At 41.6% G+C, this 144,179-nt stretch overlaps 3 protein-coding genes and 1 long non-coding RNA gene across 6 annotated transcripts in view; 2 read left to right on the top strand and 2 right to left on the bottom strand.

Annotated features, from left to right (window-relative positions):
- UBE2D3 (ubiquitin conjugating enzyme E2 D3) overlaps positions 1 to 12,589 on the bottom strand; it is a 28,706-nt gene extending 16,117 nt beyond the window's left edge. Inside the window, exon 1 of the mRNA XM_075200972.1 lies at positions 12,476 to 12,589. Within this exon, the coding sequence (XP_075057073.1) occupies positions 12,476 to 12,499 (24 nt within the window). The 5' untranslated portion in view covers positions 12,500 to 12,589. The remainder of the gene's footprint in view (positions 1 to 12,475) is intronic.
- Positions 12,590 to 12,984: 395 nt separating this feature from the next.
- Positions 12,985 to 15,449, top strand: LOC142143266 (uncharacterized). 3 transcript variants are annotated; one of them, XR_012689497.1, is made up of 2 exons: positions 12,985 to 13,693; positions 14,972 to 15,449. It is a non-coding gene; the product is annotated as an uncharacterized LOC142143266 (long non-coding RNA). The 3 variants fall into 3 exon arrangements; XR_012689495.1 differs by having other exon boundaries at positions 13,006 to 13,095; XR_012689496.1 differs by having other exon boundaries at positions 13,052 to 13,961.
- A 35,454-nt stretch (positions 15,450 to 50,903) lies between these two features.
- On the top strand, positions 50,904 to 63,134 carry CISD2 (CDGSH iron sulfur domain 2). Its single transcript, XM_075201003.1, has 3 exons — positions 50,904 to 51,118; positions 55,739 to 55,953; positions 61,927 to 63,134. The coding sequence occupies exons 1-3, from the start codon at positions 51,016 to 51,018 to the stop codon at positions 62,014 to 62,016; spliced, it is 408 nt and encodes a 135-aa protein (XP_075057104.1). The 5' UTR covers positions 50,904 to 51,015; the 3' UTR covers positions 62,017 to 63,134.
- Positions 63,135 to 74,777: 11,643 nt separating this feature from the next.
- Positions 74,778 to 116,681, bottom strand: SLC9B2 (solute carrier family 9 member B2). Its single transcript, XM_075200990.1, has 12 exons — positions 116,256 to 116,681; positions 94,475 to 94,586; positions 93,492 to 93,669; positions 93,210 to 93,380; positions 84,972 to 85,114; positions 84,428 to 84,555; positions 82,701 to 82,876; positions 82,258 to 82,364; positions 81,447 to 81,596; positions 79,914 to 80,022; positions 78,362 to 78,498; positions 74,778 to 77,489 (listed from the first exon to the last, which is right to left on the bottom strand). The coding sequence occupies exons 2-12, from the start codon at positions 94,574 to 94,576 to the stop codon at positions 77,253 to 77,255; spliced, it is 1,638 nt and encodes a 545-aa protein (XP_075057091.1). The 5' UTR covers positions 94,577 to 94,586; positions 116,256 to 116,681; the 3' UTR covers positions 74,778 to 77,252.
- Between the last annotated feature and the right edge of the window lie 27,498 nt (positions 116,682 to 144,179).

Below are 144,179 nucleotides of genomic sequence, written 5' to 3'. Positions count from 1 at the left end.
ATATATATATAAATGATGATGAGTAGCGTGGACATCAAATAAGATTGGGATGGAGGCGAGGTCAGCGCGAGAAGGACATCATCCGCAAAAAAGCAGAGTTTATATTCATCAGACTAGACCACAACATCTTTAATATCGGGAGAGAGTCGTATCCTTGCTGCAAACGGCTCTATCACGAGCTATTTAAAGTCAGAAATAAGGAGGAGAGTACTCCTTTCATAAAGACCCTCGCCAAAGGACCAGAGTATAGAGCTTAGATCACATGCAAAAGGTTACCACCAAATGCAAACCTCCTGAGTATGAAGGGCCAACGGATACGGTCAAAGGCCTTCTTAGTATCCAAAGAGCACAATGGCCGGGGATTTGGAGGTGCTAAAGCAGCGTATAAGATAGATGGTATGTCTAGTATTATTGCTTGCTTGCTTGTCTGCCCGGTATGGAATCTACTTGGTCTTTATGGATCAACTGAGGCAACACTGCATATTAATACGCTGCGGAGCTTTCGCATATATTTTAAAGTCTGTGTTTAAGAGCAATTTAGGTCTGTAATTGGCGCAAGGTCCTTGCCCTCCTTAGGGATGACGATAATTTTGGCTTCAAGAGCTTCTTTGGAGAAGGACCCACCATTTAATACATTATTGAACATACTGGCGAGAAGGCGAAAGAAAGGCATTAAATGTTTTATAATACATGGCAGTAAAGCCATCCAGGACAAGGACTTTAGTTTTAGATTTTGTCTTTTTAACATTGGAAATTTCTTGTGGGGTGAAGCCTGCACCCAGCACCTCAAGTGCACTAGGTAAAAGTCTAGGCATATGGCATTGGGACAGGAAATCTTGAATAGATTCCACAGACACCGGAGGAGAGATTTCCTTCAGTGAAGTGTTGTAAAGTTTTCTATAGAATTTCTGGAACTCCTCAGTAGTTTTGTCAGGATCTTGAGTATTATTTATTCTGAGTTACATTGCTACAAGACATTTTGGCCCTCAGTCTGGACGACAGCAACCTTTCCGCCTTATCATTTTCATAAAAGATCTGGTTCAGTGCTTTTTCAGTTTTGATAAAAAGTAAAAAGATTAAGTTCACCTCTAGCTGCTACTAATTTATTATAGTAGTCTGGTTGACCTGTGGATAGAATCTAATTTGGCAACCCGCTCTGAGGCCTCGAAAAAAGTTGTCCTCATTTTTGCGTAGGAGGCTACTCTTATTAGACTACCATGAATCACGGCTTTATGGACATCCCAGAAGTATAGGAGAGATTGACTGGTCGGCATTTGTAAAGTAAAAGTTATGGACTTCAGCAGCAATTTGTGATTTTAACTGATGGTTAAGTAGAAAAGATATATTTTTTTTTAATTTTCTTAACTTTGCTATAGGAAATGCGTTGTTTCTGAGGTATATACCTGATGCAATAAGCCTTTGTTGAGGGAGTCTTGTGTATTTTGGTGTGAGTAACTGACTTGCTTCGGGTTTTGTAACTTTCCTTTGGAAATGTGTATTCTGCAACTGTCTGAAGAAAGGACCCATGTTAATCTCATATTAGACCTTTTGATGTGCGAGGTTCCAGAACCTGAAGGCACAGGAAGGTTTATTTAGACTTGCTGCTAGATTTTCTCAATCTAACAAGATGCAGGAAATCACAGCAAGTTTTAGAATCACATAGAAGTGTAAATATTGTTAGCTTTGCATTGCATGTAAATTCATGCTTGGGTAAACAAATTGCATCCCAATTCTAAAAATAGCTCAGGCCTCAGGGGACTGGCTTACCCTGTGAGGCGGTGTGCAAAAACTATAAAAAAAAAAAAAAAGCAGTGTTTTTCATTGACCTGCTCACTGGTACCTTCAACCAGGGTGAGCAAATAAACATCACTTGCTTCAAAGACCTGCTTGGAAACGTCTATCCCTGTGACCTACAGATTAGACCCAACTCTAATCAGTTTCCAGCTGTTCTGAGATTTGAACCCAGCTTTCCGGTTCCACTGCTTTGCCCGCTACCCAGCAGCTCTGGCCAGTGTAACAGGCCAGGGGGGATCCATCTACAGCAACCCTGATCCCTAGGAAGAGGTCAGGGGTACCAGCCCAGGTACACTAGCAGCGTCAGTTACCCAGAAGAAACCAGATACTGGATGCCGGTAAGGAGTCCAGTGGTGGCAGCATTTGTAAACTCCTACTGCGGTTAGAGGATGCATTTGGGATACTGAAAGGGAATGGTGGCAAAGTAAGCCCAGCCGATACCCAGCAACAACAGACAGGGTGGCATAGACTGTCCATCCTGTCAGACCCGATGAGGCTTTGAAGAGTATACAGTACAAATACAGAATACTGTTTACTCACAGTGCACATAAATGTGCTGCCATTACTACCATAATCTTTGTGAAGACTCTCTGGGCTGTGGAAAGGCCAAAGATGAGCACCGTGAGTGGATAATGGGAGCTTCCTACTGTAAACGAAGGAAGGATTGATGACCCTCCCAAACAGGAACCTACAAATAGGAGTCCTGAATATCTATAGATGCCAGAAACTCCTAGCGTTCCAATCCTTTGACAACCGAGCGGACTGATCCCATCCAAAACTTGTCTACACGTAGACGTTTGTTTCAGTCAATTCTAAACATCAAGGGGCTAAACAAACCGTTCCGTTTTGGCACCAAGAACAGGTTTGAACAAACCCCCTGGCGTTTGAGAATCTGCACATGATCGCCAAGATTCAATCTCAGGTGGATGTCGCCCACTGATATATGAATTGTAGGCAACTCCCTACCCCCGCAGGGTTTTGGAGCAAGCACCTTTACCAGTTTGCAACTGTCCTCATGTTGCAAGGGGTCTACTTCTATTGGTTGGCTGAACATCATAGCCTGTGCTCCCACAAAAGGATTTCCAAGAAGAGCCAAAAAACAGAGTTCATGATTTAGAGACATTCACCGGCAGGAAACGACATTTACCTCCAGTTGCTTGGCTAATCATACAGTCCAGTTCCGGACCAAACAGAGCAAAAGTTCCAGTTAAGTGTGTATACATAGCATTATGTGTTTATATAAATACACAGGCATATCTCCTACCTACAGGGATAAACCCAGATTTGTACTCCAACACAATCTTGTTATACATAATAGAATGATCCTCAAAATAGAAGTTTCAACAATAATTTGGTAACTATGTGAGGGAATTAGTACGTAAATATTCTACAGATATGCAAGGCAAAACTAATGCAAGTTACTCATCCCTCCAGAACCATGTCTAGTGCATGGTACCCTCAGATAGAAAGCATCCTGTCAGTCAAACACAGTATATTGCTGATCAGTAGCAGTATATGCGAGGTAAAACTGCTCAGGAGTTTCGTCAACCTTCTACTGTCCAGTTCCGTAAATTGGCTCCAAGAAACATACCAAATTGTGAAGGGGGAGCAATCCTATATGAAAATGACATGCTCCTCAGTTTTTAACTACTGTATGTGTGTAATAGTACTTGTATGTCAAGTAAAAACTGTCATTATTTAAAAAGAAACAGACAAGCCATAAACAATCACACCACAGAGATAATAGATAGTATATTCACTTTTCTGGCTATTGCCTCAAAACAGTACGGAAATCTCTATATAATAACTGAATGTCTCATAATAATTTAACTTAACACTCAATACTGTCTATTCACTTCAGAGCCATAAAATATATACACACTCTTTATTACAAGGAACCTAACTAGTTAATCCCCAGAGGGGTACTTAGTTGCTGAGGACAGCTTCACGCTGTACAAACAGCCCTCTGGTCTTTTTGCCCCACAGGTAACTTGGCAGATCATTTTGAACAGGTTCTGCACAAGGGTTCTTGTTCTTATCAGACATATTTATAAAAAAAAAAAAAAGAAAAAGATACAGGTTAGGCAACTTTCACAGAGAAAAACTGTGAAATAATTACTAGTTCTCACTCTGGCCAATAGCCTCAAAACAGTAATATAAATATCAGTGGTAATAAGAATGTAAGAGTGGAAGATATTGGAAAATTGACCCAAGTGCAGATAGTCTAGTTATAACCCTATATATAAAAAAAAAAAACAAAAAAAAAAAAGGAAGCCAGCAGCAGATGAATTCTCCATTATGCCAGCCAGGAGTCCGTCTGAGGTAAACTTTAGCTGAATTCTCAATTCTCACTTGAGGCTTATTTTTACTCACTCACTTTTGCTTATTATAGCTCTCCTGTTTCTTTTGCATTGCAGCCTTTGAATCTGTGCTCTGATTGTGGCCAGATGAAATCCAAGCCACCCCTCCACGGGAGGCTTGGTATTTCCCTGAAAATGGCTGTTTCTCAGACTAAGTCCCCGCGCTTTATGCCAGAGGCAGCGACGGACCAGTCAGGAAAATAGCGATAGTGGCTGTCACTGCCTGCAGGCGGATTCTTTTCTATCTTTCTTAGTTTCATTTTTGTTTAAAAAATAAAAAACACCCATTTAAAAATGAATTGAACCAGTGTAAAATATAACTAATCCACTCCTAAGCTATCTGACTGTCAGTAACACTTAAACAAAACAGAGGTTTGTGGGGTTGCAGAGTGGAGGAGTCAGCAAACTTAGCTCTTAACTAGGTGCCAACTACATGCACCCTCATGCAACTCCATGGTAGCAGTGCTTCCCAGAGGATGTAGGAAAAAAAAAAAAAATATAGCTGCTGCATGCAAAATAGATCAGAGGGGTAAGTCTCCGATTCAGGAAGACCAGTAAGGAGGGAATTGCAATAGTCAATGCGGAAGATGAGTGCATGAATTAAAGATTTTCCAGTGTCTTGTATGAGTGGTGTGTATTCCGGAAATGTTTTTTTCAATAAATGTAACATGATTTAGATAGAGTCAATGTGGAGAACAAAGGATAGTTGTGAGTCAAGGATTATACCTAGGCAGCGAGCTTTGGGGGTGGGGGGGTTTGGGTGTTGAGGAGTAGGACATCCAAAATCAGTATTCTCCCCAGAAAATTTTGCCAGCTGGGAAGGGGTAAGAAGCAGCCAGGTGAGGGCAGTGTAATACTTTGCAATAATACTGAAAAATGTTGGAGGTTACTGTCCACGTCTGCCAGGACTTGTCGAACACACACTGATGGCTGTAGTGCTCCCATAGTGCCTGTTATAATAGGGGAATCAATGATTTATTCTATTATAATAGAAATCTGTTGGACTCCAAGAGCCGGGTGGCAAGTAAAAACAGCTGGGTGGAGCACCCGGGAAATAGGTGCCAAGGAGGACACTGAAGATGAAATGGCAGAAAGACAGTCAGTAATGTAAGACAGACGGTGAGAGATCATGAGAGCATAAATAAATTTGTGTATCATCTGCATAAAGATGATACTAAAATCCAAAAGGAGCCTATTAGTTTTCCAAAAGAAGTGGTGTAGATAGAGAATAGCAGAGGACCTAGGACTAAGCCTTGTGGTACTCCAACTGATAAAGGAAGCGAAGCAGAGGTGAATCCAGAGAAATGAACACTGAAAGAACGATTACATAGGTAGGGCGAGAACCAGGATAGGAGAGTGCCTTCAAGACCTAGGAGAGTGGTCAACAGCGTCAAATGCAGCAAACGCTACAATCCCTCATACAGAGAGATCCAGTAGAATTAGAAGCGAGTAAAGGCCTTCAGTTTTTGCGGTGATCAAGTCATTGGCAACCTTGGTCGGCACAGACTGTTGAGAACGACAGCCTGACTGAAGAGAATCCAGAAGGTTGTTTGTTGTAGGAAAGTGTGTGTGGCGAGTTTAAGAAGCTTGGAGGGGTATGGGAGCTGGGACGGTAATTTTAGAGTTTGTCAGAATTTTTTTTCAGAATAAGAATAATCACTGCATGCTTGAATAGTGATAGAAAGATACCAGTAGAAAGGTACACAGATTTTCGTTAGAGGTGAAATGAGCACAGGAGACAGGGATCTACCAATCTGAGGGAATGGGATCAATTCGACAGGAGGAAGATGAAGAGGAAGTTTCTACTCTTCTCATTTGTGGGATCAAATGGAGTGTGTCAGAGAGTGCTACAAAGGAATTAAGCCGATTGCTTGTTGAGGGAGAGGATAACATTTCAAGTCAGATCTTATCAATTGTGCCCTTTAAATATAGGAAGATGCTGGGCACTGATGGTAGAGGGTTTGGGATGGAAGGGTTTAGAAGAGATTTAAATGTGTTGAGGCGTTTGGGGTTAGACACCTGAGCATAAATGAGAGATTGGAAGTATGTTTTGCAGTGTCCAGATCATTGATAGGAATGTTAAATTACAATATATGTGATGAAATTATTAGATTAGTGGTACAAGATTTATACCAGTGACTTCTGCTTTGTGAGAGTTTTTGTAGATTGTATTACTTTAGTATGGCACTGTTTGAACGTGAAGTCTGCGCAACACATGAAGAGTCGCTGGAGCCACTTGATCAAGGGTAGTTGCTAGGGTTTAGTGAAAAAAAAAAAAGGTATATAGAGTTTGGGGGGGGGGGGGTTGAAGAAAGGTGGAAAACTGTTGAAAATCAATAGAGTTAAGCCCCTTCTGGTAGTCAGATGACCCAAATAAAGATATTAAATGTGAAGATGTGTTCTACAAACAAAAAGTAGTGCGAGGCATGGAGTCAAAATTAACCACAGTACCATAAATTGTACTGCAGATGTGATTCATTGTAAATCAACCCATTTATGCCTTTATCTTTTGGAAAAAAAAAATGTTTGTGACTGCCACCTTTCGGGCTTATATAAAGATGGGCCTCGACTGTTAACAAAAGCCTGGGTTTTGTACCATTCTATTCCTAGACTTTCAAGGCCATGGCCAGCTATTGCAGTAACAATCAGCACCAACATATTGGTCCTTGGTGTGTCAACCATAGGGAGTAGGATAGACTATAACAAACTATGAAACGTGTATCAAATAGTAGCCCATGCGTTATTGGATCTATGGGTTTTGGAGGGGTGAGGGAGTGGGGAAGACACCTAGTTAAATGAAACCGTTTGTTTGCTTAGTTATCAAATTACATTCCAACCAGACATTGTCAATGTCATGCAAAAAAGACTAGATTGCTTGTCTGCCGATAATAGTCTTTGAGAGGGGGGGTGATTCTTGGTGCACGTGGCGGGGGGGGGGGGGGGGGGGGGTAGACTGCCTTCACTTACCAAACGAACATCCACCTTTTCATATGCAACGATGTCTAGAGGGTATGACTGCACAGAAAGCAGAGTAAAAACCATTGAAGAACAACAGTAGACAGAATATCTGAACATTGAAACTGCAAGGCAAAATCAGCCAAGTAACTGCAGAACTGACTGTACAATTTAGGCCGTGGTTGCCAGCTTCATAAGAAAAGGTCTGACAAGAACACCTCTGAGCAGGATACAGCGATGTTGCATTGAATAAATCATTTATCCAACCTGCCAACTAACATTTGTGAATTCAGTGGTGAAAACGCACAGGAAATGGAATGGACTACCAAGCAGCAGAGGAAGGAGGTGTGGTCAGATGAAGTATCCCTCATCACGTTCAAAGGGACATGTAGAGTCCACCTAAATAACTCTGCTGCTTTGAGCGCTCAATTTAAACAGGAGGATTGTGGTGGTTCCACATTATGGTTGCAGTTATCCTTTTGAAAGGCCAATGTTAATCACTACTTTAAGGAATTGCGTCATACTTGTCACCCCAGGCTGCAGCATCATTTTCCTGATGGGAGGGGTGTCCATCAGGACAACATTCATAGATCGTGTGTGGTTGCGCAATGAAATATGTAGCATCAAACTAAAGGGGCCATGACATCATCCACTAGACTTGGACCCAATAGAGAATTTATGGGATATTCTGTAGCAGACAACCAAGACTGCATCTTTTCCACCCCAAAAAAAAAAAAAAAAGGAGTCAGCTGAGGTTGTGTGTGAAAGATGCGGCCATCCTCCTGCACAATTCAAAACATTGGTAGACTAGATGTCATAGCAGTCACAAAAAGGTATCCTAACATCCAAATAACTTACTTTTCGTTGAAACACTACATTTTTGTTCACTACCTGTGCTGGCAAGAGGGGGAAGGGGGACGGAAAACTAATGTGAAACTCTACAATTACAGTATTACATGGTTAACAATAGAGGAATTCCTGCATTTAACTGTAGCACCACGTTAGTATAAATTATCCAGTACCAGACAGCCCACTACATTCATACATAAAGATGGCATGCCGCTATTAACAGTGATAGTACAAGGGTCCAGAGAGTAGACAAACAAACTCAGTTCCTGTCCTCCCAATCATTTGATCATAGCACTCGCAAGATTCAGAACACCGTCCCTTGCTGTAAAAACTCAGGTAAAAAGTTAACACAAAAAATAAGTGAATTCTCTCATTCCCTGGTATCTCCTCAGCTTGATAAAGCCACTAATTTTGTGTGAAACTATTTCAGGTACCTTGCAAAAATGTGTTAATGTCACACAGAATAAGTTATGCCAAAGTTATCTAGAAGGCATCAGCATATTTCCCTAACCACAGTCCCCTTCCAGAAACAGCTCTAACATAACTTACTAGTGCCTTAGTTTTGTGCACACAGATTAACTGTGCTGCCAGCCCACATGGGTACAGTTTGAGTATGAAAATAGAACTAAAATGTAAACCTCCGACTTTGTACTCTAATGGTTTTAAACCTTGCATAAAAGTACACAACGATATAGAGGAAATCCAGCAGATTACATTTTTGCAAGATTAAATATTTAGGGTGTCACCAAACCCAAGGTAACAATAATGGAAAAGGATCCCCACCATATATTTATTCCAGTCTTCTACCAAATGGAAGCTCCATCACTTGCTAAAAGTGCAGTTGTCAGTTTTAATCGATAAGATTATAGGTCTATTTGAACAAACTTTTAGGAGTATGTAATTTGCTTGAGTAATGAAAAATGCTTCTCAATGAGTAATTGTGTAAACACATCAAAGGGTAAACCACTGGCCAAGCCCTTACATGGGACAAAAACGGAGTAAATAAAAATATAACCATATACAGTGAATGTTGCAGAGTTCTCCCCAGCACCTATTTGCTGGGTGCTCCATCCGGCTGTTTTTACTTACCACCCAGCTCTTGGTTCCCAACAGAGTCCCGTTATAATATAATAAACCATTGTTTCTCCTGCTTTAACAGGCACTATCTGACAACTACAGCAAGAGGTGTGTTATACCACTGATGAGTCTGACCAGTTCTAGCAGGTGTGGGCAATAACATTCAACATTTTTCAATATTATTGCAAAGAATCACAATTGCCATCACCCGGTTACTTCCCAATGCCAACCAGATGAAAAAAAATTCTGGGGAAGAACACTGCACCAATGCCAGCAACATTTATTCAAGCTGGTGACTTCAGAGGCATTCAGCATTCCAGTTCTGCAATCCAATGACAAATCCAGTACTAAAACATATAGTATAAGGTATAACATGGTATACGTTTTTAATCCTAAACCCCGTCCATTAGTGTAATCGCAAGGTCCCAAAAGTTAGACCCTTCCAGTTTGGGAGACAGACTTACTAGTAAGGAAGGATTCTCTTAGACTCCTGCAACAGCCTAAAGATTTTAGAATAAAGTCTAGATGGAGCTGTTGGTTCCCAGATTTTAATGACAACTTATAAAGCAGGGGCAAAAAATAAAAACTGAATAGATCTTTAACAATCATACAAGTTCTTCAAATACAAAGACCCTTTCTATTAGCGTTACCTGTAACAAGGGGGTGATTTTCAATATTACTGGGACGTACAATGGGACATTAAGGCATTTCAAATCCCTAAAAATCAAAGGAAAAGCTGCTCATACACCAGTTATTTGAATTCATACACCAGTGTACAACAGGATTCCATTAACAAAAAGTTGGAGAAACTTAGGTCAGCTGTATGCTATGTTACACAAGAATTGCTCAAATATAAACCTTATAGAAGAGATTAAAAAACAGGATGTAATGTGAAATCAAAAGAGTTCATAGCTCAAGAAGCAGTTTTAAGGAATGCTAGAGAAAAACATTACAACGGATAAAATACAACAAACAGCATAGTAGGTAGACCATAGAGGGATATAACTGGTGAAGTATGCCATTTTTCCGCAACACGTAGGTCAACTCAAATGTAGAGAACTTAGTATTTAAAACATGAACAAAATTCCTGCCATCTGAAAGAAAACAGGACAAAAGTTTAGCATCTTATTTGCAATTGGGAACTTGCTCGTTTTTAAACTGAATTTCCCATGTAAAAAAAAATAAACAACCTCTCCTAAGTGGTGGTTGAAATAAGGTGATAAAACTAGGAGGCATGTTTGTGGATTCCATTAGATTTAAACAAAAATACAAAATTAAAAAAAAAGGGATACACCCCCCCCCCCTTTCAGATAAAGAGCATAAAATATTGAACACAGCAATCAAAGCCTAAGGCTACATAGTGGTATAAAATACTGTATTTGAAAAGGGTTTTTTAAGTTTCTAAATCAAGAAAATTTAAAAAAATATGTGAAAATACAGTGTACCAAATGAGCATGTACATATTTACACGCCTTTAACTGTAGTTAAATTTCAGTCCATGTGAAGCATTTCAACATCTCAATGGTAGTGCAAAATACAATGACAACAGGGTCACCAAGTTTTGTTTTTTTAAAAATAAGGAGCGTTTACATGTGTTTTTGGCTTGAACGCAAGAAATTCTCATTTTGTCACACGTTTAAAGAACACAAATGCAATGTAGTTTACTTGCATTTTAACATGTGCCTAAAACAAACTGAACGCCAGCATGCTCATAAGCCTAAAGAAAGACTGGAGACTCCGTGTAGACTTTTTCATGCTGATGATAACATTCCTCCCAGACTATGTGGAAACTAAGTCAATTATTGTCAGCAACCATGATAAAATGGGCTGTACTCAGCTGTTGTGATAGGTGTATTGTTAAACAAGTTAACATTGGAAAATTAAGCTGTATAAACTTTGCCATTAAGGAACAGGGAAACTTCAATAATGAGCATGTGCTAAACTGAAAGTGTGAAGGAGTCAGACAGAAGCCCACCACTATGACAAGCAGGAGAAAAAGTGTGCAAATAGAGAAATTACAAAGTAAGGAATTAGGTGTAAGAAACTAAGTGATGAACCCAAGAATGAGTACTTGGGAATAGAATGCTTCATCACCATCATTTATATAGCACTGCTAGTTTTGCAGCACTGTACAGAGAACTCACTCACATCAACTTCCTCTTAAAAGAGGGACCACACTTGACATATCAAGGGTGGTGTGCCAAAGATGTTGCAGTATAATGGAGTCAATGTATTTAGGTGTAAATAATTTACGCAAAACTAAAATTGGAAGGAGACACAACAGAAAAAAATAAATAAATCACAACACATTTGTGTGCAAAAATTAATTTTATATATATATATATATATATATATATATATATATATATATATATATATATATATATATATATATACACACACACACACACACATATACACACACACCTGGTGGTTAAGGGAGATAGCACTGTATTTGGTTGATTGTCAAGTAGCATTGAACAGGAAAGCAAGAGATCTTACTGGATATGGTACTAAATAAACTAATCTGTAGCTTGTTACAAGGTATAAACTACCCAGTGAGAAGTTCCATTAAACAGTTTTATAAAGATGGACACATGTTCGAGAATAATCTCAGGTACTTCACGAGAAGTAGGAGGACACGGCCCGTGTCTTATCAAGAGAGCTGACATGTCATCGGGCTACACCACCACAAGATAAGGGCACAAAGGATCTGGGAGCAATAAAACAATCCCTTAATAGCCCGTATGCCCTGAAGTCTGTCGATTTTGTCAGTCACACATGTAAATATTCATCTTATGGAGTCAGCGGGCACTATCGGCCGACCACACAGGTCAGACGTGTTAGTATCACCCAGTGCCGGCGCAGACAGTGACAGCTCACATCACTGCAACGAGATGAAGAAAAGCGGCCTCAGCCGGGTACAGGCGGAAGCAGACTGTGATAGTGCTCGTCTTCCACATCGTGTTGTGTGCGGCAACAACACAGAGGCAGCGCCGCCATCTTATACTGCGGGATCAGCCATGGGAGGGAGCAGCCAGCGCTGTACAAGTACGCGGCTGTAGGCAGTATTAGGGCACTACGTCCCGGCTATGATACCTCACCCACACACAGGGGCAGACTTCTAGTCATATACACAGAAGCTGCCAGAGGTGCGTGCGAGAGTCGGACAGATGTGACATGGGGGATGGGAGGACGACACAGGATAATACATAGATACAGTACGTAATGCCAGCAACATCTACCCGCATAGCAGGCAGGTTGGTGACATAAAACATCGAACATATGTAGCCATCCAGTGACCGAGCACAAATGTGGATGACCCGGGGGGTGTCTGGTGCTGCGCAGGGCGGGTATCAGCAGAAGGCCCGGAATCTGCGCTTTAGGATTCATACATATGTATACACACACACACAGCCACATACTCGGGCGTCACTCACCTTGTGGATCCGCTTCAGCGCCATTATGTTCTCGCTGCTGCCGGTGCCGGGTGGGTGTTCGGGTGAGCTGGGCGGGGTGGAGAGCCGAGGAAGAGGCGGAGAGAGAGGAGGTGGTGGGGGCCCCCCTGTACAATATCCGGGACACGCTACAACCCGGAGCCGCCCACACACGTCGCAGGAGGTGACTGAAGGCGAGTGTCTGACAAACAACAACTTAGTGGCCCGCCGGGTGATTCCTTCTTCTCGCCCCTCCCCCCCGTTATCTAGTTCTGTCTTCAGTTCCTCGCGACCACACTCGGGTTGGTCCCGTCACGCACTATTCTACGTCACAAGCTGAGCTGCGGCTGTGAGAATGTAGCGCGCCCTCTTCCTTTTCACGTAAGCCACGCCCACTTGTCGTCACGTGGGCTGCATCGCCGGACGGTGCCAGCTTGTGGGCGTGGACAGAGGGGGGCGTGCTGGTGTCCGAGGCTTTTTTGGGTTGACAGCTATCACTATGCAGTGGAAGAACAAAACATGGCGATGTGTGAAGAGTGATGTCACTGAGTTGGTTCGCGAGCGGAAGCGGCGGATCCTCACCCCCCCTACTCTAATGGCGGAGACCGGTGTTATGCAACGAGGTGCGGCAGTGCGTCACCTGCTCAATGACGTGGCGCGTGAAGGGCGGGCTGGGATTATTATATTTATATACGGTTAGGACAATATAGGGAACGCCAATGAGAAATTGAATGCGGGTTTTGTGTATTTGTGAAGACTCTTACACGATATCGCCTCCCGTGGGTTTCTTATGGGTGGGCGTGTTTTTTTCCCCGCGCGTACTAGAGAGCGGGAGGCGCGCTTGCTGGCACGTGCATTATAGAAGGCAGGACCGCGCTCGTTATGTCAGGTGCAATCGAAAGAGCGCGGAGAGACAGAAACGTCCAGAAGCGCGCGGGGTTTGTTGCTATGCGCGTGCTCGTAATGGGCGTGGTCTGGGATTGTGACGTTATTCTGCTTACAACGGTTAATGCGTTGATGGCGCCTTGTTCCGAAGTGGCGGAAGTACAGAGAAGTTATCACCTGTACAAGCATCCTGCTTACACACGGGCCTCTAGGAGCCAGTGACGTGCCATAATCAGTTCACTTATATTAATATAAATAATTATTGTGGACAGTTGATTGTAAGACCATAGTGCTATAATATTTTAATGACACTCGAGCTAAAAGGCCAGCACTGAGGTGAATGACCACATATTATTTCTTCAGCACACATATGATTATCATTATATAAATAATACATTTGTTTTTTCCCCAAATTATGACCTCAGAAGTAGTTTTCATTCAACTTTCCTAATAGTTCCTCCTGTAAGCTCATTCTTTTACATTTGTCTACACATTTATTTATGGGCTTGTTTTTGTGGACCTTAATAGTACTTGCTTTCTTTGGGACCTATTTGGTTTTTACCTTTCAAATAATGATCTGAAGTTTTCACTGAGACATCAAAAGGTATTTACAACGTGATGTTGATGAAGACCACCGTTAACATTGTACATCACACCTATTAAAGCTGGGTACACACTACACGGGTTTCGTCCAATAATCGGCTGAATCAGCCGACATACGACCGCTCGTTCAAAAGTCGGGTCAGTGTGTGTAGTGACACGATGGTCGAAAGTCTGCCCAAATGGACGATTGTTGCCTCATTTGGTTGGTCGTACCTTTTAATATTTTCGTTCCAATCTCGTTTCCCGCAAATGTCGCTGCAGTGTGTACGAAATAAAATAAATGTTCAGGACAACATGGCTGTAAAAAGTCACTAAAGGGACGTGCGCTCTTCCCTTTATCGTCCTAAACAAGGCTAGTGTGTATGCAGTCCATGGACCGAGCGATCGGACCTTCGGTCGCATGTAAAATCGCTCTGCATAAAAAGTTGGTCGAAATTTCTGTAGTGTGTACCCAGCTTTAGACCTAAGGAGCTAAGTCTGTGTGGCTTAAAATCCAGAAATTAATTTCACACATTTTAAAAATACTTTGTTATATCCCAAATTTATGCTGCTTTGTAACAAAACTTGTTTATATAGCATGCTCTAATACAGTGGTTCCCGAACTGTGCGCCGCGGCTCCCAGGGGTGCCGCGGCGCTGTGACGGGTGCCGCGGCCAGGTAGCGAAAAAAAATAAATACTTACCAATCTGGAGACACCGGGGACCCAGCATCCTCCCTCCTCACTTCTCATTGAACGTCGGGCGCGATGACGTCATCACGCGATGACATTTGGAATACAGCGATAGATTACCGTACCGTATTAGTTTTTCCGCGCTTGATCCCTCGGACAATTGAATACCCCCCTTAATGTCAAGATGATATTACTTGACAATATTAGTCATCATTTGTTTTCGTGCATATAAACAATAACAATTTGGGTGATATTTTTGTCCTAATTGCTTATCCAAATATAATTCAGTGATTATTGATGTTATGCAGTATATAGTTTTAAATTCATCTTTTTCTATACAGCTAGGAAATGCATTTGTGGAAAGTCCAAGAGGAAAATCTGGGTGCCTGAATGGTATGAGGAAAGGTAAAGGGAGCTAGGGTAGAGTCAGTTAAATTGCAACCATATGGTATGGGAAAAACTACTGGATGAAAGTGAGCTTCTGGGGGCCAGGGAGAACATGGCAGCCACATGATAGCTGATGTAGATGGTGAGGGAAAAACAGATTCAATGTCCATCCAGAATCAAGGCGAAGGAGGAGAATGTCACTGAATACACAAGATTGGGACACCCAAACCACCAGCGATTCCTGAACATTGGAGAATATGCAGTCTGACAGACCAGATAAATGATGAGACCAATCGTTGGAGGGCAACAAAGGTCCTAAAGGGGATGCTCATGGGTACTGCCTGGAATTAATATAAAAGTCTTGGGAGAATATTAATTTTAGCTGAGGAAATTTGGCAAATCCATGAAATAAACAGTTTATTCCACTCTTAACCCCTTTGTCGCTGAGGTGTTGCTCAAACCTGAGTTAAGAACTTTTTGTCTCATCACAATTATTATAATGATAAATCACGCTATCATTTGAAAAAGAGGACTTCCCTCTTTCAAACAAGGGTACCCCCAGCTTTCTAAGTTCTAGGTATCTACAAGAGTTCCCCGTATCGCTGGCATTTCCCATAGACATTAACTGACTGGACATGCACACACAATTCTAATGGAGGAAAGATTCCTTTCTTCCAGCATAATTTGAAAACCCACAGATCACGGTGGGAAGTTTTCTTAACTCCTTAAATGCAAAGGATGAGGGATTCATCCTTAGCATTTAGGGGGTCATGTGGAGAACAAGTTCTACTCGTTCTTTGTACTCAAGGGGGGTAGATTCAATTCCCTGCGTTCTTTAGAACAACGCGGCCCGTGCACTATTACCATTACTACGGGAATTCCAATGGGAATTTTAGCTGCAACCAAAATCAGCGGAGAAATTACTGTAGTAACAATAATAATGCACAATTATTACCGTAGTAATGGTAATAGTACGTGGGCCATGTTGTTCTAAAGAACAACGCATGGAATTGAATCTACCCCAAGGGGTTAATCAGAGGAGTTACGATTAGACTCAAAGGGGCATATTCAATTAGAATTTGCAGCCGTTATTAAGTGTGGCCGCACAGGTATCGCGGATAGGGCTGCGCACAGAATGCCGCAATGTTGCGGTACCGAGACCCGTGCGGCCGCACATAATCCCGGCTGCTAATTCTAATTGAATATGCCCCCAAGATCGATTTTAGGTTCTTTGAAACATAAGTATCCAAATACTTGATTTTTTTAAATTAAAAGTTCATTTCAAGTAGCTTTTAAGTTGTGGAGTTCTCAGGGTTAATTTTAAAAGGAGAAAGGGCTCCAAGTTCTATCTGTTCTATTGCCCTAATTTGGAGGCCTAAGTACCTCCCTTACATGAATTAATATGTTGGGGTAGACTATGCATTTTAAGAATGTTGCGCCAATGCTCTGTAAAGCGCACTCCATGGGATCTAATTGTACGCTCAACATATTGTATGCCACATTGGCAATTAATTAGATACACCACAAAAGTAGACTGACAGTCCAAAATTTTATCAATAAAAAACGTTTCCCCAGAAACAAAGGAGGCAAATTCTGTACATTTGTGAGCTGCAAATCGGCAGGTAATACATCTACCTTTCCCACATCGATAGAAACCATTCCCTTTAACATTCAGTCATCTACTTAATGATGGCTTAGAGGGAATTTTAGACTCCATCTTAGAACCAAAATAACTAGGTGCAATTCTTTCTTTCAAACTTCTGGATTTCCTAATAACCGTATTTTTATCCTTATTAATAAAGGGACCAATTAGATTATCTAATTCTAACAATGCAGGATTACTAGTTATATGTTTAATCTCCATTGCATAATTATTATATTGTGTAATAAAAGCCATCAATCTGTTTTATTTTTTTTTCTTAGGGGGTTGTTTGAAAAGACAAGCTCTATCCAGTTGTTCAACACACATTTTTATTTTTTTATTTTAAAAACGGGAAAAAGACAGGTAGTTAGCCCATAAAGCTTCCATGCACAGGGAGGAGCTTAGTTGAGATGAATCCGTGAGAGAGGCTGGCGGGCTCTGCCTTTGTGAGGTAAAGCCCACCAAGGAGGAGGCAATAACAGCAGAGGTATGCTTCTCCATCAGCTCCAGTCTAGTGAGAGCTATCTGTCCATCGCTGCCCTGTCCCAAGCAACCTCAGCCCTTTCAAAAATGAGGGCCATCTGTCCCAAATCACCCCCGGTTTAATTTATACAACAAGCAGAGGAGCTGCTACAACTTTTCCCTCTGTAGCCCATAAATAGAGGGGTATTCAAATTACCTAGCGTCCCCGTATCTCAGACACCATTTGGGAAACAGTGTCAGTGGGCTCTATTAAAAAATTGGGACCCCCTTCACTGCTTTACAATCAGTGAGTAGGAATCCCCTTTCAGAACTTTCCCATATCAGAATGGGGATCGGGAGAGAGGTGAAGCCAGATGCAGCTCCATGTCTTTCCCGTATATTGCACTTCTCAGTTGAAGCTGCAGTAAAAAAAAAAAAAACAACCTCTCCTCCTAAAGAATAAACTAATAAAATGAAACCACCAAAGTAAAAATTAAGGTGGCTGCCTTAGCAGCCCAGTGCCATAGCACCTAACTCTTGGGCACTTAGTTAAAACTGGAGGTCAGTTGGTGAGAGGATACGGAAGGGAGGAGCTTCTGTTTTGAATTGGTTAAGTCCTAAGTGCCCAGCTCATGCAAGCCCTCTAGCTCTTTACTCCATGGTAGCAGTTTCCCCCAGATAGGGAAATAGAGAACCATACATTAGACACACACATTTTGCACTATTGCATACACTGCACAAACACCTGGATTCTGCCCAGTACATACAATATATTACACACATTAAGGCAAGTTCATATATTACACACATGTGGATTCTGCCCATTAAGTATATAACAAACACACATTTCCATAAATTAAACATAAGCCACGGATGTGGTGTATGCATGTCCCTTTGGCTGGAGACAGTGGTCAGCCAATGATTCAGGGAGAAGCAGAGAGTATAAAGGGGGTGGAAGACACTGTTATGCCATGTGGAACTGTCACTATTTCAGCTGCAGGAGCAGGACACAGCTATACCAGCTGTCATGACAGAAAGCCTATGACATTCACCCTCTACTCCAGTGATGGGCAATAGTCTGCCCTCCGAGCCTTCACCTACAGCCCCCAGCATTATTGTCAGATTTGTTTGTTATAACTGGTAACAGTCTCTTCTAATGTATTTATTTAACTTATCCATGATATTAATGGTAATGTGCTTCTCTTTTGAATGTTAGAGGGCTGCACCATACAGCCCCTCAAGTGTATCAGGTTGCCTACCGCTGCTCTGCTCCCTCCCTCCACAGGTTCCTGTATCCAGAGAAAGAAAGACCAACAACTTGCAGTTCATAACATTGGATGATATTATATGTTAAAATAATTTTGTTATCATAAGGTGTTTGTCCCCTGTGATAAATCCCAACTCATCTGGGTTCACTGATCTGTAGATAATAGGGTTCTTCATGTTTGCTATAGATTGGCATAGATTTTTACATCTGAGTTTAAAATCACACATTTACAACAAATTATGTATTGTTGCTACAGAAAAAGGGCCCTAGCATTGCTTGGTTCGAGCGGATCTACCAAAGGTGATTTGCACAAATAGTAATAACACTCACTATGTTGTAGTGATTTTCAGGTCGATCTGCTAGTCACCAAATTTATTAAAGGCAAACTAACATATACATCACCAGTTTTTTAAACCTCCCAGGATTAGACATTACATTGTTGTGACAAACACCAGCATTATTTACTTTGGTTTCAGACACCCAAGCTTGCTTTAAAACTGGTGTGATGAAAAATATTTTTTATGCATGTACAGGTATTAAAGTGAATGGTAAAATGTACAGAACAGTGCTGTTCAAAATAATAAATAAACATACATTTAGCCCCTCCCAATCATCAACCACCAATATACATATGGTTCAAACTATATGCTCCCATAGTGAAGACCAGTCCATGGCTGATTGGGAAGGGCAGAGCTGGTGATGCTATTCGGAGGCTATCAGTTCTGCACTGAAAAGTGCTGGTGATCTTCCCGAACACCTCAGAACTGTGGGGGCCAGGTATTTAACAACTTTGGCATCCATGGGCCCCAGTAAATGTCACATACCAGGCTCTCATGTTCTGTCACTTACCTCTTCGCTGCATTTCCAAGTTGTCCCTGCGGTCCTCAGGCTCTGCTGGTTTCAGACCTCTTTGTAAGATGCTGTCCACTATGCCTCCACTCCAGAAATCCCTCTAGAATCAGAGTATGAGCGGCCATCTTGAATTCCATCACATGATTCCTCTCAGCCAATCAGGTGATAACAGACTCCATTCCAGATTCTCTGCAAAACCAGTGCATGGAAGCTGCCATCTTAGATATAGTCACCTGATCCATCTCAGCAACTCAGAGTGCTGCTTCTGCCCAGCTGACTGCAGTCTCCAATCAGGAATCAACAACTATAAAAGGACTACCAAGAGCCCTTAACTGTTGTCAGTGCAACGTTGTATTTCAGACGCCAACCTGGTTTCCAGCAATTTGCAGTCTGGCTATTAATCCAGCTCTGACATTGCAGTCTGCATTCTGGCTCCAGTCCGATTCCAGCACTCTGGTTCCATCCATTCCCGGTTGCAGCAATCCTTTTCCAGCATTCTGGTTACAGTATTCCGGTTCCTGTCCGGTTGCAGCGATCCACTTCCAGCATTTCGGTTCCATTCCGGTTACCGCATTCCGTTTACAGTCCAGTCCAGCAATCCAGTTCCTGTTTGCTGTCCTCTGCTAGTGTAATCACCATCGGCACCAAATCTTTCATTACATGTAGACAGGGCTGCCAAGAGGAATTCAGGACCTCGGTGCAACAAATTCATGGGGCCCCCCTTATAGTCGAGTATGCTAAAAAAAATTGCGGGGCGTTGCAAATGCGCCATTGGGCGCGTAGCTAACACATCAAAATCACTAGGCTTTCAATTCGCCGGAGCGTCACATATGTCGAAGCACTCCTGACTTTCAGGACATCTAGCACCACAGTGTAGTATAGAAAGAATACAGTGTGCACACAAAGATTTCAGTCTTGGCCTGCACCTTACATTGGGTACAACACTCAAATTGCCATTGTCCCTACTAGAATCACAACATTTCACATACTGTCCTGCTCTCTCCTACCTGTTCTCACTTTCACCACCTGTGGCTGCATGTTTCTTTAGTTGCGGCTTGTCTGGATCCTGGAATGCTGGGGGCCCTATTTGGAAAAAAATGGCTACATTTAGATAATTCCAAACAACCCTGGCATTAAATCAATACCACCCACGATTAATAATCAGGCCTTCCTCCAGCTCCAATATTACAATAATGTGCCCCTTCATCATCGCCATGCCTTATGATCACACTGCGCCCTCCATGCTGCTTTTGCCCCCTTCACCTGGCTCCCCTTCATCACACTATACTATGCTGCTCCCCCCCCTTTTTCAATCCCACGGTGCCATGCCTCCACCTCTTTATAACCCCACTGTGCCATGCTGCCCCCCGTTTTTTAACCCCACTGTGCCATGCTGCCCCCGTTTTTTAACCCCACTGTCATGCCACCCCCCCCCCCCCATTTTTAACCCTACTGTGCCATGCTGCCCCATCTTTTAACCCCACTGTGCCATGCTGACCCATTTTTTAACCCCACTGTGTCATGCTGCCCCCCCGTTTTTTAACCCCTCTGTGCCATGCTGCCGCCCTCATTTTTTTAACCCCTCTGTGCCATGCCCCCCCTCATTTTTTAACCCCTCTATGCCATGCACTCCCTCATTTTTCAACCCCTCTGTGCCATCCCCCCCCCGTTTTTTAAACCCCCTGTGCCATGCTCCCCCCCGTTTTGTAACCCCTTTGTGTCATGCTGCCCCCCTTTCCCGTTTTTCATTTTTTAACCCCTCTGTGCCATGCCCCCCTCGTTTTTTAACCCCTCTGTGTCCTGCTGCCCCCCCATTCGTTTTTTAACCCCTCTGTGCCCCCCCTCATTTTTTAACCCCTAAGTTTTCCTCTCTTCACTTACCTTTTCTTCTATCTTTTTTCTTGGTCTTCTCTGCTCCTCTGTGCTCCATTGCTCCAGACTGACTGAATGCTGGGCGTGACGTCACACCCATTCATTTTGCTAAAATAGCAAACAAAAGTAAGCATACACACGATTTAAGAATTAACTTTAATTGCATTAAGGACTCCACAAATTCTCTTTCATCCCTTTATAAAATTTACAATAAAATTTTCTTTCTTGAGCCGTTGTAGTCTAAATTTAAATTAAATTCTTCTCTTTCTTCAAAAGCAGGAAGGCCTGTGACTCCTTTTTGCCATCACCCAATCAGAAGCATCTTTCCCACAATGGCCCTTGTGATTGGCTGATGGTGAATAGGAGTATCCCGGACTCCCAACGTTGATCAATAGAGACTAATTAAAGACTTCCAAATTTCTAGTGATTTCTTAAAAAAACAGTTAATACTGCTGGTGAGCTCTAGGTAGATTTTTTTTCCACTTATTTCATTGACCATCCTCATTTCAGTGAAGCTTCTTGTTACGTTGACGGAGAATTTCAGTCAGAGTTAGGGCAGGAATGCCCAAGGTGCGAAGTCTAATGAACCCTCTGGTCCTCACCAAGAACCGCCACAAGACGGGATGGAATTTTTTGCTGAAGGTTCGCAGGTCATGGGCCTTAGGTTAGCCCTCTGACGTTGTCGAAGTCAGCTTATCGGATAAAGTCATTTCAATTAAAGTCTAGCAAACTTGGTTGTCTTTGTCTGAAAAGATGCGTACGGTACGCATCGACGTACCAGGGCACGCTACGGCGTGAAAGGGCGTACGCATCCACTACACGTGGCAGCAACAGTAATTGGTCTTTTACCATACATTCGCACAAACACGCATACTTATAAAATAGTACACATTAATGGTAGTTGCAACACATAGTCAGTTATGTCGAAATATAGTAGTATTTATATGTTATATTAGAGTTACATGCATATTAGCGAAATACACGGAACAGGTTGAAGGAATCACATCATGAGTGGTATAATGAACCTCGTTACATATCCTACTGTTTGGTTCACTCTGCGAGGGAATCGCAGAGTGCATACGCAAGTTATGAATGATAGGGAATTATGGACTACTTAAGACTAAGGAATCTTGGCGGGAAGAGCCGAGCATACCCCCTGGAGAGGTGACCCCCTCCTTTGGATTCCTTAGGATGAACCAGCCAATGATTGACAACCCCTTGGACATTCCTGAGACCTGGACCAATAGATGCAAGCTATACCATCTTCATTGTATTACTGTATTTGATTGTGTATATAAGCAGCAGCTTGTGATCCAGTGTGCAGACATCTTGTCCCCATACTTCAGGATTGAATGACTGCACTGGATCCAGAGCGCCTGCGATAAGTAACGGCTGTATTTACTATTACTTCGCTTGAGCATATTATTCTACTTATTGCGAATAAATCTTTGTGCTTTGGAAACACAAGTCGAGGTTCGACAATCGTTATTGGTTAGCGACAATACGCACATAACAACGTGATAGGTGATGGATGGTTGGTAGGAGGCCTAAGGCTGGATCAAGGAGAACAGACTCTGTAACGGTAAAAATGTACAGCGAGGTAAGTAGGACTCTGTTCTATTTACTGACAGGAAAAATATAGAGTTGAACTGGAAACCTCTAGCATCAACCACACTTGGTAAATTGAAAGATCTAGTCAACTGCTCTCTGACTAACTTTTACAGTCGAAGGCAATGCACAGATATATTTCAAAAAATATTGGAAAAATGGTTGCAATGGCCTTTGTGTGCTCCTCTGATATGATATGTGTATTACAAAGATGTATAATATTTGCATTGTATTGCATGTGGTGGTAGTCATTAATGCGAATTACATAATTTCGACAACACTAGGAGCAACATGAAAATTGTGACTGCTATAATTCCGACATGATGGAAGTACAGACTTGATGAAAAAGTGATAGACAAGAATTCCATCAAGAGAACATAATGGCACTGAGATTGACGTCAATTCAAATGACGACATTTACATTGCTGCTATAAAGGGGGCAATGTGAGGACCCAGTGACTGTATAATGTCCAACCCTTCCTAAAAACATTAGACAACATTTTATTAAGGATGCCAATATCTAACAGGCACCAGGATCAATACTAGAGGGCCACTAATTTAAGCCTATAATAGGCAGCTAGCACAATATCTAAACCTCTCTAAAGTATTGGGACATAAATGTTGCTTATTTGATAAGCTAGCAATCCCATCATCTAGGATCTACATAAACCAGTGACTGCATCATATGTTTCCCTTTCATGGATTACCAAAACATTATTATATGGATGTCTGAGATATATAGTGACATGTATGTAAGCCATTTTTGTATGACCACGAAACAAATGTAGAGGTTCAAAGGAGAGTAAAAATTGGTTTGCTAGAGGGCTGCTGATGTCATTCTGTATCAGCATTCATACTAACTTTGCTATAAGTGAAGTCAAGGAAATATACACTCATAAAAGTGTTTATTGTTTGAATTAATAGTGAGACAGCAAAGCAATTGAAGTAAAAAAAATATCACATTTTACACGTTATGTTAATCAATACACTGAATGCACCTTGTTTTTAACCTTTATTTCACAACTTTCCAAAGACCAGGAGAATTTTTTTTAATGCATATATATGTTACGAGCCGCGGCGGTGCCCAGCCGCCGCGACTCACTCACCTGCGTCCCGGCCGTCGCTATGGCGACCGGGACGTCACTTCCTCTCATGTCCCGGCTGTTGCCGGGGCAACGACTAGACGCTCCAGCGCTGCGTCCCGGCATTGAGAAGCCGGGCGCATGCGCTCTACGAAATTACTAACCTGCGGGTTAATGAAGTTAGGGGGCTGGTTCCTATCTGAGCCAGGCCCTGATTGGCTGTTTCAAGTATTTAAGGCAATGAGGTCTGCCACCTCATGGCCGGTTATAGCTCTGTGCTCCAGTCTGCTTACCTGCTTGTTCCTGTTCCTGTTCCTGTATCTACGTTTGACTTCCCGTGTATGACCCTTGGCTTCGTATTTGACTTCGCTTGTGTTTCCTGTGACCCTGATCCTTGGCTCGTTTACCCGGTCTGCTACTTTGCCTGTGACCTCTGACCTCAGCTTGTTCATCGTTACTGTTACCTGCTGCCGACCTTCTGACCTCTGCGTGGACCTGACTCTTCTTGCCTGGGTTCTCCCCAGCCGGTACACACTTCACGACCCTCTGTCAGTCTGCAGCCCAGTCTGTCCCCACCATCAGGGGCTCCAGTGAACACCTGACTGGCAGAGTAGACTCCGGGTTGTGTTGTGCCGGCTGGAGGGGTTCCTAACATTATAACCGGCCCACTCACGGAGACAAGATTAGGATGGATGCAAGTGGATCCACACCGTCTCCGGCACAAACCCTAGCAGGCCACGTTGAGTCCTTGTATCAGATGATGCAGGGATTGGCTGAGCGTATGTCCGTTCAAGAAGAAGCCACAAAAGCTTCACAACCAACTCCAGGTCCCATCTGTGAACCCAAAATGAACTTACCAGATCGGTTCTCCGGAAATAGAACCCTGTTTCGGAACTTCAGGGAGAGCTGCAAGCTCTATTTTCGGATGAGACCCCGCTCCTCCGGTTCAGAGCAGCAAAGAGTTGGGATTATTATTTCCCTTCTACAGGGTGACCCCCAGTCCTGGGCGTTTTCTTTGCCGCAGACCAGTCCGGCCATGCAGTCCGTAGACTCCTTCTTCGAGGCACTGGGTCTACTGTATGATGACCCGGATCGAGTGGCCTCTGCGGAAGCTCATCTACGGTCCTTGAAATAAGGCCGACGGTCGGCAGAAGAATACTGCGCTGAATTCCGTAGATGGTCATCTGATAGTGGATGGAACGACCCTGCCTTACGAAGTCAGTTCCGTCTCGGCCTATCTGAACAGATTAAAGATTCTTTGGTGCAATACCCGTCTCCTAGTTCTCTGGAGGATCTGATGCACCTCTCCATTAAAATTGACAAGAGGTATAAGGAGCGGAAAGCTGAAAAGGAAACATCATCACCTCCATCCGCCTTCGTTCCTGTTTCCCAGGATGGTGAGGAGCCTATGCAATTAGGAGCATATCGTCTCTCTTCTGAAGAGAGAGACAGGAGACGTTTGCAGGGTCTATGTCTATACTGTGGCATAAAAGGCCACTTCTCCCGTTCTTGCCCAAATAAGTCGGGAAAAGACCATGCCTAGGGAATGAGGGGAAAGTTCACCTAGGTCTGCAAATTATCTCCCCGAAAAATGCTGTATTAATCCCTGCACAGCTCACCTTCCGGGCTCGCTCTGTGGACCTGTCGGCCTTCATTGATAGCGGAGCTGCAGGCAACTTCCTTGATATTGGGTTTGCCCGCTCTGCCGGAATTCCGATGGTAAAACTCAACTCTGCCATTACTGTCTGTGGCTTAGACGGAGGTCCGTTGCCTGGTGGCAAGATTTCCTGGGAGACCCCGCCACTACAGTTGAAGATCGGAGCTCTCCATTCTGAGTCAATCACCTTCTTCCTGATCGATTGTTCGTCGGTTCCTATGATCTTGGGCCACCCATGGCTTTCCTGTCATAACCCTGTCATAGACTGGTTAAAAGGAGAGATTGTCAAGTGGAGTACTTATTGTACACAGTCTTGTTTGTCACTGTCTCTGCGTATGATTCAGCCTATTCCGGAGCGGCTTCCCTCACAGTATCATGAATTCTGGGACGTGTTCTCCAAGAAGGCTGCTGATACCTTACCGCCACATCGTGACTTTGACTGTGCCATTGAACTTATTCCTGGTTCCAAGTTACCTAAGGGGCGTTTGTATTCCCTTTCTGCTCCAGAAACAAAATCCATGCAGGAGTATATCGACGAAAACCTGGAGAGAGGCTTCATCAGGCCATCTAAGTCTCCCGTAGGAGCAGGATGCTTCTTTGTATCAAAAAAAGACGGAGGCTTGAGACCTTGTATTGACTACCGGGGATTGAATCATATCACAGTCAAGAACACCTATCCCCTTCCGCTTATCTCGTTATTGTTTGATCAGCTAAGAGGGGCCACTGTCTTCACTAAAATCGACCTTCGCGGAGCATATAATCTCATCCGTATCAAAGAAGGAGATGAGTGGAAGACGGCATTCAATTCGCACTCTGGCCACTACGAGTATCTGGTCATGCCGTTTGGCCTTAGTAATGCACCTGCAGTGTTCCAGGACTTGATCAATGAAGTTCTTCGGGAATTCCTTGGTTGTTTCGTGGTCGTCTATTTAGATGATATCCTCATCTATTCCAGATCTTTGCCCGCCCATCAGACTCACGTCAAACAAGTTCTACAGAAATTACGAGAGAACCACCTGTACGCTAAGCTGGAAAAGTGTGAGTTCGAGGTACAGAGAGTATCCTTTTTAGGCTATGTAATCTCTTCTGAGGGATTCTCCATGGACCCAGCTAAGGTCCAGGCTATTTTGGATTGGGTGCAACCCAACAATCTTAAGGCGGTGCAGAGGTTCCTGGGCTTCTCCAATTATTATAGGAGATTCATTCACAACTTTGCCGACATTGTGGCTCCCATTGTCGCTCTGACCCGTAAAGGAATGGATCCAACTAATTGGTCGTCCCAAGCAGTAGCCTCATTCGAAAGCCTGAAAAAGGCCTTTGTCTCCGCTCAGGTCCTCAGACATCCGGATCCAGCTAGGACATTTATTCTTGAGGTCGACGCCTCTGACATCGGTGCCGGTGCCATCCTATCACAGAAGGATCCTCATACTAATCGTCTGCACCCATGTGCTTATTTCTCCCGTCAGTTCTCTTCAGCGGAGGCCAACTATGATGTCGGTAATAGAGAACTATTGGCAATCAAATGGGCCTTCGAGGAGTGGCGGCATTGGTTGGAGGGTGCTTCACATCAGATCTCTGTCATTACCGATCACAAGAATTTACAATATATACAGTCAGCCAAACGTTTAAATCCCAGACAGGCCCGGTGGGCGTTATTCTTTACCCGGTTTAACTTCCTGATCACCTACCGACCAGGCTCCAAAAATGTCCGGGCAGATGCCCTTTCCAGAAGTTTCTCGGCACACCACATTCCAGTCACTATCCCAGAGCCGATTATTCCCCCTTCTGTAATCCATGCCGGGTTGACCCAAGATCTGAGTATCACACTTCAGAGATTCCAGAAATTAGCCCCTGATACTACTCCAGAGCGACGTCTCTTTGTTCCAGTCCATCTAAGGAAGGCAGTTATTGCAGAGGCGCATAACAGTAGGGTTGCAGGGCATCCTGGAATTTTCAAGACGTTAGAAATCCTTTCCCGTACAGTCTGGTGGCCATCTATGTCTGCTGACGTCAGGAGTCATATCCTCTCATGTGAGGTTTGTGCCAGAAACAAAGTTCCTAGGATCCGCCCAATAGGCCAGTTAGTTCCTTTGGCACCACCGGCAAAACCATGGACCCACTTGTCCATGGACTTTATAGTGGATCTACCACCTTCTGCAGGACACAATACCATTTGGGTCGTGGTAGACCGGTTCAGTAAGATGTCCCATTTCGTTCCCTTACCCAGACTGCCTACAGCTCGGGATTTGGCCGTCTTATTCATTCAACATATTTTCCGGCTCCATGGACTCCCTACTGACATAGTTTCCGATCGGGGTTCCCAGTTCATAGCGCAATTCTGGAGATCTTTCTGTACCCACCTCGGAATCAAGGTTAGTTTATCATCCGCATATCACCCTCAGTCCAATGGGCAGACCGAAAGAGTTAACCAGTCCTTGGAAAAAATTTTGCGATGCTACACGTCAGAGTTCCATGATAATTGGTCTTCCTTGTTACCCTGGGCAGAATTCGCCTGTAACAATTCCTGTCATTCATCTACTAAAACTTCTCAGTTTTTCTGCAATTATGGTTTTCACCCCAGATCTAACTCCCTGTATTCGCTTAACCCAGTTGGTATCCAGGAGATCCGTTCCACTGCAAGAGATCTCAGAGTTATCTGGAGGAAAGTACAGGCATCTCTGAAACAGGCTTCAGTTATCGCAAACATTTTTTCGGATCGCCACCGTACCATCTGTTCCTTCAAGGTGGGCCAGAGAGTGTGGCTGTCGACAAAAAACATTAAACTCAGACAGCCTTGCAAAAAGTTGGGTCCCAAGTTCATCGGCCCGTTCCTTATCATCAAGCAGGTTAATTCTGTTGCATTTAGGTTAAGAATTCCGGGCTCGTTGAGAACTCCCAACACATTTCACTGTTCTCTGTTGAAGCCGGTATTATATCCTACTCAAAACCAGTCTTCAAATTTGCCTGAGAGAAAATCAAACAGATCACCAAGATACGTTGTTCAGAAGATCTTGGATTCCAAAAAAGTGCAAGGTCAGGTGCACTTCCTAGTGCAGTGGAGGAATCGTGGGTTAGAAGAACGGTCTTGGATCCCACGGAGACAACTCGATGCTCCTAAACAGTTGAAGGAGTTCTTTAAAAAATTTCCAAGAAAACCTGGATGTCGGGGTCCTTCGACCCCTCCTCAAGGGGGGGGTACTGTTACGAGCCGCGGCGGTGCCCAGCCGCCGCGACTCACTCACCTGCGTCCCGGCCGTCGCTATGGCGACCGGGACGTCACTTCCTCTCATGTCCCGGCTGTTGCCGGGGCAACGACTAGACGCTCCAGCGCTGCGTCCCGGCATTGAGAAGCCGGGCGCATGCGCTCTACGAAATTACTAACCTGCGGGTTAATGAAGTTAGGGGGCTGGTTCCTATCTGAGCCAGGCCCTGATTGGCTGTTTCAAGTATTTAAGGCAATGAGGTCTGCCACCTCATGGCCGGTTATAGCTCTGTGCTCCAGTCTGCTTACCTGCTTGTTCCAGTTCCTGTTCCTGTTCCTGTATCTACGTTTGACTTCCCGTGTATGACCCTTGGCTTCGTATTTGACTTCGCTTGTGTTTCCTGTGACCCTGATCCTTGGCTCGTTTACCCGGTCTGCTACTTTGCCTGTGACCTCTGACCTCAGCTTGTTCATCGTTACTGTTACCTGCTGCCGACCTTCTGACCTCTGCGTGGACCTGACTCTTCTTGCCTGGGTTCTCCCCAGCCGGTACACACTTCACGACCCTCTGTCAGTCTGCAGCCCAGTCTGTCCCCACCATCAGGGGCTCCAGTGAACACCTGACTGGCAGAGTAGACTCCGGGTTGTGTTGTGCCGGCTGGAGGGGTTCCTAACAATATATATATAATCTTTTGAAAATTTTAATCTAAATATACATCCAGGAGTTCTCTGATATACACTTCTTTCTCCATAGTTCTTACAAATGTTTATACGTGTTCGGGTGCACCCTTCAGGAAATTATTGTCATATACATCCTGACTTAAATTGACGAATAAATGATCTATTAGGATGTATGTATGTGTATATATATATATATATATATATATATATGTGTGTGTGTGTGTGTGTAATTTTCCTTTTTACTTATAACAAAGTACTAATGTCCTCAGTATGTAATCCTGGACTTAATTTTAGGAGAGGTTTGACAATTAAAAATAGGTTAGTGCCAAGTCATTTTAGAAGAGAGGTTGATACATCTCTAGAAAAAAGGCAATTTGAAAGTTGGATTCCTTGGGAGACCCATAGTTTTTTTTAAATGTAATAGAAAATCATGTATTACTTGTACATTTGCATTCTCTAAGAAAACGTACTTTCAGTCTTCAGCAGGGGCAGATTGGGGACTAAAAGTGGGCCTGGGAAAAATTCTGGAAGTGGCCTCATGTAGGCGGGACCAAATCAACTGTAGGCAGTACAGACTGTACTGCTCTCTCCTACCTGTTCTTGTTCCTTTCTCTACCTGTGGTTGCTGGTGTCTCTTGCTCAATTACCGCTTGTCTGGATCCTGGAATGCTGGGGGCCCTGTTTTGGAAAAAATGGGTGCATGAAATCTAGAAAACTCAAATCAAAAGCCACATTTAATAATTAGGCCTACCTCCAGCCCCAACATTAAAATATTAGTATTCACATTTAATAAATAAACCTATTTCCTCCCTCCAAACATGTACGTTTAATAAATATAACCATTTCTCACAACCATCCCGGCATTAAGTAATTTATATTCACATTTAATAAATAAACCTCATTTTTCCCAAACTCACCCCCACATTCAATTAGTAGCCCCCAAACCAGCCCATATTAAATTAATAGCCCCACCATTAAAATAAATTGCCCCACCATCACCCCACAAACAAAATAGCACCCAATAATTAGCCAACACCTACCTCACACATTACCACAAGCCCCATGTCAAAACACACATTGCCACAAGCCCCCTTGTCAAAACACACACATTGCCACAAGCCCCCTTGTCAAAACACAGACACACATTGCCACAAGCCCCCTTGTCAAAACACACACACATTGCCACTAGTCCCTTTGCTAAAACATACACACATTCACACAAGCCCCCTTGTCAAACACACACACATTGACACAAGCCCCCTTGTCAAAACACACACACACTGCCACAAGTCCCCTTGTCATCTCTCACACACACACAACAGTAACATCAGCCCCCCGCTGCCCTTACACTTACCTTTCAGCCGCTTCCATCTGAGCTTGTTCTCTGCTCACAATGGGACGGCACCTGTCACATGGTGCGCATCCTATATTATATCAATGTCCAATCGGATAGGCTCCACACACAGGGGAAGGGAGGGACGGATCCGCGGACAGTAGAGGGTATGTGGCTGGTCCGGGGGAAGGGAACCAGCCACATTATTTGTGCTAAAACGAAAAAAATAGATGGCACAAGAAAACAAACAGTCAGGCCTCATTAGGACAATGGCCTACTGGGAATTTTCTCGGTAAGACCTATGATCAATTCACCCCTGGTCTTCAGTAACCAGAGAGAGTTATGAAATAAAAAATGTTATAAATTGTCAGTTGAAATTAGGGGTGTGCACCGGCCACTTTTCGGGTTTTGGGTTCTGATTAGCTTGAGGTTTTGGATTCTGATTGGTTTTGCCAAAACACGCCACTAACGGTTTTGGTTCCGATTTTGGGTTCTGATTTTTTTTTTAAAAAAGCATAAAAAGTGCTAAAAACCAATATTTTTGGTTTTTTTTTCACTCCTACACTATTATTAACCTTAATAACATTCATTTCCACTAATTTCCAGTCTATTCTGAACACCTCACACCTCACAATATTGTTTTTAGTCCAAAAGGTTGCACTGAGGTAGCTGGATGTCTAAGCTAAGCGACACAAGTGGGCGGCTCATCTAGGAGTGGCACTGCAGTGGCAGACAGGATGGCAGTTTGCAAGAGTTTGCTAGAGGTGCAAGATGGAATTGTCCTTGGGCCCTCCTACCCACCCTGATGTTGTTGAAATAGGACATTCGCGCTTTAACAAACCAATCATTTCAGCGACAGGGCCTACAAAACTGTGGCTGAAATGATTGGTTTGTTTGGGCCCCCACACAAAAAAAGCTATTTATCTCTCCCTGTACAAACTAAACAGGCTCTACTGAGGCAAGATGTCATCCTCATCCTCTGATTCCTCGCCCCCTTCAGTGTGTACTTCCTCATCCTCACACATTATCAATTCGTCCCCGCTGGACTCCACAATCACAGGTCCCTCTGTAGTCTCTGGAGGCCAGTGCTGTTCTTGATTGAAGAATTGATAATTCATTTTTATGAACATCATCTTTTCAACGTTTTGCGGAAGCAACCTCCTTCGCCGCTCACTGACCAGGTTCCCCGCTGCACTAAAAACTCTTTCGGAGTACACACTGGAGGGGGGACAACTCAGGTAAAATAGAGCCAGTTTGTACAGGGGCTTCCAAACTGCCTTTTTTTCCTGCCAGTAAGAATAAGGACTGTCTGACATGTCTACTTGGATGATGTCAGCAAAGTAATCCTCCACCATTTTTTCAATGGTGACAGCATCCAATGCAGCGACAGTAGACATGTCTGCAATGGTTGGCAGGTCCTTCAGTCCGGACCAGATGTTCTCAGCATCCCCGTCAGCGGGTCGTTTATGAAATCTCAGCTGTTTCCTCGCAGCCACAGGTGTGGAAGAAAATAAAGGAGGAGCTGTTGGCATGTCACGGTCCTCTTCAGAGGACAATCTCCTGACCAGCAGGTCTTTGCACCGCTGTAGGCTTGTGTCCGCCGGAAACAGAGACACAACATATGCTTTAAACCGAGGATCGAGCACGGTGGCCAGAATGTATTCCTCTGACTTTAAAAGAGTGACCACCCTCGGATCCTGGCAAAGCGTACAAAGGGCTTCATCCACAAGAGCTACATGTTTTGTGGAATCGCAATGCTTTAACAGCTCCTCCCTCACTTTCTCCAGCTGCTTCTGCAACAGCCTGATCAGGGGAATCACCTGACTCAAGCTGGCAGTGTCGGAACTAACTTCTCGTGTGGCAAGTTCAAACGGCTGGAGAACCTTGCACAACACGGAAATCAGTCTCCACTGCGCTTGACTCAGGCGCATCCCCACTCCTTTGCCTATGTCGTAGGTGGCTGTGTAGGCTTGAATGGCCTTTTGCTGCTCCTCCATCCTCTGCAGCATATAGAGGGTGGAGTTCCAGCGCGTCACAACCTCTTGTTTGAGGTGATGACAGGGCAGGTTCAGGCTTTTTTGATGTTGTTCGAGTCTGCGGTAGGCAGTGGCAGAATGCCGAAAGTGTCCAGCAATTTTGCGGGCCACCGCAAGCATATCCTGCACACCCCTGTCACTCTTCAGGTAATGCTGCACCACCAAATTTATTGTGTGGGCAAAACATGGCACGTGCTGGAAATTGCCCATATGTAATGCCCGCACAATGTTACTGGCATTGTCCGACACCACAAATCCCCAGGAGAGTGTAAGTGGGGTAAGCCACTGCAAGATTATTTCCCTCAGTTTCTCTAAGAGGTTGTCAGCGTTGTGCCTCTTATTAAAACCGGTGATACACAACGTTGCCTGCCTTGGAACGAGCAGGCGTTTTGGAGATGCTGCTACTGATGCTGCTGCTGCTGTTGCTGCGGAAGGCGATGCATCTACCCAGTGGGCTGTCACACTCATATAGTCCTTAGTTTGCCCTGAACCACTTGTCCACATGTCCGTGGTTAAGTGGACAGTGGGTACAACCGCATTTTTCAGAGTACTGAGGACACTTTTTCGTACTTCTCTGTGCATCCCGGGTATCGCCTGCCTAGTGAAGTGGAATCTCGACTGGATTTGGTACCGGGGACATAATACCTCCATCAACCGTCTAAATCCCACTCCACTGATGGCAGACACCGGACGCACGTCTAACACCAACATAGCTGTTACGGCCGCAGTTATCCGCTTTGCCATAGGATGACTACTGTCGTACTTGGTGCTCATGGCAAACGACTGTTGTACGGTCAACTGTTTAGTGAAAGATGTAGCGTTCTTACGACTTCCCCTCTGGGAAGATGACCGACTACCAGCAGCAACAGCAGCAGCTGCAGTAGTAGGCGTACCGCTGCAGGATCCTCCGGAAGAATCCCGGTTTGAAGAGGACTCAGTCATGCCGGTGACATGGCCTGCAGGACTATCTCTGATCGAGATCGTGGAGGAAATTGACGAGGAGGGTGTTGCTGGTGTGGATACAACAGGACCAAGGGATTTAGGTGTCCCTGGACTGCTGACGGTCCTAGCCACAGGTCCGGAACTAAACACTGAATTATGAAGGTTCTTCACGTGACATATAAGGGAGGATGTCCCTAGGGGGCCAAGATCCTTACCCCTGCTTATTTGAGCTTTACATAAGGTACATATGGCCATACATTTGTTGTCCGGATTGGGATAGAAATATTTCCAGACCGAAGAGGTGGATTTCTTGGTCTTCTGGCCAGGCATGACGATGGGCTTTTTCTTCCCATGGACAACAACTGTTTCCCCCCCTGGTGCCTCATTTAAGATAACCACATCAGCATCCTCCTCGTCAAGTTCCTCCTCAGCGCCAGCTACATCAATATCCTCCTCCCGGTGTACAACATTCACACCTTCATTAGCCAAATCTGTAACTGGACTGTGGGTGATCCTTCCAGCATATGCAGAGGGCGTGCTGCAAATGGTGGAAGGAGCCACCTGTTCCCGTACAGTGATGGGAAGGTCAGGCTTCGCAACCACCAACACCCTTGGACTCGCCTTGGGGATTTGTGATGACATCTCTTTAGAAGGCAGAGTTGTTTGCTGTGTTATTGATGACAGCTTAACTCTCTTAAATTTTTTAGAGGGGTGGGGAGGAGGAGGGCTTAGATCCTTGGGTGAAGCTGAACCACTAGTCATGAACACGGGCCAGGGCCTAAGCCGTTCCTTGCCACTCTGTGTCGTAAATGGCATATTGGCAAGTTTACGTTTCTCCTCAGATGATTTTAATTTTCTATTTTTGATAATTTTAGTGAACTTTGGCTTTTTGGATTTTACATGCCCTCTACTAGGAGATTGGGCATCGGCCTTGGCAGACGACGTTGATGGCATTTCATCGTCTATGTCATGACTAGTGGCAGCAGCTTCAGCATTAGGAGGAAGTGGTTCTTGATCTTTCCCTACTTTATCCTCCCAATTTTTGTACTCCATTAGATGCAGCACAAGAGAGCGTACCCCTAAACCACACACACCCGGCAAAGGCTTTAAAAATTATATGCGGCACAGGACAGTACCACTGGACTGGAGTTATACAGCTGTACAAATTCCTTTATACTGCAGGAACAGTGAACGTAGTTTAATCTCTGGTACTAATATTTCTGGACTGCAGGAATAGTGAACGTAGTTTAATCTCTGGTACTAATATTTCTGGACTGCAGGAACAGTGAACGTAGTTTAATATTGCAGTACTAATATTTCTGGACTGCAGAAACAGTGAACGTAGTTTAATCTCTGGTACTAATATTTCTGGACTGCAGGAACAGTGAACGTAGTTTAAACTCTGGTACTAATATTTCTGGACTGCAGGAACAGTGAACGTATTTATATATTGCAGTACTAATATTTCTGGACTGTAGGAACAGTGAACGTAGTTTAATATTGCAGTACTAATATTTCTGGACTGCAGGAACAGTGAACGTAGTTTAATATTGCAGTACTAATATTTCTGGACTGCAGGAACAGTGAACGTAGTTTAATATTGCAGTACTAATATTTCTGGACTGCAGGAACAATGAACGTATTTATATATTGCAGTACTAATATTTCTGGACTGCAGGAACAGTGAACGTATTTATATATTGCAGTACTAATATTTCTGGACTGCAGGAACAGTGAACGTATTTATATATTGCAGTACTAATATTTCTGGACTGCAGGAACAGTCAACGTATTTATATATTGCAGTACTAATATTTCTGGACTGCAGGAACAGTGAACGTAGTTTAATATTGCAGTACTAATATTTCTGGACTGCAGGAACAGTGAACGTATTTATATATTGCAGTACTAATATTTCTGGACTGCAGGAACAGTGAACGTAGTTTAATATTGCAGTACTAATATTTCTGGACTGCAGGAACAGTGAACGTATTTATATATTGCAGTACTAATATTTCTGGACTGCAGGAACAGTGAACGTAGTTTAATATTGCAGTACTAATATTTCTGGACTGCAGGAACATTGAACGTAGTTTAATATTGCAGTACTAATATTTCTGGACTGCAGGAACAGTGAACGTATTTATATATTGCAGTACTAATATTTCTGGACTGCAGGAACAGTGAACATAGTTTAATATTGCAGTACTAATATTTCTGGACTGCAGGAAGAGTGAACGTAGTTTAATATTGCAGTAATAATATCTCTGGACTGCAGGAACAGTGAACGTATTTATATATTGCAGTACTAATATTTCTGGACTGCAGGAACAGTTAACGTAGTTTAATATTGCAGTACTAATATTTCTGGACTGCAGGAACAGTGAACGTATTTATATATTGCAGTACTAATATTTCTGGACTGCAGGAAGAGTGAACGTAGTTAAATATTGCAGTAATAATATTTCTGGACTGCATGAACAGTGAATGTAGTTTAATATTGCAGTACTAATATTTCTGGACTGCAGGAACAGTGAACGTATTTATATATTGCAGTAGAATTTTTTTTATACTTTTTTTATAATTTTTGGGATTTTTTTTATATAATTTTTTAATAACAATGGACTTAGCAGGACAGAGCACAGGACACAGCACCACTGGACTCAGCAGGACAGAGCACAGGACACAGCACCACTGGACTCAGCAGGACAGAGCACAGGACACAGCACCACTGGACTCAGCAGGACAGAGCACTGGACAAAGCACCACTGGACTCACCAGGACAAAGCACCACTGGACTCAGCAGGATAGAGTGACAGGACAAAGCACAACTGGACTCAGCAGGACAGAGTGACAGGACACAGCACCACTAAAAAACCCAACCTCCCTCTTCCCTGGTCTTAGCCCGACTGAAGATGGCGACGGCAAGCGGGGAATTTATACAATCCGAGTCTCGCGAGATCCGACGGCGGGATTTGGAGTCTCAGCCTCGCTTTCACTGTTTCTCCCTGCTGGATGTACCCGAACAGTGCTCGGATCGCCCTCGGATCCGCACTGTTCGGGTGGGCTCGGATTGCGATAATCCGAGCCCGCTCATCTCTGGTTGAAATATGTAATTTATCTGATAGAATGTGACTGTGGGGCCCAATATGTAGGCAGGACCACAAGAACACTTAACCAGGGCCGACGGAATGTGGTAAGCGGGGGTAAGCAAGGCAGAGGGGGGGGGGGGGGTTTGCCGTGCCGGAGAAGAGGCGCTTCCCCCGCCTGCATTCTCAGCTGTCCACCAGCCCTGCTCACCGACAGTGTCGGGAATGACGTCATCACACCCCGACACCCGACACTGTCAGGAGCCACACAGTGCAGGGCGCCGAAGATAAGAAGAAAGAAGAGGAAGAGAAAAAGACCATAAAGGTAAGTAAACACAGATGGGACAGTGAGAAAATGCAGGGGGAGAGGGGTGCTGCAGGGGAGAAACAGTGGGTGGTGATGCTGTAGGGTTAAACAGTGTGTGGGGGGGTGATACTGGAGGTCACAGTGAGGGGGGGGCACAGTGCGGTGATGAAGGAGGTCATGGTGTGATGAAAGGGCATTTTTTTCTCTTCTATACTTCTCACCAAATTAATTTGCTAAAAATGAGGGGATGCTGCAGGGAAGAAACAATGAGTAAGAGGGAATGCTATAGGGGAGAAACTGGGGAGGGGGGGGATACTGCAGGGGAGAAACAGTGAGGAGGGGCGGATTCAACAGGGGAGAAACTGTGGGGGGTGATACTGCAGTGGTGAAACGGGGGGGGGGGGGTGATACTGCAGGGGTGAAACAGTGTGGGGGTGAAAGAGTGTGGGGATGTGATGCTGTGGGGGTGAAATGGGGGGGTGCTGCAGGGGTGAAACAGTGAGGGAGGGTGATACTGCAGGGGTGAAACTGTATAGGGGGTGATGCTGCTGGGGTGAAACTGGGGCGGTGATGCTGTAGGGGTGAAACAGTGGGCGGATGATGCTGGAGGTTACAGTGGGGGTGTGATGCTGCAGAGGTGAAACGGTGTGTGTGGGGGGGTGATGTTGCAGGAGTGAAATATGGGGGGTGATGCTGGAGTGCACAGTGGGGGGAGTGGAGGGGGGCACAGTGCGGTGATGAAGGAGGTCATAGTGTGTTTTTTTCTCTTCTATACTTCTAACCAAATTAATTTGCTAAAAATGTAAACTTTTATTGCAAAGAATACATATTCTTCAGTTAGATTATTCATAGAACTATAAATGTACATTGTTTAATGTACTTGTATTACTCTCTTTACAAAAGTTTAGAATATGATTTGTTATAAGAGAAGATAAACATTATTGAATAAGCAAATCATTTATAAAAGAGGAGGGCGCAAATTTATTTTTTGCAGGGGGGTGCCAGACATGCTAGCACCAGCCCTGTACGTAACATCAGATTCTTGGAACACAGGAGAAACATATTGAAAGGTAGAAACATCTTGAAAGACAGTGGAACACACAGTTTGGTTAAACATTTTGTTCAAAAACATAATAGTTCCTTGGAGGGGTTACGTGTTACTGCCACAGAACATATAGAATCGACTAAAAGGGGAGGTGAGAGATTTGCCTCCGTCTGTAAGAGGGATGCATTTTGGATTTTTCCTATGGATTCTTTGTATCCCAATGGACTAAATTATTGTGTTGACTTGAATATGTTTTAAGTTATATTTTTTATAATTAAATCTGTATTTATTTGGGTATTGTGAGAGTATATATTTCCTATATTATATTAATTATTCAATTTTGTACTTTTATATATTATATTATATTATATGTAATACATGTATCAACACCCTAACAAGTGTTTTCTGAATGGAGTTATTTCAGAGATTCACTTAGCATTTAGTGGTAGTATTCAAGTTTTTTCTATGGGTAAGTTAATAGGAAATTGAGAGATGGAGAGAGATTTAGGCTTGTGATTGTACCATTCCAGTATATGAAGCCATAGATAGTGAACCTCCTTACAAACAGAAAGTCGTGAGTTTGGATCTCATGAAGTGTTATTTTAATAGTTAAATGTTTTTAATAATATCTATAATATAAAAGCCTAGTGGCGTGTGTTAGTCTGTGTGTGTGTGTGTGTAAAAAAAAAACACCAAGCTGCAGCGCCACCTGCTGGGCGGAGTTATACACTGACCTACTAAATTCTTAGTGTGTGTGGGAAGAAAAACTCAGAAAGGGCTGAAATTTGGTATACTAAGATGTTTTTAATTTGTTAATTTAATTTGTTAATTGTTAAAAGTGTTTATAAAGATTTTTAAAAAATATATATATATTTCTTGAAGGAGAAGGGACAGTTGTGAGTGGTTGCCAAGGGTGACAGTGGTGAGTGGTTGCCGGGGGTGACAGTTGGGAGTGGTTGGTGGTTGCCGGGGGTGACAGTTGGGAGTAGTTGGTGGTTGCCGGGGGTGACAGTTGGGAGTGGTTGCCAGGGGTGACAGTTGGGAGTGGTTGGTGGTTGCCGGGGGTAACAGAGCGAGAGGAGTGTGATACTCAGGACCACTGAGAGAGATCCCTGTGTCTGGATAGACATCTGGATAGACGTGGCGATAAAGATAAAGGATGAGGTGATGGAGAAAAATGATGAGGTGGTGACATGTGGACAAAACCACGTTAAAAAAGGGCGCTTGCGTCGGGAAGTAACGCTCTTCCCCTGAGGAGGCCTGGGCTAGGCCCAAATGCATGACAAGAACCTTTTTAACACCTTAAGTAGCTTGATTTGACTAGAATGCATGAGTATCATGCACGGGTTAACTTGTTTTTCAAATATGTATGAATTTATAATGTATTTAATTATTTATTTATTTATGTGGTCTAATCTTGTAGATTGTCTAGTAGAAAACAAAGGTTTGTTTATGTTTTATGCCATTTGATTGGGTTTGTGAAACTAACGTATTAGGAACTACTATGATTGGACAAACAGAAGCTATACAATAAGACTATCTATAGCATAAATGGTAAATGTATTGCTTAGTCCTACGTTCAAATCCTATAATAAGTTTATTGATATATGTGTTTATTTTAATTTTAATATATTAATTTAAATATGTATTTTGATAATTGAGTAAAAGTATTATTTATGTGAATTATTTAGTTATTGTAGATTACATTTTTAGATTACCAATGATTATTATGAGGATATGCAGAGCAATTAAAACTGGCTAATAATATGTTAATTAGTATTTTTTATTTTTTTTTATATTGACTATATGTCTTTTTTTGTTTTTATATTATTCTTGCAACGTATGATATTATTGTAAAGAAAACCACCCAATTCCACCTTAGAAATTTGACTTATATGAGGGAATTTTAATTAGTTTCCAGGTGGTTGGACACATTGGAACTGATTCATTAAGGAAAGTAAAGCAAAAAAATGAGTAACATTGAACCTTGACAAAAACATGTTGTATTTGGAGGGGTAGGTAAATTTAAAATGTGAGGACACATTTATAATTGGGCTAGAGCATGTCCTAGATCAACTTTTAATGTCAGTGTAAAAATAAAGCTATCAAGTATTTGCGTCCTACATGAAAAAAACAGACAGTATTTTCCTTATGTGCAAAATAATAAACTCATGTGCACCCCTTGCATTGCAACATGGTTTTGCCAAGGTTCAAATTTACTCATTTCTTTGATTTACTTTCCTTAATGAATCAGGCTCATTGTCTCCAGAAAGCAAATTATTTTGTATCACTCTGATTGGTCTGAGTCAGTTTAAAATGAAGGCTCTTACCCCAACATGTTATCTCTGAGGAAACCACAAAACTTCTGTGGAGAAACGCATCAGTGGCTCCTGAAGATTACTAATAAGAGACCCAAGAGTGTTCTGTCTCGACTTTATGAGACTTTTTAATCTTATAAAGGCATTGGTTCTGTAAAACCTTTGGATTGAAGAGGGCAAGATCACCGTGGTGAGAGTGAATTTTTGCCCAAGAACTGCAGCTGTGGTAGGCGGTTGTCAGAAGTCGCCGGCACGGACTTCAAGAGTCAGGCTTCTGATTTTGATTGTATATCTCTCAAACGGTCTATATACCTAAATACTGCTCAAATTGTGACGATCCTTAAAAAGACTTGCTTTGAAAGGTCCTTGAACTATATGTTACCATTTTAACAATCCAGGACAAACATATGATACATCAATTATTGGAAGACCTTCCCTCTATGTACACTAGGTGAACTGAGATTATAACAACTAAATGGAAATGGGTCTGATTAGTAATTTGAGAAGTCAGAAAAAGATTTTTTTTTATATTGTATGAATTTGGTGTACTGTGTTTTTTATATATTTCCTTGGAAATTGTGTCTTATGCTTTTTTTGGTTTGGAAAAACTGTTGAGTGAGCTTCAACTACCATCTGGCACTTATGAATTGCCTTAGTCATTAGTGGTAGCAGTTTTGTCTCTGAATTAAAGTATAATCTCTCAGGGCTCATGCTTTCCTCAGTGGTGTATTGTTGATTGCTAATAGTATTCTTCACTTGTAATAGGACTGGTTAGTGTTTGGGCTTGTGCTGTAGTGGAATGGTGCAGCGGTTCTTGGTTATACCTGAGTGTGCTGGGGGGGGGATAAAGACGTTGTATAGGTTATATAAATTTGTATAAATTGTTTGCATACATTAATACCAACCCTGTAATGTCTTATTATGCCCCTCTCACTAACTTCAATATCTTCCACTATTGCTGTGCTATTTAGTGTATTTTGCTTGAAGTGAAAGTAATAATTTTACATTAGATGTAGGCAGTGTCTAATACTTTTTATGCATATTTCATTTGCATACAAATCCTATCTACTAATTGCTGCAGTTTACATCCACTAGGTTTCTTCAGATGTGTTTAATAAATTCCCCCCTCACTGTTAAGGCAATATCAGAAGAGATATTAAAACCACTAGACAGCTGACTGGAAAGCAGGTGGAATAAGTAATTTTCACCACATGATTGAGTACATTTCCCCAACTTCTATCACAGAGATCCAGGAGGATAATCCATTCAAAATACAAAATTCTATCAGTACTTGCATATACACCGCTTTGTTCATTCTAGACTCAAAGATGCTCCATCTACAATATTATTCCATTATTCCTGTCCCTCCCGATGCTACGGCTCCCAGGCTCTGATAGGCTGGGTGGTGTGGCACGGTTATGTCATCACTGCGCTCCACAGTCCCAGTCTATCAGTGACCGGAAGCCACAGCATCGGGAGGGACTTCAGAACATTTAGTATCTTAGGGGAGGGGGGGAGCGGAACATTTATTACGATGGGGGAGGGGGGTGGAACATTTATTATGATAGGGGAAGGGGGAGCGGAGCATTTTTATGTGATGGGGAGGAGGGAGCAGAATGTTTACTGGGATGTGATGGTGAGGGGGGTGGAGCATTTACTGTGATAGGGAGGTGGGGAGCAGAGTATTTTCTGTGATGGATTGGTGAAGGGGGAGCTTAGCATTTACTGGGATGGTGGGGGGTGGAGCATTTAATGTGATAGGGAGGGAGGAGGTATTTACTTTGATGAGGGAAGCATTAACTGTGATGAGGGTGGGGGGATGCATGTACTGTGATGAAGATGGGAGGTATTTTATGTGATGAGGGAGGGGTACTGTGCAGAGGGAGGGGGAACACATGTACAGCAAAGAGGGCCGGGAGGGGAGGCTGCCATATTAATTAGTACTGGACCCCATAGATTCTGATGGCAACCCTGCCCACAGACATCAAATACATGCTGGAGGCAGTGTGGACAGAGTGGTAGCTATCTACATATCTGTTGGTCTTACCCTCACATAGCATCCTTCTGGACTGACATCTCTACACAATTGTCAACGTAACAAGGCTAATTTTCAATCTCACCCTTCCCAACCTCCTACTGTGCGCACTTATACCTCAAAGGGAAAGCCCTAACCATCACTTCTCCCCCTTACATGTCTGACCTAGTCTCGAGGTACCTACCTACCCGGCCTCTCCGCTCTGCCTCTGACCTCCGCCTCAATTCACCTCTCATTACCTTCTCCCATAATCGCCTCCAAGACTTCTGCTGTGCTACCCCTAATCTTTGGAACTCTCTACCCAGTCTCACTCGACTGTCCTTCAAACTCTCACTTAAAACTCACCTTTTGAAGCTTGTCTACCCTATCACTCCGTTATTATTCTATCCATCACCTCCTCTTACTTGCCTGCAATCTCCATTTTCTACCAGTTTGTCTTAATGTCTCACACCACCCTTCCCTCTAGAATGTAAGCTCTCGCAGGCAGGGTCCTCTTTACCGATTGTCCTGCGTCTGTCTACTGTGTGACTCCCTTGTATGTCCCATCACGTCTTTTGCTACACCCTGTGTGAATCCTCATAGCATTACTCACACTCATCTGTGCTACTTATGTGTATTACCTCATCTATTTGTTACCTGCTTCTGTATATGGCGCCTTATAAATAAATAAATAATAATAATAGGGATAAGCATACCAATAAACTAACTAAGCACATGTGCTGTGCTGCCAAGCTCTGAATAGCGCATAATTGGAAAAAAGATGGATCACCTCGCTATTTTAAGTAATTAACCATATTTGGTTCATATGAAATATGGAATACATCACGTTACACCGACCACACCACCCCTCCTCCTCATGTGATGAATAAGTAAAAGTAATCTTCTACATGCTAGAGTTCACAGCCTCTTCCACCATGGCTCACATTTGGCACTCCCCACCACTCCCTTGACCCACCCAAACTTTTTTTCCATGTTTAGATATTGTTTATAATATACATAACATACTACTGGACCCACTCAAGAGGTATACTGCAAGTTTTGCACCATTTATTTATTGTGGTTTTCCTTCAAGTTGTTACAATTATATGCAACCTACTGTGATACCTATCCTCTATTTCTTCTACACAAGGAACACGATATATTCCAAAAGTACTCAGTTGCCACAGGTCTTAACTTGTGGTAGTAGCAGTTGATAAAACACAATATTGCTGGCGGGGTTGTCAGGACAAGGACGGAGGTAGCAAACAACCGCAAAAGTAGCAGGATAAGTCCAAAATACAGGCCTAAGGTCAGGACAGGCTGAGTTTAAAGGTGTGATCAAAAGACAAGCTGACGATAGGGCTGGCTTCGTTCAGGCTGAGATCAGGCTTGGCAGAGTTCTAATTAAAATCTGGTTAATAGGCCAATGTCAGGGCAGAAGAGGTTAATAGCAGATCCAAAAAACAGACACGAGTCTGAGTCAGGAAAAAACAGTGAAATCCGAGGTATGGTCCGGGTTGCATTAAGAAGTCAATTCAGGTCAGTGTTTCAAACAGCACACTGGCTTGAGCAGAAACTATCACCAGCACAGGTGATCAACAGGAAGTGGTTTTTTTTATCAGAGATGGACAATTGAGAGGAGCCCAGTCTGATTAGCTGCACTTAGTGCAGCAGGCTCTGCTGAATGGATTAGCTAGGCAGGTGCTGAGGCGTAGCAACTGGCTAGACGACGGCAGTAAATAGAAAACACACTGGTTGCCATTACTTACCAACCAGCTAAGAATGAGGCAGAGCCCACTGCCACCTGATTGGAGCAGGGCGGCTGTTGCAGTTGCTAGGCAACTGGCTTGGCATGCAGTAGTGCCTGCAGCTTCTCCTAACACTACACATTTGTGTGTTTTCCATTGAACTAATTCTGAGACCTCAGATGTGATGCTGGTGTTTAGGAACCTTGAGATTACATTTCTAATTGTTTCTTTGACTTCGGCACATTTCATAAGCATATTGTTTAATTGCCAATTTCAATCCCTGTATATTTAGGTAGGGAGTAAAAGTTCTATACTAATTGGGGCGTGGTCTGACTGTGATAACCCCAGTCTGTGCTTTTGATAGATATTGTAAATGAGCCTGGCTTAACAGTAAATAATTTATTCTATTATAGCCTGTGAACTTCTGAGTAAAAGGTGTAATTCCTGTCCATTGCATGCAATAGGTGCCAGAGATCTACCAGCACATGTGCACTGATGGCTTTACGCAGACAATTTAACAATTTGGTTTCCAATGTTTATTTGCCTTTTGATGATTCTAGGACTGAGGTTACGCATATGTTTAAGACCCCTCCCAATAGCTGAATTATTTCCGGAACCAACTCAATCTTAGCTAGGACGCTAGTGAGGAGCGATGTCTGGTTACAATTTCTTACATAAATACATGCAAATGTGAAAGTATGCAAAAAAAATATGTACTAGCCCTCTCTATGTTTGTCACTTTGAATGGGAAATTCTTGTGCATGATAGGATCTACATTTTGTTTATTATTAGTTTTGCTTAAACACAGTTGGAAGAAGTCCATTGAAGATCATTTAGGGACCTTACTTTCCTAAAAATGGAATACCTGTGTAAAGATTACATCTGCTTGCACTTGTATTCAGATATAAAAAAAAACCTTTGTTTTTATGGTAAAGGTATGTATTTTATGTGACGCATAAAGCTTGTGTGACAGACCCTTACCTATTGCATGAGAACATCCCCTTAAATAGTTTAAAGGCTTCATATAATATTTAATCTTTAACAATAACTGTGTCAACACATATTTTAACCAACTCTCAAGTCAAAGCTTGATTACATAAGGTATATTAAGTGTTTGTATATGTGTGGATGGGGACTTGGTGTTGGTGAAAAAACAGTTCACACTTAATAGCCCATAGAGCACAGTTTTATAGGTAAACCCTCTCCAATGAGCAAAGTACTGGGGCTCATAGAAAACCATGTCCACCTATTTTTTTTATTTGTATGTTTTGAAAAAACAAAAAGGAATGAACTTCTCTAGTAACAGAATAGAGGGGGGCTCTTTTTAATATACAAAAGTTGATCATGAGCTTAGGCAGTTCCTGTCCAGCCTGTCACCCAGAATAATAAACACCTGTACTGTTTCCAATGAGAGTATGAGAAGGGAGCAAATAACATAAATAAAACAAGGAGCCAGGCCTGAGACCCTTTTTACCCCCCTTGCTTTAGGCTTCATTGATGCGTATTCTGGCTCTGCTAGGGCCTATTCAAAGAGAAAGCCTAATGCTTCAGTCTCTTTATTGATGATAAAGACATGATAGGTCAGTTCGGTGTCGCATATCCTTTTAGCAGGGCCGGTGGAAGGTCTGTTGATGCCTTAGGCTCTCCAACCCCTTCTCCCTTGGGCAGTACTCACCCTTCCTGCTTCTTCCTTTGGCATGTGGAGAGCGGAAAGGGGGAGGCATCCTCTGCTTCTGTCAGACCTGAAAGGTGGCACTGTGCCACAGCCCAGCCCCAGCACCACTTGGCCAGCATATCACAGACATGGTGGAGCAGCAGTGGGCAGCTTCAGAGGTAAGCAGCTGCTGCTTCTCCAGGTAAGTAGCCGATGCTCTTGTGAAGACAAAGCAGACTTTAAAAAACTGCTTTTCGGCACCCCACAAAATTTGGGCTATAGGTTTGACTAATAGTAACACTAGCACTGCCTTCAAGGAGAAAGATGCCCTACATACCTCAAACCTTAAAAATGGTTACTTAAGTAAAGTTTGTTTTGGAAGGGCAACTATGCAGCTTTGTGGGATTGTGATTGGTCACATACCTGTGCATGCTAGCAAACACAAATTGTCACTTACATTTGCTGTTTATTTTCACTTTTGGACCAGTACCTTAAGTTATTACAATTACTCCTGTGTCCGCAAAAAATGCAAATACAGTCTCTTTGTAATCTAAATAAATCACGAGAGCAAGCATACCCTAAATATGCCTCTAAAGTATTTTTTTAAACTTCAATCCTTGGTGCATTTCCATTGAGTATCTGTCCACTTACTGCACCTGTACTATACATCATTACCTATGAGAGAGACAGAGAGAGGTCTGTAAGCTACAATGGGGCAGACACTGATAGGAGTGCGTTCTCTGTACAGTGCTGCAAAATTAGTGGTGCTATTTAAATACACAGTTGATAGCTTATTTGTACACCGAAATTTAAAGTTGATATTTGTGTGCTACATGAAAATACAGTATTTAACCTATGTGCAAAACAGAAAAATAGTTTGCACCCCTTGCATTGTAACATGGTTTTGTCCAGGAGACTGAAATAAGATACCTCTTCATTTAAGATCCTTAATGAATCAGGCTCCCAGTCTTCAATGGCTTTTTGCTCTATACTTCCTCCCTTGGTGCTCTCATCTCCTCCTTCGGTCCTCAATATCACCTTTATGCTGACGACATTCAACTCTTCCACCCTCCTCTCTCGTGTATCTGACTGCCTCTCCGACATCTGCTCCTGGATGTCTGCGCGTTTTCTCAAAATCAATATCTCTAAAACGGAACTTATTGTCTTTCCGCCATCCAGACTCCCATCCCACCATGACCTCTCTATTGTCGTCAACAACACCACCATCTCCTCTGTCATCTAACTCCGCTGCCTGGGTGTCACCCTCGACTCCTTTCTCTCTTTTGCCCCCCATTTTCACTCCCTTGCCCAAGCCTGTTGCTTCCAACTACGTAACATCGCCCGCATCCGTCCCTTTCTCTCTCAGGATGCTACCAAGACTATCATGCACGCACTCATCATCTCCCGCCTGGATTACTGCAACCTCCTCCTCACCGGCCTCCCCCACTCCCATCTCTCCCCCCTCCGCTCTGTACTCAATGCGGCCGCAAGACTCATCTTCCTCACACGCCACTCCTCCTCTGCCTCCCCTCTCTGCCTCGCCTTACACTGGCTTCCCTTCCCCTACAGAATCCTTTTCAAGCTCCTAACCACCACTTACAAGGCTCTCTCCCACTCTACTGCCCCCTACATCTCTAGCCGCCTCTCCATTCACACTCCTGTCTGCTCCCTGCGTTCAGCCAATGATCAACGCCTCTCCTCCACTCTTCTCACCTCTTCCCACTCCAGAATCCAAGACTTTTCCCGTGCTGCCCCCCTTCACTGGAATGACCTCCCTCGTTCCATCCGCCTCTCTCCTACTCTGTGCTCCTTCAAACGTGCGCTGAAAACTCACCTCTTCCTTAAAGCCTACCAACTGTATACAGCACCGCCGCGGACGCTTCTTTGACAGCGTCGCGACTGCTGTATACTACAGTGCAGCCGAAACACATGCGCGGCAGGTCTCTAGGTTTTTGGTTTTTTTTCGGGGGTGGAGGAAACCCCCCCTGACAAATCCTCCGTGCGCCCCTGCCTTCATCTCCTCCACTCGCTCTCCCCCTTGCCTCATCTGGCTCCCCTGTGCCTGTTCTGTTTTCCCTCCCTTAGGATTAAGCTCACATGAGCAGGGCCCTCTTCCCTCCTGTCTCCCTACCTGTTCTTTTGCTCCGTGTTCACTGCATTAGCCTGCCTGGAGTCAGGGCTGCCAAGAGGAATTCAGGGCCCCGGTACAACAAATTCATGGGGCCCCCCCTTATAGTTGAGTAAGCAAAAAAAATTTGCGGCGCCTAACGGCGGCGCAAAATTTCTCAGAGGTATGGTCACACAATTGGGGGCATGGCAATGCGCCATTGGGGCGTGGCTAGCACAATAAAATCACTAGGTCCTGAATTCCCCGGAGCGTGACATTTGTCCAAGCACTCCTGACTTTCAGGACATCTAGCACCCTTGTGTAGTATAGGAAGAATGCAATGTGTACAGAAACAGTTCAGTCTTGGCCTGCGTCCACTGGGCTCACCAAACATTGGCATTGTCCCTACTAGAATCAGAACATTTCACACACTATGCTGCTCTGTCCTACCTGTTCTTCTCACTTTTACCACATGTGGCTGCTGGTTTCTTTAGTTGCAGCTTGTCCAGATCCTGGAATGTTGGAGAACCTATTTGTAAAAAAAATGGCTACATTTAGAAAATTACAGCCAGCCCCACTGTTAAATCAATAACATGCATGATTAATAATTAGGCCTTCCTCCAGTCCCAACATTAAAAAAGTATTCCCATTACCCCGCAAACAAAATAGCAGGCATTAATTTGTCACCATCTACCTCACACACACTACATTGCCAAAAGCTCCGTGCCATCACACACACATTACTGTGCCCCTTTATCATCACCACGCTATGCCCCCTTATGATCACACTGCGCCCTCCATGCTACCGTTGCCCCTTTCTTTAACCCCCTGTGCCATGCTGCATGTCCCGCTTTTTTTTTAACCCCCTGTGCCATGCTGCTTGTCCCTCTTTTCTTTAACAACCTGTGCCATGCTGTTTGTCCCTCTTTTCTTTAACTCCCTGTGCCATGCTGCTTGTCCCTCTTATTTTTAACCCCCTGTGCCATGCTGCTTGTCCCTCTTTTTTTTAACCCCCTGTGCCATGCTGCTATTGTCCCTCCTTTCTTTAACCCCCTGTGCCATGCTGCTATTGTCCCTCCTTTCTTTAACCCCCTGTGCCTCTCTGCATTTCTCCTTCCTTTCTTTAACCCCCTGTGCCATGCTGCTTGTCTTGTCCCTCTTTTCTTTAACCCCTCTGTGCCATGCTGCTATTGTCCCTCCTTTATTTAACCCCTCTGTGCCATGCTGCTATTGTCCCTCCTTTCTTTAAACCCTCTGTGTCATACTGCTATTGTCCCTCCTTTCTTTAACCCCTCTGTGTCATAATGCTATTGTCCCTCCTTTCTTTAACCCCTCTGTGTCATACTGCTATTGTCCCTCCTTTCTTTAACCCCTCTGTGCCATGCTGCTTGTCCCTCCTTTCTTTAACCCCTCTGTGTCATACTGCTATTGTCCCTCCTTTCTTTAACCCCTCTGTGTCATACTGCTATTGTCCCTCCTTTCTTTAACCCCTCTGTGCCATGCTGCTTGTCCCTCATTTTTTAACCCCTCTGTGTCATACTGCTATTGTCCCTCCTTTCTTTAACCCCTCTGTGTCATACTGCTATTGTCCCTCCTTTCTTTAACCCCTCTGTGTCATACTGATATTGTCCCTCCTTTCTTTAACCCCTCTGTGCCATGCTGCTTGTCCCTCATTTTTTAACCCCTCTGTGTCATACTGCTATTGTCCCTCCTTTCTTTAACCCCTCTGTGTCATACTGCTATTGTCCCTCCTTTCTTTAACCCCTCTGTGTCATACTGCTATTGTCCCTCCTTTCTTTAACCCCTCTGTGTCATACTGCTATTGTCCCTCCTTTCTTTAACCCCTCTGTGTCATGCTGCCCCCCGTTTTCCTCCCTTCACTTACCTTTACTTCTCTCTTCCTTCTTGTCTTCTCTGCTGCTCTGTGCTCCATTGCTCCAGACTGACTGAATGCTGGGCGTGACATGATGATGTCACACCCGGCATTCCGTCAGCCTGGAGCAATGGAGTACAGAGCAGCATAGAGGAGGGACGCCGGCGCCGCAATCACGTGAGTATGTTTTTTGGTTTTTTTTAACTACCCTGCTCCCCCCACCAACGACCGCCGATTAAAAAAAAAAAGAAAAGAAAAGAAAAAAAATTTGTTTTGAAAAAAGAAAAAAAATTCATCGGCGCCAGGGCCCGGGCCAGGCCCCCTGACATGCCCGGACCCGGGTAATTAGTACCCGTTTTTCCCCCCTCTCGGTGGCCCTGCCTGGAGTTTCTGAAGTATTGGTATTTTTGTTTATTTTTTTGTACTGTTTTACCCTGTTTAGTCTACTGTTTGTACTGTGTACGGCGCTGTGGAAACCTTGTGGCGCCTAACAAATAAAGGATAATAATAATAATAATAATAATAAATAAGGAGAAGCCTTAAAAGGGCTTTTCTCCCATCTATAAATAGCCCCATAGTGCCTGCAAATGTCAATATTTTCCATTATTGACCATGTTAATCATTTTATTCTGCATGTTGTATGCAATTTCACTGTTTGAATTATTTGAAGTTTAGAAATTATTATTATTATTATTTTAAAATGTAGCAATAACATTTTGCTGGAGGTCTCACTAGCACATGAACACTGCAACTGGAAACCCAACAGTTACACTTTCATCAAATAAAAGAATAAAGAAAAAAAACACCCTGTAATAAATACACGTCTAAGTTCCTAAAAATGAGGCTAAAATGTTGACGTTACACTTTCATATTGCTTTTTGCTATGTTTCTGTGTTTTTTTTTCACTCGCATGTCTATATCTATATATTTACATAGTTTATTACGCATATTCTTTGTATATAATGTGTTGTGATACATATTTTGGGGAACAAATTAAGTTGTCTAAGTGACTGACTGACACATCACAGCGCTGATATCTCTCAGGCTGTCAGTGAACTCTGCATTGTCCCTGAGAGACGGAGGAGGAGGAGCGGTATACTGAGAGAAGGAGGAACACTGAGGGGTCAGGAGCAGCCCTGTCTACCAGGAAGAGAACTGTCCTCTCTTAGCTGCCTTTGCCCGGGAACAGATAAAGTAGACTGACGAGATGGTATTGGAGATCATAGCTCGGGTGATCAAGGTGCAGCTTCCAGCCTATCTGAAGAGGCTGCCGGTACCTGACAGTATCGCCGGCTTTATCAGGTTAACAGGTAACTGGATAGGGCTGCAGTGCTCAGTCAGGGCCTGCAGACTTACAATGAGACTAAAAGAAAGTAACTTTATGTCCTGGCAGAGATCTCACATGTGGCCCTCAGCAAAACGGTTTTATATGCCCGAACGTTCACGTCCAGTGTGCAGAATACATGTATTAGTGTGCTCGAGCAGGCGATAATGAGAGATATAAACATGTCTTGTTGTTTTCCTGGCAGTAGGTACAAAAACACGTGTATACTGGTATATACTATGTATGTGCATTTATTATAGGGATCTTAAACATAATACTTTTAAGCAAAACAACCTAAAATGAGTAAAAACAAACAAAAAAAAACTAGTGATCTCTTCAGTTATACCAGTGAAACCTTGCTTTATTTATTCTTGATTTATTAAGTTTTAAAATAATGTATTGTGTGAGCAGTAAACATCGTCTTGATAACCTATTTAAGCCCCCTTGCCAACCTATATTAAAATCACGTTTTTACTAGTTAAAGCATGTAAATGGGTATGGGAATATAGCCTATTATGAACAATGACCACATGTCCACTTGCCTTAGCTGTTGGACTTGGGGGTTCTGCACTTTCTTTTGGATTTCAAGTGAATACAAGAAGGTCAATGGAGTGCCCTCCATTGACACCACACTACCTCCCCAAGTACAATCGTTGGTTACCACCGTATTGCAAACATGCCTTTTACATGTGGGGTATATATACATGCGCACATTTCATGCTCTCATGATAAGTCCCACCTTAGCTGCGTGAACCCTATGTAGAATGGTCCAGCAGTTCACACAAGTATAGTGAAAGCTAGAGGAATTTTGGATGCAAGGCAAATGCAATTTACTTTTGTGATCATTTAAGCTTACTGTCTTCAAGCAGTTCAGTGAGCCCTACTTACAGTGCTGGTTAAACTGCCTGCACCAAACAGCGACCCATAGGCAGAATACTCCAGCAGTTCACACATACATTCATAGTGATAGTTATAGAGATTGTTGGCACAAGGCAATATATGTCATGCTGCATTTGTGATTCATCCACCATTCATTCTTCAAACAGTGAAATGAACCCTATTTGAAGTCTTTGTTAAGCTGCGTTCACAAACTGGTGAACGCACCGGAGAGAGGACATATTAGAGGTACTTTTTATATGTGTGAGCCCATAGTCCTGTGTTTTTTCAAAACTCAAGACCTATGACCTAGAAGGGGTCCCTGTACTTGTATTATTTTACTTGTGAACATCAGAAATCCTGGGCACCAGACCCATACCCCTATATACTTAACAGAGGTGGGGTGGGGGTTGATATTAAAAAATGTCTAACAAAACCCATCCCTTTTAAACCCGATTGTACAATTTGTTCTTTCGTTCTGCAGAAGCATAGACAATTAAAGTGCTACACAGTAATAATGTTCAGCCTAGTAATATTCCATTTGTGAGTACAACAATGGTGTACTCAGAGCTTTTTATTTCACACATTGCAAGAACTTTGTAGTAGGGTATTTAATACATGAAGGACAGATTAACATGATATCAAAATTAATTGTTTAAATTATTGAACAATTTGCTTAATTGGTAGGCAATAAATTACCACTGAAATCAAATGATGTGACATACAAAGGGTATGTGTGACTTGCTGGTCCATATTTCCTCATCAGTACCACTTTATGTACGATAATAATAGGTAGTTGGAACAGCCATCTTTTGTCCCTCCTACTGCAAAGTGATAAAGACACGGGCAGACATGTATTTATCATGTGATCTGTGCAACATGAATATAGTTTGAAATTGACCCTAGTCTGTGTGTGTGTGTTGACCCTAGTCTGTGTGTGTGTTAGGGAATTTAGACTGTAAGCCCCAATGGGGCAGTGACTGTTGTGAGCGAGTTCTCTGTACAGCGCTGCTGAATTAGTGGTGCTATATAAATAAATGATGATGATGATAGGGAGTGCAAATCTATGTTCAGCATCAAAGCCATTCATGTAGTTGTTAGGTGGAAATTAGAGTAACAGTAACATTCATTCCATATTCTTCTAACGTCTGTACAGTATATTATCAGGGGTGACATTGAGCAGACATTTGCTTATAATTTACATACACATTTTATGATGCTTATCTAAGTTAAATATATTTTTAACAATGAAGCTTTTGTATATCATCAATAACACTGTTTTCCCTTGTTCTGTATATTTCTGAGGGTGGTAAAACTTTTGGCAACCACTAGGGTGTCAATTGTTTTTTGGCCTTTGTTGCATACAGTTCATAGGATATGGTGGCTAGTGGTTAGCACTTCTGCCTCACAGCACTGGGGTCATGAGTTCAATTCCTGACCATGGCCTTATCTGTGTAGAGTTTGTATGTTCTACCAGTGCTTGTGTGGGTTTCCTCCAGGTGCTCCGCATTCGTCCCACACTCCAGAAACATACTAGTAGGTTAATTGGCTGCTATCAAATTGACCCTAGTCTCACTTTGTATGTATGTATGTGTGTGTTTGTTAGGGAATTTAGACTGTAAGTACCAGTGGGGCAGGGACTGATGTGAGCGAGTTCTCTGTGCAGCGCTGCGGAATTAGTAGCGCTATATAAATAGATGATGATGATGATGATGCACTTGTCAAATACAGCAACAGCATTTAAGTGGACTTGTTATCAACATGGTGTGTATGTTCATTGTGTGGTATAAAGGACATGCTGCATAATAAATCATGAAAAGGGTTAAACAGACAGATGAAACCTTAGATGCTAAATAAGTAAATGAAATACATTTTATATATAATTTGCAGGTGCTGCCAATAAGAGAATGTGCTATCTCTAAATTTCAAAACTAAGACATAAAAACAATCTGGCTGCGCTCCAAAATTCTTCTATTGTGGGGATAGTAATATTTAAAAAAATCGAATATATGGCAGAAACTTGGTAAATTTAAAAATCAATGTGTATTTATTTATGACATAATAAAAATATATTCTGTTACAAACAGCATGAAAAGTCCATAGAAGTCATATAGCTATTTTGGTGGGTAAGCAGATGAAGTATTATCTCATAAAGTCTGAAAATCCTAAGAAGAGAGCCTAAGATATCCTGAAATATCTTCTTTAAGCAGTGTTATGTGTCAATGGAAAACTTGCTGTCCCTCTGTTTTATTAGCTTTGAAGCAAATGAAAAAGCTGGCAGTTATCTCCTCACTCATGAGACTTGACGATTGATTGCGCCTCTCCAAGATGAAAAATGTATATAAATCCACTAAAGATATAGCCAGAAGAAGACTCTTCTGTATAGACAAATGTTGTATAGATAAATTATCATTTAAGTTTTCCATGACACGTAAACCTATGTCCTCTAATTGGATAAAAGTAATCGCTAATAAAAAGGTTTGTTCTATACCATCAGAGAGATACTGGCACAAAGAAATTATAATAAACTGACACAAAAAAATGAATAAGAAAATTATTTACACAACTTCAGAAAATAAGATTGTCACAAATAAATTATTCCCTGGATATAAGCATGGAGACCCCATTCAAGCCTGCTGTGTTTCAGGTTGAATCATGCATTCTAGAGCCTACATGGAGGAGACAGATTTTCATCACCCAACAGAGATCCAAATGCATCTTTCACTTTGCACTCTATATATAGCTGCTTCACTGAAATAATTGATTGGAATACTAATTTTGGACAGTAGATGGCAGTAGTACTTTATAGCGTGAACTATATTTACTATTTTATTTACTTTATTGATATATTTATAAGGATCTCTAACAGAACAAAAGAATGCTTAACCTATTTCAGTCAATTTCTAAGTGGTAAGATGAGCGTATGTCTGCTTTAAAGCTTTCATTATAGGTAAAACGTAATATGTTAAAGTTTTGTTTTACAGATATAGGCTTAGTATCACTTCTGTGTTACATAAACCGATCAGCCCCAACATTAAAACCATTGACAAGGGAATAATATTGATTATCTCATTACAATGGCATCTGTCAACAGGTGTTTATATTTAGGTAGCAAGTGAACAGTCGGTTCTTGAAGTTGATGTGTTGGAAGCAGGAAACATGTATGGAATCTGAGTGACTTTGACAAGGGCCAAATTATAATGACAGAGGACTGGCATCTCTAAAATGGCAGGTCTTGTGGGGTGTTTCCGGTATGCAGTGATTAGTACCTACCTACCAAAAGTGATCCAAGGAAGGACAACTGGCCACAGGGTCATGGGCGCTCAAGGCTCATTGATGTGTGTGGGGAGCGAAGGCTAGCCCATCTGGTCCAATCCCACAGAAGAGCTGGCTAAGATAGAAAGTGTCAGAACACACAGTGCATCGCAAATTGGCGCGTAGCTACTGACCGGAAAACATGCCATCCTGCTAGTAGTTTCACTAAGTTCTGAGTTGAATGCAGAGTACTACTTGTCACTAAATGGAAACAACGATCTTAAAGGCTAACTCCAGCATTCATATATTTCCCCCATATATTGTATATGGCTTAACTAAAATTAACCACTCCACTTAGCTCAAATAGTTTCAAGTCAAAGGTCTTTATATAAATCATCGGGTGCATGTAAGGAAAGCATTGTGTGTTGAATTAATGTAAATTTTTTCTTTTTTTACATAAACCTGTTTTCTCCAGTTTCAGAATGGCTGCAGATATTGCCATTCCTGGGTGTCCTTGCACTGCTGGGCTACCTTGCAATTCGACCATTCCTGCTGAAGAAGAAGCAACAGAAGGACAGTCTGATTAATCTTAAAATCCAAAAGGAGAATCCTAAAGTAGTGAATGAAATAAATATAGAAGACCTGCATATTGCCAAAGCAGCTTACTGCCGATGTTGGCGCTCTAAAACGGTGAGTAGAAGAGGTGCCATGCAATTATAGCTATGGAGATGCAGCAAAGTCAAAAAGGCATTTTTAAAGCTTTCCCATGTATATGATCCATTATTATTAGTATTCATTTTTATTTATAGGGCGCCACTAGGTGTCCGTAGCACCGTACAGGGACAAACAAAATTACAATACGAGGTGAGACAGCACAGTACAGTAAACAAAACTAGTTTTTACTGTGCTTAGTTTTTTTAAATCTTCTGTTCACCCCTCTCCCGGTGGTAGTCACCATATCGAAGAAACCCTGTGTTGATTTGATGTGGAATGACCCAGGTTTGATAGACGACCCAGACCTTAGAAGCTCTCAGTTGGAACAACAAGAAATCTAACCTGACTACTTCCCAGGGATTGGTCTTCCTGTTTGACTCCAGCCTGCAATGGGTGTTTTCCCACAGGAAAAAAAATGCTCTCTTTACAGGGGCTTGTGAAGTCCCTGATAGCTTGCCGACTGGTGTTGGTTCACTTTTGCATGAAAGTCTTGGTCAACATGGACTCTATCTTTGCGGGTGATGATCCAATCAGGCAGTGGCATATATCAATCATCAGGGAGGAACTAAGAGTTCATGTCCATGAGAGAAACCTGCAGTATCATGCAGTGGACAGAATGAAATGTTTAATGTATTGCGGTTTGTTCACGCCAGGGGTGGAGAACTTGGAAACAGATATTTTCAGCAGCCAGGCCCTTCAGTCAGGGGAATGGTCCCTTAACCTGGAAATCTTCCAGGGGATAGTGGATAGGTGGAGTCAGCAAGATGTTGACATCTAGGTTGAACTACAAGATGGAGCGTTTCTCCAGATCAAGGGATTCAAAGGTGTTATTGGTAGACACCATGTCGGTAGCTTGGGACTTCAGTCTGATTTACCATTTCCCTCCTAGTGCAATTCTTCCTCGAGTGCTAAAGAAGGTAAAAGGATTATCTGTTCAGCTGATTCTTGTGGCACTGGATTGGCTTAGAAGGTTGTGGTACACAAACATTCTTTGCATGGTGGAGGGCCAGTTGTGGCATCTGCCTTTAAGACCAGACCTACTAAGGCAGGGACCTTTGCACCATTAAAGTTTACCTTGGCTGGCTTAGCAAAGGAAGGGTTATCCTACTGCTACTGTGCTCTTGGCCAGTTGACTTTTCTTGCAGGTGGATCTGGATGGGAACTTGAGCCTTAGGGCAGAATCCTTAACCTTCAAGCAGCTATCTATTTTCTTTCAGAGAAAACTGGCACTTTTTCCAGAGGTGCAGACTTTCTTTCTTTATTTCTTTCTTTCTGTTGGACATTTCCACAGAGTTTTGGAACTGGGGATTTTGTCTTGTAGATCTTCGGGCTGTTCTTAGAACTAAGGTTTCTTTTACAGCCCAAAGAAGTCTCCAAGTTCCATCTTAATCACACATTGTAAGCTCTGCTTTAGACCTGGGGTAAGCCTTCAGAGGAAGAGGGCTCTCCTCACTCTGGACATGGCCAGGGCCCTGAGAACATGTATCCACAGGACCCTTGAAGTGTGTAGGACAGATCACCTCTTGGTCCTCTTTGATGCCCAGAAGAGAGGTTGACCGCCGTCTAAACAGACCATTGCTGAGCGGATTACTTTGGTAATTCATCAGGCTTACGTTGGCAGGGCAGCCTGTTCCCTAAAAGTGATGCATCATTCTACTACATCGGTGGGTGCTTTTTGGGCGATGCGGCACAGGGCCTTGGCTGAGCAGTTGTACCAGGCGACCACCTGGTCTTCGGGAAACATGTTCATAAAATTCTATAGCTTTAAATTTTTTGCTTCCAAAGATGCTAATTTTGGACATAAGGTTGCTGTGCACCACTCCCTCTGATCATACCCTGCGATCAGGACAGCTTTGAGAAGTCACCAGTGTTCCCCCCCCCCCCCCCCCCTGTGGATGAAAAATAAAATAGGATTTTTATACTTGTTAATTTTTATACTATGTTAAATCCTTTTCTCTGAGTCAAACGGAGGACACTGGACGTCCATTCTGTACGCTCTTGTTCTTGTTTTGTTCCTAGTTCTTCACTGGTCTTGTTGGGTTCCTGTTTCTTTTTTCTTGTTGAAGAATACACTTCTCTATTCTCTCATGTTCTATACTTCTATTTCTGTCTTTGTTAGACAAATACTGAAGTCCTGGCTGTCTGTGGGCATATAGAGGGGGAGGAGCTTGAACTTTTAGAGAGAGATTTAAAGTGCCCAGGCTCCTCTACCCCACCTCTAGTGTCCCCCATTGTGCTCTGAGAGAAGAAGTTCATAGAAGTATAAAAATCCACTTTGTAGCAGTGACCTATAGTTATCATAATCCCAAAACATTATTGATCATCCATAATCAAACCACAAAATATAGTTGATTGCTAGTCTGCAGTTGTCAATTGATTTTTTTTAATTTTTTTTTAATAAAATTGATTTTATAAATCTATTTAATCTCAAAAGTTGGTTATGCATTTTACAATCCTGTTGTCTGGTATAAGCACTAAATTAATAGATCCTTTTCCAGTTTGGCCTCAAATGCCAATTGTGCAAATCCAGCCGTTTTGTGGGTGAGCTAAACATACTGATTTTTGAGGGCCCAGTATTTCAAGTCACTGATGAACTCACATGTGGAGAGAGGTGGTCATTGAACGGCAAGATTTGATTTTCATTGGGCTGGAAAAATATTAGTTTTGGCATCAACAGAGTTCCACTTTTGTCTGAAATCCTCAAATTAGCCATCAATTCAGTGTGTTTGTGGATAGCTTTACTATGCAAATGGTCTCAGCTACTCATGTAGAAAGTTGTATTGTCAGACATCGCTTCGTGAAATAACAAGACGCTCGGCAACAAGCCAGCTCTAATTTGCAATGTCATTACCACATTACTTGAGTACACTGAACTTTGACATAGTTTATGATGTTTAAATATTTGAATTTTTAGGGTATTTTTCTACCAACTGTGTAGTATAAGTATATGTGTTTATTGTCATAGCACAATTACTGGTGTGTAATTTACTTAACCTTTCAGTGAAGTTTTATATTTTTTTTTATTGCAAAACTCACCATTCAAATTTAAAGCTTTACTTTAGTCCAGTGCGGTCCAACTTCTTTGGTACAGAGCGCCATATTTTCTTGATGATGTACAATTGAAAAAATTATTTTTGTAACAGTTCAGTTCTCCCCAATTTCCTAAAATAAAAAGTAATCACACAAGCTGCATTGTGCCCCTTTTGGATAAAAAGCAGATCTATCCAAGAAACACATTGTCCTACATCCAAGGAAGACAATATTAGTCAATATAACTTAGTACAAAGTAACCTAAATATATCAGTATAACTTAAACTAATTTAAAGATAGTAAAACTTCAGTTATTCAGAACCGCATAAGTAGTACTCTGCAGAACAGAATAATAGTATAAAGTAAATAAATTGCATCCAGAAAATAGAATAAAAAACAGGAGTGGGGATGGGGTACTCTGCACTGGAAGATCAGACGCTGAGAACTGTGTGCTGGACAAAAGAAGTTACACTGTGCAGTTGTCCATGCATACAAAATAGTCATTTGTTTCATGTTTTTAAGAAGCATGGAACGCAGAAGTGGCACTATGTGGCTTTCATGCAAAATAAGTTATTTAAAACAATAGAAATAGTGCAGAGAAGGTATACATGGGAAAAAAATGTAATCCAGCATAAAAATACAAGAGATGTCCAATTCATAATTCTCCAATTTATCCCCACCCCATGTTTTCCTATATACATGCCTATTTGCTTGTATTTTTTTCTAATTTAGTTGGTGTCGGCAGATTACGCCATATTTCTACCTCCAGTGGTTTTAAACTTCCTTATTTGTTATACAGATGGGTCAAATTTTTTAGAACTGGTTGTCCAAAAGCTAACAATCCTTTTAATAAACTTGAAATATCTTGTTATATTTGTATCACTAGTGGTGAAGGGACTTACCAAAAAATGACATAAAATATAAATTTCAAAATCATACAGACGCAAACAAAAGAGAGAAAAATGCAGCCCTTGCCTCTCGCTATAGTCACACCTCCTACACAAAGATATGTAACCGAAAAAAAAATGGAGAAGGAGAAATAGGTGCTTACTCGTATAATAGCACAGAAATCTATATATATGACATAATCAGTCTTCATGTCAATGGAAAAAAGTCTTATCTGTCTCAATTACAAACTAGGAAAAGAGCATAAAGGGATCCTGTAGATGTATTAATTGTTTTGATGTCTCAACATTACTCACATTACCGTAGATCTGCTTATTTACTCCGACTTTATAGAAGAAACCTCCCATCGGTAGCAAAAGACAAAATATTTCGGGATGGGAATCCATCACTTTCTTGCTGAAATATGTATGGTTATGACTGGTACTGTAGCTTTCCACCTTCAAATTCCTCACTCCAGGTGTTTTAATGGGATATACTCCACCCGACATGCAAGGAGAAAAAAAGAAACATGCACATACTGTGATACCGTGGATAAAAATCAAGCAAAACACTATGCTTTTATTCAACTCCCATTTAAAACATTGTTAGATGTACAAATAATACAATTTCCGAGACAGACATACAGGAATCCGTACCAGATAAATGGAGATATAAAGCATCCACAATAAAAAAACAGTGCCCGTCCAAAAAAAGAGAGCTGCTAAAACCGGAACATAAGGATTGTTCTGTAATATTCATGGAATGTCATTCGTCTTCCCCGTCAACGCACCAACACGTTTCAACTCGCATACGAGTCTTTCGCAAGGTTTTTCGGTTACACCAAAAAAAATGAGCCCACAACGCATTCAGTGTCCTCACCCTAATTAAAATGAACTTGTCCCTACACATACTCTTTGAGAAGGCCCATCACACTCAAGGCCTCTTTAACTAACATTGCATTTAGGTGCATTGAATCACAGCAACCAATCTGCAATCTAACTTTTGCAAGATAGAATGGAAGTAAGCATCTGGTTGCTATGATTTAGTGCAAATTATGCACTTAAATGCATTGTGTTACATGTCCCTGCTTATATGAAGAAACAATAGAAATTAAGGGGTAAATGTATGGAGCTCCGGGGTCTTCAACACCCACGAATTCGGTGTCTTCAGCACTTAAATTTAAAGCGGCGCTGCCTTGTAAAGGGAAACTTCCCTTTACAAGGCAGCGCCACTTTAAATTAAAGCGCTGAAGACGCCGAACTTGCGGGTGTTGAAGAACCCGGAGCTTCATACATTTACCCCTAAATCTAGCTATTCCATCCATTATAATTTCAGGGCTACTGGCCAGTGAAGTCAAGTGACAGTTGAAGCCATGTGGTTTGTCATTAAAACTGTTTGGTTTCCTTATTACCCAGACACCAGGAAAACTTTCAATTAGATAAACTGCTGGTTACTATAACTTCTCATGATGCACCAAGATCTGTTGTTGAAGCTTGGTGGGCTGGATGTAGCCCACAGGCCACCAGTTGAACAGTACTAATTTAATAAAAAAATACTATGAGGACACAATCATCTGTCATAACCTTGGAAAATCAGTTAAGTGTCTTTACAGTATATAATACAGTTTATAAACTTTTTGGTGAGGTTGGCTGTGTTAGTACAACTATATTTTTCTGTTGCTTTTTCATTGTTCTGCTTTCATTGCAAAAGGGGTTTTAAGAAGATATGAGCTTGGTAAAAATCCTGATATTCTTGCTCATGACATGGTTACAACTTTCAGGAGCTAAATTGCAAAAATGTTCTTATCATTTGATTCTTTCCTTAATTTTAATAGGGTTCTGATTCTGCTTTTCCGCTAAACGTATTTAGTAGAGTCCGACTGTATTGATTTGGTAAATCCGATGTTCTTTGTGAAACATGTATTTAGCAAATTGTCACTTTTCTCATAATCCATATTTTTTCCCAAAATGTGTATTAAGCTTCCTTGATTAATGCTGTGTTTAATTCCTGAACATTATTTTGTCTCCTTTACAGTTTCCGGTCTGTGATGGCTCTCATAACAAACACAACGAGTTAACTGGAGACAACGTGGGGCCACTCATCCTCAAAAAGAAAGAAGTATAATACATGTCAAAGTCTGCCGTCCATTTAGAAATTAATGTCTTTGTCCATTTTGCAAAACAAGCCTTGGAAAAGAAAAGTATTTTGAAAGGCCTTTTTTTTACTGAATTATTTCAGTATATTGAATGTTCAAAGTGAATACTTGGTACCTAAATTGATGGAATTGTATATGGAATGATTGAGTAGTTTGGCTCTTACAAACTTCAAGTGAAATGCCTTTAGAAGGCACGAATAAAAACCTGTACCACCAGCAAATGAGGGAACATGTACACTTATAAAAGGTCTTATAAAATGTCTTCACTTGTCTCTGTAGAGCAGGACTGGCCAACCTGTGGCTCTCCAGGTGTTGTGAAACTACAAGCCCCAGCTCGATAGCTGGGATTTGTAGTTTCACAATATCTAGAGAGCCACAGGTTGGCCAGGGCTTCTGTAGAGTGACTTAAAACAGACTATAATAATTTTTTTCTTTTTTCTTTTGTTTTTCTTTTACAACCCTGTTTTTACAGCAAGTCAATAGTCCATGATAAGACCAGTAAACTATAGTTACATTTGAAAACAGTTTTATTTTGTGTAGCGGTAAAGTTCCTCCTGTTAATTGTGCTCAGGTGTCGTATCTACAGAAACTGCAGCTGCACAGACAACAGTCGAGATGCTGCAGGTTGTCTAGCCCAAAGCTTTGTACAATCAGACAATTAATATGTGGACCACAGGTACTAGCGACCAGAGCTTCACAATAGGGCATCCTGTTACCATGTTCATATTTGTGTGTGTGTTGAGAAAGAAACACTGGTTTTCAGTGTTCTGACATTGCAATGGGAGAAATTTATGAAGCTGGTGCAAGGAAACAGATAGTATTGGCCATGGAGTCTAACTGACATTTCTAGTACAGTTCAGAGCCAAGAAAATACCTGGTTGTTCTGGCCTACACAACCTTGTCCTTTGCACCTGTTGTAATAAACGTGCGCTATTACATCAAGAACTCTCTCTCTCGACCTCTCGACTTTCATTTCATTTGGTGTACACAGGCAAAGGAAACAAAGTAAAAACTACACTTCTTAAAATAACTTTAGTAAATTAACATTACATCTAGTTCCTCAATAAAAATGATCTTGTGAAACAGACTTTAGCTTGATGTGTTTTTTTGGGTTTTTTTGTGACTATTGTTTTCTTTAAAATGAATTGTCCTCCATACCCGCCCTTGCCACTAGTATCTGCTGTAACCTGGGATAAACACAGCCCATAAGTGTGCCTCAATAATGTCAACATTATCCAATATCTACAGTATCTGTATCCATAAATTGTGCATCCAATGATAAACTTGGATGAAAGTTTAAACAATTAAAATTTACAAATTAGTTAACTTTGTTTTTAGTTTTATTCATTCCTAACTCTATTATTCAAATTTAACTGCACTGATTAATTGGTAAAACCTTTTGCAACCGAGAACATAATCGCTTCTATTAACATTTTTGTTACTTTTATTTTGTTGTTATGGAAGCCAGGACGTAATCACTCTGATAAAGTGGAATCACACTAACCAATTAAGAAAACTGTGATAGGTGGCGTATACATATTAGCATAGCACAGCAAAATGTTAAGGGCACTGTGCTTGAAGAAGCTTACTTCAATTAGGACCACTAAGTGTGTGTGCTCCCCGTGTTCGCATGGGTTTCCTATCGCAGTCTAAAAACACACTGGTAGGTTTGCCACAGAATGGACACTAATGTTTGTATGGTAAGGAATTTAGAATTATATATTATATTATAATGGAGCAGCGACTGATGGAATTGAGTCACTATTTTCTGGAAGTGATACATATGGTATAACTATATATATATAAACTAGAATAATGTGAAAAGAATGAGAAACCTCCTGTCATTGAGATGGGTGACCTGCGGCTCCCAGCTGTTGTGTAGCTAGGTTGCAGTATGCCTTCATTGCTGGACCATGTCATTATCACAACACCTCGAGGGCCACATGGTTTTAAAGGAGTAATATTGGCAGCAGTTGATAAGAAAGCAAGAGGGGAGCCTATTGAACAATTGAATAAGCCTATTTGTAGGACGTGGGACTTTTTGATGGAATAGTAAAGTCATAAAAAAAAATTGAATTTGCTAACTTCAGAGTGCTCACCTTGTCCTAATCATGTACTCCTGTACTGTCCTCTTCCTCTATATATAGATCCCGGTGTCTGAAGTCAGAATTGTTCTAGGGCCTTCAGTCATCAGTGTCTGCATTCAGGGAATAATGGTTGCTAACCCTCCACCTTAACCCTGTTTTCTCTGCACCAGTCAGCCAACTTGCTCAATTGCCTTGAAGAACATCTCTATGGGTGGTTTGACAATGGAGTGACTGAATTCTTATGGGGTTTTTTCTCAGCCTTAAAAATTCACCACTGTATTTCACCCCATAAAACATAAGTTTCTCCAAAGCTGAAGTGATCATGAGGCCGGAAAAGTATCTATACAGGAGCAATGGACCCAGTTTATGATGCGCACTAGAGACATTATTAAGATTTAGGAGTAAGGCTGGTTGAAGGTGCAATTTTTGCACTTTGGGAAAGCTGTGATGCACTGCAGAGTGGCAGATTTAAAATGTGCAGAGACTTAGATTTGGAAGAGGTGCACAGACTAGCTATACTACAGACCACAGTGTAAAAATAAAGTTAACCATTATTTGAGTGCTACATTCAAAAATTGACTTTCCATGCATGGAGAAAAAATACATGTGCACCACATACATCACAACATGTTACAAATCTGCAGCCTTCAGCTGGATTTGCTCCTAACTCTGAGAGCCTAGATGCACAACACAAAAGGTTTTGGATTTGCATCAGTGAGTCCATGGGATAAATTTATCAAGCTGCATGTTTGAGAAAGTAGAGATGTTGCCTATAGCAACCAACCAGATTCTAGCTGTCATTTTGTAGCATGTACTAAAAAAGTTATAACTAGAATCTGATTTGGTTGCTACAGGCAACACCTCCACTTTTTCAAATGTGCAGCTTGATAAATTTAGCCCCATGGGTTCTGCTCATGTGCATATTAAGGTGCTCTGCCAACTCTGCTCCCGTAAAAAGACTGCACCCTAGAAGAAAACATGTCTCAATAAAAGAACACAATCTGCTAGCTTACAGCTGGTGCAAAAATGTACCTTTTTCTGAGGTAGAAGTGTCTGAGTCTTCTGCACCATAAAGAGCTCTCAAAATATACAAATAAGAAATAACCTTGTGGCGCTAGATATGGCAGTAGTCAGAGGACACCTACTTCTTATGCTAGTGGGAGGATCGGAATTAGTAAGTCGGGGCAGGCTGTGGTTCACAGGTGCACAAAAAAACCCCCAAAAGTGGGAGGAGCATGTTTTGGGGGCGGCCGCAGATATAAAAGTCCCTCTCTCCAGGGGAGGTGGTCTAGTACGCTAGCTCCGGTAAAGGTCTCGGCAGATTCGCTGCAGTCCCTTCTCAGCACGAACCGTCCAGCCGGGATCACTCTCAAAGCCCTTGAACAGTGGGGATAGAGCAGTGAGTTAGCAGTAAAACTGTGAGTACGGTGTCACAGTATAAGGACCAAGGGCTAGATTTACTATCAGGCGTGATGCATGGCGGCTTCAAACCGCCATGCATCGCGGCGGTTTTCCGGCGTGTTTGCATTGCAAACAGCCGGATTTACTAATGGGCGCTTGTCAGCTTCAATTCGAAGCCGCCGGCGATGTAACGGCGGGATGTAATGCTCAAAGCCGCCGGCGGCTTTGAATAGAACATGGCGCTTTTGCTTTAAATGACGGCGCTTTTGTGTAAAGGCGGTTTTTTTGAAAATTACACCTGTCTCCTGGCCTGTTACTATTGGCTATTTTAAAAATCAGGAGATTTGACATCACAAGCCCTATATAAACCACTGGCCTGACACTTTTTCTTTGATAGGGGTTTGAGGAGTTTTTTGAGAGGAGTTTGGAGGATAGTGGTTTGCTGAGAGTTGGTGAGAGTTGGAGTTTGGTGGATTGGTGGAGCGATATCTGTTTGAAGTGTGAGTAGTCCTGTGGTTTTTTCCTGTTTTGTACATTTATTTTCTCATTTATTTTCTGTCTTGTATTTTTTGTATTTGTCCTTTGTCTGTGTTACTTGTGTGTGACTGTGTGGAGAGTGTGTCTGTAGGTAGTGTAGTTTGTTCTTTGTGTTTGTAAGTCCTTCAGTGTTTTGTGTTTTTCTGTCTTCTGGGTAAAAATGTCCAGAGATAGGAGGGGAGAACAGGCTGAGGAGAGGGAGATGGAGGTTGAGGGGTCAGAGGAGGGAGAGGGAGAGGTTGAGGAGACAGGACAGGGCAGGAAGACCAAGACAGGGAGGAATGTGCGCTTCTCACATGATGAGAATTGTGTGTTGGTGCACAACATCATTCCCTGCTACGAGGTCATCCTAGGGAACCTGGCAGCCCGGACTCCTCTAAGGCGGCGTCACCAACTGTGGGGGAGAGTCTGTGATGCCGTGAACGCGGTGGGCCCACTGAAGCGGACAGTGGCACACTGCCGCAAGCGCTTCTCTGATATTAAGAGGAGGCTTAAAGAGAAGATGGCCCAGGAAAGGAGGTCGACAAGGCGCACGGGTGGTGGCCCCCCACTTCGTATGGAGTACACCACGTACGAGGAGGAGCTGCGCCAGATAATGCCGGCAGAAATTGTAGAGGGCATAAATGTCCAGGACACCGACTCGCCCTCTTTTGGCCAAGTAGTTGGTGAGTTATTTGTTTTTTTTACCCTAACAGTATTTTAACTGCTTTTCTCTTTTTAAAACTGCTTTTCTCTTTTTAAAACTGCTGTTCTCTTTTTAAAACTGCTTTTCTCTTTTTAAAACTGCTTTTCTCTTTTTAAAACTGCTTTTCTCTTTGCAAACGTTTTTTTTTTTATTTTTTGTTTTCTTTTTCAAAGTGTATATTTGCCTCTAATAGTTTGTAAAGGTTTTTTTTTCTCATAGAAAAAAAAAAAAATTGTAAACACATTTGTGCAATAAACAGTATATTTGGATTTTTTTTTTTTCTGGAAATACATTGTATGCTTTTTCTAATATATCCAGAATCGCCAGGACCGCAGTTCAGTCCCAGTGCCAGACCTACACCTCCACCTTCAGCGAGAGATTCGGGCACAGACGAGCAAGCAGGTGCGTGATTTCTGTTTAGGAGAGAAATAATGGAGTTACTTGATTTTCTGTGCAAATGTTGCTGTCAATGTTGTTTTTTTTTTTTCTTTTTATTGTTTGCAATGAGAAGTTAGGGCTATATTTTACTCAACTGATATGTTGCCTATAGAAACCCATCAGAATATACCTTTACTTTATTTATTGCATTCAACAAAATGACAGCTAAAATCTGATTGGTTGCTATAGGCAACATCTCCACTTTTGATAGCATGCACTTTAGTCAAAATAACCCAGCATGTACTACACAGTCCTAATGATAATGGGTATTAAAAGGATAATAAGTGCATCCGTAAGCAGGTAGCATAGGACTAGAAATCAGGAATGCAAACATTGTGAAAGAATCTGTAGTTGCTAAAGATTATTCTTTCCTATCCAGTGTTCAGAATGCAATATACAAACATATTATATACTATATACTTACCGTCATTTTTCATACACAGGGCCCTCTTCATACCAGCCACCTCAGGCGGAGTCCCTGGAAATGTCCCCTGAGCCAGAGGATCTAACAACCATCACCCTGGTAACAGTGGATGCCCCTGTGTCTGGCCTCCAGGAAGTTTCACCTGGCCCTGCTGAACCATCACACCAGCAACCTGCACCTGCACCTATGGACCCAGCCAGAGAAATGGCGCTGTCTATTGGCGCATTCCAGCAGCAACAGACATTATTAATGGACAGGCAAACTGGGCACATGTCACAAATTGCGGCCCAGTTGAGGCGAATACACCGCTCCACGAGCCAAATCCCTGCTGCAATAAACCGGCTGGCGAGCGCTTTGGAGCAGACAAATGTGCAGCTGGCCCAAATGTCTGGGTCTGTGGACGCCATGCATTCCTCCATTCGCGAGGGGAATGCCAACGTTATCCGGCTGGCAGGCCAACTCCAGCAGGAACTGATTGCCCGCTTGCCGGCCCCTTTTTCATCGGCCTCCACCAGTGCCGCTAGCACGCCTACCACATCTCTACAGAGTACTCCTCCAAGGAGAGGTGCTCGCACCAGGGGTGGGCGAGGGAGGGGAGAGAGTGGCACCAAGCATAGCGATATGCCTGCAAAAAGACATCGCTAGCACAATGTTTGTTATTTATTAATGTTTTGTCAAGTTTCTATAACGATTATACGTTTTTATTTATTGTGTTCTGCAATAAATGCAGTTAAATTTCTATTGTGTCAGTCTTTCTTTTCTGCACATTAAACAAGAGTATTCTGATTTTTTAACAACTATGCACTAATTTCATGTAAACATTGACCTCTGACTGTCACATTCCAGGGATGTTCATATTTACCACATGAGGAGTACACACTATCCTGTTTTTAAAGGTTCCAATGTACAAAAAATTTACAATAAAATACTAAAATTGCACTCACATAAAACACATTTTTGAGCAAAAAATGTTTTTCATACTATGTACTTACAAGTAAAGTAGTTTGCAATTAGACGGTCTCTAATCTCCCTTCCGCCCTCTGTGCTCTGCACATCACCAGATGTGACACGGACCCCTTCTTCTTCACTGTCTACTGCAATAATCGGTGGGGTAAGTTGATGTATTGCTAGATTATGTATCAAACAGCCAGCCAGGATAATTTCAGACCCCTTTTCAGGTGCATACATAGCCACACAACCCGATTATTCTAGTAACCTGAATCTAGTTTACCAAAGTACAAAGGTACGCTATAACACACCTCTACTAAATCAGTAAATAAATTGCATGGTGGGAAGACACAAGAGAAAAAGAAACCAAAACAACACTGCAATTACAAGACACTGGCCTTTTAACATATACAATCCCAAAGTAAAAAAATTTGTACATGAAATGGCCCTTTTCCTTCTGTTCTGATTGCCCAAATATCAGAAACAGCACACTGTTTGAGCAATCTCGCCGCTCACAAGCAGCGCTTTCATTTTGGTCTATTGAATGGCGGTTTTCCGGCGGCTTTATAAACCCCCTAATAGTAAATCCGGCTGTTTGTATGTTGAACATTGTTGAAACCGTCATGGCGATGTATACAGAGGCGGGTTTGAAAACATCTTTTCTGGTCGTTTGGACGGCGGGTTTAGCCTTAGTAAATCCGGCGATGGCTAAACCGCCGCCAAACCCGCCGAAATTCGGCGGGTTTACAAACACGCCTGATAGTAAATCTAGCCCCAAGTGCGTCTCATACGCTGCATGTATATAGACGCAGTGTGTACTTGGTATTCCTCTCTATCTGGTTCTCCTGCATTTCCTTTCACTGTATTTTTCTGTTGTATGTTATCTGTGGTTAAAAAGCATGGCAGGGAAAGGGGCAGTTAAGATTACCGAAAAATCTGTAGTCTTCAGAACGTGTAAAAACTAAGTTCATTACGGGACAGGGTGATCTTGTACAATATTGTGAAGTCTGTGTACGTCTTATTAGTCCACAGTCTGTTCCCCCTCAAAGCAAGGCGACCATGGTGTGGGTAGCTCAGATGGTCAGGGTTATGTCAGCATTGACAGCTGAATTAGCCGCTTCTAGACATGAAAGAAGCATCTAGGTCGCAACCTGCAGATTTGTCGCCTGAATGGGCTCAATCTCTGGTACACAGGGTAGAGCTCATAGTGTATTCGGTGGCTCCGGCAGCTTCTGTGTCTCATGCCAATTCTGTGGCTAAAAAGAGAGTTTTGCCCATTGTGTTACACTCAGATGAATCTGATGGTGAGAGATTACCTCTGATGGAAAAGGTGAATCTCTTCAAGATTCAGACACAGACCTCCTGACCAGGATGGGTCAGAGTCAGTGTCACAGGGTTTAGAGGCTTTGATAATGGCGGTACGCCAGGTCCTTAAGGTCAGTGAGCCTGAGCCAGGACCATCTCAGCCAATGGTTTTGACCAAAAGTCAGCTGTAATGTTTCCAGTGTCTACTGAACTAGATGAGCATTTTGCAAAGCCTGGGAAAAGCCAGATAAGAGATTCTCGGTGCCTCAAAGTTTTTTGGCATCCTATCCCTTTCTGAAGGATAATAGGAAGGACTGGGAGTCACCTCCTTTAGTAGACTCTTCTGTATCTAGGTTGTCAAAGAAAATTACTTTACCAGTACCGGGAGCTACATCGTTAAGGAATGGTTATTATTATTATTATTATTATTATTTATTATTAATTTTTATTTATAGGGCGCCACTAGGTGTCCGCGGCGCCGTACAGGGACAAACAAAATTACAATACGAGGTGAGACAGCACAGTACAGTAAACAATAATCACAGTAACTCAGTGAGCTCAAGGCACAGCTAGCGGGGCGGGGAGAGGGGAAGGTCAGCCAACAACGGCACCAAGGAGGGAGGGCACGGATGAGAGTGAGACCCCCAGGGGGAAGAGGAGGGAGCGAGAGGGGACGGGAGAAGAGGGTCGTCAAGGAGGAAGGCAGGGAAGCTGGCGAGCAGAGTTAAAAGAGGAGAAGACAGGAGGAGAGAAGACCCTGCTCAAAGGAGCGTCCAATCTAAGGGGCGGGGTAGACTGACAGAGAGACACAGGGGAGGGAGAGAAGGAGGAATGGATAGGGGGAGGGGAATGAAAGGGAGTGAAGGCTAGGGGAAGGGGAATGAAGGGGAAGAGTCAGAAGAACAGGTAGGAAGTTAAGTGGGAGACTGGAAAGCTTTAAGAAAAAGGTGGGTTTTTAAACACCGTTTGAAGCTGGACAGATTGGGGAAGTTCTGATGGCAAGAGGAAGCTTGCTCCAGTGGTTCAGACAGGAAGCTAGAATCCATCCTTAAAAATATGCATGTAGCAGCTGGAGTACAATTGAGACCCATCATTTGTATGGATCAACAAAGCTGTAGAGGAATGGGCTACTTAGCTCAAAACTGATGTAACTGAGGGAGATGTAGTAGAGGCTATGGTAAGATTAACAGACCATACCTATTTAGATGAAGCAGCTAGAGACGTGGGTATGGTCGGAACCAACATATCTGCTATGGCTGTTGCTGGTTGCAGGAATCTCTGGCTTAGACAATGACAGTCTAATGGAGGTTCTAGGAGGGGAGTAGAAGCTCTGTCATACAACGGGAAAATGTTGTTTGGGGAAGAGCTAGATAAATGTATTTCCCAGGCTACGGGGGGAAGATCCACTTTTCTGCCATCAGCTACTCCAACTCCATGTAAAAGCTTTGCTGCACAATCGTTTCGGTCCTTTCGGATTTCTTCCAGATATAAAGGAAGAACCAGAGGAGCTGCCAACATAATGGCAGAAATGATGGCATTGCTTCATACTCAGGGAGTTATGATAATTCCATACCTGGACGATCTCCTAATAAAGGCACCCAATCGGGAGATCCTGCTCAGAAACATCTCGCTGACACATCACTTGTTATTAAAACACGGATGGATGGTCAATTTCAAAAAATCAAAACTGATACCTTCTAAGATTTCTAAGGATGATATTGGATACTGTCCAGAAAAGAATATTCCTTCCTTGGGACAAGGCGGTAGCTATCCAAAATATGATAGGGGAGATACTAAAACACCGCAGGGTGTCTGTCCACACATGTACACGCCTTCTATGGAGGATGTTGGCTACGTTCAAAGCCATACCCTATGGAAGGTTCCACTTCCAGACCTTGCAGCTGGACTTATTAAGCCAGTGGACAGGATCTCATCGGTTTCTTCAACAGTCAGTGACCTTGGCTCCGAAAACAAGATTGTCCCTCACGTGGTGGCTAAAGTCAAGCCATCTTCTGAGCGGCAGAATTTTTGGAGTATCATACTGGACCATACCTGACCACAGATGCGAGTCAGAGAGGTTGGGGAGCAGTGACTCTGGGTCACACTTTCCAAGGTCGCTGGCCGCGGCAGGAAAGAAATCTACCAATAAATTGTCTGGAACTCAGAGCAATATTTTATGCTCTTCTGGAAGCACAGTCCCTTATTCGAGGAAGGGCTATTCAAGTGCAGTCAAACAACGTGACTGCAGTCACATATATAAATCGCCAAGGTGGAACCCGCAGCAGATGTACAATGAACGAGGCAAGTCACATTCTACGCTGGGCAGAGAATCACGCACAGTTGATATCAGCAGTTTTCATACCAGGGATAGAAAACTGAGAGGCAGACTATTTAAGTCACCAGGACATTCTTTAAGGGGAATGGGAATTGAACACAGAGGTGTTTCTATACCTAGTAAGTCGGTGAGGTCTACCGCAAATAGACCTGATGGCATCAAGACACAATTACAAGCTTCCACTGTTTTGTGCTTCAGCAAGGGATCCAAGGGCAGTGGCAGTAGACGTGTTGCCAGCTCAATGGCACTTCCAGTATGGGTATGTGTTCCCTCCTTTTCCCATGCTTCGTCTTCTCAAGAGGATCGGGAGGTTGGTTGTAAAAATACTCCTGATAGTGCCGGCTTGGGCCCGCAGAGTGTGGTACTCAGTCATTCAGTACCTGCTTCTGGACGACCCATGGCCTCTGCCGCTAAGAAGAGACCTTCTAATGCAATGTCCACTAGTTCATCCAGATTTACAGCGGTTGCGTTTGACGGCATGGCTATTGAGAGGGCAATCCTAAGGCGCAGAGGTTTTCCATCATCAGTCATTACAACTATGGTGACTGCAAGGAAAGAAGTCACATCAAAACACTACCATTGAATCTGGAAATCATATATAAAATGGAGCGAGGGTCGGTAAGTATCTACCTCTTGTTTTTACATGCAGGATTTGAGGGAGGATTGAGACTGGGATCTTTAAAAGTGCAGGTCTCAGCCTTATCTATATTCTTTCAACAGGAACTGGCAATTCTCCCAGAGGTACAGATCTTCTTACAGGGTTTTTTTTTAGATTACAACCTGTTTGTTGCACCAACTATGCCATGGGATCTGACGTTGGTATTATCCTTCCTCCAGTCTTCCCTGTTTGAGCCTTTTTGAGTTAACAGAAATGAAATATCTTTCATGGAAAGTGGTCATGTTATTGGCCTTATTTTCAGCAAGGCGAGAATCGGATCTCAGGGCCATGTCATGTAAGTCACCATATCTTGTGTTTTTCAATAACAGGGCTGAATTAAGAACAAAGTTGGGGTTCCTTCCAAAAATTGTATCAGCTTTCCACATTAACCAACCGATAGTGTTACCTATCCTGGAGGATAATTCTCCATCAGTCCGTTCTCTGAATATGGTCAGAGCTCTAAGAATATATGTGGAAAAAACGGCAACAGTTCGCAAGACAGATGCGCTGTTTGTATTATATGACGCAGAACGTCCAGGATGGCCTGCTTCTAAGCAGACCTTAGCATGGTGGATACGTCTTACTATCCAACAGGGTTATGTGGCTTCATCAAGAACACCTGCGCCATCTATTGCTGCTTATTCCACTCGATCCATGGGCCCTTCTTGGGCAACTACTAGAGGAGTTTCTATTGAGAAACTGTGTAGAGTAGCCACTTGGTCGGAAAGACATACCTTCCTGCGTTTCTACAAATTTGATACGCTGTCGACTTCTGATACTCAATTTGGCCGTTCAGTGTTGCAGGGGTCCCAGAGATCTTCCTTCCGTTAGGGTTGCTCTTTAACATCCCCATTATTAAGACTTTCTAGTGTCCCCTATGGATGAAAGAGAAAACAGAATTTACTTATCGGTAAATGTCTTTCTCTGATTCCATAGGGGACACTGGGCACCCACCCAGCGCTGGGCCTTTTCTAGCCATGTATCAATTATGTGTTGTCTAATTCTGTCTATATGTTTTCAAGTAACTGTATCTTTGGTTTTGTTTATTAATCTCTTTCCAAAAAATGGGTTAAGTGTCTCTTCTGGGGTACAGTACTAAACTGGCTTGTAGGAGGGTCATAGAGAGGATATAGTCAACACTTCAAATAAACTATTGTAATAAACTCCAAGCAAACACCACTCTATACCCCATTGTCAAGACTTTCCAGTGTTCCCTATGGATTCAGAGAAAGACATTTACTGATAAGTAAATTCTGTTCTCTTTATGTCTGATTAGCCATGTGTGCACACATAGGACTTTCATTACAGATCTTATGGTTGCCTAGTTCCTTGGAACTTTCTTATATCGGCACTGTATCGAGAGGGAGCACATCCATTGCTGCACCATAGCTCCCACCAGCTCCACAGAGGTAGCAGGCGCGATACACACAGACACACGAGACAGACTTCAGGTGCTATTTTCAATTGGTCTGGTAATACATTTGCTCTTCTTCCGATGAAGCAGAGTTTATTTCAGGACCTGAGCACATCTATATATATATAGCGACATTGAGTATGGTCTGATTATTAAACCTATGATTCACATGATAATATAATGTGACTATCTATCATGACCTAAGGATTTTTACTCAATCATTTTTCTTGCTCACGGCTTACGTCTCTTGAAAATATGTCCTATATCATTTCACTGGTCTGGTTTGACAAAACAAAAGATTCTCTCGTCCACAGAGCACCTAATAAAAGAGAATCCGATTGCAAGCTGTACCTCAGACTTGGATGTCTTCAACACCCAAGTATATGGCATTGCACGTTAATACATGCTACAAAAAATAAAAATTAAAAATAAGGGTTTGAAAACAAAAATATATATTTTTTTAATAAAGTTAAAAAGTACATAAATAAATACACACACGTACATTTTATTATGGCCTAAATAATAGACCAGACACCAATAAAGTACATGTATTTGTTATCCCTATTAACAATATAAGCAATGTAATAAAGGAAAGGGTATATCTTATGAGCTGAATTAGGTTTGTGAAAAAAAAAATTGTAATCACAAAAAAAGTTTATAGAGAAAAATGTTTTGTTTTGTTTTTTGTATGACTATACATTTAAAACAAGACCTTTACCATAATACCAAAAGAAAGTACCAACTCCCCCTTCCCCTATGCACTAGCCAGGGTAAGTGGTTAGCACTTCTGCCTCACAGCGCTGGGGTCATGAGTTCAATTCCCGAACATGGCCTTATCTGTGTGGAGTTTGTATGTTCTTCCCGTGTTTGTGTGGGTTTCCCCCGGGTGCTCCGGTTTCCTACCACACTCCAAAACATACTAGTAAGTTAATTGGCTGCCATCATATTGACACTAGTCTCTCTCTCTATCTGTCTGTGTGTGTGTGTGTATGTTAGGGAATTTAGAATGTAAGCTCCAACGGGACAGGGACTGATGTGAATGAGTTCTCTGTACAGCGCTGTGGAATCAGTGGCGCTATATAAATAAATGGTGATGATGATATGTATTCACCACTAGTTTTCATCCAAGACTGATTTATAAATGCTTACGTATAGTTGGCTGCAGACTATAGAGTACAACAATAGTGCAACAACAAAACCCTGAGTATTGGCCTACAAATGTTTGTACATGGAAGTTTTCTTAAGGATCATCATTGTTTCATCTACAAAAGGTACATTACCAAAACCAACAGTACATTGTTAACTTACCTCTTACTGCCAACAAGTTCAAAAGGTCCATAACGTGTATACTGACTGCACATATAATGTATGCAGCACGAAAACAGTTATTACCAAATGTGCCTACATAACAGGATATTTGGCTTGTGTCTGTATAAATAAAAATAGTCATAACATTTATAATAAAGTTTAAAGTGGACCTGTCACTAACACACAATAGAAGCAGCCATTTTGCTGCTAACACAGCTACTTCCAGTCAGTTAGTTATGGAAATACTTTATGGCTCATTACAGATCAGCGCTCCTGTGTTGCACCTCCACATTCACATTTGGGCACAACAAAGTGCAACTTCCATACACCGTGCCCAGCACTCAAATATGTAAGTGGATAAAGTGTGCTGGCAAAAGCATCAGTGATCCCTATACCTGCATGGCACACTGGAACACTATGTGAATGAGCAATAAAATGGGCTTGTCACCGACGGTCTAGATGTAGTCAGTTTAGGAACAAGTGACATTACTGAGTAATGATGCATAAAGTGCCTCATGTCTCAGTAATGTAATGGTTTCATAGTTAGTTGATGGCTTTATTCTCATGACTAGTAGTTCAGCACACAATTTTTTTGCTTCCATTGTGTGTAGAGGTCAAGTCCAACCTGCTCATAAATGTTCTTATGGGCATTTCTGTTTAAATAAGCAAACAAGGGTTGTACATTCCATCAGGCCACGGTCTAAAGCTAAGTACACACCTATGCAATTATCCTGCAGATTACATGATTCACAACCATTTGGTCAGATATTGCAAGAGTGTGTACACTCCTACAATCATGTTTTATCCTACCTAACCACATCACATCTGTTGATTTGGTTTTATAAGACTTCCTAAAAATCACGATCAAAGATGGCAGGCAAATTATGTACGTACACGCGACTGTAGTGTAGGCACATGCGACTGTAGTGTAGGCAGCTATCTGTAGAGTGTGTACAGAGTCACGATCTTTCAGCAGATGGTTATGAAATATGAAGATCACAGATCTGACGGTAAATTGTGTAGGTGTGTACACATGAATCAGCATGCTCATCGGGACTATCAATCATTACAGAAATCGCATAGGTGTTTACCCAGCTTTACTGTGTCACTTGTTAGCCTGTACAGTACACTGAAGTGCTGATCTAGGTAGTTAGGGAATGATCTGGTACCTTCACTAGACACAAAACATTCTTCAATTGAGGGACAACCACACACAAGGTAATATAACATTACCAACATTTAAATCCAGTGAAGTTTGTCTAGTTTTTACTGCAATGGACATTTACACTTTTTTATTAGATAAATGATATTTTTCACACATTGCATTGTCTGCTTTCTTTGGCTCTCCAGTGTTTTTATATGGGCATTTATTAAACAGAGTACCTAAAACGTGTAGAAAGCCTTGTACCTGGAAAGTTCTATAAGTAATTTTACCACATGGACAATGTCTATAAACTATATTTTATGTACATATGTATGTAAATATAAGAACTCCTTACAATATAATAAAATGTCCATTAAATACGTTTTACATTTACAATCATACAAATACAGCAATATTTCTATTCAATATCAGTGAACTGCAGGTTCATAAAAATGAGTTTATAAAAATGAGTAGTTTCCTTTAAAAATCCCCGATGGCCAGCATAGAGGAGAACACCATTCTCACAGAGGGGTAGAGATTTCTGTCCCGGTCTCCATCCCATCATATACTTCTGGGTTTATACTTGCATCTGATCTATGGAGCATTTTTGGTGCTGTTAAGCCAATGATTAGAGCTCCTGTGGGTGCTGTGATTAGAATTGCTAGGAAAGCTACGGTTAGCACATCCATGCCATATTCTTCAAATTGTTTATTGCCAATGCTTCTTGCCATGTCCAAGGCTATAGAGCCAATAGCAGCCTGAATAAAAAACACAAATGGTATAATGAGGTGCATTTTAACACAAGTCACTTTCTAACCAAACATAGGGAACAAAATAGAAATATAATAAAGGAAAGATAATAAGAACATGCATTGACTGAGAGGGAGAGCTATCTGCATGAATGTTACAGGAATATATTTGAATGGGATAAATGAAAAACAAAAGGACACAAAGCAAAGTAAATAAAAAAATAATTAGAGGGCATAGAAGGCACAAACAGAAGAAACAGGCAGAAAAGGGCAAAGGGGATTCTTGTTTGCGAATAACACAAATGGAGTAATTTATGAATGGATGGCACATTACTTATTAGCCTGTTTTGTATTTCAAGAGCAATTAAATAGTCCCTCTCTGCTCTTGGCACTTGTGTGCACTCTTGACACGAATTGTTTGAGTACCAACATGCATGGAGCCCTCTTGTAAGGACTTTCCCTTCACTAGTTTAAAGTCTAGTTAAAATATATTGCTTGTTTGACTGTCAGATAGCATTTATCAATTTTCAAAAACAATACTTTACATGCCAGGTGGAAAAAAGATCCAGAAGTAACTATTTAGTCACTAGACCTTCCCTGTTCCTACCCATGAAACACAGCGGAAAATTATAAAAAGGGACAATTATTATTATTATATAAAGCTGTCAAATGTCTCTAGATAATCAAATGTTAATCCAGAAAGTCTGTTGGTTTTTTCTCTGCATGCTGCCATTTGCGGACACCTCTAAACTGGCCCCTCAAATGTGCTGTGTGTATGGGCACTTTAAAACACTCTATCATCTATGATGAAGTAATGTTGAACTAACATCCAGTGTTACAGTGAAATAGATATGATTTAATGTGCCATATATAGCTCATACCTGAACTGTGGCTTTGGGTATCCATGCCAAAGAAATAAATATCTTTTCTTTCATCTCAAAACCTGCCCAGGACACCATCAAGAAAGTGAAGCATATTCGTACTATCAAGGCAATTCCAAGTGTGGCAACACATAACCCTGGAATTCAGAGAAAGCAGTTAGCAAACTTTTACTTAGTTGTAAGAGGTGCTCCTAACAAATTGCTTAGTTCCATTTTTATTAATTATATTATAAAATACACTATATTTTTAAAGCTAATTGATGGCAAGTAAGTGGGTTTGGTCTATTGCATGAGCACATACTGGCGCATAAACGGAGCCCTGTGGGAATAAATCGTAGTTTTCTGTTGTCCTATCTCAGGCTGAATTTGGTTATTTATTTTGCCTGTCTCTACTGCAAGTCTAAACTATTCTACGAAAAAAATGAGCCACTCTGCCCTGTGTCCATGTGCTTGCTCCAGTGCTGTTCCTCCCACTGATCCCAGTCTCTGCAAACTTGAATCAAACCTGATAAATCTCTAGAACAGTCGTTCCAAGCTGGCGATTAGCTACTCAGGTGAATAGCTCAACATTCCAGAAATTCTAATTGCATTGGAGAAACTTATGCAGCGGAAGACTAAACAAAACCTCCAGTTTATTCTCAGTAATCTCAGTCAATGTGTTTAGGTGGAACTACAGCTGTTCCTCAGCCTTATTGTGTTCCATAAATTAATTTACTCATTAAGCAGACCACACCCACTTACCGGACATCGCTTCTATGCTTCAATTCTAGCCTGAAATCTACATAAGGACAGTGTGGAGTGTGGGTAGCTGCTCCCTATTGGTTGTGGTGATGTTACACAGCTAATAGGAAGTGGCCAGGAAGAACAGCATAACCTGGAACACCTCTTACATGTTGTAAAATTCCAAAAATAATTGGATCATCTTTCCAGCAAAAAAAATATTTTCACACAAAAGCAAAGAATGGAAAATATGAAGATAGAAATATTGCATATGGTTTTAGTGAAACCAAAAATATTTAATAAAGACACACAGTGACCATATCAATATAAAGACATTATGAAATAGAAAGTAACTGCTGTGATATAATCATTTAATTGTTCAGACACACAAGACATTTTTTGCTATTGAGCAGTGAAGGTAAAGTGAAAATGTTATTTAACTTTTAAATGTTATTCTTTAAAAAAAAAAAAAAAAGAATAATGCTCTACTGAACAGGAAAGTATTAGTTCACAGGAACAGGTTCCCTGATAAAGATTATATACAGTTTGTATGTGCTACCCGTATTTGCGTGGGTTTCTTCTGGGTGCTCTGGTTTCCTCCCACAATCCAAAAATGTATTACTAGGTTAATTGGCTGCTATCAAATTGACCCTAGTCTGTGTATGTGTGTATGTTAGGGAATTTAGACTGTAAGCTATATTGTGGCAGGGACTGATGTAAATGCATTCTCTGTACAGCGTTGTGGAATCAGTGGCGCTATATAAATAAAATAAATGATGATGAATGATGTAGTTCAAATGTGTTGACTTTTTCCACTAGACTTAATACTTACCAACAGTCTCTGGCCTCAAGGAGGAAACAGATATTTCTGCTCCAATCAAGCTGAACAGCAGTGGCTGGAAAATATCCCACCCTACAGCCACTATATCTTCGACCAAAGCCTATAAAAAAAAAAGAAAAAAAAAAAAAAAAGTTTAGATATTGGAACGTAACATCACACGATTCAAAAACTTGAAAATGTAGAAAAAACAAAAAACACTAACTGACAAAAAATATGTTCCTGTCAATTACATTAATATCAACCAGCTACTCACAAGGGGTTAAGTTCGGCGCTGTTGGGGATGGCAAAATAAGTACCAAAAAAAGTATTATTGATGAATGTAGAAATCTGTCAATGGTACAGTAAATAATAGAAGGTAAATCTTAACCAGTATATATAGTAATAATGACAATCTCATTAATAATGGTGAAGATGAGGTTCTGGAGGAGAACTATCATTCCCTGCAGCACATTCAGGGTCTATTACCACCTTAACATAGAAATGGGATGGATACAATGGCGCTGGGAAAATAGAACTCATCCAGACATATAAACAACACAATATATAAAATATATGGACATATCAAATTCCTAAATGTAATTTAATATACAGCAGAACACATAAAAAACCATACAAGAGATAAATAAATTCTATCCCAATATAGAGAACAAATAAATCTGTTGTGAAGAGATATCGATGATTTTGACTAACAGATGTCATATACCAATTTCGATCAGTATTCAGAAAAGTCAGCTGCCTTCCGCGAACTTAGAGAATAGCTGACGCGTTTCGTCCCATCAGTCGGACTTTTTCAAAGCTTTGGACTATTTTTGGACTATTTCTAAAGGAGACTTTTCTGAATACTGATCGAAACTGGTATATGACATCTGTTAGTCAAAATCATCAATATCTCTTCACAACAGATTTATTTGTTCTCTATATTGGGATAGAATTTATTTATCTCTTGTATGTTTTTTATGTATTCTGCTGTATATTAAATTGCATTTAGGACTTTGGTATGTCCATATATTTTATATATTGTGTTGTTTATATGTCTGGATGAGTTCTATTTTCCCAGCGCCATTGAATCCATCCAATTACATTCATATGTTTTAGTATATGTTATTTTAGCTATAAAATGTTTTGGGGGGGAAACTCAATTAGACGCAATGTTCCTCAGAACATTGCAGCTGCGCAATTTTACCGTTAGTACGGTAGAAACAGCCGCTCATTTTTTCTCGCACCTCTATGGGGCACAAGCAAAAGTGAGCAGATATTTCTGTAAAAATATCCACCAGGAGGAGTCTCCGGAACGGTCGCGAGACACTTTGGGGCTAATTAAATTCCCCCTTAGAGTCATACGACTTAGGGCACTGTCGTTTATTCTATACATTGTTTTTCACTTTTGAAGGACTTGTTAGATGTCTAAAACTAAAATGTTTTGTGGAATTCTACTAGATAAGGTGCAGTTCAAATATTTCTCACTATTTTCAATTAGGTAGAGGTTTGTATGACATGTGTTAAATTGCATAGTTTTACAAGTACCTTTTCTCCTGACCATCCAAGACCCGCTATAAAAGCCATCACCAACGTACAGAGCCCTCCTGAACCAGGAAAGCCAAAGAAAAGGCTACCAAATACTGCAAATATTGAGAGTGAAAGGATGAGATAAGATCTTTTCCATTTTAGTCTCTCCTGTTTGGAACAAAAACAAAAAAATACAGGTATTAAAATAATTATATGCATATTCTATTGGAAGGACCACAACAATTGTCTATAATCATAGTTGCTAATTTTACTCCCAGTATAATAATCCTACTTTCCCAGTTCTTCCTGCTGCTACCAGTGTACTCCTCCATACCCTGAACCCTACCATACACTTGCCAATAAACATATGCCTTTTCCTGATGTGGAACACAAGAATGACAAGCAAATAGGAGGATGGAGAGGGAAGTGCCAGCACTGCATCACTGTGTTTCATACACATGACCCAGCTAAGTAGAAAAATAAAAAGTTTTCTTTTTGCTTTATAAATAAAATATAATAACACAATAAATTTGTTAAATGTTGCAATTCGCCACATTTGTTAAAGCATAATTATGTAGGTCAGTTCAGTTTGTTTGAAACAAGACATGCATGATATACGTAGGTTAGCTAATTTAAAAAAAAAAAAAAAAAAAAGAGGAATAAGACAGAACAAAGTGTCAATGTCATATGAAATGAAATAAGGCACACTGGACACCTACAGTAATATAACCCTAAAATTATTTTGTTCAAAACAAAATGTTCCCATTGTTTGGTACAAAAAGTTATTTGAAAGTTTGAAAATGACTTCATATGGCATAAAAGTTGTTACCTGATCTTTGCTTGGAAAATAATGGAGGAAAAACCCCAAGAGAAGCCCAGCTGCTATACCAAGAACGACTTCCAACACGCCTCTGATGATGTTGTTAATGGTGGAGCCTAAAGTGATAAAGCATAAATCTGTGTGAAATGGTCAGTGTACATAACAGTTTGTGCATGCAGAAATCTAGGTGTATTAGTACACAGATCGTCTATAATTCTGGTAGTGCAATGCAATATTATTTATGGAATTCTAAAGAAAAATGACATATATTATAGCTTACACATGCATGTTTATAAAAGCCTGTCAACTCTAGATTTTTCCAGGAGCCTCCCAATATTGACCCCCTGTCTCCTCGTCTCAAGACTTTTGCTCACATTCTCCTGTATTTTAGGCTTGGCAACACAGTTTCCCTGAATTGAACACAGGTTTCTAGTTATAAAACTAGATTTTACCTGATGAAAAGGCCATCCCAAAACATGTATTGAAGCCAGTAATAGCCAGGACGTCATCAAAGCTTCCAGCAGCCATAAGCAAAGTTGGGATTCCCTTATCCACCCCGTATCTTTCTTTCTGCAGAAGTAGCATAGAAGGGACTACAACAGCGGGGGACACAGCTCCTAAAACAAAACTAGTCAGAGGCAACATGAAAAACTGGATCACATACACTCAGAGTGCAAGTAGATTTATCTATGGGAATAAAACATTAAGTAGCTGTTTACAATTCACAACCTATGTCCTGTCGAAGTCGAATAACTGGATGAAGTTGTGCTAAATTAATAAATGTTGATTGTAACAGTCCTTCGTGCGATTGCAATTAGTACGCCACATCATACCACGGTAAATACGCACAAGAAATCAGAGCAAATATACTTACATTCATACCCACATAGTTCACATTTAATAAAGTTCCAACTCACATTCTTTTATTATTAAGAATTGGACATTATTTATACAAAGATAGATTTACATTTTACCAGCAGGAATCCGGTATCATCGGAAAAGTGATGGCTAGTTATGACTAGTATAAGATTAATTCTCAAAAGTACTCTGTTAACAGGTTAGTTTAAACCAGATTTTTGGTGGGAAGACACCTATGCAGCTGTTGGAGTGCGTTGCCTTTGGAGAAGAATTGTTTGAACTAACTTATGACCAGCATTCTACTGAAACATCATAAACCCTGAACCAGTGAAGAACTTTTAGTGTTATCTTTGTGTACATTGTGACATCATCACTGCTCTTTTCAAACCAAACTGTATACAAAGTGGCAACTGGTACAGAAACAGCCTATTTGCAAACACAGACTTCAGGATTGATGACTGTTACTGGATCCAGTGCGCAGCATATGTATCTTTTATACTTTGCAATACTTTTTGCTGTTAAATCGCTCTTGTGTTTTGGAGCCACGCTAATAGCATTGGACAGTCTTTATTGGCAACAATACTACTGGACGTAACAATACATAATATTGATTATTTAATCACTTTTATTCATTCCTTATTGGAAGATTAACAAGTATATCACTAGATATAGCAAAAATAATACATTTAAAATAATTAATACCCAAAAGAAGAGGAAAACAGAAATGGATATATAGCAAAAGTTTACATTGCTTAATAATACTAAAAGTATCAATTACAATCAATAAAAGGGTATGAAATAAAATACTATAATAACAATATCATACACAGTCATAAAAGTAAAGGCTTACAATCACTTAACTATAGTCCATTTAAATAGCTGTTATTTTTCTTCAAGCGCTAGTAACTGTCTATGTAGGATAAAGTGCTTATGAAGTAGTTCCAGACAGAGAGAGAGATACAGATATTTACTTGTAGGTTGCAATTCAGTATTCGTTCTTTGGGGGACTATATCTATGTCCCAAAATAATTTTGAGAAGAGTCACTGTGCATTAAAGGATTTACCTTCCTTTCCAGGAAGAGGTTTATTCAGGTGTAAGTTGCACTGAAAGTATCATCATTCACCACTACTGCAACTCTGCCAGTCAATGAACTGGCAGCAAATATGTGACCAAATGGCACACAGACCTGGTCAAGTCTTTCCATGTATGGGTAACTTAAGCACCAGAAACACAGCATATACTCTTGGGATTTCAGCTTCCTAACATATGTAGCATACACAAGCAAATACATGTGCAATATATAATAAAGAAATGTGTTACCCCATCATAAATCCCCATGTCAGTGGCAGTCCCATCAGAAGGTGAGAGAGAAGTGCACCTGAACAAGCTTCAATGGCACAGGGGCCAAAAGAGAGCCGTAAGCACACTGCCTTGAGTTTTCTTAGGGCCTTAAAAAGAAAGATTATTTATATGTAAATTTCAAATTTAATGTAATTTAAAACAAAGAAACCCTTCCATAAATCCAATCATTTGGGAAACACAGGGATCCGCAAATCTCTCCAAAAGTCAGGACTAAAACTTATTAGCCAGCAATTTCTAAGAGCAAAATTATCCTTATAGGTGGCTCTCAGGTCCGACAGTGGCACTGTCTGCGGCTGGAACAGGAAAGATACAGTGATCAGGAGACAGATGTGTGCCCCCTGTAGACAGGACGCCAGGGTGAATATTCTATTCTCTATGGCGAGTTGGCCAGATTTAATTGAGGTCTGAGGTATCAAACAATGATTTCAATACAAAACTTGAATCTGCTTTAAATGTCAGAACTATTTATTTGTACTTGAGAAGGAAGCAAATAGTTTTTTACCTTTGAATCCAGTCCAAGCCCAGCCCGTGTCAATATGATGGCTAAAGATATATTCCTCAAAGCAGCAGACCATTTATAATTGATCTGTACTTGATCAGTGACATAGGGGATATTTCGTATAAGAAAACCAGCAAGCAGCATACCTGACAAAAGAAAAACAAAATACAAAAGTATGGGAATTTCATATTAAAAGGTTTTGAATCTATGGTATATAGATAGCCAGAAGAAAAATAAAGTGGTAAAGAATCTAAATTGAGTATTTCACAAAGTTACCTGTTTCTTTATCTAGCCAATCCTGAAGATCTGCTGGTAATTGGTATTTTATAGGGACAAAATGACTCACAGGAATGGCAACATGTATTTATTGTATCTAAAAATCACACTAAGTAATGGCAAGTTTAATATACAAAGAGGTTTTGGAACTCTATTCTCTTTACATCCTTATTTGTGGAAGTTAAAAGTACCATTTTAAATAATAGCAATTGGATTCTAAGCAATAATGTTTAGTGATATACTATGGGTTCTACAAAGATTTTAACTGTAAAAAGTTTTAAATAATTAGCTATTAAGATATAGTAGCACCATGTATACATCCTGTATATGTTTAATTCAAAAAAAGAAAAATAATAGCATAAATGACAAATCCATAACAATTCAGATGTTAACAATAAATAAGAGGATTTTTATACTCGCGTTAAATCCGTTTCTCCAATTCCATCTGGGGGATACTGGTACCATGGGTTGTGAGAGTGAAGGTGGAGTTGGCACTTAACTAGCTAACTTGTTAATGTATCATGCTGACAACCCCCTCCCCTCTGCAGCCTCTTCAGTCTAAGTATAAAGCACAAAGGAAGGGGAGTCAACCAACCAGAGATCAAACAGCAGAAAGGAGGGAATGCAGTGTCCCCCAGATAAAATCAAAGAAACGGATTTATCGCAAGTCTAAAAAAACCTCTTTTCTCTTTCATCCCATCTGGGGGACACTGCTATCATGGGGACGTTTTAAAGCAGCCCCCCTAAGGGACGGACCACTCTCACAGCCTGGCACATAGAACACTACGGCCAAAACTAGTGCTTGCCGACGCAAATACATTGAACTGATAAAATTTTGCAAAAGTATGGAGCGAAGACCAAGTGGCTGCTCTGCACAACTGGTCTGCTGAGGTCCCATTTCGCGCAGCCCAGGAGGCCCCCACCGAACGGATAGAATGGGCAACAATACGATCTGGCACTGGTCAGTTAGCATTGACTTTAGCTTGCTTAATAGTCGAAGCCACCTAGCAATGGATTATTTAGAGGCCGGCCATCCTTGTTTCGAGGAGTCAAACCAAATAAAGAATCCGTGCAATGATTTTTTTATGTCCTCTGGAAATAAATTAGTAGAGCCCTGACCACATCCAGGAACTCAATGTCGTATGTCCCTGAAGACTGTGGCCCCCCTGTGAACACCGGAACCACAATTTCTTGGTTCACATGAAAACTGGAAACCACCATTGGCAGGAAAGCAGGAACTGTTCTGAGAACTGCCTTATCATCGCGAAAGATAAGATGTGGTTCGCGACATGAGAGAGCACCCAATTTGGAAAGTCTACAAGCTGATGCAATAGCTAGTAGAAATACAAACTTCCATGTTAAGAACAGTAATTCTGCAGGATGTAACGGTTCAAAGGGAGGCCCTTGAAGCATATTAAGTACCAGTTTGATATCCCAGGGTGCCGTGGCGGAACACATGGGAGGTTGGATATGCAGGACTCCTTGAAAGAAGGCCCTGACGTCCAGAATGTCTGCCAGGCTAAGGTAAAAACACCCCGAAAGAGCAGATATCTGTACTTTCAACGAACACAGACGAAAGCCCGCATCCAGGCCATCCTGGAGAAAAGACAGAAAACGTGAAAGGCGAAAGGATGCCTTGTGGCATGGTCACTCTCACAACATCTAATGTAGCTACACCAGATGCGGTGGTAAATACGAGCCGAAACTGGTTTTCTAGCCCAAAGGAGGGTGTTTACTACTCGTGGAGAGAAACCTCTAGACCTCCAAAAGGTTGGCCTAAACAGCCATGCCGTTAAATTCAGCCGAGGCAAGTCCTGATGTCTGAATGGTCCTTGTTGAAGAAGGTCTTCTCGAAGAGGTAACCACAGACCCAGACCTACTGTCAGCCACAGAATTTCTGCGTACCAAACTCGCCGTGGCCAAGCGAGAGCCACTAGTATGACTGGGAGTCCCCGTTGCTTGACTCTTTGAAGGACGTGGGGAATCATGGGAATGGGAGGAAACAGGTACCCCAACTTGAAATCCCAGGGCATTGTCATTACGTTGATGGCCACCAGCAAGGGGTCCCTTTCTCTTAAGCAAAATTGTGGTACCTTTCGGTTGAGACGTTATGCTATTAAGTGCCAATCTTGGATCCTCACCGTAGGACAAGTGACTGGAAGTACTCCGGATGGAGTGCCCTCTCTCCCAGCAGTATCACATGCTGACTGAGATAGTCTGATTCCCAGTTTTGAATGAATAAAAACTGCTGAAATAGAAGGAACATTGATTTCGACCCAGATCAAGATCTGAGCCGTCACCCTCATTGATCCTGCACTCCTGTTGCCCCGTCTGTTAATATAAAACACTGCTGTGGTGTTGTCGGACTGCAATTTGACTGGGTATCTGTGAAGGATCATCTGGGTGCCTTGAAAGGCCATTAGCATGGCCTTTAGTTCCAGAATGTTGATGGGGAGAGAGGTATCCCGAGCAGGCCAGAGTCCCTGGAGCCGTAAATGCAGGATCACAGCCCCCCATCCCCTTAAGCTGTCGTCTGTGGTTACTAAGATCCAGGACCATGGGGCAAAGGACCTTCCAACTGCCAAATTGTCCTAGTCCGTCCACCATCTGAGGGAAGCCCATGCCTCTGGTGACAAGCGTATCAGTTGACCCTCTAATTTCAGATGGGATCATGACCACTTCATTAAGAGGTCCCATTGGAAGCAGCGAGAGTGAAGTCAACCTTAAGCGATGGTTTTGAAGGTCTACACCATCTTTCCTAATAGACGCATGCATAAGTTGACCGACTTTCTGCGGCAGGCCACAACTCGAGTCGTCAAGGATTACCCTTTGTTTGTTGGTATCCATGACAAGTCCCAAAAAGGTCATTTTCTGGCAAGGAGTCAATTAGTATTTTCCTCGATTTAGGAGCCAGCCGTGCCTCACCAGGATCCTGATAGTAAGCTCTAGTTGCTGGTTTAGCAGTTGAGCTGAGGAAGCATTGATGAGCATATTGTCCAGATAGGGCACTATTTGCACTCCCCCAAAGTGAAGACAGGGTGGCATGACTGCCATTATTTTTGTAAAAACCCTTGGTCCTGTTGAGAGGCCGAATAGGAGAGCTCTGAATTGGTAGCGATATGCTGCCACTGTGAATCTGAGAAGGGCTTGATGAGCCTTCCAGATAGGTACTTGAAAATAGGTGTCCTTGATGTCTACTGACGCCATGCATTGGTTTGGTTCTAGTCTATTGATAATGGGCTTGAGGGATTCCATGTGAAACCTGTCCACCCGCAGGTGTAGGTTTAGCGGTTTTAGAAGTAGAACAGGTCAGAATGAGCCATCTGGCTTTGAGACCAAAAAGAGGTTGAAGTAGAAACCTTGTCGTTTTTGATGCCAGATGACTCCGGCAGAAAGAAGAGAGGCAACACATAGAAGCATTGCCTCTTTTCTTTGAGGGTCACAGGGCAAGTTGTTTGCAAAAAATCAACAAGGGCCCAGACCTGACAGGTCTATTATGTATCTTCTCATCATGATCCCTGAATCCAATGGTCTGCTGAGTATGCTGCCCACTGATCCTTGAACAGAAGCAGACATCCACCCATTCCTGCAGCCGCAAGAAGGGGAGGGTGACCGTCAAACTGCTTGGGAGAGGAATGTCTCATGGAGGAGGTAGACCTACCTAGATACGAGTGTCCTCTGGTGGCAGATGGTCTGGATTTATGTGCCTGGCCCGACCAGAGGAGCCCCCTCGTAAAGGACTGTCTAAATTAACCAAACTTTGGTGCCCTAGGCCTTGGGACGGAAGGTGCTTTTGCCTCCTGTGGCCTGGCAAATTATGCTGTCCAATTCAAGCCCGAATAACACTCCGCCTGAGTAAGGGAGTGAATCTAAGGATTTCTTTGATTCAGTGTTCACATCCCAGGACCTGAGCCACGGGGTCCTCCTAGTCGCTACGGTCATTGCAGAAATAGAGGAGAAAATGGAGGCTGCATTTTGGGCAGCCTTATACAAGTATCCGGAAGCCTCCTTGAGGTGTAGGACAAGGAGAAGCAAGTCAGAATTTTGCAGACCCATTGCCAACTGGTCATGCTATGCTTCCATAGCCCTGGCAACCCATGCCAATGAGAACAAAGGTCTAAATGAAGTACCTGCTGCAGTGTAGATGGACTTAAAAATCCCTCTATCTTGCGGTCAGTGTTATCCTGCAGGGTGGCTGTCCCTGGAACAGGGAGTGTGGTATGGCGTGCTAAGCGTGCCACTGATAAATCAACCTTTGGAACCTGTTCCCAATGGTTGAGGTCTTCCTCCTGTAAGGGATATAGAGCAAGATACCTTCATGGAATAACAAATCTGCGATCTGGTTGTTTCCAGGATGATTCCGTGATTTCTTTCAGTTCCACTGATGGGAGAAAGTGTATCGCACATCTCCTAGCCTTTTTAAAGAGACTTTGATCTGCTGTTCTAGTCTCTTCTAGATCCAGAATACCTAATGCCTGACATACTGCTACCACCAGGTCGTCAATACCTTGATATCTGGAACATTCCTCTGGGTCTGTGACCTGTGCGGAATCAAAATCCTCCATCAGCTCACCCTCCTCTTATAAGGATCTCTCCGAATCAGAGAGGGACCGAAGGGAGTTAGTGGATCGGCGTCGCTTATTCTTGGCACATCCAAGAAACGGTTTTACCGATCTAGGCCTCTGACTAAGGAAAAGGACCAAGCCAGTTCTCCTGTAGGAGGGCCTTGTGTGACAAGGACGAATGGAGCCCCAGCCTGTCCTAAGTCAATGGACTCGAAAGTCCCCATGGTCCTGCCTGTTGCAATGGGGTCAATTATTACTGAGGTAGAAAAAAGAACCGCAGCAACTGCTGGAATCTCTGCTGGCTTAAGAGAGTAGCTGTATTAATATCTCAACCGCCTGCGTCAGGGCAGTTGCCCATACTGGTGTTTCTGCTAGTGGCGGTGCACTAATCTCAGCCTGCACAGCTGGGGTAAACCCACTGCAGTCAATACAAAGCGCCCCCGGGTCCTGTAGTCCAATGGGTAATCTTTCTTTACACTTGGAAGAAGTATAATATTTTGGCCGAGGTGCTTTCCCCTTATCAGACATTTTATAAGGGAAACAGTGTCACAGCAAAAAAATGCAATACAGGCAATCACTCAAGAAATAAACAGAAAAATACTAGTCTATGACACAAGTCAAAAGGTAGTATCCCTGTTAAGATTATGTGTTTAGGCAAATAGGATTCTAGAATTTTTTTTAAATGCTATTGCAGGAATAATTTTTTTCAATATACCCCTATCTTATAGAGAGTATAAAAAGAAGTGTGTACTTAGCCTTCCAATCAGGCTAAGATGTCTGGAGCAGGAGAGGTCTGTCAGCAGCTTGGTGTCCCTGAGGAGTGGCTGCTGCTTTTCCCAGGCAGTGTTCTGGCGCCTTGGAATAGTTCAGTGGATCCAGACTGCGGGAAGGATGATGGTGGGGGAGGGGGGGGGGTTTAGCACCCCCACTCCGCGCCTGTATTGCCTTGCCCATAATAATGTCCTCTGCTGCCAATGGTGATCTGCTGCATCTATTACATGTAGCAGTTGCCCAAAACAGACTTTAAGTGGCCGTTTTGTTAATACACAAGTGCCCCCCCCCCCTCCTTTGCTGTTGAGGGGACTTGGTAAATTCCAAGATGGCGGCACCCGGCGTTTCGATTATGGACGCTTTTTGCTGTTTTTGGCAGCGTCGGTATAGCGGTCTTGGAGCATCATGACAGCGGCTTCTGTAAGACGCTTGTCAGCGCTGAGTGAGAGGTGAAAATCTAAAGAAAAAATTAAAACTTTCCGTTGCTGTTAGACTCTCACTATCTGACAGCTGCCTCTTGTACTGAATAAGTGTGCGTAACAGAACACACTGCTGTAGAAAAAAAAAAAAAAAAGTTAAATTAGAAAACAATACATTAAAAGGAAAAATCTTCCTAGCGTTAAAGTAAGCCCAACTCCCTTGGGCACTTAACTAAGGCTGAAGAGGCTACAGGGGGTTGCAGAGGGGAGAGGTTTGTCAGCATGATACATTAACAAGTTAATTAGTCAAGTGCCAACTCCACCTCCACTCTCACAACTCATGGTAGTGGTAGCAGTGTCCCCCAAATAGGATGAAAGATAAATTAAACTATCACTTACTGTTATTTGTAAAGCATGTTGAACTTCAATAAGTTTAACAAATATAAGTGATCAATAACAATGAAAATACTTGTTACATTTGTTAATTTGTTCTGTGTTATCGATTAATTAGCAGTCACACAAATAACTACATATATTTTACATAAATTATGATGAATACTTTAATTATATGAGGTCTATTTATGAAGGATCACAAATATAGACATTTTTGTTTTCTATTTGCCCTTTACCGCACACTAAACCACCCGGTTGGGTACAACAGTCAAAAATGTTGACAGGTTCAGTGTGTCTACGTGGTTAAAAATGAAGACATCGTGACTATCGACAGGTAATAAAGTCGACAGTCACGATATCAACATTTAAATGGCAATGTTGGCACCAGCACAAAACAGTTAAAACATAACAAAAAACAAACAAAACAAAACAGCGTGCCCCTTTTTCCCTCACACGTGTCTACCCTAATGTTGCCAACCGGTGGATGCACAGCATAAAAAAGTAAATAATACAGTGAAAAACAAATAAATAAAATGTCAATATATTAGTATTTACTAGTACCAGCACCAGGCTTTGCCCTTCCGGGGTTGGTAGCACTATAAATAAGGGACCCGAAGTGTGGGGTTCCCCTGCTATAATGACAGCCAACCCTATGCTGGTAAACACATAACAGGATTCCCTAGGGGATGTGGACCGCAACCGCCTCCCCCCCCCCCCCCCCCCCCACACACACACACAGGTCTGAGCAGGTTCCCCAAGTGCCAACATGCCCTAGCAGCCATGGGTATTACAAGCTCCAGCACACCCAAACTGCTAATGGCAGCCAGGGTTTGCAGGGAGACAAAATGGTGTTTTTAACATTAAGGAGAAAATTCAATTAAAAATAAACATCACCGTGTAGTGTCCCAGAATGGTCACGAGATAGTACGTGGCGAGGTGCAAGCAAAAGTAAGCATTACATGTTACCATATAAATTTTAATATAGCATGGCCACGATGTTCTCAGGAACATTGCGGGCAATTGAATCTGCTCCTAAACATTTTTTTATTACCCCAGGAGCCCTAGTGCTTTCAGCTGGGCATTAGTGGTCATTATGGCTGCGTGACCACATGCTGGTAAGGTCTGCCGGCTGGCAGCACCAGTGTTAAAATGTTTTGTTTTTCGGGAGGGGGGCACACCGTTTTTGTTTTATTAGTATCAACTGTTTTGTGCTGGCGGCTGGCATTGCTGCTTGAATGTCACATATCGACAGTCACAATGTTGTCATTTTAACCAGACAGACTGAACCAGTTGACATTTCAGATTGCCAACATTATAGTGTTAACAATCTGACAATCGACAGGTTAAGCGTCCACAGATTGACTACATCCCAAATCACCTATCCAATTTTACCTTTTAAGAGCAATAAACATTTTTTTTCAGCTAAAAGCAATTGAAATTGTGAAAAAAGAGTTTTATGTAAATGCACCTTTTGCCTTCCCCAGTGATGTAAAAGGGGGATCGCGGAATGCAAAATTTAAGTAATCAAATAAAAATATATAAGAACATTCAGAAATATATAATTACGTTTTCAGTCAATACTAAAAAAAGAAAAATGAATAAACATTTTGAATATAATATTTTTTTACTATTTTACAGTGAAAATTGTGCCATTGACTTCAAATATAGTACCTTCCCTATAGAAACTAATGGGTAAGGTAAACACAGTTTTTTAAACAGGCAGATAATGGCAGCATACTTTTCCACAATGGATGTTTATAAATAGGCCTCAGTTTGTTCATTAAAAGTATTTCAGGTCTAAGAAAATTCTCAAATACCAAGTAGTGGAGGTAATGGAGGTAGACTTGGTATCCGAATAAGACCGACAAGTTTACCACCAAGTAAAGCACACAGTAGCAGTGCTAGAATTCCAAAAAGATTTCCACCAGGCAGACATTCAGCACCAGTTATGGACCAGACAACTCCCCAAACTAGGACGATCATGACAACTGCGAAGAGACAATATGAAATCAGTGCCATCAGCAGGTGTGTAGCTTCTGTCCCAAACAGTATATATTACATGGTATGTGTAATAATGAATACTAAGGTTGCCTATGTACCATTTGTAATTAGCACAGAAAGTCGTCCTTGTGGAGGACAAGCAAAGAACTTTTTTATTTTCATACACGTGTTAGATGTGGCTTGAGGCTTCTGTGGCTGGTAGCTATCACTGTTTAACAATGCACTTTCATTCACAACATTTCCATCTGCTACTTTGGGCATATCCAAAGACTCCCCCTAGAGAAAGAAAAAAAAAAAAAGTGCATTCAGAATATGTTGTTTGTATGTAGCACTGGCTAGCTCCACATTTTCAAAGAGAACGTAGAGGTTTTCATCTTTACCTTTCACCATAATTTTCATACTCCCTGTAAAAATATATACTGTACATACTGTATGTATATATACATTTATGGGTAAATTAAAAAATATAAAATAAGTACATTCTCAACTGCTGGTCTAGTGGGGTGCAGTAGGGCTCATGGTATTACACTGCAGCACCTCTTGTCCAGATTTCAGGAACTTGAGAAGTTTTGCATCTTGGCAAAACCATGTTGCACCGTAGGTGGCCCAAATTTAAAATGTGCAGATAGATGACAGATTTAGAGTTAAGAGGAGCATTTGTCGTAACTCAAATATAAATCAGTGGTCAAAGTGGAAATTTAGAAGTGGCGGAATGTACAATGTAAATGGTGATAGTTTTACAATGAAGGTAGTTGGGGAAGTGGCTGTATAGCATACCACCATATACACTCCCACTTCAATCACTGCTCTAAATCAATATAAAATAAAGCTGTGCAGTATTTGTGTGCTACACACAAAACCTTAGGGTTCTTAATGTGCACTGTAACCCAGACATTTGTTTAAAATTTATAAACTGCACTAGAGAAATGTCATATATTAAATCTATCATGGTTATTAAGCATGATCATTACCCATAAAACATCCAAACAAATCAAATCCATACAGGATCAGAATGATCTTTTTCTCTGGAATAAATTCTTAGAATCTGAAAGAGGTCTAGCAAGTGCTTGACCACAATTACCTTTTCTCCATGATCTGTGACATTGGATTCCATGTTTGTAAACTGAATACTCGCACACAAGGAATCTTGTCCTTCTTCATAATACAGTGCTTTATTATCCATTGTGAAAAATCTAAAAGGAGAGGCAAACATTAAAATATGAAAGGTGACAAAACACTACTATCATTCTAAAAGAAAATGTTCTGTCCATTTTAAAAGGTGATATTACATACATACAGAGAAAACAGGATAACACCATCTCACAGATGTACTTCCACAACAAGTTGCCTTATTACTAGAACTAGTGCCTAGCTGGTAGGGCATGCTGGGGATTTTAATTACAATTGGGAAGCCAAAAGTGGCCAAATTTTCAGTAATGGAATCATTTCAGGTAGGTTAACATTACTAACAACAAAGATGGCATGTTCCTATAGTAGCTTAAATTAAAACCCATGCAAAGTTTATTAAGGGCAAGAATGGAATGGGAAATAGCATATCCTAACCTCCACTGTTTCTGTCAGTGGGGGTCCCTCAAGGCTCTGTTCTTGGCCCTCTGCTTTTCTTTATTTATACTTTTTGTTTTGGTGAACGAATACATAACTTCGGCTTCCGCTACCACCCCTCTGCTGACAAAACCCAAATCTGCCTCTCCATCATCTCTATTTGGATGTCCCAACGCTACAAAAAAGCTCACGTCCGACACTTAGCTCATTATCTTCTCTCCTACAAGTGTCAATACCACCGCTCTAGTTTCCCTTCCTACTGACAACTTTACCTCTCCCAAGTCCCTCATGTTCACTGCCTTGATGTCATCCTCAGCTTCATTCCACAGATCCTGTCCTTCAAGCAGTCATGCATCCACCTCCATTAAAAAAATTACCAGCTTATGCCACTTTCAGGGAGTTACCAAAACCCTTATTCACTCAAATTATCAAAGACTACTACAATCTCCACCTATTTGGCTATCCCCTTATCCTTTTGTTCTCAGTATAATCAGTCCTAAATGCAAGACTGGTCAGCCTATCTTGCTGAATCACCTGCAAATCCCTATAATGGCTTCCCATATCCTCTAGAGTACATTTAAAGCTACTCACTCCACACTTTCAATGCCTTCACCAACACCTTACCCTCATACGTCTCATCATGAGATACTCTCCCTTACGGCCTCTTAGATATACCTCTGATATGCACCCCTTCTCTCTGATTACCATCCCTCACTTCAGCTTCACAAACTTCTCCTGTGCTGTTCCCCGAATATTGAATTCCCTACCCCACCTTAGAGGACACTCTTGCGACTTTCAATCTTTCAATTGCTCTCTCAAAATTAAAGTCATAACTAGACCCTATCCTGCACACTGTGGGTTCTAACAGCTACCATCTCATCCCACTACCACCTATTGGCTCAGTTTTCCCTCTCCCTTCATACTACAAGGGTGAAGATGGAACAGGCATTGCTCTCTATCATCTGTTTCATGTCTGCAACTTCTCTGAAACAGAACAAGGACATGTAAGGTTGTCAATTTGTTTTTTTGTATGACATGTTATACAGTGTCAGGTGCTGTAGAGTTTTGTGGTGACTTATAGATAAATTCAGGCAGTGCAGTCCGGGAGAGGGGCGTGACTAGAGGGTGGGATGCAGCCAATCGTGATGTTTTGGCCCAGCCCCCTGCGACGAAAATGACGTTTTGTCTAGGGGGGCGGGACCAAAGTGATTCCCCACAAATCGCTTTATTTTGGCCAGGGAATTGCAGGATGCAGGAGACTTGCCCGGGAGTCCGAGAGACTGACCTGGATTTCAGGAGTCTCCCGGACATTCCGAGAGAGTTGGCAAGTATGGTTTATTTACATCAAAATAGATGTTCTGGTGCCCTTTTATTTCAACACTGTTAAATGTATACAGTTATACTTGCTGCATCTGAAATAAATGTACTTTATTGTTATTAAATCTGTATGTGCAGGGTCACCCGTTTGTTGATTCACCCACAAAGCCAGAATTGAGAGAGGCTAATCTAGAGTTTGGTGGTTGACCCAAAAGTGTTCCAGTGTTTTGCAAAATACACCTACACCACTCTGCAGGCAAACAGGGTTAAATTAATTTAATAAAATTAGTGCAGACAATACACATACACATGAAGCTATATTGTAACCCTTTCAAGCACTCCTTAAAGTCTTTCCTAGTTTAGATCTTTGGCTTCAGATATAAAGCATTGATAGTTGATCATTCAGCCTGTCCTAATAACTAATAATAAAAACTAATGATAAAAACGGGATGTTGTTAAGTGCTATGATAATATTGACCAGAAGACTTCTAAGTTATACGTTGCTGTGGTTCACTAAATATACTTGATTTCTTTGGCATGTATGAATTTGAATATACAACATGTTGTATCAAAGTCATAAAAAGAGATTGGGCCAAATTTCAGATGTAGACGGATCCCAGAAGTTACATCTTTGTTGTCTGATGCTACAAGACGTACATACAGTCGTGGAAATGACCATACTTCAAGTAGAATATTTAATTGCGTATTGTTTAGTGTGAGTCAGTTTTTGTTAATTACTTTTAAAGATTTTTAATGAAAGGTAATATATACGAGAACAGAATTTTTTTTTCAGGTAGTTTTTTTAAGAAAGTGAGCATAAGGATTTCTTGGGCATTCTGAAACAGTTCTACATCTGCAGAGTGAAGGTTGATCCATAAGAAAAGGAGCATTGGGTTTCCTTTTTTATTCTGAAGCTATTCCTGTGCCTTAAAAGAGATTTCAGGTCCAGCAGAAGAACTGAAATGCAGTCCAAACAGCAGGTATAGAAATATGAGTTATGCAACATACTTATCATTGCATCTTTTCTGACTTCAAAACCATATCATGATTTTAGAACAGATGTAGAATTAGGAGTTGTGTAACAAACTTATCATCTTAGCATTTCCGATTTAATACTGCCCTGAAGAAGTCACATGTTATGTGATGAAACACGTTATGTCACTCTGCAAGATTACAGGATAATAAAGACTGTTTTTTGGACTCCAAGTTAACTAAGGAAAGCATGAGAGGAATCCGGTACCTATTAAAGTTATTAGTTACATTTTATGAGCTGTTGAATTATATCTATTTCATCTTCAGGTTTATATTTATACATCATAAACAACTATTGATGTCTCTTGTATGCAATATTGGAGACTATTAGAACTGTAACACGTCAGTAGTTAGCGCTGTAGATTATATGTTATTTTCAACAGAAGAATTAGCTATATACAATGCATTCAATGTTGTCAAAGACAAACTCTCCATCTAGCAAAAGGAACCTCTCTGTACAACGCTCTCCATACAATCATCTCCTGTAAGTACACTACAAATGGGGATGGAAGATAAAGAAGACTGACTCTTTGGAAGCGAAGGATATGTTTGAAGGACTTATATTTTGTATTTAGGTCCTCTGTATTCAGAGATTGAAAGACTATTACGAATACTTTCTTTAGGAATTTCCATTTTATATTACATTAAATTTATTTGATTAGACATTTTATGATTGTGATCAAGGTAAGTATATCCTTCTGGGGTATATTTTTGTGATTGCACATTATACATGTTTTGCGATTTGCATCATTGTTTAGAAGCTGGAGCTCACAGTACTTTCAACTCAAGGTCATCTTCTACCTGAATTCTAGATCAATTTATGTTGTCATATACTCTGTACTTGCAGAATGTGCTCAGCACTTCACCTTGACAATATTGCCCAACGTGAATACTGCGACCCTGTATATATTAAGGGTATCCCCCTGGATCAGTCACTTTTCGGGTAACTCGGCTCTCTTTACCCAGGTTCTGAAGGGTTAAACGTGAACTGGTGTCACTACACATGCAGGTTTAGTAACATAATTAGAGACCATGTACACAGGTGTGGTAGGGCAAAAATATTCACAGTGGTTAAAAGGAATGTGTACCAGACCATCTTCTTCACTAAGTAAATGCACACCTTTATTAACCTGTTTTTTTTTATCTATCCAGCTATCTATTGAAATATACATGAAGACAATGGCTAACACATATGGTCAAAAGATCTATCACTATCCTTCTTTGGGACGATCACTCAGTCTCACCTTTAAACTACCAGCGTCTACACAGTTTCCTTGATCTCTGCGCATCATAGACCTCACCATTGGAGTTCCCTGACAGGTAAGGTTTCCTACACTCTGAAACAGTCTCCTTGACTGGACTCTCATATACTGAGAAGCTTTCCAGCGCCTCAAGCACTGGGTTCCAGAAACGTGTCTCATCCACAGAGTTACAATCAGGACTAACTTGAATAGACTTGAACCCGAAAATATACTATTATTAATTAATTATTAATATTTATTTATAAGGCGCTACAAGGCATCCGCAGCGCCGTACAGAGACAAACAAAATCACAATACAATGGGAGACAGCACAGTACAGTAAACACAGCAACTCAGTACGCTCAATGCACAGCTAGAGAGGGCGGGGAAGGGGGAGGGAGGATCCGAAAACGACGGGGCCCAAGAAGGGGGGCGCGGAAGACAGGGAGACCCCCAGGGGGGAGGAGGGAGCGAAAGTGGATGTGGGGTGGAGGACCTTTGAGGAGGAGGGCTAAGTAGCTGGAGAGCAGAGTTAGAAGTGGTGGAAACAGGAGGAGAGATGGCCCTGCTCAGAGGAGCGTACAATCTAAGGGGAGGGGTGGACAGACAGAGAGACGCAGGGGAGAGAGGGAGAGTAGGGGGACAGAGGCAGAAGATAAGGTAGGAAGTTAAGTGGGAGACAGAAAGGCTTTAAGAAAAAGGTGGGTTTTTAGGGCCCGTTTGAAGCTGGACAGATTAGGGGAAGTTCTGATGGAGGGAGGGAGCTTGTTCCAGTGGAGGGGGGCAGCGCGGGCGAAGTCTTGGATAATAACTGATACTAACTGCACAATACATGACCTGAACCACCCTCATTGGGAACCAAAGCAAGTCTTTAAAAACCTGATTCTGTTCTGTGACACCCTGAGTGGTACAATAAAACACATGGGGCTTCACTCACTCTCTCGGCGAATTAAGTATATAACTCAGGCCGTGATCAAATTAACTTAAGCACTATTCAAAATCAGTCTCATGCATCATTCCAATTGCATACCACTCCTGAGTTGGGGCTAAGTTCAAGCTCTGGCGTGTGCGTTTATACAGAGGCCTTCAGCTTGTTTTCTCCTGAAATGGTAGCTTTTTGATAAAATCACTGCACTAACAGCCAGGTACTTCACAGCTAAAATGGAATAGACATTGCTATCTACTGGACAATATAAAAATAGCACTATCAAGCCAGTGGAAAGTTACACACAGTGGCCCTGATTCATGTTCAGACTCGAGTCATTTTTTGTGCCGTATATTGCGTGAAATACCTCTGCGCAGAAACAGACCTCAAGCCAATGAACACAATTACATGAAATTCATAACAATTTGACAATATCAATACATACATTAGGCGCTGCCTTCACACACACTGGGAAAGATGGTATATGCACATATGAATTCTGTATTCGAATTTCAGGTCTCTGGGCTAGAAGGATATATAATACAAGAAAAAAAAACAATAGTGCAGATCATAAGCACAAATTGTCCAATCTGTAATATCCCACTGGAATCTGAACCCGTGTGTAGATACAACTACTGCACACCACACCCGTGTGTTCACTCCAAACTGAATCCCCCTTAGGGTATGCGCTTACTTCACAATGGAAGTTTTCAAGCTCTCAGAGGTATTGCTGATATTAGATTCTTTCCGACTCCATCCTGATGGTCTCTTGCACTCATAAACAGTGAAGATAAAAACAATCGGAAAGCAGTGATAACACGCATGGAACAAGATGGTATGAATATGAACGATCCCTCTCCCCAATCAGTCTCATATGTCCATATGTAGTCCCCACAATTCCGGTCTGCACAACGTGTGTAACCAACGCGTTTCGACCTGGATCGGTCTTTTTCAAGATACCTTGGTTACACACGTTGTGCAGACCGGAATTGCGGGGACTACATATGGACATATGAGACTGATTGGGGAGAGGGATCGTTCATATTCATACCATCTTGTTCCATGCGTGTTATCACTGCTTTCCGATTGTTTTTATCTTCACTGTTTATGAGTGCAAGAGACCATCAGGATGGAGTCGGAAAGAATCTAATATCAGCAATACCTCTGAGGGCTTGAAAACTTCCATTGTGAAGTAAGCGCATACCCTAAGGGGGATTCAGTTTGGAGTGAACACACGGGTGTGGTGTGCAGTAGTTGTATCTACACACGGGTTCAGATTCCAGTGGGATATTACAGATTGGACAATTTGTGCTTATGATCTGCACTATTGGTTTTTTTTCTTGTATTATATATCCTTCTAGCCCAGAGACCTGAAATTCGAATACAGAATTCATATGTGCATATACCATCTTTCCCAGTGTGTGTGAAGGCAGCGCCTAATGTATGTATTGATATTGTCAAATTGTTATGTTATATGAAGTGTTTGGTGACACTTCACTGATACAGGCAGGGCGGCACACCTGAGTGAAGCGCTACTAACACAGTTCATCACTGTTATATACATGAAATTCATGTCTGAATGCAAATGCACAACTACCTACATCTTAAGAGGGGGAACAGGGGAGGGGAGGGACGGATAAACGTAGGCTGTGTAAAGTAAGGGCGTGCCGACAAAGATGCAGCCAATCCAGGTCCTGAGTTTATCGCATCTGTATGTCTGTCTACATCTTGCAAGTAATGCTTAGGCAGACCATGCTTACACCAAGATTCAAGTGTTGTTGTTTTATATTGTAATACAAGTGCACTAAGTGTGGCCATCTGTTCATATAAATATCATGTTAGTAGTAGAAATTAAATAAACCCATCTATATGAAGCAGGTTTTTTATACATGTGAAATTGGTGTTCTCTAGACTGACTTGCATCAGCTTTTTGTTAGTAGCCTTTGCTGACAGAGAGCTGGCATAATAATCTGCTTGTGTGTACAGGTATGGATATGTCACGTATGTAATGTACAGCTCCATATACATTGTATATGGCGTGTGAAATTATATATGAAAAATAGTAGACAGCACTCTGGAATGCAAGAAAAAATATTTGTTTCAAATTTAGCAGCGATTTTTGGAGACCACTGGGGTCTCTTTTTTAAGTCTGTAGCTGCTATATTTTGAGTAAATATCCTTAATTTTTTTTCTTTCATTCAAGAGTTCCATCTGCTTTAGCACTATGTTTTTTTATTATTATTCAGGCACCGGACCGACAAAAATGTAGCTTGACCACTGAGCCCAGGCAATATGCAATCTGCACACACATGGACAGGTTGAAACTTGACCTATATAGGTTTTTTCCACTTCAAGACGAGTTTCAAAGTAGTCCTGTATATACGAGCAAAGCAGATTACATTCATATAGAGCTATGTTATGATATACACTGAAGTATTTTGGGGGAAATTAAGGTGTCCTTTTCCACATGAGAGGATAAGAGAGGAGGGTAGGGATGTTATTTGTTTATAGTTCGATGTATGGTGCCTACTAGAATGTATATGATTTTCACACTAATGAAACTACCTGGTATATTTACCATGTCCACAACATACTTCGTACACCTCAGTAAGTTAGATATTAAATAGGGCTGATAAAATGTTAATACTATTTAGCCACAATGCAAGTGGATTAAACAGGGTTAAAAGTTCATTATAAGAGGCAATTGAAATATAGATCATCAAAAGACACACATTATAGGTGAAGAAGTCCTTGCACTAAGAAGCAGTTTGGTGAGATGTGTCTGCTTTGTTCCCTTATCACAGTGGTCGGCGAACAGGGGTAAATTACCCCAAATGGGGTAAAAATGACTTTTCCGGGGGTAACCATACGCCGCGGCTCCAAAGCGGGTTTTTTTTTCTTTTCCGGGGGTAACTATACGCCGCGGCTCCAAAGCGGGTTTTTTTTTTTCCTTAAATATATCACCTGACCGCACGGCTCCCAGCAGTCCCCTCTCCTGCTCTCTCCCACTGAATGTCATCACGGCCGACGTCAATTTCAGTGAGGAGCAGAGACGAGCAGCGGCAGAAGAAAACAGTTGATGAACAGAAAAGAAGAAATAAGAGAGAAAGTCAATATAAAAGTAAGTTAAATAATAGAGGCATATAGGGTGAGGGAGGAAAGATAAGGGGGAAACAAACTATGGAGGTATATATATATATATATATATATATATATATATATATATATAGTCAATTGCATTATTATTAGATGCTTGACTAGAGCCCTGCGCAACAATCAGGCCCCACCTGGTGCTCAATTAGAGGTGCTTTAGTGTCTTTTTCTCTCTTTGGATTGTTTTACATTGGTGCTTAAATCAATTTCCATGTGTTCATTTTGTACAGTTTTCAGCAAGTGTGATCATTTTTTGTGTCTGTCCAAGAGAATTTCATACTGCTTGTTTTGGGGGAATCTGACTTATTTTTGAATTTTATTGGAATAAATATATTTTCATTGTATTTTCATTTACTTTTTTATATATGGAACATAATGTCCTCGTAATTATAGCTACAAATACAACTTCTTGTAAGAGATACATCCAAACCGTTTTTAGATTTTGTGGTATGATATGGTCATCAATTGCTGCCAGGCTGTGTACCGTACTAGCAGGATATATCATCAATTTCTGGGGGTACAGTGTGCATTACAATTAATTTCAGTGGTTATGGAACCTCCTTTCTGTGCTCTCTAAATGTGTGCTGAAGGGTTACAACTTTTTCACCCTTTTTCACCCTTCAGATGACATCAAATAGAAAACGAATATACCAGGAAGAGTTCCTTGATTATGGGTTTACCGAAATTGACGACAAAGGAATAATGAAACCACAGTGTGTTTTTTGTTTAAAAGTACTGACTGCAGAATCTTTCAAAAAGAGTCAATTGAAGAAGCACTTGGATAATTTGCACCCACATCTGAGTTCAAAACCGCGGGAATATTTTGCAAATTTGGAAATGTCTGTCAAAAGACAAAGACTGGACAGCAACTTGAGAGGTACATTCAATCAACGTTCAGCATCAAAGGCTAGCTTTGAAGTGGCCTGGTTGATTGCTCGGAACAAAAAAACGTATACTATTGGTGAAGAATTGGTTAAACCAGCAGCTTTGAAAATGGCACAGATTATGTGTGGTCAGAATGAAGCCAAGAAACTAAATTCAGTGCCCTTGTCTGCAAGAGTTGTTAAAGGAAGAATTTCTATTTTAGCAGAAAATGTGAGGCAAGAAGTTATTACCTCAATAAAAGAGAGTAAATACTTTGCTATTCAGCTTGATGAGACTACAGATGTTAGTAGTAATTCGCAGCTGATGGTATATGTCCGCTACAAAAGGTTTACGTCTCATTGAAGAGGAATTGTTGTTGTGTTCGCCTCTCGACTTGCGATCTCGTGGGATTGATATCTTCAATAAAGTTAATAAATACTTTAATGGCGTCAATTTAAAGTGGGAAGACTGCGTTGCTGTGTCTGTTGATGGAGCTCCAGCTATGTTGGGTCATGTTAATGGTTTTTCGGCTTTGGTGAGAGAGAAAAATCCAAAAGTTGAAGTAAACCACTGTATTATCCATCGCCAGGCACTGCTTGTGAAACATTTGGAACCTGCACTGGAAGCCGTCATGCATGATGTTATCAAGATTGTCAATCTTATCAAAGGACATGCGCTAAACACGCGATTATTTCGTGAATTATGTAAAGATGGTGAGGCTGAATATACAGACCTACTTTATCATACAGAAGTGAGGTGGCTCTCACGTGGAAATGTTCTGAACAGAGTGTGGGCTCTCAAAACTGAACTTGAAATTTTTTTGGTTGATCAAAAGCATGTTCTCGCAGAGAAGTTTACAAACTCCACGTGGGTTAAACATCTCGCATATTTAGCTTATATGTTTGAGCATGTTAATGTATTGAACAAAGAATTGCAAGGAAAAAACATACCGTATATACTCGTGTATAAGCCGAGTTTTCCAGCATACTTTTGTATGCTGAAAAAGGGCACTCGGCTTATACACGGGTGAACTTACCTGGTGTCCGGTCCCTCGGCTGTCAACTTCTGCATTTGCGTTCCAACAACAGGAAGTTCGGCACTTCCTGTTGCGTTCCACTGCCGGGTGAAAAAACTCTCTCTCTCTCCCTCTCTCCCTCCCTCTCTCCCTCAGTTTTATGTAGTAAAATTAGGTGCCTCGGCTTATATTCGGGTCGACTTATTCTCGAGTATATACGGTAAATATAATTTCAGCCAGAGAAAAGATTTCTGCATTTGGATCAAAGCTTTTATATTGGAGACAGAAAGCTGAACAGAAAAAGATAGCTACCTTTTCAAAGTTAGCTTTGTTCTTGGAAGATTGTGAAAATATTACTTTTGAAGACATCAAGGATACAGTTATAAGGCATCTTACCAAACTCAAAGAGCGGTTCTCTGATTACTTTCCAGATCTTGATTCACATGCTGTCGGTTGGATTGTAGACCCATTTCAATGTGAAATTAATGTTGTACCAGAAGAACCTCAAGGGTTGGCAGAGGCACTTCTTGAACTTCGATGCAATAATGAAGCACGTATTGCATTTGAAAGCAAAACAGATCTTTCAAATTTTTGGATGTCGACTGCTGCAAAGGCATTCCAAATTGCGCATGAGGAGGCAGTCAAAAAGTTGCTGCCTTTTGCAACTACCTACCTTTGCGAACAAGGATTTTCAACTTTAACAAACATAAAAACAAAGCAGAGAAATCGATTGGACGCTGAAGACTGTATCAAAATGCCCCAATATTGATGCTCTCGTATCAACAATGAAGCAACATCATTTCTCCAAAACCTGAAGTTTTGAAGCTGAAGCTGATTCCATACAGGTTAGAAGTCAAATAATTAATAATATATGATTTCCTTAATTACTATTATTAATATTAGTAATATTTTGTTAATTTCTAATCATGGGGGTAACATCGCCATTTCTAAATATATTTGGGGGTAAAAGGTAAAAAAGTTCCCTGACCCCTGCCTTATCATAACATTCAAGTGGAATACTGTAATAAAGAAAACTGTGCAGTTTGAATTACTATATCATAACTTAAATCTGGAGGACAAATACTTTTTTTTTTTATGAGCTATAAAAGAATATAATGGTCGGCTCTCACCGTCAGTGTGGCCTGCCCCTCTACAACCGGGTGCCTCTCTTGCCCCTTTTACGGCCACGCAGCACACGAAACGGCAGTGGGGCCTTCCTCTGGCTGGATCCCCGACCAGGGGCAGTGCGCGCCCTCCCCTCACGCGCCTACTTTCGGGGGACATAGAGACAAAAGAAAAGCCTCCCAACCGAAGTGCCTTGCCACCGCTTGACCAGCGATCCACCTGGCCAGCAATCCTGTACCCTTGAAGACCACGAGCTCTGCCGCGGGGTAAAAAGTGAAGTGCTGCTGTGCCGAACTTCCGGTCGGCTACGGAGAAGTCCTCAACGGAGGAGATTAGGGGTGTCAGGTCCCGGCGCTATCTGGAGCTTCCTCTGCCTTCCATCAGCCGCAGGCTATGCTCCCCTTTTAACATCAGGTCAGTGCACGGGTGTCCGACGCTGAGCGGCCTGGGATACAAGGTTGGAGACAGCTGTTAACCCCTTCACTGCCTCCACAGCCGATAAACCTCTAGGCTGACCGCTGGTGACCCTGCATCTGTAGACCCCATTTGTTTAATGCCTTGAGGCTGCCCCGGCGGTGGATAAATCCGCGGGAGCGCCATCTTAATTGCCTCTCTTAGTGCCCCTGGAAATCCATCTCCTGATGGCGCCAGAGCCCTCTATGTAAAGAGGTCTGCGGTCTCTCCAAGGGTGGTTCTGGACCCAGAGATAAGAGGATCCAGATATTGGAGATTGATCCAAAAAGAGGGACAGCTCTAGCGGTGCAGAGCTCTGTGAAGACAGAGGGTGAGTGCAGTGAGAGCTGCAGCTCTAGCTCAGTTCAAGCTAAATAACCCACTTTATTTCCTCGGAGAAAGGATTAAAGATTGACACTTATATCATCAAAACACAGCAGCTTACTAATTCTACTACTTCAGTGTATTCTCTGATACTTAATCTGTGAGTCTCTGTCAATCAATATACCTTATATAAATCTTCTCCTCAGCAAACATAAAGATTTCCAGGGTCACGAGTAAACCAAACTCTATATGTATCTCTCTGCAAGAGAAGATCAGCTCTCAATCTCCATCTAGTGGCCGCCTCTAATATTGCATTCCTCTATATTAAGCATACATACTAAAAAAATAACTGAAAGTAGTGACTGTTATCCAATTTTAGCGGTGCTACCCTTACAAGATTAAGGAGCATGCAAAATGTGTAATTTGCAGTAACAACGGCCCCGTCTTCATAGACATGGCTGAATAACATGACCCCCCCTGGGGTAAGGGGGATCGGGGTGCCTTAGAACCAGGATCTCTAGAGCAACTTCTGAATGCAAATGGTAATTTAATGTTGATGTGGGAGGTCTAAATGGGGAAGGATAAGAAAACTCCTTTGAAGAAAAATCAAAAGAAAGTAAACGAACCCACGACACAAGTAGCTTTCCATCAACTTTTTTCTAGTAAAGCCTCTCTAGCTACCTCTCCAGACTCACCTCAACCATCCGCCTCCAACATGCCAGGCCCATCACGTGAGTCTCCTCCTAGACCAGTTTCACCCATCCATGACAAAAATGACCTGGAGGAAATCTTAGCACATTTAAAAACTATGCCTACTAAATCAGATTTCCAGGTATTTGAAAATAAAATCCAAGAAACCCTGCAGTCACAATTGGCCTCATTTAAAGCTGACCTCAACCAGGTGGCTGATAGGGTGGTGTCGTTGGAGGAAAGCAAGGAGGCGATGGATTCTCGTATAGACAAACTCCAAGATCTGGTCTTACATCAAGCAAAAGATGCTACTGAGTTTCGTATGAGATTAGATGACATCGACAACAGAGGGAGAAGAAATAATCTTAGAATCAGAGGAGTACCAGAAGATGTACCCCCTCTGGGCATCATAGATGCGCTAACTAAGATCTTCAACGAACTCCTGGAAGCAGATCCAAATGAGCAGATCATCTTTGATAGGGCCCATAGAGCCTTGCGACCAAGAGGTGCACAGTCTGATAAGCCTAGGGACATCATTTGTAGACTCCACTACTACACATTGAAGGAAGCAATATTAAAGAAAGCTCGCGGTCTATCAAGTCTAATGTTCAATGGACATGAGATTCAAATTTTTCAAGACCTGTCGTGGTCCACCCTGCAACAAAGGCGTCTATTGAAACCCCTAACTGATGAACTCAAGAAATGCTCCATAAGATTTCGATGGGGGTTCCCCTTAAGTATTCAAGTGAATCAAGAAGGTAAAGTCTTCGCTCTTCACAACCATGCGGACTTAGACTCATTTTGTGAAACTCTCAACCTTCCTAAAATATCCATTCCGGACTGGCAGAACCCAGCATCATTACTGCCTTCACTCCCTCCACGTGGTCAAAAAGTCTGGAATAAGGTCACGAGAAATAGAAGGAGATCCCGTCCATCGAACACCTCTGAGGATCAAGAGGGGACTTGAGAGGAGACTATAGCGATAACGCCACTTCTTGCAGCTCATACTCACTACACCACTTGATGTAGTTGCATAAATGTTGGCCTAGTCGTCAAGATAACAAACATAGGCCATAACCTTTTTTCTTTCTAGACCACTACATAGATGACCTTAGGCCTATCCCTGAAAGTTACCCTTTTTTTTTGTTATAAGGTTAAGTTCTCTCCTCACATTACATGTTGGTATGGGTTAAACTTTACCTACATACATTAGGTTAATACTTCTTGAAATGTTATAAATCTAGCCTTTAGCTGGAATAGAGAAAATAATTCTCTCCTTCTTTATACATTTCCTTCCACATTCTCAACTTCCCATATGTGCATACCTTAGGCACTGGGTATAATTTAGAATTTTACACATAAAGTTGCTCAGTTCACATTGCACAAGCAGAGTGTTGAAATTATTTATCTGAATTTTTCTCTTTTTATTCCCTGCTCTTTCAAACACACTCATACCTGGTTGGTGTTGCCCCGACACCCCCCCATACCCCATTTAACTCCGTCCTGTAAAATTTGTCCAGGGGTTCTTCCCCCCTGGTATATGAGACGGCTGTCTACAATTTTGATCAATGCAGATTTTCTGTACTTAATTGTAATTGTAATGATTTATATGTTCTATATGTGTCATGTCTATCTTTGTTTTTACCCCTCCTTTCCCCTCTTTTCCTCCCCCTCATTCCTCCCCCCTCTACCTATTGAAGCTGTATTTCAGAAACACTATGAAGAAAAAAGATCGTCTTTACGTAGGATCTTCTACCAGAATCCTGGAAAGCATGAACTGATGTTGCTCTTTCCGAAAAGACTCGACAATGGATAAGTTAAAAATTATCTCCAAAAATGTTAGAGGTTTAAATGTCCCGCAGAAAAGATCTACCCTACTACACACTCTACACATAGATAGGGTGGATGTAGCTTTTATACAAGAAACCCATTTCAAAAAAGATATCGCTCCTAAACTATGTAATCACCATTATCCAACAGGGGTCTTTAATAATTATTCCTCCAGTAAGACGAGAGGAGTAGCGATCCTATTTGCTAAACGCCTTAGACTAACAGAACTCTCTAAAACCATTTTAGAAGATGGTAGGGTCCTAATGGTTAAAGTCAAAATCTCCAACCAATTGTTTACCTTCGTTAACATATACGCGCCAAATGATTCTCAGGCTTCCTTCATATCCAGAACCCTGTCGCGAATCGGGGATCAGCTAGAAGGAGTAGTGGTGTTGGGTGGTGATTTGAATTGGGCTTTGACTCCCCAGATAGACTCGTCTACTGGTGCACCTAGCATGTCCCTGAAGGATGCTCGTAGGGTTAGAAAGGAGTTTCATGACCACCAGCTGGCTGATGCTTGGCGTATCCTCCACCCCTCCGATAGGGATTATACCTTTTTCTCTCACCCCCATGCATCATATTTTCGGATTGATTATCTTTTTATCAATCATAAATCTCTCGACTGGGTTGATGACTCTTGGATAGGGCAAGTGACGGACTCTGATCATGCTCCAGTCTATATGACGATCAACATGTCTGTTCCCCCTCCCAGACAATGGATGTGGAAGTTTAACAAATTACTTTTACAAGATAATTATTGTAAAGCCCAATTAGAGTCCTCTCTTGATGAATTTATCTCTATAAATGATAACGGCGAGACCTCTAAATTGGTGGTGTGGGAGGCTCATAAATGCTTCATCCGGGGTAAATGCATACAGCTAGGTACTTTTCTTAAAAAACATAAGGCGGAGGTCAGGGATGCTCTCCTCTTAGACATTAAAAAATTGGAGACTAAACATAAGAAGTCCCTCTCTCCTGAGACTTTAGCGGAGCTACAAAATAAACGATCAACTTTAAATAAATTGTTAAATGACCGGATGAAATTAGCCTGGAGAAAATGTAGGAATAAATACTTCCAATGGGGTGATAAACCGGGACGTCTACTGGCAAGAGCTTTACGAGCCCAAAGATCCCTTACTTATATTCATTCGATCCAGAATACTAAGGGAATCCTGAAGCATACTAACAAAACTATAGCGAGAGCCTTCCGGGAATATTATTCTCATCTATATAACATTCGTTCCGCACACTTGGGAAATAATGAGGAATCTAGGGTAGAAGAGATAAATAAATATTTGAAAGATATTAGTTTCCCCAAGATCTCAAAAGAAATGAGGGATATGCTAGATTCGCCTTTCACGCTTGCGGAACTCTTAGAGGCCATTAAATCCTCTCCTCTAGGGAAAAGCCCTGGCCCAGATGGCTTTTCGATTTCCTACTACAAAGCGTTCATGGGAAAACTTGGCCCCATTCTCTTAAATGCTCTCAATGATGTTTCAAGTGTAAATGGTTTTTCACCCCAGTCATTAGAAGCTCACATCACGGTCATCCCCAAGGAAGGGAAAGATCCCGCCTTGTGCCCTAGCTATCGTCCGATTTCTCTATTAAATATAGATATCAAATTGTTTGCCAAATTAATCTCTAATCGGCTAAAAACACTTCTGCCAAATTTAATTTCCAATGACCAAGTGGGATTTATTCCTGGAAGGGAGGCGAGAGATAACACAACCAAATTAATTGATCTTATACACTCTGTCTCCATCTCCTCGGTCCCCACAGTCCTCTTGTCAACAGATGCCGAAAAAGCATTCGACAGGGTGGACTGGTGTTTCATGAGGGGGATTCTAGAACATATGGGAATGGGCTCCTCATGTTTAAACAGAATTCTAGCTTTATACAACTCTCCCACAGCTAAAGTCAGAATAAACGGTATGTTATCTGATTCCTTTTCTATCTCTAATGGAACTCGTCAGGGTTGTCCATTATCACCTCTAATCTTTGTTTTATGCATGGAGGCTCTGGCGAGGGCGATTAGATGTAATCCAGACATTTCGGGTCTGCAGATAGGGAAAAAAGAATATCGTTTAGCTCTATTTGCTGATGATTTGCTGGCAATAGTCACCAACCCAGTTATTTCTCTCCCTAATTTGATGTCAGAATTCTTAAGATTTGGCCATCTTTCTAACTTTAAAATTAACTATTCCAAGTCAAATGCACTTAATATTTCCGCTCCAGAACAAATGATTGCAGGTCTTAAGGGAGCATTCCCTTTTAAATGGCAAACATCACACATACGCTACCTAGGAGTTTCCATTGCAAAAAATAATGAACATCTATTCCGATTGAACTACTCCCCGTTATTGTCCAAGATTAAAAGAGAACTAGATTCATGGTCTCTTCCAAAGTTTTCTTGGTTTGGTAGAATGAGCATCGTAAAAATGAACATATTACCCAAAGTATTATATATTATGCAGGCTCTACCAATTAAGGTCCCGAAGAAATTTATTGATGATCTCCAGAAACTGGTCAGTAAATTTATCTGGGGAGGGAGGAAACCTAGATTCAAACATTCTATCTTATACAGAAGAAAGCACCAAGGGGGCGTTCAGTTGCCCATGTTTCAAAGTTATCTCCAGGCAGTTTACTTGAGTAGAATTCTAGAGTGGACCAGAGGGGGTGATGCTAAGCAATGGGTAGAATTAGAGGGTAGTAGTAGTGGAAATTACCTGAGTGCTTTACCCTGGTTGTCTAAGATTCCTAGGATTAATCACCCTACGGTTGGACCCACCTTGTTGGTTTGGAATAGACTTCGCACCTGGAGTAGCGTGGCGGCCTTCCCCTCCCCTTTGACTCCTATCCTGTATAACCCAGATTTTCTTCCTGGCTTGTCTAGAATCTCATTTGTTAGATGGTCTAAAGCTGGGATTCTTGGCCTCGGCCAGCTGGTGGTCAATGGGAAACTTTGTTCCTTCCAGGAACTCCAGTCTACATACTCATTACCTTCAAATGAGTACTGGAGATATTTGCAGGTAGCGCACTATGTCAAGTCAGTGGGAGGTTGCAGATCTTTGACTAGGGAGCCTTCTCCTTTTGAGGCTTTGTGTCTGTCCAGAGATGCACCCTCTCATACCATTTCAGGGATCTACAAAATTCTAATGAACGATATATTTCAAGTGGCTCCATCCTACACAGGTCCCTGGGAGCGAGATTTAGCACCTTATATAACGCAAACCTCATGGCCTAAGATTTACCAAAATACACATGGTTGTTCCTTGAGTGCCTCAGTTGTGGAAACTCAATATAAACTTCTAACAAGATGGTATAGATGCCCTTCCACACTGCATAAATTCCACCCTCAGATGTCCTCACTATGCTGGAGATGTAATGGGGCCTTTGGCTCATTGGTGCATATATGGTGGGAATGTCCTCGTATTGCTCCCTTTTGGGCTATCTAAGATCATCGTGGGTTGCGAGGTTCCCAAAGATCCGGGTTTCTGGCTCTTATCTCTGTCTAAAATTCCCTCATCAACATATAAGAAATCACTTTTAAAACACTTAAACAATGCAGCTAGAGCGGTTATTCCAACGCACTGGAGATCTCGTGCTCCCCCTTCAGTCAAGGATTGGTTCACCAGAGTGGAGTTCTATATGTCAATGGACGATATTATTTTCTCTGTGAACGACAAATATTCAGATTACACAGCCATATGGTTTAGATGGTTGGAGTTTAAGGAAACAGAAGAATTTAAGACTCTCTTTTACACTCCCACCCTGGTTGATGGAGGGTCTCACATCTAAAAACTGCTTCCTTGAATTCCAAATTCCATATAAGGTAATGACATGTTTTTTCAGCTATTAGCATTCCCTGCAGAAGTAATTGAAAATAGTCTGAAGAGCTTCTCACACTCTCCCCCTCTTCCTGTCCCTTACCTTTCTTACCTTCGTTTTATCCCTTGTCCAGTCTTTGTCTTACCCCCTATTTCCCTTCTCTACCTTTGTCAAAGCTTGTTCATTTAGATTTAAAAAAAAAAAAAAAAAAGAGGAAACAGTGAGTTTATTTGTTTGCTTTATTATAATTACCGATAGATGGACACTGTGTCGTTATATCATTTGTAACGTTATGCTTATACACACTGTATAATTGGTATTATGTACTACTATATTTCCTCTTTCTAACAAATAAAGAATTTAAAAAAAAAAAAAAAGAATATAATGGTCTCCCTATCTGTAAGGAAGTGGAATACCAGGCACAATATCTGGATATTCTATGTGTAATTTTATATTCCTTTTGATGGGCGGTGGAGGGAATCTATAACAATGACTGTGACAAAGATGTTGTTACGTCCATTCTCCCTGATATTACAAATACTGGTAGAGCCCACTCCATTTAGCGACCATATATTATGCTTGGGATTGCATGATGCATAGCATCTCCTTTTGCTGTTTTTTCCTTCTCATTCTAATACAACATAGATCTAATGTGTAGATTTTCTGTTCTATTCAGGAGTCTTCTTCCCCTTTCCAGGTCTGTTGTTGCAGACCACTGTCCGATAGGGAATACCAGACACCAAGCATTTAAATCCCCATGCACCTTTTGAAAACTAAACCATTTTGGTTTACCATATTGCCCACTGGGTTAGATGGAACAGGAATGGAACGAATGCCATGGTAGAAACATATCGATTACATCATCCTCAGTAAAGTAGGTCACCTCCAAATGCTATTCTTGAGGACTTTTTTTTTTTTTTCTAACTTAAATACAAACAAGCGTGAGACAAAATGGGAAGTTGTAACAATGGTGAACCCAGTTGGATAGTGAAGAAACTTGTTGCCAATGTCCAGAACAGTCTAACCTACAGATATGGAGGAATTACTACCTTCTTTTGCTAGAAAATATTATACAGAAGGAATTGAACAATGTTTGAACAGGTGCACCGTTGAGGACTCACTGCTAGTTTTTTTCCAGCATTAATTTGCATTTGTCCAATGACAGACAGACAAACTGCTCTATACTCCTAAATAATTAATCAAATCCTATATGTTCCTGTTAAACCATCGCCTACTCTCCTGGAATGTCCAGTAGACTCACAAAATTCAAGGAATCCTCCCAGACACCCGGGACAGAAGACTCTCCGGACACGTCCTGAAGACAAGATATTTATCATCGTGGCTCAGTTCTCCTGCTGTGAGATGACCCTATCGCAGGGGGCGGGGTGACGCGTTTACATGAATCAGATCGTCAGGAGACCATTTCTGCACAATGATTTCACCTGGAGACACTTCTGCTGTATTGTTTCTGCTATATTATTGATTCATGAGTTTCCTTCTTAGAGGTGTCCATAGATGAAGCAATTAATATGCAAAATTGTTCATTTACTTTCACAGTAAACAAAATTATATGAATATCAAGGCTTAGTTTACCTTCTAGGCGTTCCAGTGCAGTAGCTCCAAGTCCTACACACAATGGTTATATTTTATTAACGATAGTGAAGTTACAGAACAAATAGGTGCAGCTGCTGTCAAATTATTTTGGTTAATAGATAAAATCAGCAGAACTAGATGTACTTATTCATAAAATGCATACACCCACAAGGGTAACAGACACAGGATAGCACCACCTGCATATGACTCAAAGTGTACTTGTCTTATGTCAATATTACATTAATACAGAGACTCTACAGAGTAATAAATTGTATTATACCAACCATGCATTGTACATACTATGGAAATAAGCTTGTATGGCATTGGAAAGCACAGTCATATCTGTAGACATAAGAAGGCATTTTTTTTTATTTATTTTTTTAATAAGATCTATGCATAGGATTGGAAATCAGTAACGCACCAAGTTATTCAATAAATGATCAGTCTTGCATTCATTAACTGCACTACAAGTGCCGCCAGCCATTTGCAAGATATCCGTTTTTATTGTCCCCTGCACCTTATGCATCTCCAGGGTCAATAGTTCAGAAAAGTTTCAATGTAAATAGCATTCAATGAAAGCACCTTTCATTGAATGCTATTTACATTGAAACACTACAGCTGATCAGAAGACAAGCTGTTGTAGCAACAAACTTGCACTGATCAGTATTTAAACTCCACTCCAATAACAGACTCCACCAGTATAGGTATAGTGCATCAACTGCATGCCCATATGTCATTTGTCTTTATAAAGACACTGCAAAGTATAAGACTGAAATTAGCTTCTTATTCGACCAGCTTCTTATTCACTTGATTTAATCTTTTTAAAAAATAGCCTTTTCTGAATAAGAAGCTGAAGCGTGAATAAGAAGCTGGCTGAATAAGAAGCTTCAGCCTCATCTGCAAATTCATGCAGTGAAGATATGGCCCCAGTGACAATACAAACTGATGAGATGTAGAGGTGCCGCAGAGATTGAAAGACACTGTACATACTTACCCTCCATTTTCTAATAGATTTATCTAACAAGTGGCTATTTATTAAATCTGCTAATAACTTTTATAGAAGACCAACCTAACGTGTAACTTTGCATTTGGAAATCTTTAGTAGCATAACTCCCAACATTTCTAATGGTCATAACAATGTTGGATTTTGTGAGATACAGGTCTTACCAGAAAGTACACTTACATTGTAGTGTAGCAATATATAATTAATTAGCTCACATTTCATGCCATAGAGACACATTATTCCCCAATATGGACTTATCAGTTGAATAATTTTCTGATATTAGATGTTAGAAAAGTCACTTTTCCCTAAGTGTTCCTTGTCAATATAGTCACTCAATTAGGTTTGGACTCACCAGAGGCTCCTCAAGTAAGTTTAGTAGGCAGCAAAAGAGGTCCTCTGTCATAAAACAGATTTGATTGTCATTCTATGATGCAAATTAACACAAAACACATAGAGATACAATCATTAAAATCTCACAAAAATTCATAATTGGATACTTTTGTTGACTTTGAAGTTGAATTTTTAGAAGCCAAAAGTTACCTTTGTCATACACCCTAATATTTTTTATAGAGCCTTAATAAACCAGAGCTGCAAACATAATTTGTGTTATCTGGATTTACTCAGTTATACTTTGTGGAAGCAAACAACAAGGAAGAAGCTGGCATCTACTACCTAGGAAACCTAAAGATGCCACCCGGCATGGCAAAGACAATCAGCGTCCCTGGAAATGGGTATACAAAGGGTGTATACTAAGACTGGCCACTGTTGTTGGGACATGGGGTAAAAACAATACACAATGCGAGGGAAGCCGGCAGCAGACACGTGTGTAACATATATTGTAACAGGATGTATTAACAACCCAGGCTCACAAACGTGTGTAAATAATTGTGTGAGTAAAACACTTACCTCACACACACGACACCCTCCGTATAGCCATATATCAGGCTCTTGACAACCCGTAAGTTGTAAAGGACACAACAGAGTCCTGCCCAGTGAGGATTCCTTCCTGCAGCCGTGTAAGGAGCTATAGTAGGCACAGACTGATGGTCTCTCCTATCATGCCGGAGGAATCAGGGCTGTCATTATTAGTCTAATGAGATGATGTAGATGGGAGGATAGACTAGGAGGAGCCTGGCCCGACTGGCTATCTGTAATAATTCTAGGACAAGCACCAAGCTCACCATGATGGACTATGGACCAGCTGTATAGCTGCAGAAGCCAGGGAAGGGATGTCACGTAAAGACACAATAGGCCTGTTTGTCGGTGATTTTACTGTATTCAGCGTGGTGGAGAGGGGGCAATTATGTGTTAGAATGGCGTCAGTGTCGAGGTTTTTATTATTACATTGTAGCACTAGCACCTGTCATTGTCATACCGCCCGTTATTCATACATGTAACATAGAGAAGATAAACTCCGCCCCAATTCACCTAACTCCGCCCCAACCAGCTCTCAAACACTGTGTTGCGCGAAACCCCGCCTCTTTCACAGCAGTTCCACGCAAGGATGTTTACAAGACATTCATGTTGTTATTATTTTGAAGCATAAATTGTTTTAAAAACTGATACAAAGGATGCTCCATAAAATACACACACTTGTGTGGAAATACATTTTAAATCAAAAAGGTTTTTATTAGATTTACCAAAGAAAAAAATAACACAAGTAAAATATGACACAGTATATATACATGTTCAATCAAAGTAGAGATGCTCACTGACCCCCGTGTTTTGGTTTTGGATCTGGATTACCGTTGTGTTTTGGTTTTGGTTTTGCCAAACCGCCATTGCGTGTTTTGGTTTTGGTTTTGTTTGGTTTTGTTTTGCTATTTTGTTTACAAATCAATGTTTTTGGGCATAAAATAACCAAATTTAGTGCTCCACCTGTTTCGTGGATAAGTAATGTAATTGTAAAGCTAATAAATTATCAAAAAACAGTTTAATTCCTGGTAGGCCTTCAGTAATTCTACACACAAACCAGATTGTCTTACTCTCCATCTATGCATATCGGCAACACACTTATAGTTAAATATATAAAGAAATGGACAAAGGCTGTTTGGTTTCTGTCTCTCTAGGCCCCCTCCACTTGTAGAAAATACTCAAAAATTCAGCCGTTATAGACTGTGCAATATTAATAGAAATGGACAAAGGCAGTTTGGTTTCTGTCTGTATAGGCCCCCTCCACTTGTAGAAAATACCAAAAAATTCAGCCATTATAGAATGTACAATATTAATTGAAATGGACAAAGGCAATTTGGTTTCTGTCTCTTTAGGCCCCCCTTCACTTGTAGAAAATACCCAAAAATTCAGCCGTTATAGACTGTACAATATAAATTGAAATGGACAAAGCCAGTTTGGGGTCAGTCTGTGTATGACACCCTACCCTTAATAAGAAATTGCCCAAACAGCAGCCTTTCAAGACGGTACGTGATAAAGAAATGCCCCAAGTCCCTTTCCTCTTTGGTGGTAGATTGCACCCTACACTTAAATAGAAAGTTTTAAAAAGATATTATCGTCATCATCTTGAGCTTCATCCTCACCCTCATCAGTGTGTACGTCATCATCACAGACTATCAATTCATCGCCACTTGAATCCGCCATTAGAGAACAGTCAGTGTTTGGATGTCTTTGATGGTAAGGGCCTTCCTCGTGGAAGATGTAGTTAATTTTTATAAACATCATTTTCTCCACATTTTTGGGAAGTAACCTTCTACGGCGATCACTGACTAAGTTCCCGGCTGTGCTGAACACTTGTTCAGAGTACACACTGGAGGGTGGGCAGCTTAGGTATTGCAAAGCAAGTTTGTACATGGGTTTCCAAATGGCCTGCTTTTCTTCCCAGTAAGGAAATAGACTGTCTGACATTTCCATATCAATTATCTCTTGAAAATAATCCTCCACCGTCCTTTGCATGTTAATACTCATATAGAATGGAGTTATGGGCAAGGTCACACATTTTTTTGAAAAATCCATCAAACCAGCCCAGATGTTAAATTGTTCTGGTCTGCCCCCTGCGTCTTCCCTGCTTCTTTTTTGAAAATTAAATTTTTTACGAGCAGCAGCTGCTTGAGAAACTGAAGGAGGACACGTCATCAAGCCAAGGCCCAGTTCAGTGGACAACTTGCTGAGCAATAGCTCCTTGCAAAAGTTCACCTCTCGTTCATTTTGAAGCAAAGACTCAATGTAGGTTTTAAACCTTGGATCAAGCACAGTGGCCAAAACGTACTGATCCGAGTTCAAGATCTTAATAACCCGAGGATCATTGTGAACTTATACTTGATCTACAAGGCCAACATACTTTGCGGAATTGCTTGCTTTCATCTCCTCCTTCAGTTTCTCAAGCTGCTTTTCCAATAGTCTAATTAAAGGAATGACTTGGCTCAAGCTAGCAGAATCTGCACTCACTTCACACGTCACAACTTCAAATGGTTTCAGCACCTTGCACAGCACTGAAAGGATTCCACACTGTGCAAGAGTGAAATACATCCCTCCTCCTTTCCCAAAGTCATGGCTTGTGCAATACACTTGGATGGCTTTGCGCTGTTTCTCCATCCTCTGAAGCATGTTCAGGGTGGAATTCCACCTAGTTACTACCTCTTGCTTAAGTTGGTGGCAGGGCAAGTTAAACTGTTCTTGGAGCTGCTGCAATCTTCTACATGCTGTGGCAGAATGCTTGAAATGGCCTGAAATTTTACAGGCCACCGAAAGCATCTCCTGCACCTCATGGTTATATCGTAGGAAGCTCTGAACCACCAAGTTGATGGGCTGATGATTCACCCCCAGCAACAGCAGCAGCAGTGGGACTAACGCTTTCTTCAGAGGAATCAATTATAGTGCAGGAGTCATCCAGCCTTAATAAGTGGGATGCCGGGCTAACTCCGAGCGCTACTGAGGATATTGATGAGGATGGTGTTGTGGGTGTATTTTGTAGCTGTCGGGATGTCGGTGACCAGAGGGTCCTAGCTGATGATGGAGTGCTTGTAATTTTTTTGGAAGAACTTTCAGCTTTTCCCAACACTTTGCCATGAACTCTCGTTAAATGGCGTAACATAGACGAGGTTCCAAGATGGTTAAGGTCCCTCCCTCGACTGACTGTGGCTTGACATACACTACAAATGGCTATACAATTGTTGTCTGGATTTGGGTAGAAATAATTCCACTCATAAGAAGTGGATTTTTTTGTTTTATGCCCAGGCATGACAATGGCCTTTTTCTTGTCACGTGCCAGAACTGCTGCCACTGGTGCAGGACTTACACAAACAACCTCATCCTCATCAACATCCTCATTAGCGCTCTCGTTGCCTACACAAATCTCCCCCTCATCCTCTTCTAATTCCAAAGTGGCATCCTCAATTTGGGTATTACCGGCTACACTCGGGCTATTAAGGCACACATCAGCAGAATGCTCACGATTAGACATCCCACTGTTGGATGGACTCTCCACAGGGATTGTTGTCATTTGTGAATCAGAGCAAACATTCTCCTCTAATGCCTTACTGTTATCTTGCAGCTCGGCTTTGACGCGTAACAGTAGTTGTGCACCAATTGTAGGCTGGGTAACTTTTTGGGATCTGCCACTAATGGCCAAAGGTGAAGGCCTTATTCTCTCTTTGCCACTGCGTGTGTAGAATGGCATGCTTGCAATTTTTTTTTTTATCGTCACTTAACTTTTGCTCAGTTACACTTCTTTTTCGCTTCAATACAGTAAAATTTTTTGGGGTTTTTGTTTTTTGCACTAATTTGGAAACACTCTGTTGTTTGACATCGCCTTGGCCAGATGACGTACTGGGAACACTAACATCAGGACTGGTGACAGAACCTGGTTGCTCATTCTGATCATATGTGGACTGCTTTGAATCCATTCTGAGCGCAAAGCACTGGGGAGTGCTAAAAATTATATGGTAGATACTGCTGACAGATATGTCTTTTGACAGCCAGAAATATTTATGCACAATTATGGGGGACACCCCAAAAGCACTGAGGAGTGCAAAAAATTAGTTGGTAGATACTGCTGACAGATATGACTTTTGACAGCCAGAAATATTTATGCACAATTATGGGGGACACCCCAAAAGCACTGGGGAGTGCCAAATATTAACAAAAAATAATAAACCTCTATCCTCCTCTCTTCTCTAGCGATTTTTGTTAGAGCAATTGCAAGAAGAATATTGGATTCTCTGTCCCTGCTCTAATCAGCCTGTGACTACACCATGCTCTCTCCCTCTGTCAAATGGCGATGGATTGCTGTGGAGGCGTGTATTTATAATGTTGAAGTATCGCGAGAACCGAGCCCCGAGATCCGACGACGTCACAATGACTTTCGGCTTCAATTTGGATTCGGAACAGGCGGGAGAGTACCGAGCTACTCAGCTCGGTACTCAGATACCCAAAGTTCGGGTGGGTTCGGTTCTCGGGGAACCGGACCCGCCCATCTCTACTGATAATTATGACTTTTGGCAGCCAGAAAAATTATAGTTTCACACTGGGGAATATGGAAGACCCCAAAGCACTTGTAGTGTAAAACATTTTTAGAAATACTGCTGACAAATATCACTTTTGACAGCCAGAAAAATTATTGTTTCACACTGGGGAATATGGGACACCCCAAAGCACTTGTAAGGCAAAAAAAAATGTAGAAATACTTCTGACAAATATCACTTTTGACAGCCAGAAAAATTAGTCTAAAACACTGAGGAATATGAGAGACCCCAAAGAACTTGTAGTGCAAAAAAAATCGAAAAATTAGCCTCCTCTATCCTGCTCTCTTCCTGCTCTAACAATTGCTAATAGAATTTGAATTAATAATAGAATTGAATACCTTCGAAATGAAAGAATAATAGAAAGAATAAGGTGTACAATTATTGCTCTGTCCCTGCGCTAATACAGCCTGTGACCTAACCCTGCTCTCTCCCTCTGTCAAATTGTGATGGATTGCTGTTGAGGCGGGTATTTATGCTTTTCAAATCTTGCGAGAACCAAGCTCAGAAATACGAATACGTCACAATGATGTTTTGCCTCAATTTCGATACCAAATGGGCGGGAGAGAACCGAGCCTGCTCAGCTCAGTACTCGGATAGGCGACATTCGGATGGATTCGGATCTTGGGGAACCGAGCCCGCCCATCTCTAAATCAAAGTGTGAAAATAAATGTAAAAAAAATAATGCTTAGTACAGGAAATTAAGTCATACAGTATGTGTTTTCAGTTATGCCTTCTATGTATAACATATAGAGGCTTCTACACTTCAGATGGGCCGCACTGTACCATTAATCTGAGTAATAAAACTTTTAATCAAAAAGAGTAAATCTGTAATAACTTATTAGTAGTGTTTTACACAAACAAATACACCTCCTCCTTCCTTAGTTTGCTGCCTTCTTTCTTCCTCTCCACATCTCATTGTCCCCAAAAATAATGATCTTCTAAAATAGTTCCGTGCTCCTCTCCACTCAGATATTTTTCGTGACCTCTCTGCGTTTTGTGGAAGACGTCACATGGGGCAGAATTCAGCTGCTCTGTCACCAGAGCCTTCACCTGCTGTCCAAGCACTTATTCAATAAGTGTTGTTTGTGGGACATTTAATTAAAAAAAATGTATATATGTATTTTCTGTATGCTGGGCTGCAGTAGCTTTTCCCTGCTTTCTGGTGCAGTCCATCAGACATAGCAAAGAAACGATTAAGCTACTATCAGGAAGACCATGACCAGATTGACATGGGAGCTGCAGATCCAGACCCAGGAGAAGAGCAGTAGCTTAGTTTTTGTTTTGTATTAAGCCTATATGGCTGCCAGACCCGGTGTACTTTCTTTAACATGTAGTTCTTTGTTTAGCAGTGGAATACAACACAAAAAGCAGAACATCTACTAAATTGCAGCATATTCCATACAGAATCCTTATATGGGACAGACAACATTATTGGTATCTTTTCAAAGTTAGAAATAATTAGATTTCGAGCAAGTGATTCATCTTCACTTTGGAAATCAACTCACCTGTGGCTAGTAGCAGGTGCCTGCAATATAAAAATCACTCATTAAAACAGTTTAAGACCCATAGCACTATAGCAAACCAATGTCGCCAGTCACACTGATGATACTGTCAACTTGTCTGCAAAATGTACAGTAAGTGTCAGCATTTAGCCTGCCAACATTTTCATGCCAACAGATAAAGTGTCGACATTTGTTCCGTCACAATTATGTACACTACCCAGAAAAAGCACCTTGATCAACTGCCAAACAGATTCAAGCTTTACTTCAGACACAAAGTACGGCAGTTTCACCTCACACCATCTGTCGTCATCTCAATGAAAATGATTATATGGTAGGAGGATAAGGAGGAATCATACTGCAGAGAGAGAGAGAGAGAGTCATAAGAAGGTCCAACTTAAGTTCACCAAATCACACCTGAGCAAGACAAATTCCTTCTGGAAGTTTGTCCTGTGGACAGATAAGTCCAAATTAGAGCTTTTTGGTAAAGGACATCATCCATATCTTTACAAAAAGCAAAATGAAAAGTACACCTTCCACACAGTAAAACATGGAGGAGATTTAGGGAAGTTTTGGGTTGCTGTGCTGCATCTGTCACTGGTTGTATTGCGTGCATGGCAATGTTGAACCCAGTGTTGGAGGTCTTCCAGCAGGACAATGAGCCCAAACACACTTCAAAAAGCACCCAAGAATGGTCCAAGACAAGATGCTGGGCTGTTCTGAAGTGGCCAGCAATGAGTCCAGATTTAAATCCCATAGAACACATGTGAAGTGATCTGAAAACTGCAGTTGGGCGAAGGCACCCTTCTAATCTGGAGAGAGGCGCAGGAAGCTCATCCATGGCTATAGGAAGCAGTTATTTTGACCAAAGGCTGTTACCAAATACTAACATAAAGTGTCAATAATTTTGTCTTTTTATTTTATGATGTAAAAGGATATACAGCATTAAATTCAGAATCAAAAACAAAAGGTTCTCTTATATTGACAGAGAGAATTGTGGAGACCAGCTGCTAAGTTCAAAGGTGCCAATATTTTTTGCTGTGAATGTGGATGTGTTAAGATGGGAGAGGTTAAAAACCAGGAGACATAAGTTCTAGGGGGCTGAAAAACAGCGCTGAGGTGAAAGAAGTTAGAAACAGGCATCAGGTGTTTGTGTGTGGGCGGGGGGGATGTGCTGAGGTGTGGTAGAGGTTAAAAATGGAGGCACGAGGTAAGACTGGGTTATAAATGCATAGCTGCAGTGGTGGAGGTTAAAAAACAGACATGAGGCATGATGAGCTTAAAAATAGAACTGGTGGGAGGGGGTTAAAACTAGGGGTGTGCACCAGGCACTTTTAGTGTTTTGGGTTTTGGGTTCTGATTAGCTTGAGGTTTTGGGTTCGGATTTGTTTTGCCAAAACACCTGACGAAAGGTTTTGGTTCTGATTTAAGGTTTTGGGTTCTGATTTATTTTTAAAAAAGCGCTAAAATCCAGTTTTGTTTTTTTTTTACACTCCTACGCTATTATTAACCTCAATAACATTCCATAACAATCATTTCCACTAATTTCCAGTCTATTCTGAACACCTCACAATATTGTTTTTAGTCCAAAACGTTGCACCGAGGTAGCTTTCTGGACTGCGTAGTGGAGTGGCCCCGGTACCCAATTTGGTACCGGGGCCACAGTACCTCCTCCAACTGGTCTGAATTCCACTGCACAGATGGCTGCTCCTCCATCCTCTGCAGCATATAGAGGGTGGAGTTCTAGCGCGTCAATACCTCTTGTTTTCGATCATGACAGTGCATTTTAATTATTTTTGGATTTGGCCCCAACGCTAAATGTAGTTTAATATCTGATACGCAGCTATCTGGACTGCGTAGTGGAGTGGCTCCGGTACCCAATTTGGTACCGGGGCCACAATACCTCCTCCAACTGGTCTGAATTCCACTGCACAGATGTCTGCTCCTACCTCCTCCAACTGGTCTGAATTCCACTGCACAGATGTCTGCTCCTACCTCCTCCAACTGGTCTGAATTCCACTGCACAGATGGCGGACACCGGATGAACGTCTAACACCAACATAGCTGTTAAGGCGGCAGTTATTTTTGGGTACAGCAGCAACAGTGAACGTAGTTTGACTTTTAAATAGCAGTACCTAGTATTTTTTGGTACAGCAGCAACAGTGAACGTAGTTTGACTTTTAAATAGCAGTACCTAGTATTTTTGGGTACAGCAGCAACAGAGAACGTAGTTTGACTTTTAAATAGCAGTACCTAGTTTTTTTTGGTACAGCAGCAACAGTGAACGTAGTTTGACTTTGAAATAGCAGTACCTAGTATTTTTTGGTACAGCAGCAACAGTGAACGTAGTTTGACTTTTAAATAGCAGTACCTATTATTTTTTTGTACAGCAGCAACAGAGAACGTAGTTTGACTTTTCAATAGCAGTACCTAGTATTTTTGGTTACAGCAGCAACAGAGAACGTAGTTTGACTTTTAAATAGTGGTACCTAGTTTTTTTATAAACACTTTTAACAATTAACAAATTAAAAACATCTTAGTATACCAAATTTCAGCCCTTTCTGAATTTTTTTTTTCCACACACACTAAGAATTTAGTAGGTCAGTGTATAACTCCGCCCGGCAGGTGGCGCTGCAGCTTGGTTTTATTTTTCACACACACAGACAGACTAACACACGCCACTAGACATTTATATTATAGATATTGTGGCGAGCCCGCTACTGCAGAAGCATAAGCGAACAACTTCTTCCTTCTTATGTAATTTTATTGTCAGGATGGTAAATGTTTTGACACCGTACAGATCTCACAGCAATACTTGAAGACCCTAAACGCTAGCTATACATAGACCAGCTCTCTCTCAGGACCAGCCAGCTACCCCAGCATTGGTCTCTCTGAACAAGTGATACAAACAAGCTTTTATACCTGATACTCTTCCCCCAGCCTTAGCTTGATGGACAGGTGACACACCCACCTTCTCTTTAAAAGGAAACGCCCATCACTGGCTCTGTTTGCACTAACAGACAGACACACCCTGTCTGTTTGCAGAGAGGAAGGATTTCAAATCATGTAAGTTAACCAAACTTAAACTATTGCTTTTCATACATAAGTCTTTACATTGAATCTAGGTGCGTTACTGCACAAATGTTTTACTCTACTTCCCTGCTTTCTCTGCATATTGCCAGCTAAATGCCTCCTTGTGTTACATATCCCTCCCCCTAGCGTCTCCAAGCAGGGGGACGCGGACTTCGCGAGGAGCGCATATTTTCGTGACAATGTATCTGCATTTTTGAGTAGAATCCCGGGTCTATGTTCTACTGAGAACTTGAAAGGTTGCAGTGCCAAGAACCAGCGGGTTACCTTGGCATTTACCTCCCGGTTGTTCTGCATCCATCTCAATGGTGCATGGTCTGTTATTAAGGTGAACTCTCTGCCTAGGAGATAATAGCGCAGAGCTTCTGTAGCCCATTTTATGGCAAGACATTCTTTCTCCACAGTGGCATATTTTTGTTCCCTTGGAAGCAACTTACGACTTAGGTACAGGACAGGATTTTCTACTCCATTCTTCTCCTGTGACAAGACTGCACCTAAGCCATCACCAGAAGCATCAGTTTGGAGGAAGAACCTCCGGGTAAAATCCGGTGCTTGTAGAACTGGGGAGTAACAAAGAACTAACCGAAGATCAGACCAGGCGGTTTCTGCAGAGTCAGACCAGGTTAATCTATCTGGACAACTTTTTTTTAACATGTCCGTTAGTGGAGCAGCTCTAGTGGCGAAGTGGCTTACAAACCGCCTGTAGTAACCTACTAAGCCTAAAAAGGTTCTTAACTGTGACTTTTTCTCTTGTCTTGCCCAATTTTTGACTGCCTCCACTTTGTCTAGCTGGGGTTTGACATGCCCTCGACCAACAACCTACCCCAAATATTTGGCTTCTCTCATGGCTATAGCACATTTCTCTGGGTTAGCTGTTAAGCCTGCTGACCTTAATGAAGCTAAGACCGCCTCAACTTTGGCTAAATGTGATCCCCAGTCTGGGGTATAAATCACTATATCGTCCAAGTAAGCGGCTGCATAAGCTGTGTGAGGTCGTAGCAATTTATTCACCCTTTATTTACCCTTTGTTAGATCAAGGGTTGTCAAATAATTGCTACCAGCAAGATTTTCCACTAGCTCATCCACACGTGGCATTGGATAGGCATCAAACTGCGACATACTGTTTAGGCGCCTAAAGTCATTGCAGAACCTAATTGTCCCATTGGGTTTCAGGACAAGCACAATGGGACTATTCCACTCACTAGTGGACTCTTCAATCACATCTAACTGGAGCATCTTCTCGACCTCCTTTCTCACGTCCACCCGTCTAGCTTCTGGAATACGATACGGCTTCTGCTTTACAATGACTCCTGGCGCAGTGACAATGTCGTGTTCGATAAAGGTAGTGCGCTCAGGAATGGAAGAGAAGACATCCCTGTTCCGGCGAATCATTTCTTCAGTCTGTTGTCTCTGCTGAATGGACAAAGCTGGCTCTATGGGCACTTCAGACTTTTCAATGGCAGTACTCACGACCTGAGGAGAGGTTTCTTCATCATGCCAAGGTTTAAGGAGGTTAACATGATATATTTGCTCCTCCCTTCTCCTACTTAACTGGCGGACTCTGTAATTGACAGGACCGACAGCCTCTAGAATTTCATATGGACCCTGCCAATGGGTGAAAAGTTTGCTTTCCTGGGTAGGAACCAGGACTAGGACCTTGTCCCCAGGCTTGAAAGATCGAACAACAGCACTTTTATCATAACTTTCCTCTGTCGTTCCTGAGCCTCTTTTACATATTGCTGCACAATGGACCCTATCTTTCCTAGCCTCTCATACATTTGGGACACAAATTGGACCAGATTTGGCTCCCTGGGACCTTGCTGCTCCCACCCTTCTTTTAACATATCCAAGATACCCCTGGGCTGTCTCCTAAACAATAACTCAAAGGGACTAAACCCTGTTGAAGCTTGAGGTACCTCACGGATGGCAAACATCAAATAGGGAATAAGAGTGTCCCAATCTTTTTTTTCTTGAGCCACTGCTTTCCTGAGCATGTGCTTTAATGTGCGGTTAAAGCGTTCCACCAAGCCATCTGTTTGTGGATGGTATACAGAGGTGTGAAGCGCCGTAACCCCTAGCAATTGGCACATGTCCTTCATCAGTTTAGACATGAATGGAGTAACTTGATCTGTGAGAATTTCTTTGGGTATTCCCAAACGTGTAAACATCAATACAAGTTCCTTAGCTATGGTGCTGGACTTTATGTTTCGTAGGGGAACTGCCTCTGGATACCTGGTTGCATAGTCAAGCACCACTAGTATATATTGGTGCCCACGTGCGGATTTTTCCAGTGGCCCCACAAGGTCCATAGCTATCCGTTCAAAGGGAACTTGTACTATTGGTATTGGAATGAGAGGTGCCCTGTACATGGGTTTGGGACAGGTTCTCTGACAAATGGGACAGGACCGGCAATACTTTTTCACTGCCATGTGTACACCGGTCCAGTAAAACCTAAGCAGAACTAGTTCCCGTGTTTTATCCTCCCCTAGGTGTCCCCCCACAGACATGTGTGTGTGCTGCTTTTAACACTAGGGGTACATGGACCTGAGGAACCATTAATTGTTCTACTTTTTCCTCCTGTACATTAGCAACTCTATACAGGAAATTATTTTTAACAATAAAATATGGTATACCTTCTGCAGGCTGGGCGGCTTACGCTACCCCATTTACCTCAGTCACACTTTTAAAGGCATGTTCCAAAGTGGCATCATTAAGTTGGTCTCGAGCAAAGTCCTGCAGAGGAAACAAAATTAATATTGCGGACCAGTCCGTATCCTCACTGACAGGCGGCGTGGGCTCATCTGCGACCTCACCGACCAATGCTAGTTTGGACTGTCCATGTTTCCCCGCAGGTGGATTCTTTCGTGGAACTCCTGCTGTGACTCCCAGGATGACATTCCGGTTTGGCGGTTCCTAAAGATCGATGTCCAGATGTTGTGGATTCTTAGGCGGTTCCTTTAAGACCGGGCTGCCGACCGTTGCATCAGTTGCCGGCATGTCTGGACGGATCCGCTCACTGAGGACATCATTAAACAGTGGGAAGTCTCGCCCCAAAATGAGTGGATAAGGGAGTTTAGGTGCTATGGCAGCTACCACCATAACAGTCTTTGAGTGTGACTGGCAGTATTGTTCTTTCATACTCCTCTGTCGTGCCATGTATGCAAAGAACCTTCACCTTGGGCAACCGAGAAGTTATGGTTTCGGGTAAGGCAGAGCTGGAAACCAATGAGAGTTCACTCCCCGAGTCAACCAAGGCCAGAACAAGGTTTTGGTTGATTAGCACAGTCACCCGGAACAAACAAGGACTTCCTGATGTGGGACTCATGGTAAAACAGCTTGGAAATGCAGGCCCAATATGTGCCATGGAACAGTCCATGGGTTCCTGTAGTTTAGGACACTCTGCCTTAAAGTGGCCTAGCTCACCACATTCAAAATACTTCAGATTAGACAGCTTTGCACCTTGCCCTCTGTCCGTAGCAGATTTGCCATTGGGCCCTGTAGCAAGGTTCTTTAGTCATTTGCTGTAGCACACAAAACCTTTCTACCCCGGTGGCAAGCTCTTCATAAGTTTGTGGGTCTGATTGCAGAACCCACCTTCGCAAATCGCGGTTCAGTAATCTATCGCCAGAACTTCAATAATCCGAGAAGGCGAATTCTCCTCAGGCTGCAGCCATTTCTTTAAAATTTTAGAAAGCTCAGCCACTTGCGCTCTGACCGGTTTTTCTTTATCATAGCGCCATTGGTGATAGCGCTGGGCTCGGCCTAGCCCAGAAACTCCAATGTGAGCCAATATCTCAGACCTTAGGCACAAATAATCAGTGACCCGTTCCTCATCTAGATCCATATATGCTCGCTGAGCTTCACCAGTCAGATATGGCGCCAGCCTCTCAGCCCAATCTTTAGGAGGCCATTTTGCCCTTTTTGCAAGTCTCTCAAATGACACCAGATATGCTTCTATGTCATCACCTGGCGACATTTTCTGGAGAACAGGACCAAGTGGTTAATTTCTGTCATGTCTCACCTGGCTTAACTCTTCTCTTAAGAGCCTTGTGTTTTCCACCTGTGCCTCGGCAACTCGTAGCATCTGAGCTTGCTGCTGTTGCTGCGCAGCGGCCACATTCACGAGGGTTCTCAGTACTTCCTCCATGTTGACGTCTGCGCAAGTTGGGTAGCGGAAACTTGCTTCCCGGAGTATCCCACTCCTGACACCACTTGTGGCAAGAGCCCGCTACTGCAGAAGCACACGCGAACAACTTCTTCCTTTTTATGTAGTTTTATTGTCAGGATGGTAAATGTTTTGACACCGTACAGATTTCACAGCAATACTTGGAGACCCTAAACGCTAGCTATACATAGACCAGCTTTCTCTCAGGACCAGCCAGCTACCCCAGCATTGGTCTCTCTGAACAAGTGATACAAACAAGCTTTTATACCTGATACTCCTCCCCCACCCTTAGCTTGATGGACAGGTGACACACCCACCTTCTCTTTAAAAGGAAACGCCCATCACTGGCTCTGTTTGCACTAACAGACAGACACACCCTGTCTGTTTGCAGAGAGGAAGGATTTCAAATCATGTAAGTTAACCAAACTTAAACTATTGCTTTTCATACATTAGTCTCTACATTGAATCTAGGTGCGTTACTGCACAAATGTTTTACTCTATTTCCCTGCATATTGCCAGCTAAATGCCTCCTTTTGTTACTATATATATATATATATATATATATATATATATATATATATATATATACACACACACACGTATGTATATATATATATATATATATATATATATATATATATATATATATATATATACACACACACACACACACATGTATATATATATATATATATATATATATATATATATATATACACACACACGTATATACTGTTTTAATCTTACAAATTTCTAAATATCCTCTTTGACCACTGTGTATATATATTTATATATTATTAAATTATTTCTTATTTTATCACGCTAATATCATTATAATATTAATAGTAATGGGACCTACAAATAAATGTTCATGTTATTCCACACAATAGTGTTCCTAGTTCATATTATGCCTCAAACCTGTGCCCCCCAGTTTTATTCCACATAGCTGTAACCCCAGTTCATGTTAAGCCTCATAGTTGTGCCCCCAGTTGCTCCTATGCCTCATAGTTGTGCCCCCATTTGCTCCTATGCCTCATAGTTGTGCCCCCAGTTGCTCCTATGCCTCATAGTTGTGCCCCCAGTTCTTCCTATGCCTCATAGTTGTGCCCGCAGTTGCTCCTATGCCTAATAGTTGTCCCCCCAGTTCCTCCTATGCCTAATAGTTGTGACCCCAGTTCCTCCTATGCCTAATAGTTGTGACCCCAGTTCCTCCTATGTATAATAGTTGTCCCACCAGTTCCTCCTATGCCTAATAGTTGTGCACCCAGTTATTCCTATGCCTCATAGTTGTGCCCCCAGGTGCTCCTATGCCTAATAGTTGTGGCCCCAGTTGCTCCTATGCCTAATAGTTGTGCCCCCAGTTATTCCTATGCCTCATAGTTGTGTCCCCAGTTCCTTATATGCCTAATAGTTGTCTCCTAGTTCCTCCTATGCATAATAGTTGTGCCCCCAGTTCCTTATATGCCTATTAGTTGTCCCCCAGTTCCTCCTATGCCTAATAGTTGTCCTCCCAGCTCCTCCACCTGGTAGTGGTACTCCTTACTTGAGTGGCCATCTTGTCTCATGCCAAATACCTCACCTTACACTGCTTTACCTCTTTTGTATCCATAAGGAAATCATTAGGTGGCTTTTTGGCCAGAGTAATTCTCAGGTCACATATATGTGCTAGTTTATCATTAACAGTTTATGGGAACCCTGGTAAGATGTTTAGGAAATATTTTTTTTTTTAAAAAAAACTATAAGGACTATGACAAATACTAACTTTGTTTTAATTCTCTGAGTGTTTTTGTTCAGTGCAATAAATATTACATATACAGTATATTTATTATACTAGCTATTGTTATATACTTCATGAATTGTGTAGCAACATTTACATGTCAAATCTGTATTTTATATATAATCTATTTACCTGAAGTGATCTATTACTTGGCATTGAAAGCTGATGTACAGATCAACATATTCCAATAGGGAAAAAATACTACCTCCAATTTTGAGGTACCTTATGGCTGCATTTTGATGCTATATTGTCATAAAACATGGAACTAGCACTACACCTGCATTTATCAACTGCCTGGAGCCAGGTGAAACTAGCGATGTACATGGAATTTTCAGCTGCCTGGAGCCAGGAACTAGCGATATACATGGTATTTTCTGCTACCTGGAGCTAGGAACTAGCGATGTACATGGAATTTTCTGCTACCTGGAGCTAGGAACTAGCGATGTACATGCAATATGTCATTGTATGTTATTTATTTGTATCCTGATCACCTCCATGTACAACTTTGGATAATATGTTGGCACTTTAAAGACAAAATATGATAATAGAAGCTCTGTACCTATTAAATGACATCAACTTGAAGGTGCTTTTCTCCAATGTAAAAAAGCAACAGTTGGTCTAGGTTTTTTTCTTACAATTTAACAATTTAACAATGTCAATCAATTTTATTAATAAGGTTGCTGACCACTTTCCAATGTGTTTCTTATAGACAAGTTACCAACAAAATTGTATTCTATTTTCATGATGCGACTTAACCAGTGCTAAAAGTATGGCTGCTTTGCATACATGCTTCCCTGGCATAGAAAGGTGCTATAGAAATAACTGTATAGTAGTAGTTGTAATTCATTTTCCGCTCTGATCTCCAAGTTGCTGCCCAGCAGTCCTCTGCCTAATATTATGTGCTATATGTGGTAGCAAGTTGCAATAATATATTACAGTACTGTAGTGTTCTATCACATATTCCACATGGTATTATAGAAGGGACAGTCATGTTGTTCACTCGCTTGTTATCTCTTGCCTTGATTACTGTAACCTTCTTCTCTCTGGCCTACCTGATTCTCGCCTTGACCCTCTTAAGTCTATCCTCAATGCTGCTGCCTGCCTCATTTTTCTTTCCCGCCGCTCTGTATCTGCAGCCTCCCTCCAACAGTCACTACATTGGCTCCCCATAGCCTACAAAATTAAATTTAAACTCCTCACCCTCACCTTTAAAGCTCTTAGTCAATCTTCCCCTCCCTACATCTCCAATCTCATCTCTACCTACACTCCTACCCGCCCCCTCCGCTCTGCCTGTGACCGCCGCCTCACTACTTCACTGATCACCTCCTCTCACTCTCGTCTTCAGGACTTTGCCCGGGATGCTTCCCTGCTATGGAACGATCTTCCATGTTCCATCAGGTTAGCATCTACTCTCAAAGGCTTCAAGCATGCCCTTAAGACTCATTTCTTTATTCAAGTCTATCAGTCCTCCTCCTAACTTCCTTGTCCTGGCTCTCGCCCCCACCACCTTCCCTTTAGGATGTAAGCTCTCATGAGCAGGGCCCTCTTTCCTTGTGTGCTCTTTCTACTGTTCCTTCACCCTCTGTACCTCTTGGCCTGCTTCACTAGCCCTGTTTTCCCTTTTTTTCTAAGCTTTGGCCTTCTTCTCGCTGATTTCTACCATCCCTTTCACTATCTGTCCCAGATATAATCTGATTTGCTTTACCCTGTCACCTGTGTTTGTATATATTTTTGTATCATGTTGTGTCTTGGTTCTGTTTACTGTATATGTTATGTACGGCGCTGCGGACCATTTGTGGCGCCTTATAAGTCAAAGATAATAATAATGCAGCACACCTTGTAGACACAAGTGGCCAGATCCTTTAAATGGTAGCAACGCAAATGACATGTGTAAGTCCTGCTTTCTCCCCCTGATTTCATAGCCAGCACTGAATAGGGTAGATAGATAAGGAAGGTGGCAGTTTCTTCTGTAACAATAATGAACTCTAACCATGACTATGAGGGAGGAAGAATTTATTTTATGGGAGTTTCCCTTTAGCCAGTTCTATTTTTTTTAACGTGTATGTAACAAATTGTTACCATAGCTAACTTTAACTGATAAACTTTATTTCTCTTACCTACTTATTTGCCGAACTTGCCCTTTTGTCCAAACTATTCTGAGAATTACGGTCCAGTTCTATTTAATAACCTTATATTTGTTGGTATGTAGAACGGAAGTTACTATTCTGGGCTCAGGGTAAAGGAAAACTATGATTAAGGGAAACAGGAATAAAATATCTCAGACGCGTGACATGAGATGAATTAATATTTTGTCTTATGACTGCCTCATGAGTTGTCATTGTAACCATAAATAACTCACAGATGTAAAAGAAATGTATAATCTAAAGTAGATACCATTTTATTAGTTTTTATCTTAAAAATTGTGTTATGTTGCTGAGACTAGATAGGTTTTGGGAGACACTAGAAATGTACTAAACTAAATTATACTAAAGGAGTTGAAAAAAAAAAAAAAAAGACAATGTTTATTCAGTGTAGATGTGATGATCCAGGGAACGACAAATCATAAAACTCAGAAGTATCTGCAAATTTAATCTCACATGGAAAAAAATCATGGGAATAAAATTTAATTACCTCCGTTGGCAGTATAATACACAGTCTAACTACCATTACAGTAAATAAAAACCCTTTTATATTGAAAGCAAGGGCTTCCACATTGGTGTGGCCCATGTGTGTTAGTTAAGCATGGTCATATATATATAAAACAAAATGCATTACTTCCCTGGTTGCTTATAATTGTTTCTACCATAGGTGCAGGAGAAACTTTGAAAGAGGGGTAATTGTTGGGGAGCATTTGGCAGTAGCTTCAGTAACCAAGACAGCTGAACTAGATTGACGAGTAACAGTGTCTAAGGTGTTGTCGCCATATAACTACAAGGGTAAACATCATCAGTAAGGCAACAGTGGGTGGAAGTTCATAGTCCAGAAACGTAATATCTGTGCATTAAATCAAAGTGCAACGCAAAACAGGGATCAATCAACTGCAAATTTCACACTGTGACTTGAGCAGCAAGTTTAAATCAATAAGAACTCCACAGGCCTGGATAGCATAGTTGGGTTGCTGTGTGTACACTGCTCATCACACCTGACAAGGTATAATTCAGTGGAACACAGAGGACAGGCAAGTAGTGGAGACAAGTGATTTGTTAGATTAAGCATCCATCACCATGTTCGCAACAAATGGACCAACCTAAAGAACTCCACAGTCATGAGTCTATGTTTCCAATGGTGAAGGCTCTAGTGGTTCTGTAAGTTTCTGGGGCAGATTTTCCTGGCATGGTTTGGATGCAGACTTTCCCTTTATAAGCAAGGTCTATGCTTATCACTACTTAATGGTACAGAGTGGTCACACCATGTTGCAGTATTTCTTTCTTGGAAGGATGGTGTCTTCTAGGATGACAGTGATCCCATTCAAAGAGCACATTTGGTCGCCCAGTGGGCAATGCCATTGATGTTATACATTTGTCATGATCTTCTGAGTCACCAGATCTGAACCCAATCAAGAATTTATAGTATATTCTGCAATAACATCTGAGCCAGCATTTTCCACCACCATCAACCAGGTGTCAGACTTTCTTGTGGAAGAATTGTGCAACATCCCTCCAGAGCTGGATTAAGGCTTTGGGGGGCGCGGGGCAATTAAGACAGGGGGGGTCCCTAAGATCTCAAATTAAGAGCATAGTGTCTTCATTGGGTATAAGGCTGTAAGCATTAACACATCCTGCATTACAACACCTATAGCCAGCAGTACAACATTTACAGATCTCACCAGAGGGCTCGCCTAGGTTGTCTGCACAAGAAAGTCATTACTTCCACAAACTAAAATACTTTACATTAAAACAATCATCAAAACCCCACATTAAAATGGGCATTGACACCACACATTAAAACCAGCAATGATACCACTGATAACGCACATTAAAACTAGCAATGATACCGCACAATAATACTAGCAATGATACTGTACATTAAAAATGCCATTGATAACACACACTATCTATCTATTTATATAGTGCCACTAATTCCACAGCGATGTACAGAGAACTCACTCACATCAGTCCCTGCCCCATAGGAGCTTACAGTCTAAATTCCCTAACATACACGCACAGACAGACACACAAACAGAGAGACTAGGGTCAATTTAATAGCAGCCAATTAACCTACCAGTATGTTTTTGGCGTGTGGGAGGAAACCCCATGCAAACACGGGGAGAACATACAAACTCCGCACAGATAAGGCCTTGGTAGGGAATCTAAATCATGACCCCAGTGCTGTGAGACAGAAGTGCTAACCACCAAGCCACCATGCTGCCCATAAAACCAACCTGTTTTTTGTTCCCATTTACATAAGGCAGTGTAAATAAATCCTTCACTGCTATGGAGAGTAGCACTGAATAAAAAAGGAAAAGACAAAATTCTGCATACGCCACCATCTTTGAAAATACCACAAAAAACCCTGCTTCTTATTCCTGTCAAATATATATATTTGTGCAGTGTTGTAACAATAATATCAAAACTAGGCTCTCTGAATTCTAAGTGATATTAAAGGTTCGATGGAACCGACTATTCACACTGACAAGGCAGGAATGGTTAGGTAAGCAAATGACAACAGACAAATCCTTGTTCCACCTAAGGCCTGTTAACCAATGGAGTAAAAAAATGCATATAAACGATATGAATCATCATTCAGTTCACATTTTGCATATTAAGGGTTTTCTTGATATCTATTTATATATGATTTATTTGTTTTTCCACAGTTTAAATATGTGCCCAGTGAAACTATGACGACTCACCTGCTCACTTTCTTGGTGCCTAGGAGGAGCTGCTGCACATGCGCAGCAGCTCAATTTTGGACATTTTTGACAGTACAGCACTGCTGCAGCAGCTGCTGTACTACTGGCAAATGTTTAGAGATCATCCAAGGGTGTAGGAGTGCTCGCATGCGTCAGGGGGCCCCTGCAGTCGTATTTCACAGCAACTGGCAGGTGAGGTGATGCGGGCGACGCGGGGCCCGGGGCACGTGCCCCCCCTTAATCTGGCTATGCCTGTGCCCCTCCTTAATCCGGCTATGCCTCCTGCACAATTTTTACAACTTCACTGAGCCTATCCCAACTATCTAGTAATATTTGGGGCATAAAGAGACTGATCACAACTCAACCAGTGCTAACCACAATGATGCCACACAATCCTTCTCCCTTGGCCTTGCCACCAAACTATTGTACTGTGTCAGCAGTCAAACCTCACGTAGAAGGACAAGAAGGTTATAAGACTGGACAGAAGGATTATGGGGAAGCAAAGATGAAAATTAACTTTTTATATATGTTTATAGTAACCAAAATATTTTTAGTGGAATGAAAGCAGAGACTCATGGGAGTCTTGGTACAGGATCTATACTGGAGTTTGTTACCTCTGTGCATTTCAACTATAACATAATATGTATTCCAAAAATGAGATCTTTTTAACAATAAATATTGCAAGCATACTCTTTGTAGGAAATGTGTTCTTTAAACAATGAAGTAAGACTGCAGTGTTAGGCTGCCGGGCTGATAAACTTGCAGAACAGATGACAGAGTTCTTCACCTATAGCAGCCGCCTTTCCTGTAGAGCTTTATGCGCTCACAGGTACTCGGATGCCGCCAGGACTTAACTCCTAGTGTAGTGCAAGTTCGTTAAGCAACAACACAGCGGCAGGCCAGAGGAGACTGAGTAGATTGTAATGGATGGTCAGACGTAAGCCGAAGTCAGGGGTCACAAGCAGGTAGAATGGTCAAATAACACACCAAAGGGTCAGGGTCACAGGCAAACAGCGAAGTCCAGAGTACAGGCCAAAAGGTCAGGGTCACAGGCAAACAGGCAGGGTCTAAGGTACGGGCAATGGTCACAACAGCAGATCAGGCAAATAGATATCCAAGAGCAGGTCAGCACAGCACAGGACTGAAATGCTATAACCGGCAGGGAGGCTAAACCCTCCTTGCCTTAAATACAAGAACTAGCCAATCAGGGCTTTGCCCTGAAACCATCCTCAAGCGCAGACTAATTAATTAATTACACAATCCATCAGCCCACAGGCTGTGACAGTCTCCTACGCATACACCTGGCTACTCTGATTGCCGGGGCACAACAGTATCCATTTCAGCATCCGGCCGTTGCTCTGGCAATGGTCGGGCCAAATACCCGGAAGTGACGTCCCGGTCGTCATGGAGACGGCCGGGACGCCAGAGGGAGGGGCAGCGAGTCGTGGCGGTGCCTGCGGCTGTGCGGCTCTTAACATGCAGATTACACTACTTTTTATAAAAGAAGGGCTGTTGTGAGACTACAAGCCCCCAGCATATCACACATGTTGGATCTACGTTTTTATAATAGAAAAGAAGTTTGCTAGCAAGTGGTACCTATTCTCACCCCTAACTCAAAGGCTGCCCCTATTGCATTCCTGAAGGAACTCAGCGCACACATAAATACAGGTATTGCATGCCATTTCATGGGCATGCACTGTATTGTAAAGTATAGCCGCAGGGCTGCCCAAAATATAGTGGGTTTGTGCTAGCGGCAGACTCAGGAGGCCCTAACCACCCAATTACATTAATTTGGGATAGTTATACATTTATCCTTCACACACAATTGTCAAAGCCCCTTTGAGCTAGCCTAAGCAACACAGGGAATACGGGACCCTCTATCTAGTTTTGCTAGTACTCCCACCACAGTATTACCTGCTTGGGACCAACAGAGTATTTGTTTAATCTGATGGAACTTTATTCACCCATAACCAGAGATAAATTAAAAAACAACAACAATGTATCTGCTTCTGCCACATCACCTATCATTTAACTAGTAAGGTTTAAGACCAAGGGCTAGATTTACTAAGCTGCGGGTTTGAAAAAGTGGGGATGTTGCCTATAGCAACCAATCAGAGTCTAGCTGTCATTTTGTAGAAGGTACTAAATAAATGAAAGCTAGAATATGATTGGTTGCTATTGGCAACATCCCCACTTTTTCAAACCCGCAGCTTAGTAAATCTAGCCCCAAGTGTTACCCTCCCCAATCTTAGTAGAGGTGTTTTACACTCCATCCATCCCTATATCTTTAATAAGCACTCACCCAGAGTTACATGTTTGTGTATGTGTTGTTTATCCCCCTATCTTACTCAACCCTTAAACCACAATTATAGTGTAATATGACAAAATGTTATCAATGTTATCAATGAATACTCCACAAAGGAGATCAATGTTACCTATGACCTTGAGAAAAATTAATGGGGTTATAGTCCTCTACTCTTGCCCCCAACCAACTCCAGAATCATTATGATTCTGGACTATACCCACAGCATAGACATTAGACATTTCTAATTGATCCGATAATTCCATTGTATTGGCAGCCTTTGACCTCATAAGAGCCATAGGTGATCACCTGTCGTGAAGAATACACAAAAGGCTACGCAAACCACCCCAGTTTCAATCCATCAGAATGAAAACTATCAAAGATTATTTCAGCATAAACGCAAATCCCAGAAAACCCCTACAATACAATCTGGTAGGCCAACATGACAGTAATTGGGAAGAATCATCAGTTTTGCATTACAATGCAAGAGGGAATAGATGCAGTTATTTAAGTCTTTAACTAAATGTGTTTGCTTTCTGGAACAAGCCCATCAGCACTCACACACTCACTCACAATATATAAAAACCAGAGTAAAACTAAACAGAGTAGTGGAAAAGATAAATAGAAATCTATGCTGGCTAAATCATCAATTCTATAAGAAAAGCATCAAAACTGATACATTACCAACTAATAAACTCAGAGCCAGCAGAACATCCCAGACGATATATGCCATTGAAGACAAAAATGTAAAATATAATATGATTCCAGAAAGATCAACAATATCTTTAAATTGTACCATCAGGCTGTATACAATATACACAACAGCCCAATAATTCTACTTTATTGAAATTGCATCAAAATCTTATTGTCCTGCAAGCTTCCTAAATATCATCCTCTGACAGCTGAGCATCTCAATAAAGAAATTTCGAAAAAGAAACTAAACTCACTTTAAAATTCCAGAAACTGATACTGATGGATTCCCAATAATATACGGAGTCATTTTTTGAGCCTTTCATCCCACAAATTGTATTTTTGATAGCGTCCCAGAAGAGGAGCACTTTCACTCAGACAAAACCAGAGCTACAATTGTATTCTTTTTTTCATTTTAATAAGGACTTGACCAATCGCTCTAACTAAAAGTCAATTTCAATACTGAATATTGACCTTAAACCAAGATTTGCTTAATATTTTATTACCATGTTTTTTAAACCTTGGACAGGTGGGATTTATTCTATACAGAAATGGAAGTCAATCAATTGAAAGGGCGGAGTTATCCAGAAAGGAAAGATTGGGTGTAACTGAGAGGTCTGCATTTTGGTTCACAACAGTGTTGCTGGAAGATTTATTCTTTCCCAACAAGTACCAGACAATACCTGCTACACAATAAACTTGTTCAATCACATTGATAAATATATATCTTCTCCATAGCCCTCAAACTGGATGCTGAAAATGCTTTTACAGAGTGTCATGGCTTTTTATGTTGCAACCTTTACAGGAATGTGGTAACTCTTGCAATCTAATATGTCTTTTACTATAATGACACAACAGGAAGATTAGGACAGCACCATAAAATTATTTTAATACTAAAACAAATATAAAAACCGCTACAGACACAACCAAATAAACCTACAAAGTATGCGAACAAAAATAAATAATAATATTATAAATTAGTGGAGATCAGCACGCTATTATATATCATAGATACTCAAAACATCGGTGTTACACATACACAGCATACAGAAAAATTATCCTTTAATGGCTTAAAATGTCCTTAAGGAGCTTTTGAGTTTAGGAAAGTATCCCCAAATATATATTGTTCTCATTAAGTCCCAATAACAAAAAAGAACAGCCGCAACACTTAATAGAATGTAACTGTGTGGATTCAACTTACAATCATTATTACAGCACAGAGCCGATATACAAGCCGGCCTGGAAGTGTATATTGCCCATCATGTTTAAAAAAAGATCAGACTTCTGTAACGCAGCAAAATCATTAGCAAATTGCATTAATTGAAATTATGTTTCTCCTTGAAGAGCATTCACTTGCTGATAGAAAATTCTTTAAAAAACGTATTTGGTTTCACAACATTTGGAAGCACAAGCTGGGATTATACAATAATATTTTAAAATGAACTTTACTACACACCACCATTAAAATGTTGTTTACATACAGGTAATTTACCTCAATACAAATGATAAAATACAGGCAGGTGGAGATGTAACATCTTTGACTGACCTGCTCATGTCACTGACATACATCATAAATAACTTCTGTGACATCACTCAGCTTGGTTATATATGTTAGTGCATGGCACAGAACAATCAGAAATCAGCTGCTTGTGAGCAAGTGTGTAATTTATATATGTATTCTTTGGCTGGGTACACACTACAGAAAATTTGATGCGATATCGTTAAAGATTTTACCAACGACTGAAAAGAAAACAGTCCCGATCAGCAGGCTGATTCATGTGCACACAGTATACACGGCTTACACGATTTATCTTCAGATCTGTGCTCTTCATCTGTCATAACCATCGGCTGAAAAGATTATGACACTGCACACTACATAGAGATCTATGGACACTGCCGGTCGTGAGTGCATACACACTGTAGAATTGGAACAACATTGTTCCATCATTGAACAAGATTTTTAATTTGGTTTAAAAATCAAATGATATGATATGCTACACAGCAAGCTGTGATGCTCTCTGTGTTCGGACACCTTTCTGTCAGAGCCAACATTAACTTTTTGAGCAATTTGTGCTACAGTACCTGTTCTGTGGGTTTGGACCAGAGAGGCCAGCCTTCGCTCCCCACGGGCATCAAAGAGCATTGAGAAGCCATGACCCTGTCTCCGATTCACCAGTTGTCCTTCTGTGGACCACTTTTGGTAAGTACTAACCACCCCATACTGAGATCACCCCACAAGACCTACCGTTTTGGAGATGCGCTGACCCAGTCGTCTAGCCATCACAATTTGGCCCTTGTCAAAGTCGCTAAGTTCTTTGTGCTTGCTAATTTTTCCCGATTCTAATATATCAACTTCAAGAACTGACTATTTACTTGCTGCCTAATATATTCCATTTCTTGACAGGTGCCATTGTAATCAGGTAGTTAATGTTATTTACTTCACTGGTTCAGTGGTTTTAATGTTGTGGCTAATCAGTGTATATTGTAATATAGTAGCAGCACAGATTATTTCAGCTCAATCAGTGATTTTGTGACCCTAGAGCTTGGTTATTAACAATGCTTTTAGGTGTAAAATTTGCACTAAGCCATAGCAACTAATCAGCCACTTGTATTGTCTAACTAGTACTACACAGAGCTAATTGGTTGTCTTAGGTCAGTGAAGATTTTGCACTTAAATGCAATGTTAGTAAATAAGCGGTCCTGTGTAAGCAAACTGGAAGTGGGGGAAGCCTGGCTAATATATAATCAAACCAAGCATCTTAACATTAACAGCAGAGAGTAGTCATGCAAGGCTCCATTTAAGATCGTGTCAAACACACAAACTTGTTACTATATCTTAGCAAGATGGCTGTAGATGGGATTCTTTAAAGAAGCCTGTACCCAAATTTGTGAACTTGAGGTTCAGTAGATTCCCCTGTTGGGGTCGCATCTAATGCTTCTCATCAGGAAACAGCTAGAATTTTGACAATAAACTGCGTTCATTATAAGGTTGTAAATGGACCAGACTGGATGGCTGCTGTTGCTTGTTCAATACGTTTAATCTACTGAACCACAGGAGTACTGTATTACTTCACGCAGAAGTTCTACTAAATTAATGGAGGCTAGTTAATTTGTTTAAAAAAATAAAAACAACCATAATTCTTTTAAATAACAGATGGTCTCAAAAATAGGAGGGTGATAAGCAAATCAATTCTATTATTAAAGAAAAAAAATATTTACATTATACACATTTCATAGTTTTTCATTTGAATTGGGAATAAATGATTGTTAATTAGTGCACCTAAAATAGCACTTTTGGCTCAGCTGTGCATGGTTCCGCAAGCCAAACCTGAATATTTGATTATCTCTACTCAAAGCAATGGAAGTGATATTCTTGTAGTATAATACTTGATATAGGACCAAAGCAATGGGGGATTAGCCTTGAGTTATACGCCATCATCATCATATTTATATAGCGCTACAAAATTTCGCAGCGGTGTACAGAGAACTCAGCTCCAATATAGATTTAAAGAAATGGCATTGATAAAGATAACAAGTGTCCAATTTTTATTGTATTTAGAATTATATTTACATGCAGTCGAGCCTTTGAGCAGGGTCATCTCTCCTCCTGTCTTCACCACTTTTAACTCTGCTCTCCAGCTACCTAGCCCTCCTCCTCGAGGACCCTCTTCCCCCCCGTCCCCTCTCCCCTCTGGGGGTCCTCCCTGTCATCCGTGCCCTTCCTCTTGGACTCCCCTCTAGCTGTGCTTTGAGCTCACTGAGTTACTGTGCTTATTGTTTTCTGTACTGTGCTGTCTCACCTCGTATTGTAATTTCGTTTGTCCCTGTATGGCGCTACGGACACCTAGTGGCTCCCTATAAATAAAAATTAATAATAATAATAATAATAATAATACTTCCCAGGTCTGGTATCAGTGGATTATATTTTATCAAACAAAAGCAAAAAGATTGACACCTTTACTCCTTATGAAAGTAAATTTATCCTCTGGAACTGTGGAACTGGAGGTATTTCCATGTCCTTTATTTGTACTGAAATTATTGCTGACCCTTTAGGTTAGTTTATTACACAGCTATCATAAAACTTATGAAATTTTAAAAATTACTTATATATTTTACACACACACACACACACACTAAATAAATATACATATAAGTTTATACATACAGGGTGGTTTTAGGGTATGTGGCCAGTATGGTGGCTGTCATGTGACATATCAAACAGATGCAGAATTTCATAAGAAAAACAGTGGTGTTCTTTACTTGCAAAAGCAAACTCATTTAAAACACCATTTAGTGACATTAAATGATAATGACACACACACACATATACACACACACACACACACACACACACACACACACACTCAGTGGCCACATTATCAGGGGTACCTGCTTGTTAATGGAAATATCTAAATCAGCCAATTGTTTGGCAGCAACTCAATGGAATAAAAGCATGCGGACATGGGTCAAGCGGTTAATTTGTTGTTCAGACCAAACTTCAGAATGGTGAATGTGATCTAAATGACTTTGACCATTAAATGAATGTCAGTGCCAGACATGCTGAATTGAGAATCTCAGAAACTTGTAATCTTCTGGGATTTTCACGCATCACAGTCTCAATAGTTTACAGAGAATGGTGTGCAAAACAATAAACAGAAGTTCTGTGGGCAAAAACGCCTTGTTAATGAGACAGGTCAGATGAGAATGGCCAGACTGGTTTAAGTGGACGGAAAGGTGGCAGAAACTCAAATAACACTGGCATTCAAAAGAGAGTCTCGAAATGCAGAGCATGTCGCACCTTGAAGTGGATGGGCTACAGCAGCAGAAGACCACACCGGGTTCCACTCCTGTCAGCCGAGAACAGGAAATAAAGGCTACAATGGGCACAGGCTCCTGGAAAGTTAAAGGTTAAAAAAAATATTGCCTGTTTTGATGTATCTCGATTTCTGCTGTGACATGCAGATGGTAGGGTCAGAATATGGCA

The sequence above is a fragment of the Mixophyes fleayi genome, chromosome 1 (genome assembly GCF_038048845.1).
Source record: "Mixophyes fleayi isolate aMixFle1 chromosome 1, aMixFle1.hap1, whole genome shotgun sequence".
NCBI lineage: Eukaryota > Metazoa > Chordata > Amphibia > Anura > Limnodynastidae > Mixophyes > Mixophyes fleayi.
This window is presented reverse-complemented; position numbering and strand designations above follow the sequence as displayed.

What these genes read in the sequence shown, in the direction of transcription:
- CISD2 (XM_075201003.1), top strand. Translation starts at nt 51,016, where the DNA reads ATGGTATTGGAGATCATAGCTCGGGTGATCAAGGTGCAGCTTCCAGCC. An exon ending in CGGCTTTATCAGGTTAACAG is followed by an intron (nt 51,119 to 55,738) that starts GTAACTGGATAG and finishes TGTTTTCTCCAG; the next exon opens with TTTCAGAATGGCTGCAGATA. An exon ending in GATGTTGGCGCTCTAAAACG is followed by an intron (nt 55,954 to 61,926) that starts GTGAGTAGAAGA and finishes TCTCCTTTACAG; the next exon opens with TTTCCGGTCTGTGATGGCTC.
- SLC9B2 (XM_075200990.1), bottom strand. Translation starts at nt 94,576, where the DNA reads ATGGATAATAAAGCACTGTATTATGAAGAAGGACAAGATTCCTTGTGT. An exon ending in TTCTGTGCTAATTACAAATG is followed by an intron (nt 93,381 to 93,491) that starts GTACATAGGCAA and finishes GTCTCTTCGCAG; the next exon opens with TTGTCATGATCGTCCTAGTT. An exon ending in TTGGATGGTCAGGAGAAAAG is followed by an intron (nt 80,023 to 81,446) that starts GTACTTGTAAAA and finishes TTTTTTTTATAG; the next exon opens with GCTTTGGTCGAAGATATAGT.